Source organism: Pagrus major, chromosome 12 (assembly GCF_040436345.1).
Source record: "Pagrus major chromosome 12, Pma_NU_1.0".
NCBI lineage: Eukaryota > Metazoa > Chordata > Actinopteri > Spariformes > Sparidae > Pagrus > Pagrus major.
This window is the reverse complement of record NC_133226.1, coordinates 28516583-28658461: the sequence shown is the minus strand read 5'-3', so window position 1 is coordinate 28658461 and position 141879 is coordinate 28516583. Positions and strand designations below refer to the sequence as shown.

At 43.8% G+C, this 141879-nt stretch overlaps 10 protein-coding genes and 1 long non-coding RNA gene across 12 annotated transcripts in view; 9 read left to right on the top strand and 2 right to left on the bottom strand.

Moving 5' to 3' along the window:
- The first annotated feature begins 15198 nt into the window (after nt 1-15198).
- LOC141005631 (uncharacterized) lies at nt 15199-17397 on the top strand. Its single transcript, XR_012179890.1, has 2 exons — nt 15199-15378; nt 15797-17397. It is a non-coding gene; the product is annotated as an uncharacterized lncRNA (long non-coding RNA).
- A 726-nt stretch (nt 17398-18123) lies between these two features.
- cfap53 (cilia and flagella associated protein 53) lies at nt 18124-23015 on the top strand. The gene is made up of 8 exons (XM_073477537.1): nt 18124-18229; nt 19736-19965; nt 20357-20530; nt 20615-20918; nt 21134-21352; nt 22030-22246; nt 22338-22440; nt 22717-23015. Exons 1-8 carry the CDS (start codon nt 18161-18163, stop codon nt 22958-22960), a joined length of 1560 nt encoding a protein of 519 aa, XP_073333638.1. The 5' UTR covers nt 18124-18160; the 3' UTR covers nt 22961-23015.
- A 3374-nt stretch (nt 23016-26389) lies between these two features.
- myo5b (myosin VB) lies at nt 26390-64330 on the top strand. Of its 2 annotated transcripts, none has more exons than XM_073477526.1 (39): nt 26390-26731; nt 38003-38113; nt 39043-39214; nt 39645-39789; nt 40408-40564; nt 41329-41472; nt 41780-41861; nt 42858-42965; nt 43133-43242; nt 43367-43632; nt 44014-44095; nt 44191-44331; nt 45096-45218; nt 46140-46223; nt 47016-47150; nt 47228-47325; nt 49250-49336; nt 50357-50468; nt 50655-50866; nt 51258-51414; nt 51582-51821; nt 52279-52515; nt 52606-52699; nt 52927-53069; nt 53400-53519; nt 53594-53728; nt 53833-53898; nt 54042-54281; nt 54920-55011; nt 56767-56965; nt 57058-57151; nt 57226-57369; nt 57580-57731; nt 57813-57902; nt 57978-58128; nt 59398-59692; nt 59832-60006; nt 60123-60203; nt 61451-64330. In XM_073477526.1, the coding sequence occupies exons 1-39, from the start codon at nt 26705-26707 to the stop codon at nt 61601-61603; spliced, it is 5454 nt and encodes a 1817-aa protein (XP_073333627.1). In that variant the 5' UTR covers nt 26390-26704; the 3' UTR covers nt 61604-64330. The 2 variants fall into 2 exon arrangements, with proteins under 2 accessions (XP_073333627.1, XP_073333626.1); XM_073477525.1 differs by having other exon boundaries at nt 52924-53069.
- Nucleotides 64331-73385: 9055 nt separating this feature from the next.
- On the top strand, nt 73386-80616 carry il7r (interleukin 7 receptor). The gene is made up of 8 exons (XM_073477540.1): nt 73386-74001; nt 76643-76775; nt 76868-77022; nt 77478-77629; nt 77710-77878; nt 77976-78063; nt 78150-78222; nt 78489-80616. The coding sequence occupies exons 1-8, from the start codon at nt 73911-73913 to the stop codon at nt 78879-78881; spliced, it is 1254 nt and encodes a 417-aa protein (XP_073333641.1). The 5' UTR covers nt 73386-73910; the 3' UTR covers nt 78882-80616.
- A 191-nt stretch (nt 80617-80807) lies between these two features.
- Nucleotides 80808-89057, bottom strand: capslb (calcyphosine-like b). The gene is made up of 5 exons (XM_073477547.1): nt 88873-89057; nt 87546-87722; nt 83333-83510; nt 83049-83258; nt 80808-81073 (listed from the first exon to the last, which is right to left on the bottom strand). The coding sequence occupies exons 2-5, from the start codon at nt 87680-87682 to the stop codon at nt 80972-80974; spliced, it is 627 nt and encodes a 208-aa protein (XP_073333648.1). The 5' UTR covers nt 87683-87722; nt 88873-89057; the 3' UTR covers nt 80808-80971.
- Nucleotides 89058-90065: 1008 nt separating this feature from the next.
- On the top strand, nt 90066-99536 carry LOC141005613 (uncharacterized). Its single transcript, XM_073477532.1, has 4 exons — nt 90066-90310; nt 92091-93284; nt 99223-99306; nt 99380-99536. The coding sequence occupies exons 1-4, from the start codon at nt 90139-90141 to the stop codon at nt 99460-99462; spliced, it is 1533 nt and encodes a 510-aa protein (XP_073333633.1). The 5' UTR covers nt 90066-90138; the 3' UTR covers nt 99463-99536.
- On the top strand, nt 94113-97124 carry LOC141005618 (uncharacterized). Its single transcript, XM_073477538.1, has 2 exons — nt 94113-94363; nt 95346-97124. Exons 1-2 carry the CDS (start codon nt 94192-94194, stop codon nt 96719-96721), a joined length of 1548 nt encoding a protein of 515 aa, XP_073333639.1. The 5' UTR covers nt 94113-94191; the 3' UTR covers nt 96722-97124.
- Nucleotides 99537-100837: 1301 nt separating the features above from the next.
- Nucleotides 100838-109285, top strand: LOC141005612 (uncharacterized). The gene is made up of 5 exons (XM_073477531.1): nt 100838-101058; nt 107182-108033; nt 108118-108537; nt 108622-108789; nt 108874-109285. Exons 1-5 carry the CDS (start codon nt 100887-100889, stop codon nt 108969-108971), a joined length of 1710 nt encoding a protein of 569 aa, XP_073333632.1. The 5' UTR covers nt 100838-100886; the 3' UTR covers nt 108972-109285.
- An 11870-nt stretch (nt 109286-121155) lies between these two features.
- Nucleotides 121156-124144, bottom strand: LOC141005615 (uncharacterized). The gene is made up of 2 exons (XM_073477534.1): nt 123918-124144; nt 121156-123338 (listed from the first exon to the last, which is right to left on the bottom strand). The coding sequence occupies exons 1-2, from the start codon at nt 124087-124089 to the stop codon at nt 121768-121770; spliced, it is 1743 nt and encodes a 580-aa protein (XP_073333635.1). The 5' UTR covers nt 124090-124144; the 3' UTR covers nt 121156-121767.
- Nucleotides 124145-124695: 551 nt separating this feature from the next.
- On the top strand, nt 124696-130414 carry abraxas1 (abraxas 1, BRCA1 A complex subunit). The gene is made up of 9 exons (XM_073477541.1): nt 124696-124861; nt 125644-125734; nt 125808-125844; nt 127423-127489; nt 127577-127773; nt 128005-128124; nt 128205-128289; nt 128376-128487; nt 129450-130414. Exons 1-9 carry the CDS (start codon nt 124781-124783, stop codon nt 129725-129727), a joined length of 1068 nt encoding a protein of 355 aa, XP_073333642.1. The 5' UTR covers nt 124696-124780; the 3' UTR covers nt 129728-130414.
- Nucleotides 130415-131577: 1163 nt separating this feature from the next.
- Nucleotides 131578-141879, top strand: part of dnah10 (dynein axonemal heavy chain 10) — a 28991-nt gene continuing 18689 nt past the window's right edge. Inside the window, 26 exon segments of the mRNA XM_073477580.1 lie at nt 131578-131800; nt 133062-133156; nt 133299-133407; nt 133503-133618; nt 133787-133973; nt 134349-134503; nt 134751-134981; nt 135114-135304; nt 135428-135626; nt 135727-135921; nt 136064-136234; nt 137031-137207; nt 137513-137671; nt 137764-137930; nt 138029-138180; nt 138292-138456; nt 138535-138742; nt 138851-139007; nt 139149-139628; nt 140270-140435; nt 140520-140629; nt 140742-140844; nt 140953-141131; nt 141222-141433; nt 141601-141757; nt 141845-141879. The exon segment at nt 141845-141879 is cut by the window's right edge and continues 199 nt beyond it. Coding sequence (XP_073333681.1) covers nt 131578-131800; nt 133062-133156; nt 133299-133407; nt 133503-133618; nt 133787-133973; nt 134349-134503; nt 134751-134981; nt 135114-135304; nt 135428-135626; nt 135727-135921; nt 136064-136234; nt 137031-137207; nt 137513-137671; nt 137764-137930; nt 138029-138180; nt 138292-138456; nt 138535-138742; nt 138851-139007; nt 139149-139628; nt 140270-140435; nt 140520-140629; nt 140742-140844; nt 140953-141131; nt 141222-141433; nt 141601-141757; nt 141845-141879 — 4499 coding nt within the window.

The window sequence follows — 141879 nt, the reverse complement described above, 5'->3', positions numbered from 1 at the left end:
TGTTCACGGGTCTTAGCAAAAAATCAGACAGGTGCAGCTTGTCCTCACTAACACCAAGAAAGTGGGGCACATTACACTCTTAAATTAAATCGCTGCACTGACTTCCTCTGTGTCAAAGGATAAAAATTATTGCTCGTCTATAAAGAAGTTAATGGTCCCCGGTCTAAGTACATCTCTGATTTAATTATACATATGAAGCATCCAGACGCCTCAGGTTATCTGGGACAGGTTTACTGTTCCCAGCACTAAAACCAGGCAAGTTAGGGCAGCTCTTAGTTTCTATGCTCATTCCTGAATACCGGATGTTTGCTTTAATTGTCAGCTCACTTGAATCAGGGCTTAAAATATTACTGTTTACTCTAGGTGCTGTATCGTTGGCAACTGGACTGTTTCACCTCTCATCCAAGAGGCTTCTTCAGTTCTAACTAACTGGAGAGGAGTTGCAGGCTTTTAAACTCTGTGTGGGAGTGCCATTACAGAGTTGTTAAGGACATGTGTGAGCTCTGAGTTTCAGAGTCATTAGGGCCACTTGTGGGTCATTGGTCCAACCAGTCTTCATGTGGGTTGCTAAGGCCAGGTGAGCTGAGGTGTGAAAGGTTGTTAAGCTGTCTGGGGAGGGAACTCAGTACTGCATTGTAGTGTGTGATAAATAATATCTTAGTCCACCTCCTCTGTTCAAAGACAGTCGTTCCAGTTTGATGTAGATAGATTATTTTACTCGTCTTTCAAACCATCTGTCTTCTCTGGCCAAGATGTTTACATTGTTGTCCTCAAAGGAATGATTTGTCTCCTTCAGATGTAAGTGGACAGCAGAGTCTGGACCTGAGGAGTTGGCCCTCCTGTGTTGTGCCATTTGTTTATGGAGAGGTTGTTTTGTCTCCCTGATGTACAAATCTGTGCAGTCCTGGCTGCATTGAACAGCATAAAATACATTACTCTGTTTATGCCTGGGTGTTTTGTCCTTAGGATGGACAAGTTTCTGCCTCAGTGTGTTGGTAGGTTTAAAGTGAATCAGGATATGATGTTTATTAAAGATCCTCCTGAGTTTCTCAGATGTTCCTGCAACATAGGAGATGACGATGTTGTTACGTTTTCTCGTTGCCTCCTCTCTGTCTGCTCTGGATCTTTTAGAGGTTTTGACAAAGGTCCAGTTTGGGTAGCCACAGATTTTAAGTGCTCCCCTGATGTGCTTCTGTTCCTTCTCCTTCCCCTCTGACTTAGTGGGCACGGTCTCAGCCCAATGGTTTAGGGTTCTGATGACCCCCAGCTTGTGCTCCAGTGGGTGATGAGAGTCGAATAGTAAGTATTGATCTGTGTGTGAAGGTTTTCTGTACACCTCAATGTTGAAGCTTCTGTCTTCTTCAGTGTGTACTGCACAGTCCAAGAAGGGCAGACTGCGTCCTCTGACATCTTCCTGTTTGAACTTGATGTTATTGTCCACAGCATTTATATGTTCTGTGAAGGCTTCCACTTCCCTTGTTCTGATTTTGACCAAGGTGTAGTCCACATACCTGAACCAGTGGCTAGGAGCAGTTCCTGTGAAGGTAATCAAGGCTCTGCTCTCAACTTCTTCCATGTAGAGGTTCAACATCGTCATTCCTTGTGTCACAGGAACATCTGAGAAACTCAGGAGGATCTTTAATAAACATCATATCCCCGTTCACTTCAAACCGACCAACACACTGAGGCAGAAACTTGTCCATCCTAAGGTTTATGGTGTTCAATGCAGCCAGGACTGCACAGATTTGTACATTGGGGAGACAAAACAACCTCTCCATAAATGAATGGCACAACACAGGAGGGTCAACTCCTCAGGTCAAGACTCTGCTGTCCACTTACATCCGAAGGAGACAAATCATTCCTTTGAGGACAACAATGTAAACATCTTGTCCAGAGAAGACAGATGGTTTGAAAGAGGAGTAAAGGAATCCATCTATGTCAAAGTGGAACGACTGTCTTTGAACAGAGGAGGTGGACTAAGACATTACTGATCACCCACTTACAATGCAGTACAGAGTTCTCTCCCCAGACAGCTTAACAACCATTCACACCTGGGCTTACCTTGCACTAGCAAACCCACATGAAGGCCGGATGGGTCAACGAACAAGTGGCTCTAACGACTCTGAAACTCAGAGCTCACATGTGTCCTTAACGACTCTGTAAGTACACTCCCACACTATGTAAGGACACTCCCACACTCTGTGAGTACACTCCCACACTATGTAGGGGCACTCCCGCACTACGCAAGCACATTCCCACACTATGTACGGATACTCCCACACGATGTAAGGGCACTCTCAGGCGACGTAAGGACACTCCCATACATAGTTTAATAGCCTGCAGCTCCTCCAGTTAGTTAGAACTGAAGAAGCCTCTTGGATGAGAGATGAAATGTCTTCAAGAAACTGAAACAAGTCCAGTTGCCTACGATACAGCACTTAGAATTACTGTTTACTGTGGCTTTATAATAATTATACATATATATATAAATAAAACTACTTTTTGATCTGTAACTATTTTCTTGCTGTTGTTTTTATTAGCTTTTAAATGGCGTTTTTTTAATCTGTAACTATTTATTTGCTCATTTTTCATTTTGCCTTTTATTGCCTTATAAATGCAATTTTAAATATTTCTGATGTCTTGCTGCTTTCATGTGCTCTTTTAATGCACTTTGAATTGCCTTGTGTCTGAATGGTGTTATAAAAACATCTTGCCTACATGACTTGTATTTGCTTAAAAAGCACTGAGGTGAGATTCCTTCTATAATCCTCTGGAGGTTTTCTAAAGCCCTGTTCAAACCAAAAATTTGCAACAACCTCAGTTGAAACCTGCAACTTCTTGCAATGTGCTCACACCAACGGAACTAGACGAGACATTTGTCCCGATTGTACTGTGGTGCCAGGGTTTTTTGTTGTTTGTGTCTTTCTTGTCTTTTCTTTTCTTTTTTTCTTGTGCTTGAGCTCAAGTGTTTTTTCTAACTGGTCTTTGTCTAATGCTTGTGTTTTTCCCCTCATGTGCAGAACCTCCACGACTCTCCACTCAGCTTTCTGCTCCACTTCCTCACCTGAGATTCCTCCACGTCGCCACCAGACAAACCAGCCTGCCTGCCCTCCTCGTCATCTACTCCCTCAAGAACGCTTCTGCAAAATAAATACCTTTAAACTGATTTCAGCCTCTGGCCTCTGCAGTTTGGGTCCAAACAAAACCCCACCGTAACACTATTATCTCTATTTCAAAGACTCTTTGCACTCCCCTTACTTTTGTTTCAACTGCCAGCTTCGGTGCTGATGAAATGGCATAAAGTGCAGAGTGGCTGTGAGTGTGAGTGGAGCAGAGGAAAAGCAGTGAAGTTGCCAGTTAAGCAGTAAGCGCTGATTACACTGATCACATGGATCACATTATAAAGGCAGCCACCGGCACCGACACCATCAGCCAGCCGGGTCCAGCTGCATCGGGCCGGTTCATGCTGCTGCAACTTTCACCTGCAACGTTCTCAAAGTTTCATCACATCACTGTTATCTCAGCTGCACGACTGCATCTCTGTGTTTTCATGTTTCTGCTGCTTCGTTTTACTGTGCAAACAATGACTTTTGTATCTGCTTAAACAGCACTGAGGTGAGATTCCTTCTATAATCCTCTGGAGGTTTCCTAAAGCCCTGTTCAAACCAAAGATCTGCAACAAGCTCAGTTGAAACCTGCAACTTCTTGCAATGTGTGGGACCTGTAAGTAAAATCCTCAGGTTCATCTATAGACTGACCTGCAGTAACAAGCTGCTGTGTTAATGTATATTGTAAGAAAGCGATTCACTTAACTTCACTCAGCGTTTGTGCAGAGTGAAGCTGAGTATCAACTCACTGAGCACTTCAGTGTTCTTCCTGATCAGGTATCAGAAACAACACTGTGTCTTAGTGGTGAGTTTACCACTAAGACACAGTGTTGTTTATGTTTAATCAAAACCTGTTTCACAAAGGTTTCTGATAAAAAGCGACCCCCCACTGGTCACGGTGTAATTAAACTGCTGGTATTATGCATGCAGAGAAATCTACTGACTTGTTGTCCTCTTATCTCTGGGGGAATAATTCCTTAAATAAATGAAAACTCCAGAAATAGTGACTAAGATGGCCATGAAGCTGTGTCATCTGATTTTGAAGACATTTTGTTAAACAGGGTCAGATTAAAAGATTTTACAGTCAGCAGTAATTTCAGTTTTCAGCGTTTCATCCTCAGATTTCCCCATTTAAACATTTAATTTAAACATTTGATCCCTGCTTCTTCCTGTTTTCAGTTTTGATGCTCTTGACATGTCTTCATATTGTCCTTAACTTATTTCAATATGTTATCTGCTGTTTGTTTCATTGCAAGCTAATGCCAAGTTAAGACAAGTTGAAACTCGACTTGTTTTTTCGTTTCACTGGAAGTGGCAGTAATCTTGATTTATAAAGGAGGCAATGAGTCGTTATCACAATCATTTGGATGAGTGTGAGGACTGGAGGCAAACTCTTTATCAACTACAAAAGATTATTATTTTTACGATGTTGGGATTTTTTTAACATAAACTTGACAAAGAAACAAGTTCCCCGGTGCCTGAAAGAGTTGGTAAGTGGAACTCATGTTTCAAAGAATATAATTACTTCCTATTTTAATTATACTTATTACATTCCAGGCCATTTATTAAATGATAGACATGTAGTTGGATCATGTAAAGAAGTAAAGTGTAAATATGTGGCCTGATAACATAATGATAACATAATGATAACATAATGTTAACATAATGATAACAATGTTAACATAATGTTAATATAATGATAACATAATGATAACATAATGCACAAATTCAACTAATTATTTTTCACAGTGAGATGGCAAAGAAAAGGCCAGCTTCCATTAAAGAGGTGCTTTTCAACACACTTGAAGATTTGCCAGAAGATGAATTCAAGAAGTTCAAATGGTTCCTGCAGGACCCCGACGTCCTGGGAGGGTTACCGGTCATCCGAAAGAGCCAACTGGAAAAAGCCAGCAGGATGGAGACGGTGGATATAATAACACAGACCTACAACCAAAAGCCTGCAGAGGTGGTGAAGAAGGTTCTCCAGAGGATCAAGAGGAACGATCTGGTGGAGGAGTTGTTGAGAACAGGAGCAACAGGTAAGTGAAACCTGCTATAATTATAATAAAGCTGTGCATCAAACATTTGTAGAGTTTAAGCTGAAAATCTTCCTGGTATTTCTTTGTGAGCCGATCTGCGTCCACAGTGTGTGTGCAACTTATATTACATAACTCATACTGCCTCCTCTGTCCTCTGCTTCTTGTTGCTCAACATAACCAGCCATGACAGAAAGACCCAGACTGGTGCACAGGAGCTGGTATGGTGAATAGGGAACAGAGACTATGAAGCATGATTTGTGGTTAGTAAGGTAACTTTAGGGTTACTTGTCTACTCGTGTCCTAATGATGTGGAGATGATATTATTAATAATCTTATACATTTACAGTCTGTGACTTTTTGTCAGCTTTCTTTCTTGTATTTTGTAGCTGTAACTGTGTGTTTGTAGCCTGTTTATGTTTTAATTTCTTCTATTCGTCTATAGTTTTCTCTGAAAGTTATTTTATTAAATATTCTGCTCTGCTACCGGTGGATGTGTCCATGTTTTACACTTTTATGTTAACGCTCGTGGCTCAATGTGGAAAACTTGGTTTGAATTATTGAGTTGATAAACTTCATGTGACAACTTAGTGTGATCATGATTGTCAGTCAGGGTGTGTGAAGCCAGACAACAGAAACATTTCCTGGATGTGTTGAACTCACTTCGTAGTTCAGGCCTCAGGTCAGGGAGGAGCAGGAGGAGGAGGAGGAGGAGCAGGAGGAGGAGGAGGAGGAGGAGCAGGAGGAGCAGGAGGAGCAGGAGGAGCAGGAAGAGGAGGAGGAGGAGCAGGAGGAGGAGGAGGAAGAAGTTAATTGACTGTGAAAACAGTGATAGCAGGGCGGGGCTGATCACACAGGGCTGGTGTGGAGAGGAGAAGCAGGAGAGACAGTTTAAACAAAAGCAGGATCACCAGCAGGAACATGTTTGTCAGTGATGAGACTGAAGGAGTTTTAATTTAGGGAGAGGCCTCCATCCAGGACTCCCACAGCCTGACCCCTGACCGCCGTCACCTGAAACCACTAACCCTCAACAAACTGCCTGATGACCTGATATCCATCACATGTCCACATTCAAAAGCAAATTAAAACATTTTGTGTTTTTCATTTATAAACAAGCATCAAATTAGAGAATCATAAATATTCCTACTATGATCACATACATACTGTTTATATGATGTGACTCTGTGGTTCATGGTCTTGTGTGGATGGGTGTTTTCCTTCCGTATGTGTTTTCTTTAATGGTTATTGTTGCATGTTCTAGTATTTTATTTGATAAATTCTTCTTTTGGCTGTATGCACTGTAATTTAAAGCACACTGACTTCACTTGCACTTTCAAAACACATAAATGATTTGTTTGCCTTGTTTTCAGGAACAGATGAAGACGTGTGTCACCAGAATCACTCTCCAGCTTCAGTGGAGCCTCCTCTGGGGTCTCTGACGCTCAAAGTCACTAAAGGTGCTCGGTAAGAGAGTCACCAGCTTTTCTTTGAGTGATGTCAAACTACAGACTTTGTGTGTTTTCAGTGTAAAACTGAATTCTGTTTAGCTGCTCAAAAGACCAAAAATCAACATTCACTCAGAAGTATAAATCACCAGCGAGGCCACACCATCAACACAAGGCATTTAACAATGTATTTAACAATATATCATGAAAATGAATGCGTGTGAGGCTTGACACATGTATTTCTACATGAGGTCTTGTGTTATGAGAGCTTCCATAGGGAATCCATGATAACACCTGAACAACAGACCCCCCTCAGGATCTCACCACCAGGAGGAAGGACAGGAAGAAACAAGAAGAGAGAAAAGGGTGGGAGCAGAGTAGAAACATGGAAGAGCGGGAGAGGGTTAGCTAGGTCTTTATGTTAAAGCTGAAAGAGGCACAGCTGAGGTGTGGTGCTGCTCCTGAAACTCTGCTTGAGCTTCATTTAATGATGAAAGTCTAAATTATTCATAGATAACAGCTGCAGAAGAAGAGAGTGGCCTTAGTTTTCTGTATTAAGGATAGCAGAGTGCAGGAAGGCACCAAGACAGAAGTCACTTATAGGTGGTCTGCAGTCCAGGTCAGGACACAGATGGTGTCCAATACGGACCTGAACTTATGGAGAGGGAAAGACAGTCTGTTCGGTTGTTAAGATGTGTTGTGATTGTTTACTGTGAAGTTGGTTGAGACTGTTATCATGTGAAATGAAGTTCAAAATGAGGAAACTTAAGGTACAACTAATTTTTCAGACGATCTCTGTTATATATTTAATGCAGCGCTTATTTTACTTGAAATGAGTAAAGAACATTTATTTATTATAAAAGTACTTATTAAAATCTCTTCAGTTAGATGTGTAAACTGACAATACTATATAATAAATGTGATATAATTGTTCTGTGTTGCCAGCTGTTGACTACATATAGACGTTGATACAACTATTAGATACTTCAATATACTGTACATGTAAATAGATCTCAATGCAAGTTATGACATTATTTACATTTACATTTAGGGCATTTAGCAGACGCTTTTGTCCACAGCGACTTACAATAAGTACATTTGTCACAAGAAAAAAACCACAACATATCACCGTTGATAAAGTAGAAAAGAAAAGATAGAAACAATTTTCAAGCCTTCATCTGAGCAAAGTAGCTGCTATTTATCAAGGATACCTTAAGTACATAAGTGCTATGATGTAAGTGCTAAGGGTAAGAACATGCAACTGTATATGATTTTTCTTTTTGGAGGTAGATGGGTGCAGTTCCGTTGACGGCCTTGAAGGCCAGCACCATGGTCTTGAATCTGATGTGGGCTGCAACAGGAAGCCAGTGGTGGTCACGGAGGAGGGGGGTCACATGGGAGAATTTGGGTAGATTGAAAACGAGGCGCACTGCAGCGTTCTGGATATGTTGCAACAGTTTAGTCGCAGAAACCTGGAGTCCAGCCAAGAGCAAGTTGCAGTAATCCAGGCGGGAGATGACCAGCGATTGGACCAGGAGTTGCGTCACATCCTTTGTGAGGAAAGACCGGATCCTGCGGATGTTGTAGAGGGAAAATCTGCAGGATCGGGCCACAGCAGTGATGTTGGGGGTGCAGGATAGTCCGTCGTCCAGGATTACGCCCAGGTTCCTTGCAGTCTAAGGTTGAGTTTGAGATGATGCGCAGTTGTCCAAGCGGAGATGTCTGCCAGACATTCTGAGATGCACGTGGCAACGTGGGTATTGTAGGATGGGGAAAGGAGAGGAACAGTTGGGTGTCGTCAGCATAACAGTGGTAAGAGAATCCATGTGATGTGATTGCAGAGCCCAGTGATCCAGTGTATAGTGAAAACAGAAGTGGTCCTAGTACTGAGCCTTGAGGGACACCTCACCACCAGCGATGCCAAGTTCGGCCAGAGTGGAGAGGAGGATTTGGTGGTTGACTGTGTCAAACGCAGAGGATAAGTCGAGGAGGATGAGGACGGACGAGTGGGACGAGGCTCTGGCGGCGCAGAGCGACTGTCACTGTGAGGAGGGCCGTCTCAGTGGAGTGAGCAGTCCTGAAGCCTGACTGATTAGGGTCAAGGAGATCTTTTTGTGAAAGGTAGGAGGACAGTCAGGTGTAAACTGCACGTTCCAGGGTTTTAGAGAGGAATGAAAGAAGAGATACAGGTCTGTAGTTTCGGATGTCAGCTGAGTCTAGGGTGGATTTCTTTAGGAGTGGCTTGACTGTAGCTGTCTTGAAAGGAGCTGGAATACGGCCTGAAGTGATGGAGGAGTTGATCAGGGTGGTGAGGAAAGGTCATGTGAGATGTTTTGGAGAAGAGAGGAGGGAATCAGGTCGAGGGAACAGGTGGTGGCGCGGTTAGACGTCACTAGTGTGTGAACATCTTCAGAGGAGAGAGGGCTGAAGCAGGTAAGGCTGTCATAGGTGATGGTTGGGTGAGGTGCTTTCTGGGAGGGCATAGGAGTAAATGAGGAGCTGATGTCTTTTACTTTCTTGTAAAGTAAGTTGCAAAGTCATCAGATAGGAGGTGGTGGTAGTGAGCAAGGTCATCAGGATGATGTGATTTTTTCCATTTTCTCTCTGCTGCTGATCTGTTGGTTCGCAGCGATTCAGACAGCCGGGGAGGGGGGTGATCGTGATCCTCGACCTGTTTGTCTCGGGGAGTGTGAGAATGAGTAGGCGGTTGAGAGGGCAGCTGGAGTGGCAATGTTTTCTGGAGTAATCCACATCTCCGTAAGGGCCAGGAAGTGGAGAGTCTGCAGGGAGGCATAGGCTGAAATGGTGTCCGCCTTCTTCACTGCAGACTGGCAGTTCCATAGCCCCCCGGTCCTTCAAGTTCAGTACCGGTGGAGAATGTTGGGTAACAGAGATCGGCTGGGTTACGGCCTCGAGCAATGGGTCTCCAGTGAAATCTCCTCCGGTTAGATGTCCTGACTGGGATTGGGTGGAACAGTTAGTTACTTGGACTTCCTCGATAGACTCCCTCAGAGAGACTCCCTAAGTCTTCGTTCGGCTGTCCTGACGCTGCAGCTGATGCTGTAGTGACTAGCCCATACGTGCTAGATTTACCTCATGCTGACTTAGCTCCGGCCTGCAATCAAGCCTATTCAACACACCTGACTTTGCAGAAACTCACTGAAACCTACTTAGCTTCAAGGGTTTCACAACAATTGACACAAAAAGTATCTAGACAATATATTATGTTGGTACAAACCTTTGCTTGAGGAAATTTTCTCTTCTTGAGAATCAATAATTAAGAAGGTGGGAGGTGAGAATGTGAGTGTTGATTGCATTTCTGCTTTTTCCACAGGATCCCGCTCCGTTCAGGATCGCCTGCTGTCTACCAGCTGAAACACAAGAAGAAGAAGTTTGGAGCTCTGACAAGAATAACTGTTGGTGAAAAAGACCCTGCAAAGACAAACAGAACCATCTTACTTGTTGGTGACACAGGAACAGAAAAATCTACTCTGGTCAACGCTCTGGTCAAGTACGCCACGGGAGTGGAGGAGGACGGTGTCTGGTCTCAGCTCGCAAAGGAAAAGAAGAAAAGTCGATCCAAGAGTCAGACATCAGATGTGATCGTGTACCAGATCTTTGGATTTGAAGGTAAAACTCTGCCCTACTCTCTGACCATCATCGATATTCCTGGATATGGAGCAACCGGTGGGATTGAAAAAGATGTCATCATCAGTCAGAGTTTATATGACTTGTTCAGCTCAGAAGACGGAGTCCATGAGATCAATGCAGTGGGTCTGGTGCTGAAAGCAACTGAGACTCGAGTAAGTGGTCGACTGCGGTGCATCTTTGATTCAGGGTTGTCTGTGTTTGGTAAAGACGTGAAGAAGAATACCGTTGCCCTCATCACACACTCTGATGGAAGAACACAAAAAAACGCTCTGAAAGCCCTCGAGGCTGCAAACATTAAGTGTGCCAAAGATAAAAAGAATCAGCGTGTTCACTTCCTGTTTAACTTCCAGACAGAAGACAGGACCAAGGACACAGAAGAGCTTCAACATGCAGATACACCAACAACAAATGGACTGTGTCAGTTCACAGACTTTCTGGAAAAAACTCCACCTCAACAGCTGGAGACGACCATGGATGTCTTAAATTCACGCATCCAACTGACAGCCTGCATCAAAAACCTGAAAGAGAGAGCTGAAATGATCCAACTTAAACAGAAGAAAATCCAACAGGCTCAGGAAGCTCTGAAGAAACATAAACAAGAGATGAAGAACAATGAGAATGTTCCTGAAGAAGAGGATGAGGACAACACAGTTAAAGTACCTATCAGAGGTGGAAACAGGTGGTGGGGGTGTGGGTTGTTTGATAAAGAGCCCGATGGCTCCACTTCCAGTACCAGGGAGTGTCCTGCATCAGCTCCCATTAAAGAGAAGAAGAAGACAAGCAAAGTTAGAAAGGCCATAGAAGATATGAGAGAGAAGTATGGAAGAGGTAAAGGAGACTGTGAGAGCCTTCTGGAGAATCTGGAGAAGGAAATGGAAGAACTTCAGAAAGAGAAAGATCAGTTGTTGGAGGAAACCTTCCAGCATGTTGTCAATCTGGAGAAGATCGCCCTGAATGTGGATTCACTGTCCACTCATGTCCACTTGGACTTCCTGATTGAGAAGATGAAGGAGAAGGGAGATGCAAATAAGGTCAAGAAACTGGAAGAGATGAAAGGTCGAGTGAATAAAGGAGTCCTGGGAGCACTGCGGTACAAACATACAGCAGCTGTCAAAGTAGCAATGAAGTAAGTGAACAGTATTCTGACCTGTTACTGTCATGAAGTCCAGTCCAACACCACTGCAGACTGCAACCTTAATGATACACGTAGTTACAATAACACCTCTCTGACAGCATCAGGCAACACTGAATGTAGAATGAATGACTGAGCTGTACTGGACTGCATCAGATTTTACAGATGAAGCTAATAAAGTGGCCATATGTTAACAGCTACATTATAGTGTGCTATAAACATTTTTATACATGTTTATGTGTTGTTAATGAAACTGAATCTATACATGCAATTAATGTGTACATGATCTCGTTCCTCTGCAGGAAAACGATTGCCTCATTGAAAAACAAGGACATCATCTCGAAAAGTGTTCTGATCCAATCAAAATCTCCTGCTGTCTACCAGCTGAGACCAAAGACAGAGGATATCAGATCTCTAAGAAGAGTGACTCTTGGTGAAAAAGATTTGAACCAGACAAACAGAACCATCTTACTTGTGGGAGAAACAGGAGCAGGAAAATCTACTCTGATCAACGCTCTGGTCAACTACACCATGGGGGTAGAGTGGGAGGACGATGTCTGGTTTCAGATTGTAGAGGACGAGAAGAGAAACCAATCAGAGAGTCAGACATCAGATGTGATCGTGTACCAGATCTTTGGATTTGAAGGCAAAACTCTGCCCTACTCTCTGACCATCATCGATACTCCTGGATATGAATGTAACAGAGGGACCGAACAAGAAGACGTCATCAGTCAAAGATTATTTGACTTGTTCCGCTCAGAAGATGGAGTTCATGAGATGAATGCAGTGGGTCTGGTGCTGAAAGCAACTGAGAATTGTCTGAACGATCGTCTTAAATACGTCTTTGATTCAGTGGTGTCTCTGTTTGGAAAAAACATGGAGCAGAGCATCGTCGCCCTCATCACACACTCTGATGGTCTGACACCTGAAAACGCTCTGAAAGCTCTGAAGGCTGCAAACATGAAGAATGCCAAAGATGGAAAGAATAACCCTGTTTATTTTCTGTTCAATAACTGTCAGAGCACACAGAAAACACAGAGAAATCAGGATCATTTAAAAAGTGCATGGGACTTAACAACAGACGAAATGGGCCAGTTCACTGACTTTTTGGAAAAAGCTGCACCTCAGAAGCTGATGACAACTGTTGAAGTGTTGAATACACAATTCAGACTGACGGCCTGCATCCAAAACCTGCAAGAGAGGATCAAGTTGACTGAACTGAAACAGAGAGAAATCCAACAGACTCATGATGGTCTGAAGAAACATGAAGAGGAGATGAAGAACAATGAGAAGTTCACTTTAGAAATTGATGTGCCCTGTAAGGAAAAAGAAAGTAGTAAGAAAGGAGCGACCTGCTGTAAAGTCTGTAAGGAGAACTGTCACTATCCGTGCACACTGGCCCTGAGTCCAAAATGGTGTGATGTCATGAAAAAAGGCTGCTGCGTTGTGTGTACCAAGAAGTGTCCTGTGTCAGATCATGAGAAAGAAAAGAAGATCTACGTGAGCAAGACAACGAAAGTTCAGATGGACCTGAAATATGTGAGAGAAAAGTATGAAAGAAGTAAAGCCGACTGTGAGATGACAACAAGCCTTCTGGAAACTCTGGAGAAGGAAATGGAAGAAGTGACAGCAGTCAAGTATCAGTTGTTGGAGGAGTCCTTCCAGCATGTTGTCAAACTGGAGCAGATCGCCCTAAATGTTGATTCACTGTCCACTCATGTCCACTTGGACTTCCTGATTGAGAAGATGATGGAGAAAGGAGACACAGAGAAGGTCCAGAAACTGGAAGAGATGAAGAGTCGAGTGGATGAAGGAACCAGAGCAGCGGAGCTTCACAAACCAACAGCAGCTGGCGAAGAAGCAGATGAGTAGGTGAACAACACGACTGAGAGCAGACAGCTGTGTAGAAAACCAGCTGTACGCTGCTGATTACAAAAGTTTTTATCATGTTTTTTATAAAGTACTTCTATAATGTCGATGTAATCGCTACATGAGGAAATTAGCATGTCATCACTTGTTAAATGTGTAATTCATGGAGACAGCGCCCTCTGTGGTCTGTAAGCACTGTTTGTTCTTGTAGTTTGATGTTTCATCACCAATAGTTACTTCACTGTACAGATGACCATCAGTGACAGCTGAGTCATCATGTTTTAGTGCTGAGAACAGTTCTTAGTGTCCAACAGCTGTTTGTAAATGGACTGAGGACGCCCCCTGGTGGTTAATGTTGAGTAGGACAGCACCCTCCCTGTCCTGTATCACAAACTGAACTCAGTCAGATCCCACAATTATTTTTTGTGAGGGAAATTCCTGTTATGATCATGTTTTTTGCAATATGATCATATTTTTTTGCTTTTGCTTGTGTGGTATGAATAGATGTGTCTTATATATCCACCATGATATTATAATGATGAAGTTGTTGTGAAACTAAATAGAAGTAAACTCATTATAAAGGAGTTCAGCCTGGAGGGGTTAAACCTCTTCCTGTGTGTTGTGACAGTGTTAATAACAGCAGGATGTATGTGTGGAGGAGGTCAAGGTGCAGCTGGTGGATGTTTGACACTTTGTGACATTTGGATGAGAGAAGAACAAAGTGTCTTTAGACGAGAACCTGTAACGACCAAGTAGAGAAAGGTCAATAACAGCTTGAGTGAAATCATTTGCATCCTGTTGTTGGCTTCAGTTAATGTGTGTTATCTCAACGTGCTATAAGAACTAACTATCCTCACTCATATCTCTGTAATGCTGATGGTGGCTCTGGTTTGCAATAAGATAATAAAGATTAATTGAGAATCTGAATATTGTGTCTAGTATTTCAGTACTAAATCACAGCTACACTGCAGCAAATCAGACTAATCAAGCTGCATTTCTGCCGTGAATCACAATATTAACCGTTAATAAGCACAATTACCGTTAATGTGAAGAAACAACAGTGTGAAAGACATCTATGTGCATAGTTGTTGAGCTGTCTACTGAAGCATGCTCACCAGCTCGCCCCGGCCCGCCCTGTCTGCTAACAGCACCCTGTAGCTCAGAGGTGACAGTCTGACAGCCTGTGGTTTCAGCTGGAGATGTAAAGCAGCCAGTTCACCTCTGAGTCTGATAAGTCAACAACATGGACTCAGTAAATGTGGAGACGGGACTGATCACACAGAACATGTCACTTCAGCCTTATTTACTTTGTGGGCCTGATCGATTATCGGGGCTGATGTTCAGCTTGTTTCAGTGTTTATTGTGTCTGATGTGATAAAATTAAACAAGTTAAAAATAGAATATTGTGACTTTGATGCAGCCTCCTCTCTGACTGTAGTCACCATACAGTGTCACTCAGTGTCCCGCCCACAACACGATCTGATTGGCTACACATCGTGAGTGACAGCACATTAATAAAATACACCACTCTGACACACAAACTAAAAATAAGTTTCAGTCACACCTAATTTAAATTGAATGTACATTATGTCGTGAACAAAACTGCTTCAGTATGTGAACTGATCATTTCTTTAACTATCCAATGATCCAGAACGTTTACTCTTTCAGAACTGAACTGTGAAGGAGTGGAGGACATGAATCAGTCCAGCTGTTTTCTAAAACACTGTCTGAGTGCTCATACAGTGTTTGTACTCATGTACTTTCACTGTAAGTTATTTGCAGCCTGGGAGGGTTCAGTGTTTACAGCTTAGATTGGACTATTGGACTTATCAGGTGGCAGCAGACCAGCCTGTAAAAAGGCGGGGCACGTCTGCCTAGGATCTTCTGCAGGATCAGATCACATGATTTCACAGGTATCGTGTGTTTCACCCTTCAGGAAGCCAATCGTTCACAGAAGGACACGTTTCTCTTTGTCTCTGAAGTGGATTTAAACTTACATTTCAGTGATGCAGGTGTCACAGTTCGTTCACGGTGCTGAGTTCAGTCAGGCGTGCAGGTGAATCCTACCCTGCACCTGAAGAAGGAAGCTGATCAAACAGCTGATAGATGGCTGTGTTTAACACTGAACAGACAAACAGGTAAGAACAAGCACATGAAGTCATGAAACACAGCAGAGAAGTCAGGTAGAAAAACACTGAAATTAAACTGCAAGTAATGATCTTGGATTGTTTATGACTGAATAACAGAGTGATGATGTAACAGAGAGTGTGATAACAGAGGGAGAGGAGCCCGGTCGGAGTCCCTTCCACAAAAATCAGAAGGATCTTTCATTAACACTCTGCTCGCCCACCTGATCAACCTCAGACCAATCAAAACTGTTTTACCTGATCTCACAGCGCTGCAGGAGCTGTTACAGACACTCTGACCTCGCCTGACCCGATTCATATGATGACCCGTTTCTGCTGCTGCCTCCACCGACAGCTTTCACCTGAACATGAGGCTCTGACTGAAGCCTGGTGACCAGAATTATTTCTAATGATGTGTTTGTGTCCACAGAACCTCCCTGATGGATAACAGACTCTGAACTGTGTCCTTCAGACTCTGCAGACATAACCTGAGGAAACATTCAGTGTCAAAGGAAACCTCCTGAAAATGGACTCGAGTGTACGAAGAAGAAGGTGGAGCATCGAACATCCACCTGCTTTTTCCAATCTACTGAAAAAACTTCCTGAATTTGCAGCTGCATATATCAAAGTATTTGATAGAAAGAAACCGAGGATGAGACAGATCATGTTTGGACTGGAGAAGATCTCTGCTCAAGTCAAACGGATGAAGGAGAAATCAAAGAGGATCAGAACCACAGCTTTGGTTTCTGCAACAGTTGGACTCGTAGCAGCATCAGCTGCAGCTCTGTTCACAGGGAGCTTCAGCCTCACAACACTTGGAGCAGCAGCTCTTTCTGTTGCTGCAGCTGCCAGTGCTGTTGGTTTTACTAAAAAACAGTTTACAAGACAGAAAGGACAAGGGAAAAAAGTGAAGGAGCTCCTGAAGATTGTTGAGTTACTGAGGAAAGAGCTGGAAGAGATAAAGAGGGTGTGTGAAGATCTGCAGAGACAGTCAGTCGGAGCTGAAACAGGAAACACTGCAGGACTGACAGACAACATCAACCAGCTGTTGGACATCACCGCTAAACTTAGAACCTCTGCAGCTTCAGACTGTGTCACAGATCTGTCTGATCACTTAAAGACAGCTGTTCGAGAGTTTGAAAAGATGAGGAGACAACTGAAAGAGAAGGTACGGACACACACTGAGAGATACAAGTGATGTAAAGGTCCAATTTGTGAGACAATGACTCCGGTCTCTGAGGGACAGAACAGTTAAGAGGTCCGTGTTCACTGAGCAGCACCACGAGTCTGACAGACTGTTGGTGATGATGGAGGATCAGAGTCTGACTCCAGCTCATGGAGAGAAAACCTGAGGATTCAACAAACTGGAAACTGACTTAGGAAGAAAACTTACAGTGAACACGTGGAGGTGATGTCTTCAGAAACTTTATAATAAAATCTGTGTTGACACTGGAGTTACTTGGAGGTTGTAGTTTTGAGTTAATTAAACTCTGATGATTCTGAAACACAGCGTTACTTTTCACATACTGGTGTTGATACTTTCATGTTACTTTTGTACTTTTACTTAAGAAAAAATGTTTAATGCAGGTAGTGTTTTTGCTCATGGTCGTATTACTGCAGTATACAGTATATATATATGTATATACACACACATATACCATTAATGAATACACAGAAGAGGAGTCATGAATATGATTCAGGGTTTTAGACCTGCTGAGGTCATCAAGAAGAAGAAGAAGATAAATAACAAATATGGCCAATTTTGACTTAAATTGTATTTAACCTAAAAAAGAACTTGTGTCATGGTAAACACTTTATAATAACTAACATTACTAAATGGTACATTTATAGTCTATTACATTTAGTTGAGTAATTTCACTGTATAGAAAAACAACTGCTTCGTAAAACATGTATGAAGCAGCTGTAAAGGTTAAAAACATATTCATGAGTGAACTACACTGTATTTATTAAACATTTACTGTATTAATACACATCAACTGCAACTTTCCAATAAACAACTGCTAATAAATAGTTTATAGTGTTTCATTGCTTCTTAACAGTGAAATAAATATGAACTAAAGTCTGATTAATTATAATTTGTCATTTTATTTGTATATATAATTGTTTGTTTGAATGATATGACAGATATGACAGTGTTTGACCTCAGTGGCAGCTGCTCAGGGAGGAGGAGAGGACCAGCTGGATTAAACATGACTCCATCCATCCAGCAGGTGGCGCTGCAGAGCTGTTTGCTCAGTGAACAGGGAGTGATGACAATAAACCAGACAGTGTTGTCAGCTGACTCATCACAACAAGACGAGTCCTGTAAAGAGTAAGAAACATGAACATTAAATTAAAATGTTTGGGTTTGGATCCATAACCTTCATGTTATCATTAAAGGCCCAACACAGTCAGCTGTGATCAGTCAGTACTTAGTTCAAATTCAAATTCAAATTCAAAGGAGCTTTATTGGCATGAAAGTTCAACAACAATGTTGCCAAAGCATCTGAATCAGAACACAACAAATAACAACACAAACACAACACCTGTGCAACAGTACCCAGCTACTCTCCCCCACTGGGATTGGTCGAGGTGAGCGAGGGGCGGGGCCTCCACCAGCAGGGGTCGCTGTTTTGTTTCATGTTTGTGGTTACCATGGTAACTGAACGCCTCTGTGTAACGTTCAGGGACCGCACTGACTGATCGATACAACAACATATCTGACTGATACATCATCTTCATCATCATCTTCATCATCTTCATCATCATCTTCATCATCATCAGACATTTTAAGATGCTGCTGGGTCAAAGAAGGACAAGATGTCGGGAGTTCACCGGACCGACGCCTCATTCCGTCGCCCTGGTGAGTCACCAGACTCCCGGTAGAAATCCCTCAGTTTAGTGATTCATGTTGTTTCATGAGGAGAAACTTCATAAACTTTGTGAAACGGCTTCGACACATTTTAAATCACTGGAGCTTCTTGTAAATTCAGCATTAAATGAAAACATGAAGCCAACTATTAATCACAACATCACCAGACTCCCTTAACAAAACAGCTCATTTTAAGAGTTGTTGAGTTAAAACAAACTTTATAACGTAGTGAAACTCTGTCTCTGACAGATTCTGAATCATCGTCTCCTTCTTGTAAATTCAGCATTAAATGAAAACAGTAAGTTGTTTGTTTCCTTGTAAAAAGTGTCAGTTTGTGGCAGCATGGCTGCACCAGCCTGTCTGCTTCTGTGTCTAAAGTGCTAAAGTCTGACCTGCCAACATTTAGCAGCTGTTTGAACACACTGTTTACACTGATTTCACCATTTACACTCAATTTATGAAAGAAGAAACATTTTATTGATGCTAAACATGTCACATTTTACAGATACACTAAACAGTAACCAGTATAGGCGACTTCTTTGTCCCCAGACTCCCTTAACAAATGTGTCAGTTTAGTGAGTTGTTGAGTTGGAGACACTTTATAAACTGTGTGAAACTCTGTCTCTGACTGATTCTGACTTATTTGTTCCTTCTTGTAAATTCAGCAAATGTTCTACATGAACTTCTTTCTGTCTTTGTGTTAAATCATGGCGTCTGTTGCATGTTGGCTCATGTTACACAGTGACTCAGTATATAATGACACATGAAAGTCAGGTGAGGTGTTTTCTTTGTTTTGTTTTAGTGAATATTAATCATCTCACAGCTGTATTAATTTAATAACTAGCTGATTTAACTAGAAAGATTTAGACTGCAACTCATTTTACATGGAGATGTTTAAACTGCTCTGATTCAGCTCACGAACAAGAACAGACTCAACAAGAAATGATAAACTATTTAAAATAAACAATCAGTCAATAAAAAAAAGCTTAAACACACGATGAGGTATGACAGGATAAAACACAACAGTAAAATTAACACAAGCAAATGATTTTACATCATTAATTCATTTCAAGTTAACTCAGTTAGCTTTTCTTTTTATAAAGATGTGACTTTCATAACCTTTGGACCAAACGTAGACTCATTATTAATAACATGATTGAGAAAGTGTTTTATAAATCTGACCGTGAGACAAACATCCAGCATGGACAAAACAATGAACGTATATTTATTAACAAATAACAAAATAAGAAACGTGAAATATGAAGAACTTAATTATTCATTTAGACTCCAACACTCAGCTGCAGGTTTAATCAGTGTGTTCACGTTCTGCTGCACACACACACACACACACACACACACACACACACACACACACACACACACACACACACACTCACACACACACAAACACACACACACACTCACTCACACACACACACACACACGCACACGCACACACACACACGCACATTAATAAACTTGTTCTGTGTCCAACAGAGAGCAAAGGTCCCGTCTTCGAGGCAGGTGGACCAGCTGATCCTGGACAGACAGAAACGGGACGCGGCCCGAGACAAAGTCCTGGAGTTCAGCAGGAACCAGCAGAGCTGCGACAGGAAGACGACGTGGCTGAAGAGTTCAGACGGTCATTTCCTGAGAGGAACCGTCGAGAGACGAGTCCGAGCTGCTCTGGACCAGCAGGAGGTCCAGGTCCAAGAGAGGAGAGACAGGTCCGTCTGTCTGTCTCATCACTCACAGTTACAGTTACTTAAGTACTTTACCGAGTACTTCCATGTCAGATGACTTCATACTTCTACTGCATCTCAGAGATAAATACTGTCTCCTCCTGTCTGTCTCCTCCTGTCTGTCTCCACCTGTCTGTCTCCACCTGTCTGTCTCCACCTGTCTGACTCCACCTGTCTGTCTCTTCCTGTCTGTCTCCTCCTGTCTGTCTCCACCTGTCTGTCTCCTCCTGTCTGTCTCCACCTGTCTGTCTCCACCTGTCTGTCTCCTCCTGTCTGTCTCCACCTGTCTGTCTCCTCCTGTCTGTCTCCACCTGTCTGTTTCCACCTGTCTGTCTGCTCCTGTCTGTCTCCACCTGTCTGTCTCCTCCTGTCTCAGGCTGCGTGTGCTGTTGGAGGTGGAGGAGCAGCAGCTCCTGCAGGAGATGGAGGAGAAGACGGAGACGTCAGTGGAGAGACAAGCGAAGATGAGAGAGCGAGCTAAGACCCTGAGAGAGAGGAGAGAGAGAGACAGACAGCAGCTGGTCTCAGACAAGCTGGACCAGCTCTTCAGGTGAGCACACCTGCAGATTTTCACAATAAAAGTCTCTGCTCATTGTGAGAGCGCGTCCTCACCAGGTGACCCTGTGTGCTTCAGGGAGCGGTGTGAGGAGCTGCGCACCATCCAGAGCCGACGCACAGAGCAGCAGGTGTGCTCGGAGCGAGCCGCTCAGGTGAGGAGCCGGCAGGAGCAGGAGCAGCTGAGGAGGCTCGAGGAGAAGGTGTTCGACGAGCTGTGGGAGGCCGACCGGCGAGCCAAAGAGGAGCGAGAGGAGCAGAGAGCGCAGAGACAGCAGCAGAGAGACATGCAGCAGCTGGACATCATCAGGGGACAGATGGAGGCAGCAGAGCAGCAGAGACGACAGCAGAGACAGCTGAGAGACGAGGAGGCCAAACTCATGGTCTGTACACACACACGTATATATACAGTATATATACAGTATATATACTGTATATAAAGTATATATACAGTATATACTGTATATATACTGTATGTACAGTAAATACACAGACAGTTTATTGTCTCAGTGCTTTAGATTCAGGAGTTATGTTTCAACATGAAGTACTGTTCTGTCCTCCTCTGTTGAACCCGACCCGTCTGCCTCTCGTGGTCCAGCTGCAGCAGCAGGAGGTGCAGCGGCTGCAGAAGCAGCGCGAGCAGCAGCAGAAGCTGGAGGATCAGCGGAGCAGACGGCGGCTGCTGGATCGAGGTTTGCGGCTGAAGATGAAGCGTCTGGCCAGAGAGCAGCAGGACGAGCTGCAGCTGGACATGAACATCCTGCAGCAGCTGCTCCGACAGGACACTGATGAGAGACAGGAAGCTGCTCAGAGGAAGGTGAACACACTTTACTACTTAACTTTACAGGTGAATACTCATTATTTACTAAAAGTACTGACAGGAAACAGAGAAAAGTCCTGCAGTCATCATCTAACAGAAAATACAACTGGACATGTCTGAGTTCAAGTTTCTCTGTGACTGAACTCAGATGAGCTTCATCTCCTCGTTAACTCATCGTCAAACACACTTCATTCAAACTGGACACAAACTGAGTCACAGTCACCAGAAGAACGTTGGTTTGTCTTCACAGTCACCTCTGGTTCGGTCCAAATCAATCCTCAGTTCACAGAGTAAATCACCTCTGTACTGTGTCCACTGTCTTCACACTGACCTCCATCACTCTCTGAGCTCAGTCCCAGTCTGCTGTCCAGACGTCCTCACTGGGAGGCTGCTGAGCCCCGTCACCTGCGCTGACTCCACCTGTGATCTGAGGCGGACCACCGTCGGCTAATAAAGACACTTAGCTCCACGGCTAAGTGAGCCCCTTGCTAACAGCAGCTAGTAGCTACAGCAAAGAGTAGAGTGAGCAGCAGTTAGCAGTTAAAGCCGCCCTGTTTAGTTTTGAAGCCTCCTTCAAATTCTGGTCGTTTCTTACGAATGACTCTGTTGAACTCTTGCAGTATTTCAGTGTAGCTGCGACAACTTGAAGCTAACAGCTGTGCTCTGCGTCTCAGGCTGAGCTGTGTGAGGAGCAGCAGAGGTACCGGCAGTATCTGTCTGATGAGCTGCAGAAGCAGAAGGAGGAGGAGGAGGAGACGGAGCAGCTGATCGAGGAGCAACTGAAGGAGGTGATGACCAAACGGGAGGAGCAGAGTCGACTGCAGCGTGAGGCCAGAAACCGACTGATGAAGGAAGTGATGGAGGCTCGAAGTCTGCAGATCCAACACAAACGTAAGAAAACGGAGCATTTCATTCAAAATGTGGATTAATCCACCGCTGAACATAGTCCCCAACAAATGTCCTGTGTCCTCCTGTCCTGCAGTGGACATGAACAAGCAGAAACAAGTGGAGCTGTCCAAAGAGAGAGACGAGCTGGACAGAGCGATGGAGGAGATGAAGCTGATGGACGAGGAGGAGAAAAGATGGTACGTTAACAGTCATCCATGACACACACTGAACTGTCCTGGTCCTGAACTGGTCTCTGTTGGTCCTGAACTGGTCTCTGTTGGTCCTGAACTGGTCTCTGTTGGTCCTGAACTTGTCTCTGTTGGTCCTGAACTCGTCTCTGTTGGTCCTGAACTTGTCTCTGTTGGTCCTGAACTTGTCTCTGTTTCTGAACTCGTCTCTGTTTCTGAACTCGTCTCTGTTGGTCCTGAACTCGTCTCTGTTGGTCCTGAACTCGTCTCTGGTCGTCCTTGCAGTCAGCAGCAGACCCGTGAGGCGTATCAGGCCGACCTGAAGGCTCAGATGAAGCAGCAGCAGCAGCTTCGGTGTGAGCAGAGAGCTGAGGCTGAGAGGGAGTATCAGCAGGGCCTGATCCAGCAGGAGCTGTACAACCAGAAGAAAGACGAGATCCTGTCCAGACCCACATCTCACACCAACGCCCCACATCCATTCAGACGAGCAGAGGGATCCAGGTCCGCCTCCACGGTCCACCTCACATAGTCAGCCTGCACATGGAAGTCAAACACTGTAAACGACACATCTCTCTGATGTTCCTGTAAAAGAGGAAATCTAAATAATAAAGTCTGTTCATGCTGTGAGATTTGTCTTTAATCCTCATAAAGTGCTAACATGCTAATGTTTAACACCATCTTAGATTAGCGTGTTAGCATGCTAACATTAGCTGATGTGATGTCATCATAAACCGAAGTGTTGGACACATGAACATGTTGACCAGATGATCAGTCACAGTTCTTACAGTGGCTCCTGAGGGGAACATCCTCACTACATGCACACAGTACTTGTACCTGGAGGGCAGGTGTTGTGTTGGGTAACGCAGTACTTACTGAAGGTGAGGGAGGAGATCCATGTTGCATCAAGTCCGGGGGCTTTATTGTGAAACAACCATCATCCAGAAAGAAACAACGTGAGTCACTGTTTGTTTCAGCTCACACATGATTCAGACGGACTTATCTACACACCGAACCTTCTGACAGTAAAGTAACTAAGTGCATTTACTCAAGTACTGCACCTAAGTTTGAGGTACTTCCAATTGACTTGAGTACTCTCTTTTTTTTCTGTGTATCAGCTGTAACAAACTGATAATGAACTACCCAGGTGTTTAATGTGAACATGTTAATGAGTCATAATTCAGGCTGATTATTTTCATCAACAGATAATTAAAATAAATGTTTGATTTATAAAATAATAGAAAACAGTAAAAACAGCTGGTTACATGTTCACACAGGATGTCAGAGAAAATGAGAACCAACATTTAAAGGAACAGTTCACATAAACCTCAGTCATCATCTCCTCCTCCATGCTGATGTAAAGTCAGGTGAAGTGTCGTCGTCCACAAAACATTTCTGGAGCTTCACAGTAAAACAGAGTTGCAGCATTCTGCTAAACCTCTTTGTTCTGCTTCCTTCATGGTTGTGGCAGGAAGATAAAGCCTGTTCTGGGTGGACCGGCGTCCTGTCAGAGTCATGAGCAGGTAAACACCTCATACCTGCAGAGGGAGTGGTTTGGGAGTGGACTCATTAGCTCATGTAAGAATCAAAGTTAATGCTCAGACAGGTCTGAGACGAGCTGCTTCCCACAGTCAGTCAGGTGATCGAAGGAACAGAATGAACGTCTCTGAGCAGATACACTGACCCGACACCAGGATCCAGAACTGAACGACAGGATGACCAGTGATTACTACCCCTACTCCAAGGTAACGCTCCGTTTGTCTTTCTTTATATGTGAGAGCTCTGACAGGACTGACTGAAGTGTGTGGGTTAATGTCCACACACACACACACACACACACACACACACACACTATCAGTATATTCTTGTCCACATTACACAACATCACTGATAAGATTTCTCACCTTGGAGGACCTTGTTCTTCAGGTCCAACAGAGGATCATTAAAGGAACAGTTCACCCAAAACCTTTAATCCAGTCATTATCTCCTGACCCCAGGCAGATGGAAAGTCAGGTGAAGTTTTGTAGTCTGCAAAACACAAAAAAAAACCTCAATAACTACATTAAAACTTTGCTGAATTAGCTGTTAGCACTTCCTGTTAGCAGTGTACCTGTGGATGTACAGACAACTGTCACTGGATCACTGTGATACTGAAGAAAAGTCAGGCAAGTTCTGCACATGTAAGGAGCGTCTGTTTAGAGGATCATCATCTCCTCCTGATGATATAAAGTCAGGCTCAGCCATCGTCTCCTCCTGATGATATAAAGTCAGGCTCAGTCATCATCTCCTCCTGAGCCTGACTTTATATCATCAGGAGGAGATGATGGCTGAGCCTGACTTTATATCATCAGGAGGAGATGACTGAGTTTTACTGTTTTAGGTGAACTGTTCCTTTAAGTGGTTTAAATCTGCTTCAGCTTCTCGTGAACGTTTGCTGGTTTTCATTTTCTTTTATGACAGAAAACTGAAAACTGTTGGTTAGAAGAGTGTATGACCTGTTACAGATCAATAATCCAGATCAGTGAACTGATCAGTAACATCAGCCCCAGCTGGGTGAGGTGCATTATGGGTATTATTACAGCTCCTCTCTCTGTCAGCTGTCGTGTCTTCTGTTGTCATATGTGAGCAGAGTGAGCTGCCACGTGGTGTCTGTTGTCCCGTGGTCACCTGTCTGTATTGATCTGCTGTGGACATTGATTGAACACGTGATTATGATGTCATCACAGTGCGACCGTGTGCTTTTACTGGCATGAATTCAGATGATAACACGACCGTAAAGATCAGGATGCAGCAGCTTCCCTCAGTGAAGTGACGTCCTCACATCACAGACTCTGTTCTCTCAGCAGACATCGTGAAACCCACAGTGAAATAACAGACTGAAGGCTGAGAACAAACAGAACGTCGGTCCAGAACTGGTCGGCGCAGCAGAACTCAAACCTGAAACATTTTTAATGTCAACAAACATGAACTCAGCGCCTCCTGGACCACGTGCACAGTGGAGTTCTATTAGAGCTGTATGTTTTTCCTCTGCAGCCATGTTGGTTCTGACCCATAATGCAACTGACCCCTGACATCACAACATGACATCACAGCGAGGGGTCGACGATATTGTTTTGTTCAGGGTCGATACCGATCAAAGAGAGACTGATAATCAATATTTAAAACCAATATACATGTACAGAGAAAATAAAACAGCGCTGGAATGTAACGAAGTACATTTACTCAGGTACAGTACTTAGGTATAGTTTTAAGGTACTTATATTTCACTTGAGTATTTTCATTTTCTGCTACTTTTTACTTCCACTCCATTACATCACATGACATCACATGACATCACATGACATCACATGACATCACATTACATCACATTACATCACATGACATCACATTACATCACATGACATCACATTACATCACATGACATCACATTACATTATGGAGGCAAATATTGTACTTTTTACTCCACTACATTTATTGATACCTTCAGTTACTAGTTACTTTACAGATTACATGCTGCATCAGAGCCAAAGTAAACACAGACACAGTGAATATCAGCGCAATGATCCGTCTGTCTGTAACATTAAATGTCCCATGATGCTTTTCACCTGATACTCTGCTCCACATTAACACAACATGGTTTGTATCAAACCTTTTAAACATCTTGTTAGTTACATTTCATCACTGTTGTGATCAGGTGATCTGATCAGAATCATCTGAGTCTCTGACTTTATATTATTATATATTAAAGGACGATGAGGGATAAAACCTGGTCTCCTCCATGAATCATGACGGGACCCTCAGGTTTATCCGGGGACCGTCTGCGGGGTCCCGACCCTCGTGTTGACAACCTGTGGTGTGTGTTGCAGTGCCCTGGTGATCCAGTTGGTGTGTGTGTGTGTGTGCGCGCGCGCGCGTGTGTACAGTAGCTCACACAGTGTCGTCAGGAAGTAGTTCCTGTGTGTTGTCGCTGGATTTACGGATCATTTCACGTCTTTTTTCTCCGTCCGATCACTGAAACAACTCACACACACACACACACACACACACACCTGCCGGTACCGGGAGCCGCTCAGCACCGAGCACACTGACCGAACCTGCACCTGTCCGGACCGGAGACATGCGGACTGGGAGCTGTCCGCTGTTCACCTGCTGTACATGAAGAAACTTCCGGATTGAAGGATTTTAATGGACTCTTGATGGGAACAACGACCGGACCGGACCCGACCCGACCGTTTGTTTGTAGTTTGTTGGTTCAGGAGGGAAGACGAGCCGGACCATGTCTGTGAACGAGCTGTACACAAAGGTGAGCCTTTACCTGCAAAACAGCCAGACGTCACGCTTTAACACGGACAGGTGTCTCATACCTGAGTGTGTCTGATCAGCCGGGGTTTGAACTCCGCTCAGAACTCCATTTAACAAATCGTTATTTTAACACAAACAGGCCTGCGTGTGTGTGTGTGTGTGTGTGTGAGAGAGAGAGAGAGAGAGAGAGAGAGAGAGAGAGATCCACCCTTTCTGTCCGACATGAGCCAAACTCCATGTTGTTTTAACGAAACTCTTGAGAGCTGAGTCACCTGTTAATGTGTGCTCTGTCCTGTCCGGTACATCAGTGATACTGACCCAAAAGTGTCAATACTGTCACAACTATAACTGTGTGTTGGGTTGTAACCGAGCCGAATGAGTGACGACACCGAGCAGAGCTCTTGTCTTGTATCGTGTGTGAGAGTTGGTGTCATAAGCGACGCTGCGCTTTAAAGTGACATATTTTTGAATGGAGTTCAACACGACAGTGAGCGGGCAGGTGCAGGAGCCGCGGTTCACCTGCGTATCAGGCTCGATGGGAGGAGCCTATCAGACCTGTTCATTTTAAAATCAGACTCATGAACAGTCAGACTCATTAACAGTCAGACTCATTAACAATCAGACTCATTATCAGACTCATTAACAGTCAGACTCATTAACAGACTCATTAACAGTCAGACTCATTAACAATCAGACTCATTAACAGTCAGACTCATTAACAGTCAGACTCATTATCAATCAGACTCATTATCAGACTCATTAACAGTCAGACTCATTATCAATCAGACTCATTATCAGACTCATTAACAGTCAGACTCATTAACAATCAGACTCATTATCAGACTCATTATCAGACTCATTAACAATCAGACTCATTAACAGTCAGACTCATTATCAGACTCATTAACAGTCAGACTCATTAACAGTCAGACTCATTATCAGACTCATTAACAGTCAGACTCATTAACAGTCAGACTCATTAACAATCAGACTCATTATCAGACTCATTAACAATCAGACTCATTAACAATCAGGCTCATTAACAATCAGGCTCATTAACAGTCAGACTCATTAACAATCAGACTCATCAACAGTCAGACTCATTAACAGTCAGACTCATTATCAGACTCATTAACAGTCAGACTCATTAACAGTCCGACTCATTAACAGTCAGACTCATTAACAATCAGACTCATTATCAGACTCATTAACAGTCAGACTCATTAACAGTCAGACTCATTAACAGTCCGACTCATTAACAGTCAGACTCATTATCAGACTCATTAACAGTCAGACTCATTATCAGACTCATTAACAGTCAGACTCATTAACAATCAGACTCATTAACAGTCAGACTCATTAACAGTCAGACTCATTATCAATCAGACTCATTATCAGACTCATTAACAGTCAGACTCATTAACAGTCAGACTCATTATCAATCAGGCTCATTAACAATCAGACTCATTAACAATCAGACTCATTATCAGACTCATTAACAATCAGACTCATTAACAATCAGGCTCATTAACAATCAGGCTCATTAACAGTCAGGCTCATTAATAATCAGGCTCATTAACAGTCAAACTCATTAACAGTCAAACTCATTAACAGTCAGACTCATTAACAGTCAGACTCATTATCAGACTCATTAACAGTCAAACTCATTAACAGTCAGACTCATTAACAATCAGACTCATTATCAGACTCATTAACAATCAGACTCATTAACAATCAGGCTCATTAACAATCAGGCTCATTAACAGTCAGACTCATTAACAATCAGACTCATCAACAGTCAGACTCATTAACAGTCAGACTCATTATCAGACTCATTAACAGTCAAACTCATTAACAGTCAGACTCATTAACAATCAGGCTCATTAACAATCAGACTCATTATCAGGCTCATTAACAATCAGACTCATTATCAGACTCATTAACAATCAGACTCATGATCAGACTCATTAACAGTCAAACTCATTAACAGTCAAACTCATTAACAGTCAAACTCATTTACAGTCAGGCTCATTAACAATCAGGCTCATTAACAGTCAGGCTCATTAACAGTCAGACTCATTAACAGTCAAACTCATTAACAATCAGACTCATTAACAGTCAGACTCATTATCAGACTCATTAACAGTCAGACTCATTAACAATCAGACTCATTATCAGACTCATTAACAATCAGACTCATTAACAATCAGGCTCATTAACAATCAGGCTCATTAACAGTCAGACTCATTAACAATCAGACTCATCAACAGTCAGACTCATTAACAGTCAGACTCATTATCAGACTCATTAACAGTCAGACTCATTAACAGTCCGACTCATTAACAGTCAGACTCATTAACAATCAGACTCATTATCAGACTCATTAACAGTCAGACTCATTAACAGTCAGACTCATTAACAGTCCGACTCATTAACAGTCAGACTCATTAACAATCAGACTCATTATCAGACTCATTAACAGTCAGACTCATTATCAGACTCATTAACAGTCAGACTCATTAACAATCAGACTCATTAACAGTCAGACTCATTAACAGTCAGACTCATTAACAGTCAGACTCATTATCAATCAGACTCATTATCAGACTCATTAACAGTCAGACTCATTATCAATCAGACTCATTATCAGACTCATTAACAATCAGACTCATTAACAATCAGGCTCATTAACAATCAGGCTCATTAACAGTCAGACTCATTAACAATCAGACTCATCAACAGTCAGACTCATTAACAGTCAGACTCATTATCAGACTCATTAACAGTCAAACTCATTAACAGTCAGACTCATTAACAATCAGGCTCATTAACAATCAGACTCATTATCAGGCTCATTAACAATCAGACTCATTATCAGACTCATTAACAATCAGACTCATGATCAGACTCATTAACAGTCAAACTCATTAACAGTCAAACTCATTAACAGTCAAACTCATTTACAGTCAGGCTCATTAACAATCAGGCTCATTAACAGTCAGGCTCATTAACAGTCAGACTCATTAACAGTCAAACTCATTAACAATCAGACTCATTAACAGTCAGACTCATTATCAGACTCATTAACAGTCAGACTCATTAACAGTCAGACTCATTAACAATCAGACTCATTATCAGACTCATTAACAATCAGACTCATTAACAATCAGGCTCATTAACAATCAGGCTCATTAACAGTCAGACTCATTAACAATCAGACTCATCAACAGTCAGACTCATTAACAGTCAGACTCATTATCAGACTCATTAACAGTCAGACTCATTAACAGTCCGACTCATTAACAGTCAGACTCATTAACAATCAGACTCATTATCAGACTCATTAACAGTCAGACTCATTAACAGTCAGACTCATTAACAGTCCGACTCATTAACAGTCAGACTCATTAACAATCAGACTCATTATCAGACTCATTAACAGTCAGACTCATTATCAGACTCATTAACAGTCAGACTCATTAACAATCAGACTCATTAACAGTCAGACTCATTAACAGTCAGACTCATTATCAATCAGACTCATTATCAGACTCATTAACAGTCAGACTCATTATCAATCAGACTCATTATCAGACTCATTAACAGTCAGACTCATTAACAATCAGACTCATTATCAGACTCATTAACAGTCAGACTCATTATCAGACTCATTAACAATCAGACTCATTAACAGTCAGACTCATTATCAGACTCATTAACAGTCAGACTCATTAACAGTCAGACTCATTATCAGACTCATTAACAGTCAGACTCATTAACAGTCAGACTCATTATCAATCAGGCTCATTAACAGTCAGACTCATTAACAGTCAGACTCATTATCAATCAGGCTCATTAACAGTCAGACTCATTAACAGTCAGACTCATTATCAATCAGGCTCATTAACAATCAGACTCATTAACAGACTCATTATCAGACTCATTAACAATCAGACTCATTAACAATCAGGCTCATTAACAATCAGGCTCATTAACAGTCAGGCTCATTAATAATCAGGCTCATTAACAGTCAAACTCATTAACAGTCAAACTCATTAACAGTCAGACTCATTAACAATCAGACTCATTAACAGTCAGACTCATTATCAGACTCATTAACAGTCAAACTCATTAACAGTCAGACTCATTAACAATCAGACTCATTATCAGACTCATTAACAATCAGACTCATTAACAATCAGGCTCATTAACAATCAGGCTCATTAACAGTCAGACTCATTAACAATCAGACTCATCAACAGTCAGACTCATTAACAGTCAGACTCATTATCAGACTCATTAACAGTCAAACTCATTAACAGTCAGACTCATTAACAATCAGGCTCATTAACAATCAGACTCATTATCAGGCTCATTAACAATCAGACTCATTATCAGACTCATTAACAATCAGACTCATGATCAGACTCATTAACAGTCAAACTCATTAACAGTCAAACTCATTAACAGTCAAACTCATTTACAGTCAGGCTCATTAACAATCAGGCTCATTAACAGTCAGGCTCATTAACAGTCAGACTCATTAACAGTCAAACTCATTAACAATCAGACTCATTAACAGTCAGACTCATTAACATGCTCATTAACAGTCAACAGATAGATACATCAGCACTTTGTTAAAGCTGCAGTGAGACACTACAGGTTGTTTAGACGTCACAGTGATGTCATGGTGATGTCACAGTGATGTCACAGTGATGTCATCAGACAGTCTGTTGCTGCATTCACAAGCTCCTCTGATGGTTCCACTTCCTGAGAACTCATGTCTTTGGTCAAAGTTTCTCACCATCAGCTCAGTGTTTACTTCCACGAGCATCACATGACGACAGGTCAGCCACTGATCACACTCATCACATCTATTGATCTGCTGCTGGTACCACAGAGGTTGTGCTGTCAGCGGTTGGTTGATCAATTGGTTGGTTGATTAATTGGTTGTTTGGTCAATTGATTGGTTGGTTGGTTTTGTTTTTTCTTATTGTCTTTAAGACAGTGATGAGTGGCTGTTGGTCCATGGCGGAGGTATGCACTCTACTGAGTGCCGTTCTAGTTTCACTAGTTTTTGAAACTTGTTGCTTCCTGTTTTATGTTGATTATAATTATAAACTTGTTATTTTTGAGACAAAATGATGAATCGAGGTGATAAACTCTGATTGATTGATTGATTGATTGATTGATTGATTGATTGATTGATAATCAGCTGTCAGACGCTCTGCTCACACTGAGACGATCCTGGACTGGTGGGCCTCTCTCCTGACTGATGTTAGTGGTTCTGATCGGATCACAGGTGCAGATAAATGTTTGTCTTTATTGAAATCACAGCTCATCAAACAAGAAACAACTGAAGTGACACTGAGCTCAACACACTCGGATCAATCAGTCCACCTCAAATATTATTGCAGTTTTACACAAACCATTGATGGATATGAAGTGTAACATAAAGTATTAATGTAATAATGTAATAATGTTCTGTTTATAGGCTCAGTTCTGTCCACAGAGCCCGCTGGTGTTTGTTAAAAATCATTTTTACACTTGTTAATCTGAGTCAACTGTCTCAGACAGTGTGTGTGGAGGCGGAGCTCTGTAATCCCTCCTGCTGGACTCTGGAGTCCACATCATTAAGTCGGGCCACTTAAAGCCGCTGCACCCGCTGTGAGGTGAAATAATCCGGAGCTGCAGGCCAGCGGGGCCCGACCTGCTGCTCCATCTGTTGCTGTTCAGCTCCGGCACTCAGCTGAGTCACCATCAGACACTGGTGGGCCCCTGCAGACAGTCTCATGTGCTCATGGAACCAAGTCCAGGGCCTCACAGTCCAGGGCCCCTCAGTCCAGGGCCTCACAGTCCAGGGCCTCACAGTCCAGGGCCTCACAGTCCAGGGCCCCACAGTCCAGGGCCCCTCAGTCCAGGGCCCCACAGTCCAGGGCCCCACAGTCCAGGGCCCCACAGTCCAGGGCCCCTCAGTCCAGGGCCCCACAGTCCAGGGCCCCTCAGTCCAGGGCCCCACAGTCCAGATCATGTTTTTAAAAACTGATTCTTTATGAATGAAAATCTGCCCAAGCTGATCCTGATCAGATATTTATGATCTATTATATTTGTCTTCACTTCACAGCTGCACGTTCAGGCCGACTGACAGCAGATCAGCTCTCTGACAGTATGAACAGGATGTTTGTGACAGATGACTTTTTATTGACTATTTCAATCAGACGTCTTCAAAAGTCTTCAGATCAGATAAAACAGAGAAAAAGCAGATCTTTGTTCATCTCGTCTCCTTCTGACACATCACTGACAAAACAATCACTGAAGAAATGATCGATCAGCAGATGAAGTGACGATGACGAGTCGTGTTTTCATCTGTTCATGATCAAACATGTCGAGGCTTCAACTGAACTTTCAACTGAACCGGAGTTTAAATCTTTGAGGCGGGTTTTGGGTCCGGCAGAGCAGGATTAGCCTGAAACACCACAGAGCCCCTGTGTGTGTGTGTGTGTGTGTGTGTGTGTGTGTGTGTAATCCAGTATCTATAATTACATCCAGTGCAGCAGGTTGGCGGGTGGAAGAATCAGTCAGAAATGAACGAGTTAGTGAATCTGCGACTCATTTCATAATGAATTACAGGATTTGGATCAGACTGAATGTTTTCTGTCTGAATGTCTTTGAGGTGTCAGATTATAGAATGAAAGTAACTGTTGTCATGTCCAACTTTTATTATTTAGGTATTGTATGTGTTGGAGATAGGTTGTATTCATTGTTTAAATGTAGCTGGAACGCTTTAAGATTTAATTTAATCTGACTTTAATGTAAACGTTCACACACAGGAGGCCTGAGTCAGCAGAAATGTTCTGACCTGGTCTAGTTTCTCTCCTGTGTTTCTGACGGGAGAACTGGTGGGAAAAAGCTTTGCCGGATAATCTTTAAAGTTTATTTAAGTTCCTTCATCTTTTTCTTGTGAAAGAAATTCTTTTTACAGGTGGAAAAAAAGACTTTTCCTGCCAAGCTTTCTTTCCCCGGCAGTTCTCCCGTCACAAACACAGGAGAGAGAAAATGTGGAAGAACATTTGTGAGAGGATCGAGTGTTCACATGAAGACGAGTGCTTCCTCTCTGGTATCTGTGAGCTTTAGCTTCCTCTGAAAGCTGCTGTCGTCAGATCAAAGTTCCTCGACAGGTACAGGTGGTGTTGTGGCTTCCTGTCAGACACACCCAGTGCTCCCCCTCCTCCTCCTCCCCCTCCCTCCTGAGGCTGATGTCATTGTGCTGACACGTCAGTGGGCGGAGCCTCACAGATTTCACCTGTGAGCGTCTGTGAACAGAAACCTGAACAGACGGCTCGAGTGTCGTCCACTGAGACTGAGTCACGTGACGTGTTGAGGTTTACATCCACCTCTTCAGCTGCAGGCTCGTCTTTATTCTGAACCTGAAGAACAACTCGTCCTCGGCTGTTCTTCTTGTTTCCTCCTCTTCACCTCCACACACACAAACCCTCCCCCGACACAGCGACCGTCCAATCACAGTGTGACAGAGTTTGGAGGGAGGCTTTCTTTTTCTTTTTTCAGTCTGAAGAAACCAGAACACAACAGAGCGAAGCAGAAATGGATGACAGTGCTGTCAGAGTGAACTTTACTGTCTCTGAGAGGAAACCAGAGCTGCAGTCTGCTTCACATGAAACACCATAAAACTTAACGACATGTCGGGTTCAGGAGTTAAAGTGTGTTGTTGAGCTCGGACCACAAGCCTCTGATTACCCTCCAGAGTCTCCTGGTGTCAGAGGGTCGTATTCACAGGAGAGGAGATCTGAATCGTTTCACTTGCTCTGTTGTGGTTCGTCGTCCCTGACCCAGCAGGCTGACGGTCGGCCAGTGTCGGGCCGTGTCGGGCCGTGTCCTGCTCTGGTGGCTCTGATCGGTGGACACTTTAAATCCTTTAGTGCCCAGATGTTTGTCTGATATTGACTTCAGGTGAAGTGATGAAGCTCAGCATCAGTCCTCTGACAGCGTGTTGTACCTACATGTTATCACACAACGTCCATGTCACTCAGAAATACACTGAACACCTTTAATTAAAGTCCTTCAGTGTTGTTTTAGGGAGACGCAGTTTGGTTCTGATGTAACGAGTCTGGTTTGTGGTGAGATGAGTGTGAGACACAGTGATGGTGGAGAGTCTGATGCTGTAAGTCTGGATGTAGGTTGGTCAGCCCCTCCCCCACTCAAAGTATGTGCCCTCAGGCGTGGGAGTCCTCCACCCCAGCACCAACACCACCCCCACCCACAGCACCACCCCAGCACCACCCCAGCACCAACACCACCCCAGCACCAACACCACCCCCACCCCAGCACCACCCCAGCACCACCCCCACCCACAGGAGCATCGTCACAAAGGAAGGTGACGCAGTAAAAACACCAAAACTCCATTTTATATTTCATCTCAAACAACTTTAAGATGTTTCAGAGCAACTTTTACCTTCTAGATATACATAGGTGTGTGTGTGTGTGTGTGTGTGTGTGTGTGTGTGTGTGTGTGTGTGTTGGTCCGCGGTCTCATTCCTGCTGGTGTTTCCTGCTGAGAGGCTCCACATGCAGACGACATGCTGCGCAGCCATTGGTCAGTTTGTGTCTGTGCCCCAGATACACAGACTCTCTGCCGGGCTTCTCTGATTGGCTGCAGAGATTCACCTCCTGACAACTTTTAGTAACGAGATGCACCGTGTGAGGAGACGTCTTCAAACGTCATGTTCGAGGATATTAACTACTGAACATCACAAATCTTCACACCTGAAGAGCTGGAAGCAGAACGTTTAAGATAAGACAGAACTTTATTAAAGCAGAAGGAAATTATGACTCAAAAATAAGAGAATAAGAACAGAAACTTCAGAGTCAGACAGTAACAGAAGAAATGAGGTGAATCCAGGAAAATAAACTACAATTAAAATAGAAAATGTTGTAACATTGACACGTAATGAAAGGTAATACTGTAAAAGTTATATTGTTTGTTGTTAATGTCCAACCTCTAATGATTTATTGACTAGTTGTTGTCAGTTGTTTCATCTAAATGACTCCTGAAACACAAAAACATCTGGAAACTAAAACTTGTTACAAACATGGTGAAACTCAGGTTATCAAGACAGAACGTAATAAAACTTTACATGAAAGATCAGAGAGCTGATTCAGATCTGAAATAAAATATGATGTCATTTACCTGCTCAATATGAATCAGACAGCAGAGTGAGGAGGAGGAGCAGAAGAGGGGCCACAGATAATAAACTTAACAGCAGCAAGAAAGTTAAAAAGCAGATTGATTAAAATCATAAAAATAGCACATAAATAGAAGGGCACTCAGTAGAGCGCATACCTCCACCAAGGCCCACCAGTTCTCTTCAGTACTGCCTCACAGCTACCGGCCACATAATTTGAATTATTGAATTATTTAAAAATGTTCATTATTGATGAAACCAGCTGCAGATGATTGTGATGGTGTGAGATCAGACTAACAGAACTGATCCAGTCGGAGGGACTCTCAGTTTGATTATAGCAAACTTTATTGATCCCAAACAGACAAACAGGAGAACTGATTCACTGTCAGTTCCTCCAGACAACCGACCGGCACCGAGAGGCAGAACAATAACACACATCTGTGAGTGTGCGTGTGTGTGTGTGTGTGTGTGTGTGCGTGTGTTTCTTTTGTCCCTTTAATGCAAATCAGCTTCACTGAAACCAGCACGTCATTTGAATAAACACACTCACACACACACGCTTCTCTGTATTACCTGAGGTCACGTGACCCGACGACTCGTTATGTAACTTCACACAGATTTACTGAAGCTAAATGTGACGACCCAGACCCAGACCCAGACCCAGACCCAGACCCAGGACTGAGCAGCCTGATGCTGTGTGAGGTCACTGTATTTAAATCTGACTGCAGCGTATTAATCTAAATCCCGCGTGCTGACTCGGCACTCTGTTTCTGTTCATCATTATTTATCCTGCTGACTCGGCGTTTACAGATAATCTGCTCCCAGCAGAGATGAACTGCTCCACGGTGTGAGGACACAGGAGAAGAATCAGCCCGGCTCGTCGTCCTAACGCCTCCTCGTCCCGTCCTGAAGCAGGCTGACACGTTTCATATCTGAGGATGTTTGTTGGCTCATATTTACACACGTTTGCGTTTGTGTTGTTCGTTTCTGTCAAAGTCACACTGGTTCAAATTCACCCTGTCTGTGCCCAGAGACGATCGTTCACATCAGCTCCTGAGAAAAACAGAAGAGTTGTGTTCATGTTCTGTTGAGTGGTTCTGGCAGCGGTTGGTTTACACCTGGTGTTACAGCAGGATCTGATCCGATACGTTATCTGATCCGGCCTTTGTGTTGAGGAGCTCGATGCTGCTGCGTATCAGCCCCGCACCCCCCTGAAGAGTCACAGTTTTGTGGGTTGAGTTCGAGGAAACTTTCTGATGTGCGTCAGGTCGTCCTGATGGTTTGATGACAGCAGATGTTTCAGTCTCTCTCAGCTTCCTGTCGGCTCCCTGTCTACACTTAAACAACAACATATTTAATTGAGCTACAAACAAACACGTGTCTCAGTGTTATGATGCGTACAGATGACATCACGCTGTACAGATCTTCATCTGGTCACATTCTGTTCGCGACACATTTACACTTGATTAGCGTTCATTTCTCTTTATCCTGATATCGTGTCTGGATATCGTGATCACGTGTTAATACCAGGTGTCAGGTGATCCAGCTCCACCGTGAGGCTCACGTTGTCTTCAGGGTTTAGATTCATGATGTCCTCCACAGCTCTGCGGGAGCCGCTCAGCGTTCAGGAGTGTTTGTCATGATGAAGTCTCGTCTGCTGTAATTTCCACAGAAATGATAATCAGTGAGAGTTAACGAGGCCTTTGATCAGGACCAGAAACTGTGTTAATCTACAGAAACAGACGCTCAAAAAGAGCTGATGATTATCATTCATTACTGTGAGGAGACGAACAAACAGGTTGACCCAGGATCTCATGCAGGGAGGAAAGTAACTAACTACAGTTACTCAGTTACTATAGTTAAGTTCAGTTTTCGGGTTGTTTTACATCTCAGAGGGAAATATTCTACTTTTTACTCCACTACATTCAGTCTCATCCTGCAAAGTAACTTGTAACTAAATGAATCAAATAAATGTGGTGGAGCAGCAGAAGTGAGAGCCGTCAGTGAACTTCACGAGCTGATCTGTCCTGAAGCTGCTGCTGCTGATTAACGTTGTGTTGTGTTTGTTTCAGTACACTCGGGTCTGGATCCCCGACCCTGACGATGTGTGGAAGGCTGCAGAGATCACCAGAGACTACAAGGAAGGAGAGGCTGCTCTCCACCTTAAACTGGAGGATGAGACGGTACTGACCCTCTGAGGACGCTCTGTATGAAGACATGTCACAACACGCCAGTTTAAAGATCAATAGTATGAGACAGATTCAGCGACTCAGGTTTCACTTTCACATGATCCCGACAGACAAGACACAAGAGTGAATCGATCCATCGAGACGGATCTATAAATCAATATGCAACATGAAGTCTACTGAAGTTAGCATGCTAACCAGCTAGCTGAGGTCACAGCTCCATCAGGCCATTTAATTAAACTGCTACCATTGTCCCGGGACACGAGCGACAGAAGTGTGTCCGACTCCATCACAGCAGGTGGCGATATGCACCGTTTCAGCTAGCTGCTACCGGACCTTCATCTGCTCGACCCATTACGACACGTACAGAACAAGTTAGGAAGAGTAAACAACAACATGAACTGTCTCCTCGTCGGTCCAAACGTGTATTTCTTGTTGTAGCCCTCGACATGTTGAAACCTTCCTCGGCTTCTTCTTTTGTATTTCCCGGCTTCCTGAAACACATTTGAACGACTTCCGGGTCAAAGCCCAGCGGGGGGACTGATGTGCAGGCACGAGGCCTGAGCTGATATACTGTACTGTATATATATATATATATATATATATATATATATATGTGTATATATACATATATATATGTATATATATATGTATATGTATATATATATATATATATATACATATATACATATATATACAAATATAGATTACTGTACTGTAGATTAATAATCACAGATTATGCAACGTGTCTGAGTTTTATATATGAGATCAGCTGATGACATCAGTCCGGCTCTACATTCAAAACCATAGACGAGTAAATGAAGGCGTGTGACTACTGCAAACCTCTTCAGAGGACATTATTTGTATTAATCTGTATTGACTGTGTACTGACTGTGTACTGACTGTGTATCGTGTGTTGCCTCCAGCCTCTGGAGTACCCCGTGGGTCCGAAGAGTAACCCTCTTCCCTTCCTGCGTAACCCCGACATCCTGGTCGGGGAGAACGACCTCACTGCTCTCAGTTACCTGCATGAACCTGCCGTCCTGCACAACCTGCGAGTTCGCTTCCTGGAGTCCAACCACATCTACACCTACTGCGGTCAGTCGCTCACGTTACGGCTGCTCCCTCTTTGTGATTATTGATATGCTGCAGTGTCTATAAACTGTTTACACGTCTCAAATTCAAAGCAGCTTTATTGGCAGGACAAGATGAATTTGTGCTGACAAATCATTTTAAATTCATGCAACACGTCAGGAAATCATAAAAAATACAAATATATGATGATAATTGTTTAAACATGTGCATCAATAAAAACATGACTAGAAATATGATATAATTATATTCATGATGGTTTGAAATCATTCATCAGCAACGTTCTTCATTGAACAATGAACATGTTTAATATTCTATAATTAACTCTCACATCGTCTTATTAATGCTGACAGCTGGTTCAAGGACTCAAAGGTGTGTGTGTGTGTGTGTGTGTGTGTGTGTGTGTGTGTGTGTGTGTGTGTGTGTGTGTGTGCAGGGATCGTGCTGGTGGCCATCAACCCGTACGAGCAGCTGCAGATCTATGGAGAGGAGGTCATCAACGCCTACACCGGGCAGAACATGGGCGACATGGACCCTCACATCTTCGCTGTGGCTGAAGAGGCGTACAAACAGATGGCCAGGTCCGGTCTCATGTTGATCCGATCAGATGGTCCGGTCTCATATTGATCTGATCAGATGGTCCGGTCTCATATTGATCTGATCAGATGGTCCGGTCTCATATTGATCCGATCAGATGGTCCGGTCTCATATGCATGTATATGAACATCAGCCCCAAACATGAAGGATCAGTGGGGCTCTCACTGAGCTCTGCTGTGTTTGTGTTATTAATCAGGGTGTTAATCATCAGATTCTTCGGATGTGATATTTGCTGTCACGATAAGCTTCAGTTCTGTCTTCTGATAATGAGACCAAATCTGCTGGATCATAAATATACAGACAGTAACTTGAACCATCAGCTTCAGTGATGGTCTGAGGCCTGGTGTCAGAACCAGACTCACAAATACTTTATTGATCCCTGAGGGGAAACTGCTTGTGTTACAGCTGCTCCCATTCAGAAGTCTTAGAAAATATCCAGAAAAATAAAAACTATAAGCAAGAATTATAAAAATAGAACAGAAATATAAGAAATGTACATTCTACTGGAAATATATCTATATACACAGTGTAATCAATGTGTGTGTGTGTGTGTGTGTGTGTGTGTGTGTGTGTGTGTGTGTGTGTGTGTGTGTGTGTTGTAGAGATGAGAGGAATCAGTCCATCATCGTGAGCGGAGAGTCCGGAGCAGGAAAGACGGTCTCTGCGAAGTACGCCATGCGTTTCTTTGCCACCGTCGGCGGCTCGGCCAACGACACGAACGTGGAGGAGAAAGTCCTCGCCTCCAGCCCCATCATGGAGGTGAGCATCTCTGAGGCCGCCGGGGCGACTTCCTGTTTGATTCAAACCATAAAAACTTTACACTTGTTCAGGTTCATCGAGGAATTAAAGGAGCAGTTCAACATTTTGTGAAAGTTTGTCTGTATGCTAAATCTGAATCTACAGCCAGCAGCTCCTTAGCTTAGCTTAGCATAAAGACTGGAAACAGGGGGGAACAGCTAGCCTGGCTCCATCCAAAGGAAGTGAAATCCACAGGCCAGATCTTGTAAAACCCGCTCATCGTCATCTCTGATCTGGTTTGTTTTGTCCGAACAAAAACTTGAGCGTAGAAACGACGTGTTGTGATGCTACAGACTGTTTCCTGTCAGGGATCTCTAACTTCCTGGAGTCTCAGCTGGTTGCCTGGCAACATCTCAGAGGCAGGAAGTAGTCCAGCACATAACGACCCGTAACTACTTGTGTTTTTGATCCATCAAGTCATCCAGCTGTATGTTGCCTTCATACGTTTGAACTGAAACAGGAAGTGGTTTTCTTGTTCTGCAAATCAAAGTTAATTTTTTTTCTTCTTTGCGTGTTAACATGTTTAATGTTCTGTCGATTATTAACATGAAGACAGATGTTGTTTCACTGCCTTCCTCCTGTGGATCAGACAGTAACTCTGAGCTGCATCATGAAACATGAGCTCACACAGATTCTGTTGATCTTCGTCTCACTCGCCTCAAACACGAGCGCCGACACACTGATGTGTTGATGATGCTGACGACACTGAGCCGTCTGTCCAACAGGCCATCGGAAACGCAAAAACGACTCGGAATGACAACAGCAGTCGCTTTGGAAAGTACATCCAGATCGGTTTCAGCCGACGGTACCACATCATCGGAGCCAACATGAGGACGTACCTGCTGGAGAAGTCCCGGGTGGTTTTTCAGGTGGGCTGGACTCAGTATACAGTATAAAGTACACAGTAAGCAGTATAAAGTACACAGTAAGCAGTATAAAGTACACAGTAACAGTATAAAGTACACAGTAAGCAGTATAAAGTACACAGTAAGCAGTATAAAGTACACAGTAAGCAGTATAAAGTACACAGTAACAGTATAAAGTACACAGTAAGCAGTATAAAGTACACAGTAAGCAGTATAAAGTACACAGTAACAGTATAAAGTACACAGTACGGGGACGTCCTGCTTGTCTCTTTGTACAAAATGTTTGAGCTGTTGGTTTTTTGTCCTTCAGGCGGAGGACGAGAGGAATTATCACATCTTCTACCAGCTGTGTGCTTCAGCCAGTTTACCAGAGTTCAGAGAGCTCGGCCTCAGTGAGTCCACCTGTCTGTCTGTCTGTCTGTCTGTCTGTCTGTCTGTCTGTCTGTCTGTCTGTCTGTCCACCTGTCTGTCTGTCTGTCCACCTGTCTGTCTGTCCACCTGTCTGTCCACCTGTCTGTCTGTCCACCTGTCTGTCTGTCCACCTGTCTGTCTGTCTGTCTGTCTTCTGATCACTGTGTGACCTCTCAGCTGTCCTCAGGTACCTGCTCCAACCTCACACTTACTGTAGAGACGCTCCAGCCCCACTGATGCTCATGTTAGTTTAAGCTCCAGTCTCAACAGACTCACAGTCTCTGTGATGGTTCTGAACCTTCTGAAAGCAGCATCAGGATCAGCTGATAACATCTGCTGATCCAGGAGGCGATGTGTGGTGGAGCCCTGGAGGAGACGGACGTTGTAGAAACTGTTTCACAGGATGAAATCATCTTTATTTGACTGAAGATTATCGTTGTTTAATAATTAATCAAAGGAGTGAAGTTCTGTTGGAGCTCAGATGAATTCAGATGAATTCAGATGAATTCAGATGAATTCAGATGAACTCAGATTAATGTCACAAGAGCCCGAAACTCCAACAGTTTGATCTGAGCTGCGTCTATAATCTTCAATACCAGCAGAAATAATAATGATGATATTTCAATATTTTGTTTTCATCTATTTTCTTTGGCCTCCACAGTTCAGACACATTTATCTTTATGCCCTTAGTGTTCCCTCAGTTGTTCCCTGTGGTACCAGACGTGATTTCTATTATCAGTATTATGAAGGTCTTGTATTGAAGTCCTGCAGATCATGTAGCAGGTCTCTGCTCGTCTGAGGGCCTCAAGTGATGGCTCCACAAAGAGACTTGTTTTTATTCTTCACCTGAACTGATCTGAGAGCAGCTGTTCACACTGGATATTGATAATGTGATGGACAATCTGATTAATCCCTTCAGTGAGATGATATTTCTGTGCTGACAAACACTTCTGGTTCTGGTCCTTTTTGTCCCTCAGCCAGCGCTGAAGAGTTCACCTTCACGTCTCTGGGTGAGAACATCTTCATCGAGGGAGTGAACGATGCTGACGACTTCATAAAGACCAGAGAGGCCTTCACGCTGCTGGGTGAGCGACAGCCATTCATATGTCTTCACCGAGGAGACGGACTCACTTCACTGCAGAGAGAACAACTCAGAACACAGCCAGAACAGGACCGTCTCTGTTAAATGTGCTAAACCTGTGTGTGTGTGTGTGTGTGTGTGTGTGTGTGTGTGTGTGTGTGTGTGTGTCAGGTATAAAGGAGAGCAGTCAGAGCAGCATTTTTAAGGTCATCGCCTCCATCCTTCACCTGGGCAACATCGAGATCTGCTCGGAGCGAGACGGAGAGTCCTGTCACATCTCGGTACGTCACCATGGTTACTAACTGATGATGATGATGATGTTGAGCAGGTCAGAGTGTGTGTCCGTCCTCTAACAGGTGAAGCTGTGTGTGTGTGTGTGTGTGCGTGTGTGTGTGTGTGTTGCAGAGGGACGACGTCCACCTGCAGCACTTCTGCCGGCTGCTGGGGGTGGAGCAGCAGCAGATGGAGCACTGGCTCTGTCACAGGAAGTTGGCCACCGCGTCCGAGACGTACGTGAAGAACATGTCCAGCAAACAGGCGAGCAACGCCCGCGACGCGCTCGCCAAACACATCTACGCACACATGTTCGACTGGATCGTGGAGCACATCAACATGTCTCTGCAGACGTCGTCCAAACAGCACTCGTTCATCGGAGTCCTGGACATCTACGGGTAAGACGGAGACATTTCATCTGCTCAGGATCTGAGACATCCTGTAATCTGACCTCAGAACAGCTGATCTGACCTGAGAACAGCTGATCTGACCTGAGAACAGCTGATCTGACCTGAGTACAGCTGATCTGACCTCAGAACAGCTGATCTGACCGTTAGCCTGCAGCTGTAGCAGGAAGACGATCAGCTGACTACTGCAGGGTCACATTGTTGGATCTCAGCTCCTGGTTGCGGGGTTCTTGTTAAAGTTCTGGTATGATGATTTAAACCCGGGTGGTGATTCTCTCTCTGGTTCCTGTGGTCTCTGTCTGAACCTGGTTCTTGGTGTCCAGGTCTGTTTTCCTGTTGAACTCACTCAGACGTCTGTTTGATCGTCTGCAGGTTCGAGACGTTCGAGGTGAACAGTTTTGAGCAGTTCTGCATCAACTACGCCAACGAGAAGCTTCAGCAGCAGTTCAACTCTGTGAGCGCCTTCTGTCTGTAGACGACCTGAAGCTGATCTGATGCGTTCACGGTGAATGTCGCACATTAACCGAGCCGGTCGTTGTGTCTCTGCAGCACGTGTTTAAGTTGGAGCAGGAGGAGTACATGAAGGAGCAGATCCCCTGGACGCTCATAGACTTCTACGATAACCAGCCCTGCATCGACCTGATCGAGGCTCGACTCGGCATCCTCGACCTGCTCGATGAGGAGTGTAAGGTGAGAGTGGATATCTGATGTGACACACATGGTGGAGTTAGAGGTGACACTGTTTAAAGGAACGTGCTGTTGAGAAAACCGTACTCGTGTTGATTGATCAATGAAGATAACGATTAATTATAATAACCATATAAAATAACCAGATTCTGATCCGTCCCAAACAAACATGTCTCCTTTGATGTGGAGGAACAGATCTGTGGGTCGGATCGTCTCTGCAGCTCTGCGATGTGGACGCTGCACTTTTGTAATTTCAGTTGTTTTATGATAAATCGTGCAGCTTTAATAAACATAAATAATAAATAAATAAACTGTTGTTGAGTTTATCACAAAACAACAGATTTCATAAACTCTTCATATGTTTTATGTGTAAAAATCTAAATACTCGAGTATCAGTATCTCACAAATGTACTCAGTTACTCTCCAGCACTGTACTGAGTGCAGCTGGGGGCAGCTGGGTGCAGCTGGGTGCTGCTGGGTCGAGCTGGGTGCAGCTGGGTGCAGCTCGGTGCTGCTGGGTGCAGCTGGGTGCTGCTGGGTGCAGCTGGGTGCAGCTCGGTGCTGCTGGGTGCTGCTGGGTGCAGCTGGGTCGAGCTGGGTGCAGCTGGGTGCAGCGGCAGGTGATCAGAGCTGCTCATTAATTCATCCTCTGTGTGTGTGAAGTTACTGATGAGGATGTGGAGCAGCTGGTGTTCAGAGCGCAGGAAGCCTCAATACAAGTTTAATGTCCTCCTCCACTTGTTATATAATCTGCTGCCTTGTTTCAGGTGCCAAAGGGAACGGATCAGAACTGGGCTCAGAAGCTCTACAAGCAGCACTCGAGCAGCGCTCACTTCCAGAAACCTCGTATGTCCAACGTCTCCTTCATCATCATACACTTCGCCGACAAGGTGAGCGGACGATTGAACAGGTTAACACGTCCACAGACACGTAACCGCAGCACACAGGTGAGAACGAGGACAGACGGATTAAAGACGGAGCGTCTAACATCCTCGGGCTGTCCGTCCAGCACAGTGTGTCTCACGTCCTCAGGCTGTCCATCCAGCACAGTGTGTCTCACGTCCGTCCAGCACAGTGTGTCTCACGTCCTCAGGCTGTCCGTCCAGCACAGTGTGTCTCAGCACAGTTTGTCTCACGTCCGTCCAGCACAGTGTGTCTCACGTCCGTCCAGCACAGTGTCCCGGTTCAACACAAAGGAGCTTCAGTGTGTCCAGGATGAATCTGCAGATTAGATGTTTGTCAGGCCTGAAGACGCGTCCACACAGGACGAGGAGGGAGACGCTGTTAATCGGAGGAAACTGATGTGTTTTAATTTGACTTCACAGCCGACTGATGAATGATAAAATCACAGGGTGTCGAGACTCCAGTATTCACTGCATTTGATTTAATTTTACATCAGTGGCTTTATGTCCTGACAGACAGCAGCAGCTTGACTTCATGTCCAGATAAAGATTTTAGATTTAGAATCAAAATCATGAACATCATAAAATCCATCGTGTTAATATGTTTGTCTCTGAGGTCCGGAGGAGAAAATCAAAGTAGACGAGACACGACGAGTCAAACTGTTTGAATCTTTTATTGTAGAAGATGAAACATCAGGCAGAGTTCAGACCAGCTGACCGACCTGACGAGGAAACTGTAATCATAAGTCAGGACAGCTGAGTGTGATGAGGCCCGATGATGTCATGCCTCTGTTGTGATGTCATGTCTCTGTTGTGATGTCATGCCTCTGTTGTGATGTCATGCCTCTGTTGTGATGTCATGTGTTGTCTTTAATGAAGGAGCTCATGATGTCACTGATGTGTCCACAGGTGGAGTATCAGTGTGAAGGCTTCCTGGAGAAGAACCGAGACACCGTCTACGAGGAGCAGATCAACATCCTGAAAGCCAGCCAGGTAAGAACCACAGAACCAGAACCAGAACCAAAAAAACACAGAACCATAGTAACCAGAACCAAATAACCACTGAAACCACATTGAACCAGAACCAAAGAACCGCAGAAGCAGAGCCACAGAACCAGAACCACAAAGACCAGAACCACAGCTCCACACGTCTGACTCTGTGTTTTAAACTTTTATATATTTTTTTTATTTTGGAGCTTCTCCTGAATCAAATAGAGGAGAGGACACACATCAGGATCTGTCGGACCGGTCTGTTCCGGTCTGTTCCAGTCTTGGTTAGTTGGAGCTGGTCCGTTCCGGTCTGTTCCAGTCTGTTCTGGTCTGGGTAAAATAAACTAAAGTGTGTCCCTGGTCTCACGTTAATGTGCCTCCCCTGCGTTGTGACCTCCTCCTTCTCCCTCTGCAGTCTGACATGAAACCAGTCAGGCGTGCTGTCTGATGGAGGGTTAATGGGACCAACTGGGACGAAGCTTTTGTCCGTGTTCACTCATGTGAGGCTGGTCCAGGGTCAGAGGTCACGTGGTGAAGGCCTGTGTGTACTGAGCTTCCCTGTGTTCATGTGACAAACAGTTCAGTGTGTCAGCATCGAACTGTTTAGTGTTTCTCAGGACACGGGTGTTTTAGACCCACTGTGACTGTGGTGGTTCTGAAGCTGGTGGTTGTGTCCACAGCTCAGCTGAGCTGCTGTACCGGACTGTTGTGTTTCTGTTGTTATGAAGGTACATGTGATTATCATGTGATGGATGAGGTCAGACTGAGTCAACATGGCCGCCTGTTTCCCCTCAGTTCCAGCTGGTCGCAGATCTGTTTCACGACAAGAACGACGTCTCCTCCTCGAAGTCGTCCAGAGTGAACGTCCGAGCAGCCAAGTCGACTCCCAAAGCTCCCAACAGAGAGCACAGGAAGACGGTGGGACACCAGGTGAGCCCCACGCCGCCCCCTGCAGGACTCTGAGTCTCCACGCTCAGGTTGATCACATGTTTCTCTTCCTGTTTCAGTTCCGGTCTTCTCTTCATCTGCTCATGGAGACTCTGAACGCCACCACCCCTCATTATGTTCGCTGCATCAAACCCAACGATGACAAGGAGGCCTTCTCGTGAGTCCACCTGACCTCCTCACCAGCACCTGACAGCATCACCTCATGTCACTAACATCTGTTAGGGGTCAATACAGGTTATTAGATATCCAGGGAATCAATAACAGATAACTGGAACATTTACAGTAAACATAAAGATCTCAGTCTCAAAGTTGAGACTAATTAATGATGTAACTAACTACACTCCCCTCAGGTTCTGTTCTCATGTACAGCTTTGAGGTTCTTGCTGCAATATTTTCATGTTCTGCTCCTCAACACTTCAGTTATTTATTAACTTTAGTTATAGTTACTTTGTTTTGCAGATGACGAGCACAAACATGCTGAATATCAGCCCTGATAATCAATCAGACGGGTTATCACTTCACTTCTATAATCAAACACCCAGTGATGAAGGTAAAACAGTTACTGTAGTTCAGCAGGTGGAGCTGCAGCACTGAGTGTGATGTCACCTCCTGATGACATCATCATGTCCATCCTGAATAAACGTCCATAAATCCACTTCAGACAAAACTCAGAAGGCCGACAGCTCGTCTGCAGGCTCGTCTGCAGGCCGACCGCTCGTCTGCAGGCCGACCGCTCGTCTGCAGGCTCGTCTGCAGGCCGACGGCTCGTCTGCAGGCTCGTCTGCAGGCCGACGGCTCGTCTGCAGGCCGACGGCTCGTCTGCAGGCCGACCGCTCGTCTGCAGGCTCGTCTGCAGGCTCGTCTGCAGGCCGACCGCTCGTCTGCAGGCCGACCGCTCGTCTGCAGGCCGACCGCTCGTCTGCAGGCTGCTGTTTACACGTGACTCATTAACTGTTTACAAAGTGGCTCCGCCCACTCTGACAGAAATATAACAGAAGAAGAAGAAGTTTATTTTGCTACATTATAGAGAATATTCAGTTTATTCACACACTTTTCACGTTCATGTTTGTTGAGCTAACGTTAGCTAATGAACAGACGAGTTATCCTCACATCCAGCCTGCAGCGAGTCCTGCTTGCCGCTCGTCTCCTGGTTCATCACACATAAGACCATAAAACTGCTGTCAGCAGCTGCCTTCAGAAAGCTCCAGCCGTTCTTGATTTGCTCAGCTGTTCACTGGATTCAGGCTTCATTCATCTTCTGTTTTGAGTCCTTTAACTCCTCCCAGACGTCCAGCACATAAGTCGTATCATCACACAGCAGTTGTGTTTTTGTGTCTCCTGGAAGAGACGTCACTTCTGATGTTCCCCCACGAGAGGCGAGCAACCAGAAACATTATATTTAGCATGAGGATATCACAGGTTTACACCACCCTCTCCATCTGAAAGACAGAGCAGGTCAGATGAGGCGTATTTATGGTGATTATTAGTAGAATATTAGTGTCCATGTGACGGCTGCTGCCCTCAGATAAACACTGACATGTTTTCACTCCTGCTGCCAAATGAAATGAGGCTCAGTCACATGTTTCCTATCAGTGGGCTGCTCACAGCTCCCAGTCTGAGGCAGGCAGTCAGTCTGAGGCAGTCAGTCTGAGGCAGTCAGTCTGAGGCAGGCAGTCAGTCTGAGGCAGTCAGTCTGAGGCAGGCAGGCAGTCTGAGGCAGGCAGTCTGAGGCAGGCAGTCTGAGGCAGGCAGTCAGTCTGAGGCAGGCAGGCAGTCAGTCTGAGGCAGGCAGTCAGTCTGAGGCAGGCAGGCAGTCAGTCTGAGGCAGGCAGTCAGTCTGAGGCAGTCAGTCTGAGGCAGGCAGTCAGTCTGAGGCAGTCAGTCTGAGGCAGGCAGGCAGTCTGAGGCAGGCAGGCAGTCTGTAACAGCAGCCGCACACACGTCTTCGTGTCGTGTGTGCGATGCCGCAGCAGCAGCAGCAGCAGCAGCAGAAGAAGAAGAAGAGGTAGAAGTTTCGGTGCGGAGCTGAACTTTGTTTTAAACATGATGAAGATGATCTGAAGTGTTTCCTGTCGCTGCAGGTTCGACTCGAGGCGAGCGGTGCAGCAGCTCCGAGCCTGCGGAGTCCTGGAGACCATCCGGATCAGTGCCGCCGGGTACCCGTCCAGGTGAGTCCTCTTCCTCCTCCTCCACCTCTTCCTCTTCCTCTTCCTCTTCCTCCTCCTCCTCTACCTCCTCCTCCACCTCCTCCTCCTCCTCCCCCTCTTCCTCCTCCTCCCCCTCCTCCTCCTCCCCCTCTTCCTCTTCCTCCTCTTCCTCCTCCCCCTCTTCCTCTTCCTCCCCCTCCTCCCCCTCTTCCTCTTCCTCCTCCTCCTCCTCTTCCTCCCCCTCCTCTTCCTCCTCCTGCTCCTCTTCCTCCCCCTCCTGCTCCTCCTCCTCCTCCTCTCTAGAGGCTGTTCTCAGGTCAGTCCCACAGATCAGCTCTTTCCTCTGACTGAAGCTGTTTGTTCAGAGAGGCAGTGACGTGTCTCCTCGAGGCCTGACGGAGGACAGAGAGTCTCTCCTCCATGATATCTAATAATCTGAGTCAGTGACTGCAGACAGCAGAGAGAAGTTCTGTCCAGAAACAAACCTCTGAGCTGTGAGCAGGAGGCTGAAGCAGCAGCAGGGAGAGAAGCGGTGACCCTCCTCCTCAGTCATGTCAGAGTCCACAGTCAGACTGTTATTCTGACTGAGCTGTATCGACGGGAAAAACAAATCTGAATATTCAGCTAATATTCCTGTTTACATGCAGCTGTTCATACTCAGATTGTCACATCCTTTACAGCCCTGTGGAGGCTGTAGAGCTTCTCCTCTGTGCAGCAGCTCCACCTCCACTGTCGTCTGGTTTGTTCTCAACACAGAGCTGAACACTGTGTGTCGCAGCTGAGGCTCATATTCTGACTGAGCCTGAAACAAACAACATACCAGCATATCCCACATGTCTTAATCTGACATTCAGAATATGGTCTAATTAGGAATATCCAACCAGAACATGCTGTGAACTGGACCTGCAATAGATTCTGAATATCTTCATATTAAGAATAATAGTAGAAAATGAGCAGCGTGCATGTGAACGTAATAAGTGTGACCTCCTGCGAATGACCTCGTGTACAAACTGCAGTCAAACGCTGTCGTGTTGTTTGCAGGTGGACGTACCCAGATTTCTTCAGCAGGTATCGAGTGCTGCTGAAGAAGTCGGACATGATGTCAGCAGACAAGAAGCTGGTGTGTAAAAACCTGCTGGAGACTCTGATCAAGGTGACACAACTTTATTCACACAACTGCCAGAAAACAAAGCTTCTTTTCTTCTGTGCTGGGAGAAAAACAAGTTGTGTTATTTGTATGAAATATTTGACTCACACAGATGTTTAGTTGTTGGAAAAGTGTAACGGAGGACGACACGTGTTGATACGAGTCTTCATCGTGTGTCCTGTTGTGTCTCAGGAACCGGACATGTACCAGTTCGGAAAGACAAAGATCTTCTTCCGGGCGGGTCAGGTGGCGTACCTGGAGAAGATCCGGGCCGATAAGTTCCGCTCGGCCTGTATCAAGATCCAGAAGACGGTTCGAGGTTGGCTGCAGAGAGTTCGATACCGAAAGATCCGCAAGTCCGCCATCACTCTGCAGAGATACGGCCGAGGATACCTGGCCCGCAGGTGAGTCAGGACACACTCAGAACACATGACCCTCCTCCGCTCTGAGGTTTTAAGTGTCCAGATGAGTCCACCTCAACACAGTGCAGCTGAACACACACAGTCCACAGGTCGTCAGATCAGAGGTCTCCAGAATGATCTGCAGACGATCAGAGGAAGAGAAGCTGAAGTGAGAAACAAACAAACAGGAAATATATAAAATATGAGCCTCAGAAAGTTACTGAGGTTCATCTGATGGATAAAACCACAGCAGGAACATCAACATATCGTCAGTTTGTCTCCTATAATTCATGTGTTTGTATGAACACTGCGTCAGACAGCAGGACAGACGTCTTTGAGCCTCTCTTAGCTCCCAGTTTTGGTGTTTGGTGTAACTCCTGCTGCTTCTCTTCAGATACGCTGAGTTCCTGCGTCTGAGCCGAGCGGCCCTCATCTGTCAGAAGCAGTACCGTATGGTGAGAGATCGACGGGCCTTTCTGAGAGTGAGACAGGCTGTGGTCACCATCCAGGCCTACACCAGAGGGATGTTCACCCGCAGGATCTACTGGGAGGTACGTTACAACCTCCTGTCCCGTCACATTAAGAGCCCGGCGTCCTCTCCCTGCGAGCAGACACTCAGGCTGTTTGTGGAACGAACGAGTGAATTGGAGGCAAAGTGTTTCTAATTTAAGGAGGAATGTTCCTGAATGCCTCACTGATGCCTCCCTGTCTCCTGCAGTTCCTCATGCACCACAAGGCCATGATCATCCAGAAGAGCGTGCGCGGCTGGCTGCAGAGGAAGAAGTTCAGACGAGCACGCGCCGCCGCCATCATCATCCAGTGTGCGTACAGACGCAGGCTAGCGAAGCGACGGCTGCAGCAGCTGAAGATCGAAGCTCGCTCTGCACAACACCTGAAGAAGCTCAACACGGGCATGGAGAACAAGATCGTCCAGCTGCAGAGGAAGATGGACGACCAGGTACACACAAGCCACGTGTCCTGCCAGATACTACTGACACTGCCAATACTACTGATACTAATTCTGCTAATACTGCTAATAATACTAATGATACTAATAGTGCTACTAATACTGCAGAGGAAGATGTACGACCAGGTACACACACGCCAGGTATACTGCCAACTACTGCTAACAATAAGACTACTGCTGCTAATGCTGCGAGTGCAGCGCTCAGCGTGGTGGAGCTTCACGGTGTCGGCTCATTGTTCATCTTCACTGTCAGCGAGAAACAACAACAGTTACAACAATGACATTAATAACCACAACAATATTAACAACAATACATGAACAACAAAATAATGACATTCTTAATAATCACAATAACAACAACATTACCAGTTTACAGTAACAACACTATCGTTAGTGCTCCAACAGTAATAAGTGTAATAACACTGAGCGTGCTTGTGTCTGCGCTCAGTCCAAAGAGCTGAAGTCTCAGAACGAGCAGCTGCAGCAGGTGAACAGCACTCTGGGCTCGGAGGTGAACAAGCTGCAGAAGCAGCTGGAGCAGGCCCGCGGTCAGCAGGGTGGAGGAGGCCAGCTGACGTCACTGCAGGAGGAGCTGGAGAGGCTGAGAGAGGAGCTGCAGGAGGCGTCGGCCCACAACAAGAAGCTGGAGGAGGAGCACAGCACGGAGAAACAGGAGCTGCAACAGGTGAGAGCAGAGGAGACGGCAGGAGGATCAATCTGTTCTGTTTCACACTGAAAACATGACGCTGACGTCTTCCTGTGTGTCTGAGCTCAGAGGGTGGAGGAGCTGCAGAGAGAAAACACTCTGCTGAAGACTGAGAAGGAGGAGATGAACCAGATCATTATTCAGCTCTCAAAGAGCTCTGAAGGTGAGACTGACTCACCTGTCCAAACAGGAAGCACATTTCTTCTTCACTGGTCTATAAGAAAAAACAACCGTGTGGTTTTAGTGTCACAGGTTTCAGAGTGACGGAGGTTCAGACATCATTCAAATCTGACGAGAAGTTGTTGTCAACACGACTCAGCTCTGTTTGATTAAAGTGTGTGTGTGTGTGTGTGTGTGTGTGTGTGTGTGTGTGTGTGTGTGTGTCAGCAGACGGCGGCAGTGTGTCTCAGAAGGAGGTGACTCTGCAGAAGGAGATGGATCAGGAGAGGCAGCGTTACCAGAATCTGCTCAAAGAGTTCTCCAGACTGGAGCAGAGATACGACAACCTGAAGGAGGAGGTGTCACTGAACAAGGTGAGCTGCAGCACGCACACACACACACACGCACACATGCACACGCACACACACACACACACGCCCACATACACACACGCACACACACACACACACATGCACACGCACACACACACACACGCACGCACGCACACACACAAGCACACACACACACGCAAACACACACAGGTGGGGCAGTGTTTGCTACTCGACATAGGCCTCATTCAGACCTGGTATCAACATCAGTCCTGAGTAATCTGATTACACCTGTGCAGCTCTAAGTACAGGTGAGAATTTCCTCACTTCCTTTGACACATATAAAGTAACTCTCTTCATCACATCCTCCTCCAGTTCCACCCCGGCCACAGGAGGAACCCGTCCAATCAGAGCAGCCTGGAGTCGGACTCTAACTACCCGTCCATCTCCACCTCAGAGGTGGGAGACACCGAGGACTCCATTCAGCTGGTGGAGGTGAGTCTGTGGGTGAGTGAATGGTTGCGGTGTCAGCGTGTGAAGCTGGAGAGCTAACAGTTTGACGTGTGCAGGAGATGGGAGTGGAGAAGGCTGCGATGGACATCAGTCTGTTCATGAAGCTGCAGAAGAGAGTCCGAGAGCTGGAGACGGAGAGGAAGAGGCTGCAGGCCAGCGTGGACAAAATGGAGGAGCTCGCCAAGCGCAAGGTGACAGTCGTCAATCAATATTCTTATATATGATCTATGATCTATGATATGATCTCTAATGAGGCGTCCAGCAGAAGATCAATCGCATGTGTTCTTCTTTAAAGGGCTCTGAGTCGAGGAGTCCCACCTCCGAGATGGAGACTGCAGATCTGGCCTACGACAGCCTGAAGGTTCACTTCTCAGCTGTTTTCTCTGGTTCTGTCTGAACTGAACATATGACTGAAACAGTACCTTTGTTGTTTTGTCACATTCAAACAGACAAATCTTTTGTTTTATGTGGATCTTATCTGAATCTTGTTCTGTTCCCCTGCAGAGACAGGAGCTGGAAACCGAGAACAAGAAGCTGAAGAACGACCTGAACGAGCTGAGGAAGACGATCTCTGAGCGTGCGTCTCAAAACAATTCGTCCAATGAGCTGCAGGACGGCTACAACCTGCTGCTCAGCCAGCTGAAAGCAGCCAATGAGGAGCTGGATGCCCGCAAGGAGGAAGTCCTGATTCTGAGGACTCAGATCGTCAGCACCGCTGAGCAACGGGAGAAGAACAATCACATCGTGAGTTTACACAACGTGATTGTGTCGCCTGAGTGCTGAATTAATGACATTCATGATTCATGTTTCATACGTGAGCCTCAGCTGGAGGCTCTGACTTTCTTTTTCTTAGAATTTGTAAAAACAAACATTTCTTCACTTCCTGAGCATCAGAACCAGTTTCAGATTATCGACTGTGTTGGAGAGCAGATTGTTCCTGGAGCTCTGAGGCGCTGCAGAACTGTAAAGAACAGAATCGTCTGCATAGAAGTGATCCACAGTAAAGAGCAGCCTGAGATGTGAGCCCTGAGGTGCTCTCACACTGATGGACTACACTTTGTGTTGTAAATAAGATATGTGTTTTTGTTTCCTTTTTTATTTAATTAATGTGGAGCGTCGAGGCGTCTGCTGATGCTGATGCAGCTCAGTTTGATTACAGGCAACAGTGAACAGGAAGTTTGACTGGAACCACTCGAGGAGTTTCAGAGGTGTCAGTTTATAAAGAGTTAATTCACAACTTCCAAGCCAATCAGAATCGAGTATTCACCCAGACGATGGTATACTTTTCCATTAAAGACGGCGCTCGGTGTGTTCAGGTCAGACACATCGTCTGTGACTCTGTGAACTCGTGCTGACATTCAGTCTTCTGTCTGTTTGAGCAGGAGAGCGAGAACGTTCCTGAACTGAACAGCAAAGAGCCCGTCGACAAAGAGGAGGCGGTCAAAGCTTATCATGGACTGACTGAGTCCAAAAAGTAAGTGACTCCATCATCCACCGACATTTAAAGACACAGTACGTGCACTCAGTCTACAGTAACAATGGAGGCAGATTTACCTGCAGACTCATTGTTACTGAACACCTCGACTCACCTGACAGCTGCAGACACATCCGATCAGTTATTAATGTGACACAGTTTTGTGCTTTTTCCTGTTTGCTTCTTTTTCCTCGTCTGTTCTGTTTCTTCAGCTTTAAATCTGATGTGATGCTGACAGACAGTTTGTTAAAGTCAAGTCAATCTCTCTTTGTGTTCATGACTGAACAAACTGACCTTAAAGGTCAACACAATTTATACTCTTTTACTTTGTTTATCTGTGGCAGACCCTGCCACCTTTCTAGCTTCAAACAGTGTTCTGGGACCTTATTTTCCTCTGAGAACAGCTTGTTTATTCACTGATGGACACAGTTTGTATTATTACCTCATTAATATTGTAAAGATTACAATTTCTGACTTGGAGCCATGTTTCTGGTTGATTTTGCGTTTTTGTGTCGACTAACTCTTCAGTTTCTGTCTGTTTCTGTTCTCTGCATTCTGCCTCACATTCTGCTTTGCTTTTTTTCTTCCTCCTCTTCCTCATCCTCTTCCTCATCCTCATCCTCATCCTCTTCCTCTTCCTCCTCCTCCTCCTCCTCTGTGTGTCCTGCTGGACTCCAGTACACAACAGGACTGGTGTCATTTGAATGAAGATGGAGAGCTGGGTTTGGCTTACCAGGGCCTGAAACAAGTGGCCAGGTCTCTGTTTGTTTGCTTCTCATTGTTCCGCTCACTTTCCTTTACTTTCTCTTCTTTTTCTAAAATACCAGCTCACGCTTTAACTCACCGCACCGGGCCGACAGAGTGTGTGAAATACAGGAGCCTCTGAGGGTCACAAAACCTCAAAATCCATTTTTAAAAACAAAACTGAAGCTCGTTATTCTCTGTTTTGTGTTGTTTAGTCTGTGTGTGAACAGATTCTGCTGCAGCTGCAAACTATATTTGTCTTCAACCGGCAACATGTTCGTACGTCTCTTAATACAGTCTGACTTCCTGTCTGCGGTCCGTTGGTCCTGCTGAAGACATAATCTCCTCACACCGCTCTGTAGCTCAGAGGTGATAGTCTGATAGTCCCGTAGTTTCAGCTGGGAGATGTAAAAGCTGCCAGTTCACTACTTAAGTCTCAACTCCATCTCCAGTTTTTTCTCCTCCACCTCATTTTGGAGTGAAATCTCCTCCTGTGAGATGAGACGAACCTTCAACACCGTCCAATGTCATCATATGTGACCGAAAAACACAGACGCTCACAATTTGTGACAGCTTCACTCTATCAGTTAAGTCACAGAGTACTGCCTCATCACCTGGACACTAGCGGTGTTGGTAGGCTAACATTAGCATTAGCCGTGCTCCTCCTGATATTAGCGGACTGTACTGTACTGCTGGACTTTAGGGACATCTCAGGCCTCACATGCATCAAAATGCAGGACTGTCATGTACAAATCAGAAATAACAATAGGATGTTAGCTGGCTAGCTAGTTAGCTACAGAGACATGTGGTACTGGACCTGTGCAGGACTCTGGTTGAGAGACCTCAGAGGGTATTTCACACACTGGTTGCTCAGTGATACCACCTTCAAATAAAGTGTTAATACAACGCACACCTCATTCTGAGGACATGAGATCGACCTTTTACTGTCCGTTCATCCTGTTTTCAACACTCTTGGTGATTAACGTGATGTCGGCGGTCCTCTCCTCTCAGGCTGCTGGAGGCTCAGCTGCAGACTCAGTCCAGGCAGCACAAAGATGAACTGGAGGCTCTCCACACTCAGATCGAGCTGCTGAGAAACGACATCGAGAAGAAGCAGGAGATCCTCAACTACATGTCGTCTCTGTCTCCGGAGGCGAAGGTGGAGTACAGCGTCCAGCAGGAGATCACACGGCTCACCAACGACAACCTGGTGAGAGAATCAGCCGCTGCCGCTGCACTGAACGCACAGACGTCAGAACCACGTCAGGTCCACCATGATGCTTTCATGTTCTCTGTTTGCAGGACCTCAAGGAACTGGTGGAGAAACTGGAGAAGAACGAGAGGAAGCTGAAGAAGCAGCTCCGGATCTACATGAAGAAAGTGCAGGAGTTAGAAGGTAGCAGCAGCTGTTCACATCTGCAGCACGGCTCTGTGATGATAGCAGTGCTGAGCGTCTCTGTCTCTCTGCAGCTTCTATGGCTGCGGCTCAGTCCAGCAGGTCCAAACCGGAGCTGAGCCGGCAGGTCACCGTCCAGAGGAAAGAGAAGGACTTCGAGGGGATGCTGGAGTACAACAAGGAGGACGAAGCCCTGCTGCTCAAAGCTCTGATCACAGGTCAGTCTCACCGTCACTGTCTGTCATTCAGACCACAGCTGAACGTGATGAAGCTCCTCCACCGGTGACCAAGGTCCGTTAGTAACACTGAGGTTTAACACAGGTTTAATCGGGTACATTCAGTACAGTTAAGTATTTTACAGTTAACAGTACAGTGTGTGTGTGTGTGTGTGTGTGTGTGAAGCAGCTCTCTGTGTCTCTGTGTTTCAGACATGAGGCCCAGCACAGTGTCAGCCACTGTTCCCTGTCTGCCAGCTTATGTCCTCTTCATGTGCATCCGCCACGCCGACTACATCAACGACGACCAGAAGGTGGAGGCTCTGCTCACCTCCACCATCAACTCCATCAAGAAGGTCCTCAAGGTGAGTGTCCCCCACACGTCCACCTGTCTCATTAATAACACGTGTCCTCTTATTAAAGACACGTCTTCATGTCGTCTGCAGAAGAACAACGAGGACTTTGACACGGCGTCCTTCTGGCTGGCCAACACCAGCCGTCTGCTGCACTGTCTGAAGCAGTACAGCGGAGACGAGGTGAGACTCACAGTGAGACACACTTCAGTCTGCAGATGAGCAGACACAAAAACATGACCTCGTCTTGTCTTTCAGGCGTTCATGACGCAGAACACGAGCAAACAGAACGAACACTGTCTGAAGAACTTCGACCTGGCAGAGTACCGACAGGTGCTCAGCGACCTCTCCATCCAGATCTACCAGCAGCTCATCAAGGTGGCAGAGGGCATCATACAGCCAATGATCGGTGAGTTTATATTCAAGACAGGAGGGGTCGTCCATGTGGTTGTTTTGGACCAGAACCAGTCAGTACAAAACACTTAAAGGAACAGTTCGCCCAAACATTAAACTCAGTTATAGTCAGTCAAAGTCTCGTAGTCCACAGAACATTTCTGGAGCTTCACAGTAAAACAGAGTTGCAGCATTCTGCTGAACAGCTGAAGCAGCTGGAGATGATTTAAAGACGTTATTTACACCCTCGACATGCAGTCGACACTTTTATCTGAGCAGCTACAGTGAAGATTTCAGCTTAATAAACGGTGTAAATATCGTCTTTTCAGATCAGTTTGTGATCTCTTCTCTTCTGCAGACGTCCATTACAGCAGACGAGCTGTATGGAGACATTTGATGTTTTCTTGGTTGTTTTTCTGTTTTAAAACAAGTCTCCAGCTGCTTCAGTCGACCTGACGCTCTGCCCGACCCGATCCTGGGGGATGAGTCAATTCAATTCAAGTCAAAATACTTTATTTGTCCCCAGGGGGCAATTTAAGACAGTGTCTGTATGAAGTCACTGTGATCACAGAGTCAACGTTGGAACTTGAGGACTACAACTACCCACAATGCCCTCCTCAGCCAATAGCAGGTCTCTTAAGGTGTCACAGCTGCATCACTTGTCATCATTAGCAGCACCCTCAACATTAAAGACACTGAGTGGAGCCTTGATGAATATAATGAATATGATGCTTTTCCACTGATGGACAGTAGGAGGCGCTCATGTGCAAAGAAAAACATCATCATATAACGCTGCACATGATGCAGTTATATTGGCAGCTTCGTGATACGAATCATAAACTTCCTTAAGAAAAATATCTGAACTATTTAAAGTGAAAACAATCTTTGGAGTGTGATTCTGTTGATTAGATACCTGGTGGTGAAGATGATGATGATGATGGTGATGATGATGGTGATGATGATGATGGTGATGATGATGATGATGAAGTGCAGCAGCTCAGCTGTCTTTCATCTCAACATGAGTAACGTAACAACATCACAGTATTTTCTGTGAGCTGTGAACATCAGCATCGAGTGTCAGAGATTTTCTGAAGGCGTCGGTGATGAAGCAGAGAAGACAGCACTAATATATGAACATGACCATCGAGGTCAGAGACGACAGACACCGTTCATTTAAACAACATTTATGACTGTGACCAGTATCACTCTTCAATCTGAGGAGTCCTAAAGTCAGACTACTACACAGCCCTGATCTGTCCTGATGTCTCCGTCTTGTTGTCTCCAGTGTCGGCCATGTTGGAGAGTGAGAGCATCCCCAGCCTGGCAGGGGTCAAGCCAATGGGCTACAGGAACCGTTCGTCAAGCATGGACACCGACGCCGGTGGGCCCAGCAGCTACACTCTGGAGGCCCTGATCCGACAGCTGGGACAGTTTCACGGCATCATGAGGGATCACGGCCTGGACCCCGAGATCGCGGGTCAGGTGGTCCGACAGCTCTTCCACTGCATCAACGCCATCAGCCTCAACAACCTGCTGCTGCGCAAAGACGTGTGCTCGTGGAGCACCGGCATGCAGCTCAGGTACAAACACACCAACACGCCGTCTGTTCAGTGAGACAGTGAGACATCACCACTGACGACAGCATCTGTGTGTGTGTGTGTGTGTGTGTGTGTGTGTGTGTGTGTGTGTGTGTGTGTGTGTGTGTGTGTGTGTGTTCAGGTACAACACCAGTCAGATGGAGGAGTGGCTCAGAGCAAACAACTTGTATCAGAGTAACGCTGCTGCCACTCTGGAGCCGATCATCCAGGCGGCTCAGCTGCTGCAGGTCAAGAAGAAGACAACTCAGGACGCCGAGGCCATCTGCTCACTGTGCACCAGCCTGACCACACAGCAGGTCAGCTGATCAATCACACATACCAGCTGATCAGTGTGATAAAACATGTCAGCTGATCAGTTAGATATATCAGCTGAAATATACCTGATATTGATCAGTGTTTTCCTGTGTTGCAGATTGTGAAGATCTTGAACCTGTACACTCCTCTGAATGAGTTTGAAGAGAGAGTCACTGTGTCGTTCATCAGGACCATTCAGGTGAGATTCAAACACCTCCTGAGAGAACACATGAAACATGTTGATGAACACATGAAACACGTTGACGAACACATGAAACATGTTGATGAACACATGAAACATGTTGATGAACACATGAAACACGTTGATGAACACATGAAACACATTGACGAACACATGAAACATGTGGATGAACACATGAAACATGTTGACGAACACATGAAACATGTTGATGAACACATGAAACATGTTGATGAACACATGAAACACGTTGACAAACACATGAAACATGTGGATGAACACATGAAACATGTTGACGAACACATGAAACATGTTGATGAACACATGAAACACGTTGACGAACACATGAAACATGTTGATGAACACATGAAACATGTTGATGAACACATGAAACACGTTGATGAACACATGAAACACATTGACGAACACATGAAACATGTGGATGAACACATGAAACATGTTGACGAACACATGAAACATGTTGATGAACACATGAAACATGTTGATGAACACATGAAACACGTTGACAAACACATGAAACATGTGGATGAACACATGAAACATGTTGACGAACACATGAAACATGTTGATGAACACATGAAACACGTTGACGAACACATGAAACATGTTGATGAACACATGAAACACGTTGACAAACACATGAAACATGTGGATGAACACATGAAACATGTTGACGAACACATGAAACATGTTGATGAACACATGAAACACGTTGACGAACACATGAAACATGTTGATGAACACATGAAACATGTTGATGAACACATGAAACACGTTGATGAACACATGAAACACATTGACGAACACATGAAACATGTGGATGAACACATGAAACATGTTGACGAACACATGAAACATGTTGACGAACACATGAAACATGTTGATGAACACATGAAACACGTTGACAAACACATGAAACATGTTGACGAACACATGAAGCTTCACTTCCTGATGACATCATCATCTCTGATGTCCATTCAGAACAAATGTCAGTGACTCCACACACAAGGGAAAAAGACTCCCTGAGAATCACCCTGTTTTTGAGTTTTCTTCAGGATCAAAGTAATCTATTACATCCATGTGTGAACTGCAAACAGGAGCTGTTAACAGCTCATTCAGCTCACTCTGAATGGAGAAAATCTGATTACATGGAAATAACTACAGATTAAAACAATCAGTTTTGATGAGTCACACGTGTAACCCTCCATGTTCACCTGTGTGTCCAGAACTCACTCCAGGACCGAAACGATCCTCCTCAGCTCCTCTTGGACACCAAGCAGACGTTCCCCGTCCTCTTCCCGTACACGCCGTCTGCTCTCAGCCTGGAGACGCTGCACATCCCCGCCTCCCTCGGCCTCGACTTCCTCGTCAGAGTCTGATGATCTGAGAGGACGCAGCTTTAAATCCAGGGCAAGCTGAGAACAGTCTGAGCAGACGGACAGAAACACATCCACCAGCCTGCTGCCAAAGTGTCTTTGTCTTCTTCTGTCACAGAAACTTTCTCTTAAATATTTTCAGTTCATCCTCCTCAGTGCGCCGCAGACACCTGAAGAGACAGCAGAGAGGATCAGATCCAGTCTGTTTCTCTCCTCCACTGTCAGCTTCTTCTTCTTCTTTACTATCACAGCAGTTTCTCCAGCTCGTTCACCGTCAATATGATGTTACAGTAAGTCTGGACGGAGTGAAGACAGGCAGATGGAAGCAGTCATGTGACAGACAGAAGCAAACAGGAAGCGTCCTGCAGGATGAAGACGGTCAGTGAGAAGTTTCAGTAAAGATGAGGAAGGACGGACAGGAACAACTACAGCTCGGTAGTTCTGACAAATAATGTTTAATGACCTACAAATAAAAGCGTTGACACATCTGTATGATGATATATGAATATTTATTAATCCACACAGTTTTACAGTTGTTTTCTTTATGACAGGATAAACTGACAGTAAGGCCATGTAGCTTCCTAACACTGAAGCTGATGGAGCGTCCATCTGAAATAAGTTCAGAATATAAACTTTATTCATTTGATTAATATTCAGTTTGTCAACACTTTTTCACAAATGTTCAAAATGGAGATTGTTTGTCTTCAGCAGGAAGTTGTTTAAATATAAATGCATACATGAGGTGGAGGAGGAGGTTTGGTTATCATGAGCGGCACCAACAGGTCAGTCGTTGAAGTCTGAGGGGGGCGACATCCCATTCGGACCGGTACCACCCCACATCGTATAAAGGAGTGCTGCGGGAAGGAGTGCTAAAACTCAAAAATAATTTGGGAATCGTTAAGTTAATGGGTTTTTAGATGCCTGAAATAAGGTGTGTGGTTACTACAGATTTGTTCTCCAACATAAAATCCATCATTAAATGTCCACAGTTTAATTATAAAGCTCTTCATGTGTTAAAAACAGTTAGCGGTTGCTAACAAGTGTCTAAATGAGACCACAGAGGTTGTCGGGGACATTAAACGTCCTCACAGCGAACACGGAGACTCATCTGCTCACTAGTCCGTCTTTACAGGCCACTTTAGTTACACACTGTTCTGACTCTGACTTTACAACTCGTACATTGATCAGTTTATAGAAAACCTGGATAGTAATTGTGCAGTAAGACGCTCAGTGGTGGAGACGTTTAAGTCATGTGACCGTGATGTCGTCTGTTTGTAGCCTAGCATTAGCTTTTTACTGCTACACATTTAATTTACGTTCATCTGTGAAGATTATCTTGATGAACAGAACCGGAAGGATCAGAAACTTGTGTTTGACACAGATTATTTTCTCTAATGATCCAAAATACAATTCATTAACCTCACAGAGGGAACCAGAGTGATGCTAACTGCAGTTAGCTACAGAAACACACCATCATGACACCACTCTGTAGACCCGCTGGTCCACCGTGTCACTGTCATCATCACGGTCTCAAAACTACTTGGTTAGGTTAAGAAAAAGATCAAAGATCACAGGTTCACTTGAACCATGTTCCTTAGAGACAGTTATCTGATTGGCTTCATAAAGGATTCAAACCCTGGTCACCTGAGGGAGAGTCCAGTGAATGAACCCTGACCTGGACTTTGTTTGTGTTTTGCTCCCGTCATTATCGCCCCCTGCTGGTGCTTCATACACACATGTACCTTTCGTACCTAGGCAAGGCAAACGTCACTATTCTGTCCTCTTGTGCCCCTGCCCTCAAACTGTGGTACACCGACCACTGCTGGTGCTCAAGCTCCCTCTCATGGTACTCAGAGGAATCCCAGAAATGTTTTTTGAGAATGAAATAAGTTCATTTAAAAACATTTAATTCAATCAGAATACTGCAGAATTTGGTACAAAAATACAAAAACTGAAATGTGATTTAAAACAACCTTGTCTTTCCTATAACATTTTTGTTTCAGCCCGCTATGTAGTCGCAGAGCAGTGCCAGCAGCTGCTAATGTTAGCAGTGCACAGCAGCTGCTAACGTTAGCAGCAAACAGTGAATGACAGTCAGCTGAATACGGACAACCTACGCTGCTGTGTTTTAATGTCGGTCTCAATGGTGGCAGAGCCTAATATTTTCTGAGGTGGTACACAATGTAAAACGTTTGAGAAGCACTGACCTCTAGTGGACGGAAGGGTCTACAACACTCTTTAATGTCAAACAGTTTTAATGAATCTAAAGTAATCAATCATTTTTGCTGCTCTCCTTATTTTGCCTTGAGTTCAGAGTATTTGATTAGAATCTCGTCGATGTTCGGAGAAGTTTTTATAATGAAACTCTGCAGCTGTGTGATTTTCTTTTTACTTTTCTGTGTGAAATCATTTTACTGTCACTTTTTCTATGGTTTCAGCTCATTTTGAGCTTTTTTTCTTGTGTGATTTGTACAACTGTGGGTTGAAACTAATAACTAATGATGCTAATTAATAAGTAGAATACTAAATACACTGACAGGTGTTCTGTGCAGCAGCCGTATATACTGTACATACGGTATATAATCAGTGTCATTACACTGGGTTTATTCCATGTGTCACTGTGGGATGATGGAAGTCAGAATAATGATTGACACCTGTAGTGAACTCTCATTATCAACACACTGGATCCTTTCTATGAAGTGTAACTGTAATAAAGATGAAGAAGTTTGACTCTAAAGAACTTCACTGCACAATGGTTCATCATACAAATAAATAAAATACTAATAATATATTTTCATATGTTCAAAATGTCTCTGCATAAATGTCCCTTACGAAGAGTTTTCATGCTGCAGTGAACTTCTTCAGCTAATGTAAATGTTTGAAATGAATGGAGCACAAAGTCACTTCCTGTATTTCAGAGATTTACTTTTGGAAATGAAGTAACTTTGACTCATAAATATAAATGTTTGATAATTGCGCTGTTTTGATAATGAATCGGCCGTCTCATCTGTGTCATGATGAATAAAATACTTTGTTTTTCCAGCAAAAGCAAAATTCTATAGTTTCAGTTTTCTGCAGTTGTCTATAGTTACTATACTTCACTATAGTAGTTACTATACTTTACTATAGTAGTTACTACGCATCACTATAGTAGCTATTACACATCACTATAGTAGTTACTATAATTTACTATAGTAGTTGCTACACACCACTATAGTAGTTACTACACACCACTATAGTAGTTACTATACTTTACTATAGTAGTTCTACACATCACTATAGTAGTTACTACACATTACTATAGTAGTTCTACACATCACTATAGTAGTTACTACACATCACTATAGTAGTTACTACACATCACTATAGTAGTTACTATACATCACTATAGTAGTTACTATACTATAGTAGTTACTATCATTTACTATAGTAGTTACTATACTTTACTATAGTAGTTACTATCATTTACTATAGTAGTTGCTATACTTTACTATAGTAGTTACTACACATCACTATAGTAGTTGCTATACTTTACTATAGTAGTTACTACACATCACTATAGTAGTTACTACACATCACTATAGTAGTTACTACACATCACTATAGTAGTTGCTATACTTTACTATAGTAGTTACTACACATCACTATAGTAGTTGCTATACTTTACTATAGTAGTTACTACACATCACTATAGTAGTTACTATACATCACTATAGTAGTTACTATACATCACTATAGTAGTTACTACACATCACTATAGTAGTTACTATACTTTACTATAGTAGTTACTACACATCACTATAGTAGTTACTACACATCACTATAGTAGTTACTATACATCACTATAGTAGTTACTATACTATAGTAGTTAATATCATTTACTATAGTAGTTACTATACTTTACTATAGTAGTTACTACACATCACTATAGTAGTTACTATCATTTACTATAGTAGTTACTATACTTTACTATAGTAGTTACTACACATCACTATAGTAGTTACTACACATCACTATAGTAGTAACTATACTTTGCTATAGTAGTTACTACACATCACTATAGTAGTTGCTATACTTTACTATAGTAGTTACTACACATCACTATAGTAGTTACTATACATCACTATAGTAGTTACTACACATCACTATAGTAGTTACTACACATCACTATAGTAGTTACTACACATCACTATAGTAGTTACTATACATCACTATAGTAGTTACTACACATCACTATAGTAGTTACTATACATCACTATAGTAGTTACTATACATCACTATAGTAGTTACTATACATCACTATAGTAGTTACTATACATCACTATAGTAGTTACTACACATCACTATAGTAGTTACTACACATCACTATAGTAGTTACTACACATCACTATAGTAGTTACTATACATCACTATAGTAGTTACTACACATCACTATAGTAGTTACTACACATCACTATAGTAGTTACTAGACAAATGTCTAACAGGATAAAATAATAAATTGATGACATCAAAGGTCAAAGGTCAACTTCACTGTGACATCATAATATTCTGCCAAAACTGTTCAGTCCTTGATTCAACGCCACAGCTCAGAACAGCAACATGACTGGAGCGGAGGCAACCAACCACGAGGTGGTAAAACAGTTCAAATGTGTGAAATGTGACTGATTGGTTGTTGTTGAGAGTTTGTGTGTGTGTGTGTGTGTGTGTGTGTGTGTGTGTGTGTGTGTGTGTGTGTGTGTGTGACTGTGTGAACATGGCAGAGGGATGATTCCCACAGCAGCTCTGTGTGTGTCGGTTGTTCCAGCTGTCTGTGGTTTACCTGTCGCTCAGGTGGCACACAGACGACACCGACACAGACTCTCATAGAAACAAACTGTGACATTTTATATTTCATGTTGAGCCTGAAGCCAACAGTGAATGTTTCTCCTGACAAGTCTGAGATCTCTTCTTCCTCTGTGCCATAAAACACATCGGCGGTGAACCACACTGAACACACACACTGCAGTTTATTATGACTCAGTCCCACACACACACCGTCCTGCTGCCACAAACACTCACTACAGACCACATGTGGATTCATTTGCCACTGAAAATAGCCCCCAACAAATATTTCCTCCTGTTTGTTTTAAGAAACTACAGTGAGCAGCTGTTTGAAACATGAAACTAAATATGTGAGGTGTTTTAAAATCTCAGTAGGAAGCAACAGACCACATACAGGAAGTCAGACAGGACTGAGAGACGGACCAACGTGTTGGTTTGAATCTGAACATGAGATTTGATTTTTAATATTTTAAAAACACAAATTTTGTATATTCTTTTTACTCCACTATATTTATTTAATAACTTTAGTTACTAGTTACTTTACAGATTACATGCTGCATCAGAGTCAAAGTAGAACATTTTTAAATGAATTTATTTAATCAGCGATCAGATTAAAAAAATGATTCTGATAAAATATAAAAACAAGTAAATATATGTATCATTTACTTTTACTTTTACTTTTGACGTCAGGTACTTTTATTGAGTGTAACTGGTTCAGAGACGTCATCATACAGCTCCGTTTCAGACGTTTTCCTCTGTTTGTATTTAACGCAGTGAACGTGTCTCCATGTTAAGAAACTGCTCCGGTTCAGGACGTCCTTCCATACATACAGTATATATCCATACATACATATGTACCTGTATACCTGTAGAAGTGGCACATCTATTTCTGTCTCCCATCTTCACACCTACACACATACCATGAGACCAAAGTGTAAATCTCATGTGATGAATGTGAGTGAAGCCACACCAAACTGAGCGGCTCTTTGAAGCCGGAGCTCCAGCCGCCACATGAATGTGTCTCTGAGCTGCTCGCTACAAACTCTGCTTCCTGCTGCTGCTCAGGGCCTGTTTGTGCTTCACATCATCATCATCATCACCACCACACACACACACACACACACACACACACACACAAACATAGCATTGTGTCTAACGGCAGTCTGTAGCGCTGACATGCGAGTGAATTTCTGTAGAAAGGTGTTGCACGATGTGCAAACAGAGGTGAGACGTGTTCAGTAATGACTCGTCACCACATCCTCTTCCTCAACTCCTAATTTGTCTTCATCCTTTAAAAACATAGCAAGCAGTTTCAGGCTCAGCTCAGACATCAACACATGATGAACACATGGTGAACACATGATGAACACATGGTGAACACATGATGAACACTGTGACTCATCACTGTGGACACCTCATGCAACATGGACGTCTCGCTCCAGCTGCCCTCTGTGTCTTTGAGTGACGTCATGAAACACAAACACTGAAACAGCTGATGTGTCCCCTCCCCTCCTATCACCTACTGATTATTACAGATCAATACATGTTGTTATAGATCAGAGTGCCTGCACACCTACACAGGTGTGTGATTCAACCTGCGCAGGTTGTTGTGCTGCTCATCTCAGGTCAGACTGACAGGAGCTGTCAATCAAACCCAATACCACAGGCTGAACATATCTACATGTTTTGTTCTCCAACATAAAATCCATCATTAAATGTCCACAGTTTAATTATAAAGCTCTTCCGTGTGTTAAAAACAGTTAGCGGTTTCTAACAAGTGTCTAAATGAGACCACAGAGGTTGTCGGGGACATTAAACGTCCTCACAGCGAACACGGAGACTCATCTGCTCACTAGTCCGTCTTTACAGGCCACTTTAGTTACACACTGTTCTGACTCTGACTTTACAACTCGTACATTGATCAGTTTATAGAAAACCTGGATAGTAATTGTGCAGTAAGACGCTCAGTGGTGGAGACGTTTAAGTCATGTGACCGTGATGTCGTCTGTTTGTAGCCTAGCATTAGCTTTTTACTGCTACGCATTTAATTTACACTTCAAACATCACAGAGTGGAGTTCATCTGTGGAGATTATCTGGATGAACAGAACCTGGAAGGATCAGAAACTTGTGTTTGACACACAGATTATTTTCTGTAATAATCCAGGATCTAATTCAATAATGTCCCAGAGGGAACCAGAGAGATGCTAACTGCAGTTAGCAACAGAAACACACCATCGTGACACCACTCGATATAAACTGTGGATGAACAAGTATTTATTATTTACTTTTCCAGTTTGACAGGCAGAGAAACAAACTGCATCATAAAACATGTCAGAGGCCTCCAACACGTCATCAGGGATCAGAACACGCCGTCCGCCAACAGCCGGACCTCCTGGACCTCCAGCGTACACTCAGTGTGTGTGTGTGTGTGTGTGTGTGTGTGTGTGTACATGTATGGATCAGAAGCACAGCTCAGTGTAAACAGGTGGCTCATCAGATTCCCATCAGTGGCAGAGAGGGAGGCGACCCAACACATGAAACCACAGCTGAAGATGTTTTGCGATGTGGAGCTGAGATATGAAGCTGAGGCGTGTGGTTAGAGGGGGCGGGGGTGTGTTTACTGCACAGCTTTAACTCTTTCACTTCACACACTGAGCCGCCGCCGGCTCGTCCTCCCGAGGAGAAGAAAACAGACTCTCCATCTGTGCCTCCAGGATTTTCATCCACTTCGTCTCCAACATGTGAACACGACATGAACCACAGCTGACGCCCACACACGTTCAAGAGCTCGACGCCGCACCAACCTGCCAGCCCTCGAACGCACCGGGCCTCACCTGCACACACACACCTGCACACACACCTCACACACACACACACCTCACACACACACCTCACACAGTGGAGTAATACTCAAGTAAAAGTAAAGATATGGTGTTCAAATATTACTTTGGTTAAAATGAAATGCACCCATATGAATAGTACTCAAGTAAAAGTACTTGTACTTGAGTAAATGTACTTGAGTGGAAACAAACACGTTTTTTGTGTAACTGAGGTTCTTGCAAAACACTTCACCTGTATTTGATTACATTATCATAATTTATCAGTGTTTGTTACCTGGAAAGTAACTAAGTACATTAACTCAAGTACAAATTTAGGGTACTTTTACTTGAGTATTTCCATTTAATGCTAATTCATTTCATTCTTCTACTCCACTACATCTCAGAGGGAAATATTGTACTTTTTACTCCACTACATTTGTCTGACAGCTTAAGTTACTAGTTACTTTTCAGATTACATTTTTCCCTCCCATTCCTGTCCAGTGAAAATCACGTATCTCAAGATGTGTTGATGTTGAAGGTTTCTGATAAACTGACAGTGTTGTAAAAAGTACCCAAAAGTCGTACTCTGATGGAGCATGTAATCTGTAAAGTAACCAGTAACTGAGCTGATTACAAAACTTCACCTGTATTATTTTCACACCAGTAAATCTGCTGCAACAGGAAACAGCTGAGTGCGACAGAAAACCGGTTCCAGGTCGCCACTCCGAACCTGAAACCCGAACCCGAACCATAACCCGGTCAGAATGGCGGACCGTCAGAATGGGGGTCGCCCCCCCAGAAAATCAAACTGTCTTCTCTGAAACTCTTCTGTTTCTGTTCTGAGATCGTCTGCTGGCACAGAGAGCGTTTCCCAGCATGCCCTGTTTTACAACCTGACAACAAATGACTGTACCTCGAAGCGACCGAAGCACTGAGAGCAGGCTGAGGCCACATGTTGTGTGCACAGAGAGCAGCTGACGGAGGAAAGAAGAAGAAAAACAAGCGGAGACGCATTCAGCAAACACAAACGATTCATCAGAAGCAGAAATGAAACTACAGCGGAGTGAATAATAGAAACACGAGAGCAGAAAGGATCCAGAGTTACAGCTGAAGTGTTGCTGTCAGTCTGACATGTCAGAGAGGTGGCAGACATGTTGGCTCAGGGTCACCTGAGGCTGAGCTGCTAGTAAACCATGTGAACACACTGGCCTCATTTGAAAACAAACCAGATCACTTGAGCAGACAGGAAGTGGTTTGTAGTTACTGGTTAGATGTTCTGCTTCATGGTTGCTGTTTGGCAGAGAGGAAGACTCGTGTTCAGCTGCAGGTCTCAAACCAGTTTGTTCTCTCGCACTAACTTTGTGATATTTAAGAGGTTAGACATATTAATATATATCTGTCTCAGTACAGCGCATCTGAGTCAGCACCAAAAGTTAATGAGGTCTATTCTGGGCCGAGACCCGTCCTCCATCCAAGTTTAGGGGAAATCTGTCCAGCAGATCTTGTGTAATCCTGCTGACCAACCAATCAGCCGACCAACAAACCAACCAACCAGCCGACAAACCAACAAACAATATAACAAACCAACCAACCAACCAACCAACCAACCAACCAACCAACCAACCAAACAAACAACCAAACAAACAAACAAACAAACAAACACCTAGAGCGTTGGTGATAAAGAGTTGATGTTTGCTCTGCAGCATCCTAAAGCAGATTTCATGTTGCTGTTCACTTCAAGCAGAACAAACTGACATATAATCATCTTATAAAACAGTCGTCTGGTTGTCCAACATGTGAACATCAGCGTTTCATTCACAGCCGGCAGCTACGGAGCAACATGATCGTTCATGTGGAGTCGTGTTTGTGTCCACTCTTCTCTCTCCTCCGGAGGGAAACATCAGTCTGTTTAGCTGTTAATGGCTCCTACGTGTCCACCAGCCAGTCTCTGACTGTCTGTCTGCTGTTTGCTGCTCAGCAGGTCGTGTTCAGCGCCTTTGTCTGATGAAAACAGCTGAGACTGAACCACACAGGAAATGTGCTGCAAAATTAAAACTAGCAGCTAAAAGAGGCTGAAATGCTCCACAGAGCTGCAGAGACGGAGACAATCCCAATGAAGTGACTTGATTTGTTGTTATTATATTTATTTTTGAATGAACCTTTATTCAAGCAGGAAGTTTGTTGAGATTAAAGTGTGTTTTTTGGAGGGAGCCCAACGGTACTGAACTCAGAAACTGTGGGGTTTTATTTTTCATTCAGAGGAAGAATGACTCATTTCTTCTTTCAGCCGATGACATCATCTCACTTTAAAAGTGCATTTTATACACAAGAGGAGGCAAACTGCTCCAGTTTCATGATAATCTCACTCTGACCAGTGAGCAGCCAGTATCTGTCCTGATGACATCACAACAAAGCTGCAGTCAGGGTCTGATGGAGCAGTCGATTCACAAATATCAATCAAATACTGAAGAACTGTTATGTTTTAAGGTGTTTTTAAATGAGGACCCAGGTGCAGACACACAGAAGGCAGGATCAGGCGAAACAAGAGGTTTTAATAAACAAGCTGAACTACAGACAATGAGGAACTAAGAAAAACTCAACGAGACCAGAAGACAAAAACAAAGTAACAACTAAAGGCTCAAACAAAGTGCAACAAAAGCAAAATCACAAATCAAAAGAGAAACCAGAAACCAAAACTACAAACACACCAAACGGGAGACACAAGGAGAGACACTGGAGGAGACACGGGGAAAGACAGACCAAGACGGAGGATGACGGACGAAGACGGACACAGGCTACCACAAGCTAACACAAGCTAACACAGGCTAACACAGGCTAAGAGCTAACACAGGCTAACACAGGCTAAGAGCTAACACAGGCTAACACAGGCTAAGAGCTAACACAGGCTAACACAGGCTAAGAGCTAACACGAAGAAGGTTGGGAGCAGGACACCACGGAGGAATGACGGAGGGAAACAAAAACGATCTGACAAAGACATGAGGGAGAACAAAGGTTATATACAGACACACTACTGACGGGACACGGACAGGTGGAGCGAGCAGGGACACGGACAGGTGGAGCGAGGAGGGACACCAGGTGGAGTGGGCAGGGACACGGACAGGTGGAGCGAGGAGGGATACCAGGTGGAGCGAGGAGAGACACGGACAGGTGGAGCGAGGAGGGATACCAGGTGGAGTGGGCAGGGACACGGACAGGTGGAGCGAGGAGGGACACGGACAGGTGGAGCGAGGAGGGATACCAGGTGGAGCGAGGAGGGACACGGACAGGTGGAGCGAGGAGGGACACGGACAGGTGGAGCGAGGAGAGACACGGACAGGTGGAGCTAGGAGGGGACACGGACAGGTGGAGCGAGGAGAGACACGGACAGGTGGAGCGAGGAGGGACACGGACAGGTGGAGCGAGCAGGGACACGGACAGGTGGAGCGAGCAGGGACACGGACAGGTGGAGCGAGGAGGGACACGGACAGGTGGAGTGAGCAGGGACACGGACAGGTGGAGCGAGCAGGGACACGGACAGGTGGAGGAACTAACGGAAAAACACACAGGAGGAAGTGACAAGTAGGATGCGACACACAAGGGTGTAAGTAAAACAGGAAACAGGAACAAACGGACACTGAACCGTGACACTTCCTGAGTCGACCCCGAACCAGCATTGACTCTGACACCTGAGTCCATTTAGTTTTAGTCTGCAGCTGTGTCTGGTTGATTGATTGATTGATTGATTGATTGATTGATTGGTTGATTGATTGGTTGATTGATTGATTGGTTGGTCTGTCGGTTGGTCTGTTTATTTGATACTGGATGAGGTTTGTTTGAATTAAAGGATGAGTGTTGGGCCTTTGTGGAGGTAACCCTAACCCTAGCTCCATAACCCTAACCCTAACCCTAACCCTAATGCCAGCCTTAAGGCAGGCTCATGAAACATTGTCTCTTTTCACTAAAATTTGAGACCATCAACTCACTGGTAAACAACTGAGGTCAGAAATCAGGTGAAAAGTATTCTCATTTTTTCATGAGCTTACATACAATCAGGCTTCTGTTTGCAACCAGTGGAGTCACCACCTGCAGGTCATCAGAGAGAATGCACGTTAATGAGGCACTTCAGTGGCTGCAGGTCTCAGACCCTGACGCTCAGAGGCTTCGCTGTCCAATAACTCATCTTCCTCCTGTCATGAACCTGCTGTGAGTCGAACAAAGACGTTTTCTGATTTCCTGAACATCCTGTGAGCAAACCAGCAACCAACCACCAGCCGCTACCCACCCCCTCCTCTATACGCTCGCCCCTCCCTCTTCCTCTAAACACGCCAGCTGACAAGAAAAGCTCTCAGCTGGTGAGACTGCAGCCACACAAGTCTGCAGCCACACGAGTCTGCAGCCACACGACTGACTTTATCTGTGCAGCAGTGAGGAGACAGTGAGGAGGCTCAGCGAGGAGACAGTGAGGAGACAGTGAGGAGGCTCAGTGTGGAGACAGTGAGGAGACAGTGAGGAGACAGTGAGGAGGCTCAGTGAGGAGACAGTGAGGAGGCTCAGTGAGGAGGCTCAGTGAGGAGGCTCAGCGAGGAGACAGTGAGGAGACAGTGAGGAGACAGTGAGGAGGCTCAGCGAGGAGACAGTGAGGAGACAGTGAGGAGGCTCAGCGAGGAGATGCTGTCCGGCTGCTGGGTCCCGGTGCTGCTGCTGCTGCTGCTGCCGGCTGTAACTGAGGCTCAGAGTGGTGACGGAGAAACTGACATGGGTGAGAAGATCATTTAAAACATCTTTAAGATGCTTTAAAAGGACGAGAACATGTGATTTAGATCTTAAGCATTTCTAAAAATCAGTTCTGGTTCAGTCTCTGTGCTAGTGCTGACTCCTCTTTACTAACCTCGCCTCTCACACCGTACGGGATCCACACAAAAATCATTAAATGTTCAGATCCTCAGGATTCAGAAGTCTGTCAGGCACCAAATGTTTGTATTTATGAATCATCTGCTGGAGGACAGAAGTTATTCTGCATTCAGTCTGAACAGGCTCCTGTTGTGGGTGGATTGTGTAACATGTTGACCAATAATCTTTACACAAAGTTGACTAATTGATTGATTGATTGATTGATTATACAATATAGTTGTTCACTGGTTTGCAAACAGAAACTCTCTGTCTGCTGGAGTCTGTTTATCAGCGCTGATGTAAATCTCATCAGCTCTGCGGTCAGAAACTAAAGTAGTGGACTCATTAAAATGTGACCTGATGACGGCGCTCGAGTGAAGCGATCACAAAAGTTCATAAAGACGATGAAGCAAACTGCCCGATGATTGATGCAGCGCAGAAAAAGGATTGTTTCAAATCGATTGAGTCGCTTCTGAAGTAAAAACACATCCTCTGCTGCTCTGACTCATATCACCTCACTGAATCTCCTCAGACCACACGAAGCATCTGAACGTTTCTGTTTTTGGTGGAAGGATCAATCGATTCATGGTAAAACTAATAATCGACAGATTAATTGACGGGAGGATTTGTTGGGAGGATTACGTCAAAGATACAGTAATCCTGATACATTTACTAATTACCTGTTTAAAAATGTAGTCAGTAGTGTAATCCAAGTTTCACAAAATGATTGATGATGGGTGGATGACGGGTGACGGGAGGATGATGGGTGACGGGAGGATGATGGGTGACGGGTGGATGATGGGTGGATGATGGGTGACGGGTGGATGATGGGTGACGGGAGGATGATGGGTGACGGGAGGATGATGGGTGGATGACGGGTGGATGATGGATGACGGGAGGATGATGAGTGGATGACGGGTGGATGATGGGTGGATGATGGGTGATGGGTGGATGACGGGTGATGGGAGGATGATGGGTGGATGATGGGTGACGGGTGGATGATGGATGACGGGTGGATGACGGGTGACGGGTGGATGACGGGTGACGGGTGGATGACGGGTGGATGATGGGTGACAGGTGGATGATGGATGATGGGAGGATGATGGGTGACAGGTGGATGATGGATGATGGGTGACGGGTGGATGATGGGTGACGGGAGGATGATGGGTGGATGATGGGTGGATGATGGGTGACGGGTGGATGATGGATGATGGGTGACGGGTGGATGATGGGTGACGGGAGGATGATGGGTGGATGATGGGTGACGGGTGGATGATGGGTGACGGGAGGATGATGGATGATGGGTGACGGGTGGATGATGGGTGACGGGTGGATGATGGGTGGATGATGGGTGGGTAATGGATGACGGGTGGATGATGGGTGACGGGTGGATGATGGGTGGATGATGGGTGGATGATGGGTGACGGGTGGATGACGGGTGACGGGTGGATGATGGGTGGATGATGGGTGACGGGTGGATGACGGGTGACGGGTGGATGATGGATGATGGTTGACGGGTGGATGATGGATGACGGGTGACGGGAGGATGATAAGTGGATGATGGGTGGGTAATGGATGACGGGTGGATGATGGGTGACGGGTGGATGATGGGTGGATGATGGGTGGATGACGGGTGGGTAATGGATGACGGGTGGATGATGGGTGACGGGTGGATGATGGGTGACGGGTGGATGATGGGTGGATGATGGGTGGATGACGGGTGGGTAATGGATGACGGGTGGATGATGGGTGACGGGTGGATGATGGGTGGATGATGGTTGACGGGTGGATGACGGGTGGATGATGGGTGACGGGTGGATGATGGTTGACGGGTGGATGACGGGTGGATGATGGTTGACGGGTGGATGATGGTTGATGGGTGGATGATGGGTGGGTAATGGATGATGGATGACGGGTGGATGATGGGTGGATGATGGATGATGGGTGGATGATGGGTGGGTAATGGATGACGGGTGACGGGTGGATGACGGGTGACAGGTGGATGATGGGTGACGGGTGGATGACGGGTGGATGACGGGTGGATGATGGGTGGGTAATGGATGACGGGTGACGGGTGGATGACGGGTGATGGGTGACGGGTGGATGATGGGTGACGGGTGGATGATGGCTGACGGGTGGATGACGGGTGGATGACGGGTGAATGACGGGTGGGTAATGGATGACGGGTGGATGATGGGTGGATGATGGATGACGGGTGACGGGTGGATGATGGATGATGGGTGGATGATGGGTGACAGGTGGATGATGGGTGACGGGTGGATGACGGGTGGATGACGGGTGGATGATGGATGATGGTTGACGGGTGGATGACGGGTGGATGATGGATGATGGTTGACGGGTGGATGACGGGTGGATGATGGGTGGATGATGGATGACGGGTGGATGATGGGTGACGGGTGGATGATGGGTGACGGGTGGATGACGGGTGGGTAATGGTTGACGGGTGGATGACGGGTGGATGACACTGTTCTGACTCTCTCCCTCCTCAGAGCTCAGACTCAGCTGCACCTCCCACATCATGATAGACGGCAGCAATCTGACCTGTCGGCTGGTTGGAGGGCGGAGCGACAGCGAGGATGATGAAGACGATGAAGCTGACGGCATAGAGAGAATGACGGCCTGGTAAACCAGACATCAGTCGGAGCTGGTGACACATTCACAGGACTCACAGGAGACTCGGCCGATGACACGCGGCTCTGTTCTTGTGTCCACAGCTACACCGACTGGAGCGTGATGGAGGAGAACTGTGTGGAGGGTTTCGGGGACACCGTCAGCTCCAAAGCTCTGAACCCTGTCTTGCTCTTCAATGTGACGGCTCACCTGAAGAGAGGAGGCGGGATTTCAACCGTGATCGACCTGAAGAAAATAGGTAACGGCTCCAGGCTGAGCTCCTGATGTGTGTGCAGACCTCAGGATGTGTCCTGACTCATGTGGTCGAGTAAGCTGAGACAGTTCCCTCTGAGCAAAAACACCTCAAAACAACGTTTTCAAAGATCCAGTGGAGCCACCATGACGTCTTTTTAGACTTCTGGTATTCAACGTTCCTCAGTGACGTCCAGGTGACGTCCTTACAGGGTTCAAAATCAAAGTGTTTTACACTTCTTTTCAACTTCAGTTACAGACTTATAAAGAGCTTTGTTTTGTAGCCTTGACCTGACCAAACTGCGACTGTTTCACAACATGTTCGTCCGGTACGCAGTCACTGGTACTCTCCAATGGTCATGTTGTTCTGTGACTCTGTGGCAAACAGCTGGTTCTGTTGTTTGTATGAGGACATGTTGGTCGCTGTCAACCTCATCGTTGTCTTCTGTTGTGTCCCTGCAGTTAAACCGAAAAGTCCTCAGGTGTGGAACGTGACTTTCAACCAGGAGTCCGACCAGACTTTCATTTATATTCACACTCCGTACCACAAAGATTACCTGAAAGTAGACAATCAGCTCTTCCAGCTGCACATCTGGAACACGAGCAGCAGCATAGTAAGATTGTTTGATTTGTGCGGCCTCTTTCTGCTCGGCGATGGTTGAGTTGTTCACAGTTTGTTCCTGTTTGACCACAGTATCAGAACGTCTCCTCATCAGACCACGTCATCCTGAAGATTGACATGGAGCGCCTCCGAAGTAACGCAACGTACCAGGTCAAAGTACGAGCCATACCGCAGAATTTTCTGCAGGGTTCCTGGAGCGAGTGGAGTGAGACGTTCAGTTTCTCTACTGCTGCTGGTGACAGTAAGTCAGCTTCTACTCATTCTGCTTCTTGAGAAGATAAAAGACAACGTCAGAGGAGAATAACAACATTATTTACCTCTGGCCTCTCTTTTTACAGATGAGCACACGGAGACGTACACACTGATTGTGTGTCTTGTTCTTCTGGTGGTGGTGACTTCCAGTGTTGTTTTGTTCTGGAAAAACAAGTATGAAGTCTTTGTTTCCTTGTCAGAAGATCAGAGGATTTCGTTGCGTGTCGTACGTTAATATTTCTTTTTTCTTTCCTTCACAGAATATTTACCTTCATGTGGCCGAGCATCCCGCACCCTAAACACACACTGGTGCAGATCTGCAAGCCAAATAAAGTGAGTCCTTTACTGCGATGGTCATCCAAAGAAAAACCAGAGCGTCAAATGTGAAATCTCTCAGTAAGGATCGGGTGATAGCTCCATCCAGTGGTCATAAGATTTATGACTCTATGTCTGATGGGGGTTTTAAATGCTGCTGTGACCGAGTGTTAAACGAGTTGTCAGTATTTGAAGCATCACGATGCTTAAAGTTGTTTTTGTTCCTCAAACAACAAAACGCCCATCCCATAATTACCTGCTGTGATTTTTCCTGTTGTCTGCAGGGCCTCCTGCTCAACTTCAAACCTGAGGTGTTCAGTGCTCTCAAGGTGTACCCCATGGAGAAAACAGAGGAGGAGACAGAGCCGTCGATCACCGCTGCTGCTGCTGAAGACACACGGTCCAATCCTGCCTGCTCCACCCACAGCTCTGACTCCTCCAGGAGCACCACCAGCGTCAGCACGGAGGAGCTGGAGCTGTTGAGCAGGAGCTCCTCCGACGGAGAGGACAGCCTCCAGAGCACCAGTCTGTCCCCCGTCCACGTCCCCCAGCTGGAGGAGAGACTTCTCAGCCCTCAGCCTGAGTGCAGCGGTGGAGGAAATGAAGCTGAGGAGTCTGGAGGGAGCCAGCAGGAGGAGGCCTACGTCACCATGTCCAGTTTCTATCAGATCAAGTAGATCAGCAGAGGAACAGGGACTGACGGATGAACAGAACCAGGACTTTATCAAACTTCTGAGAATTATGCTTCAGGATGCTTTAATAAATTAGCAGGTCCAAACCTTATAACGTCCGAAGATACATGAGATCACATTCAAGCGATTAAATCAACAAGAAGGAAAGAAAATATGTTTTTGTTTTATTCTTCACCCAATGGATGGCAGTCAACCCAGTCCACCTCTGGACCCCGTCAGCAAAAATAAATAATAATTAATTAATAACTAATTAATTAATGAATGAATGAATGGGACCCACTGACCTACAGATCCAACTGAGGAGTCAAACCGTTGTGAATGTCACACATTTATCAAGAGAAGATGTGATCACATGATTTATGATCAGGAACGGACAATCAGCCAATCAGAGACAAAGATCGACTCACATCTGCTACGTGGTCTCACTCGGAACAATCCGTACGTGACGTGACGTATTATTCTGCAAAGGCACATCAAAGTTTTTTGATGCGATTATCTTTAGCAGCAGGTAAAGGCTCAGTCCGTCAGCTTGTTGAAGGACTTTTAGTTGGCTCCAACATGTGACCTGCAGCAGCTTGATGAATATGGACTGTTGACCCCGAGGTACTGACATGTAGCGTCTTTTGTATTCTGTAGTTTATGATTATATCAAGTATATTTTAATGTTATTTTACACATCATATACTCACAAACCTCCTCATGAAGTCATTTGGAGTTGTTACAGGAACTATAGAGGATCAAACTAGTGTTTCTGTATGTTTTACTACATATCACAGCATTTTGTTTCCAGAGCACACAGCTGATTGGTTCAAGTCTACCTGTCACAACCAGGCTGCCTGGGAGGAAGTCCGACAATGATATAATGATTTGGATCAAACAGATGGGTGACAAATCTCCTATAAGCACTTCAAGGATACCTTCTTAAAAACTACCTGAACCACCAGGAGGATCATTAGATCTCCTCAATGACTCTAAGAACCAATAACAAGACAACTAGACCCCTTTAATGAGCCCAGGAACCACCTGAAGCATCCCCAGAAGCTCCACCTTAAAAATCTCCTAACTGACCAAAGCTACAGATTAAAGTAGATTAAGATCTAATCTACAAAAAATCTGAAGATTTTTGTTGTAGATTGGAAACATTCAGAGCTCTCGTGTGTCTTGCACTTACGTTTTGCCTTTTATTTGTCACCCGTCTGTTTTAAGATTAACTGCAATTCTTGAAACATACAAGCAGCAGTGAGGTCCTCTGAAAGAAAGCTGCTCATATCTGCACTGAAAACTGTGGGAGAAGTCTCAGTGGGTCGGGTTCTTCTCCAGGTTATGAAGCGCTCAGTGGATCACATCGTGATGATCACACCGAGTCTGCAGGAGAGATGTGGGTGTGTTGCTGCAACAACCCGACATCAAACACACAAAGCTGCTTCTCAACGTGTCCGACACAACCTCCACCTAATGTTTCCTGACAGCGACGCTGAGGTCGACACACAGAACGTCGCTTCACTGTCTGATTGTAATATTTCACTCAGGATTCAACTCGTCTAAACACACTGTAAATATGATCGCATGTCTGATTGTACCTGTGACGACACAGTGATTTTATTTAAACAAGCCTTCAGTATAATGTTTCATATCAACGTACAATAAAAAAGACTTTTATAAAACATGCTGTTTCCTGTAGTTTGTTTGTAGCTTTGGTGAAGAAATGTTAATGAGAAGACAAACTGAATAAACAAACTGACCGTAAAAGGAGTTTTACTTTGATTATATGTGGCGGACCCTGCCACCTTTCTGGCTTCAAACAGTGTTCTGGGACCTTATTTTACTCTGAGATCATCTTGTTTATTCACTGATGGAGACAGTTTTATTAACTCATTAATATTGTAAATGTTGAGACTCTGACTTTGAATTTCTTCTCCAGAACTACACAGAACTGCTTTAAGATGATTTTTATTAAACTATGAGACTACGTTCATTTAGAGACATTTTCTAACAAATAAAAGCACAGAATGAGACGAGAGCTACTTCACACAACGTGATGCTCCTTTATAATAAATGCATCCTGCTGCTTCCTGTCAGAGCTTCCAGGCGTTTTTCATCATGAGAATGAAGTAGACGTCGCTGTCTACGGAGGCGCTGACTCCACAGTAGTAGTTGACAAACTCCTCTTTGGTCACCTGTCGATCAGAGGAAAGATTTTACAGCGTGACGACGGTCAGAGTCAGTCGAGTGTGAGCCAAGAGTTCAACTACGAAGAGAAAGGCAGAGAAAAGGTCAGATCATTGATCAGGCAGCAGCTGGTTTCCATCCACTGACAAATTAAAAATGTCAAAAGAACAAAAGTTCAGGAGGATTGTGTTTGTGAAGATACTGACAGATAATTAACAGATATTTATACAGCTATAAGAAAAAAGAAAATGTGCTTATTTGGATGGAAACAGCAAGTGAGCAGTGTGTGTGTGAGTGAGAAGGATGACTTAGTTTTATTGAGCGACAGTCAAACAGTCTGTAAATCTCTGAGCAGAAACAGGCTGAGAAACACCGGCTACCAAACCTCTGACGTCTGTATGCTGTATGGTTCACGAGCCTGATCATCTTCACACATTACATTAGTCTTTAGTCTTTGTGGTTTATTTTATAAACAGAAACCATACAATATACTGCGCAGAAGGTTTCCACATGAGACAGTGAGGACGTTCTGTGGGGAAAATTCAGTTTCAGTCTGTTCCTCCTCCCACCACCGAACCAACAGCTTGTTTACCAGAACGGTGCTCAGTCAGAGTTTCCAGGCATTTCTCATCATCACAATAAAGTAGACGTCTGTATCGATGGACGCGCTCACACCAGCATAATAATTCATAAACTCCTCCTGGGTCACCTTCAGAGAGCAACAGCAGCATCAATGTACATCACATCAATAAAGACAACTCAGGTGTAACAGAGACGCTGACACGCTCACTGACCTGCAGACACAAAACCTCAGAGCTTCAAGGAACAGTTCACCCAAACTGCAAAATATAAAGTCAGGCTCAGCCATCATCTCCTCCTGATGATATAAAGTCAGGCTCAGCCATCATCTCCTCCTGATGATATAAAGTCAGGCTCAGCCATCATCTCCTCCTGATGATATAAAGTCAGGCTCAGTCATCATCTCCTCCTGATGATATAAAGTCAGGCTCAGTCATCATCTCCTCCTGATGATATAAAGTCAGGCTCAGCCATCATCTCCTCCTGATGATATAAAGTCAGGCTCAGTCATCATCTCCTCCTGATGATATAAAGTCAGGCTCAGTCATCATCTCCCCCTGATGATATAAAGTCAGGCTCAGCCATCATCTCCTCCTGATGATATAAAGTCAGGCTCAGCCATCATCTCCTCCTGATGATATAAAGTCAGGCTCAGCCATCATCTCCTCCTGATGATATAAAGTCAGGCTCAGTCATCATCTCCTCCTGATGATATAAAGTCAGGCTCAGTCATCATCTCCTCCTGATGATATAAAGTCAGGCTCAGCCATCATCTCCTCCTGATGATATAAAGTCAGGCTCAGCCATCATCTCCTCCTGATGATATAAAGTCAGGTGAAGTCTCGTAGTCCACAGAACATTTCTGGAGCTTCACAGTAAAACAGAGTTGCAGCGTTCTGCTGAACAGCTGAAGCAGCTGGAGATGATTTAAACATCAGATGTCTCCATGCAGCTCGTCTGCTGTGATCTCAGTCTGCAGAAGCCCCGAGATCAGAACCTCTGAACCGCCTCAGTGACTCCTACAGTCACCTACAGGACTCACAAGACCACCTAAGAGAACCCTAAAACCTCTTAGATCGCTGCTGCAACCTCCTAATAGCACTAGAACCTCCTGAATTATCACATGACCGTCCTAAAGAACAGGGGCCACTGACATGACCTCCAGAACATCCTTAATGACCAGTACATTCACCTTTATGGATCCATAGACCCTCCTACAGGACCAGTAGAACCACTTACTTCAACTCCAGCTACTTTAGGAGAATGTTTCACTGTGAAGTTCCAGAAATGTTCTGGACTACAGAACTTCACCTGACTTTCATCAACATGGAGGAAGGAGATGATGCCTGGGTTTTGTATTTTTGGGTGAACTGTTCCTTTAAGCTGCCTGTCAGTGTTTTTTACCTGTCCATCTTTGTCATACGGAGAATCAAAGCTGTCCAAGAACTTCCTGAACACCTGGTCCTCAGTCCACTCCCCGTTCTGATACTTGGGGTGGTACTTGGCGTTATAAACGCCCCTCAGGTCCTCGACGGTGATCAAGCCATCGCCCGTCTTGTCCAGCTTCCTGAACGCCTGCATGACCACCTCCTTCCTGGCCTTAGACATCTGTGGCTGCAGAGAAATGATCACAGGGGATCAGAAACACGACACGGCGTCAGCTGTGCAGTAACAGTGAGTACATTTACCCTCAGAGTGATGAGGAACTCGTCGAAGTCGATGGTGCCGCTCCCGTCGCGGTCGAACTGTTGAAAGAGAGCTGTGGCCTCTTGTTTCTCCATCAGGATGCCGTAGTCGTTCAGACCCTTGAGGAACTCCTTCAGGTCCAGAGAGCGGCTGTTGTCATCATCCATGATTTTAAAGGTCCTGACAGACGGAACAGGATGAAGATATTTCATGTTTCTGTACCACAGAACAGAAACAGCTGTGTTCTGCCTCTAACGTCAGGAGGTACAAGGTATCTTCCGTTGTTTTTATGCATTTTTGTCTTTTTATTCATATTTTATACACCCAGTGACACAAGAAGCAAAACCAACAGAGCAAATCAAAAACTATATTTTGATTTTCATCTGTACATGTATACCTACATGTATGAACCTGCGTATTTAAAAATGTGTGACATCTTTAATTGATGTACAGATTAACTGAGAACCCTGTTAATTAAAAAAAAAAAAAAATCATAGATTGTCATTGATTAAATAATGTGTCAACAACATTTCAATGCTGCAGCTGGTGGAAGAGGGTTCAAATGAACTTATTACAAATCATTGTGTAGTTTAAAAATGATGTTTGATTTATAATCTGTGAGGTCATAGTGACTCCAGCTGGAGTACAAGTACGATGTTACAGTAAACTGGAGTACTACAGTAAAAGTACCTGAACACTGCTCAGTCAGCGGAGGACGTCTCAGGGACAGTTTGATTGATCTGTTCACTGTTTGTGTTTCATCATGAGAAATGTGTCTGATGGTGTTTCAACATCTGTTTCCTTCCATCAGGTCTTTACTGCAGAAGTAACAGGGTCACAGTCGGGTTGAGGCATTGTGGGTAATGACGGGGTGTGGTGAGGTCATGTCATGTCAGGGGTATTATGGGTCAGAACAACATGGCTGCAGACGGAGAACACACAACCCCAGAGTAACAATATTGTACATGAGCTGATGTTTATGGACGATGTAGTTAATGTGAGACTTGTGTTGAAACAGAAGACTGAATCTGTATGAACCGCTCCATTATTCTATTGGAGCGGTGAAGCTACGGTACCATCACCGCCGTTTAAAAGTACTAGGATACAAGTAAAAGTCGTGCATTGAGACTCTTTAGTGAAATGTAAAGTTGAAATTAGAAGTAGTGATGTGAGTCCACACGCTCTCTGTCATCTGTGGACTCACATCACTACTTCTCATTTGTGAACACATACACAGAAGAGGCCTCACACACCTCCTTCAGGATGAGCTGCTTAACTAAGTTCCTTTATGTTAATTCTCACAACATATTATACAATGTACAATACAAGATTACATCTATTTATACTCTGCAACCACATGACTGTCATAAGACAGAACTCATGTCTGAAGCCAACAGACACAAGATTTCACTTTACATACATACTAATGTTGCATCTACAAGTGTTAGGTTTCATAACATTTCAAAATAATAAGGGACATTGGAGAATTTCCCTCACGAGCTGAAGCCTGTAACTGAGCGTGATTGTTGAGCAGTTGTGTTAACGCGGCGCTGTGACAGCAGCTGAGCATCAACAACAAAACCACAGGATCAGCAACAACAACACGGTGACGTGACAGTAAAAACCAAAGACATGACAACATCCTGCAGGCTGGAGAGCAGCGCGGCGCTATGCTCAAGTATCACAGGAAGACTGTGACCTCACACACACATCGTCAACACCACACACACACTGTGTGGATGCATTAAACGATACCATTACACTTCATGATAACATCAGTGAGTCTCTCACATCAAGTAAGAGATCTGTGTGGTGGGAATTCTTATTTAGAAGTAAACAAATAATAGATGATTCACACAAGGTTGTCTTTGTGTAATTTAATAAAGTGGTAAAAGCAAAGAACAAACAGAGTTAACCAGTTTGAGCTGAAAGGCCTCATCCACCCAGCAAACCCTGGCAGAGCCTGACGACGAGTCACAGACAGAGTCACAGTTCACAGCTCACTCAGAGATACACCGAGAAACGGAGGTTTTCCCAAAACAGTACCGAGCTGGAGAGACAGCCGTGGATGTACCCACAACACCTGACATGCATCCGCCGTCACATAACTCAGCGAGGTCACTGTGCAAAAGTAAGTCAAACAGTTCATAGTTAGGCCAGGTCATAATTCACAGTGCTAAAGGTGTAATAAACTGTAAGGTTAAAGGTCAACACGTGAAATAAAACAGGGCAAGATAACAACAACATGTGTGGTTACATGCAAATGATACCACAACACTCATCATAACACATAACACCGTCCTGCTGCCACCCACACTCACGACCGACCACAGGTGGATTCATCCGCCACTGAAAATAGTCCCCGACAGATGCTCTATTTCCTCCTGTGTGTTTGATCAAGCTGCTGTGAGGGAGCAGCTGTCTGAGGAGACGACTGAGCCTTTGTACACGTGAGGCGTCACAGACTGTGAGATGTGTTGGACGATGGAGCTGTTGATGGGCGGAGGAGCAGCACTGTGAAGGACTTTCCCTTCACAGTTAGTGACCTTCCTCTGAGCAGCGTCTGTCAGCTGAAGTACACAGCACCTATCAGTCCGTTGACACAGAACATCTCAGACTACGCTGATTGTTCTGTCTGTGTACAGAGCGATGTGCGTCAACCCAAAGATAGCGTATAGCAGACGGTTCGACCCAGGTCACTATGAAGTAAACACGGACATCCAGCGACAGGTCAAACAGGAAGCTCTTCAGAGCTACTCCCCTTTATCAAGCCTGTCAAAAAACATCAGGTCTCTTGGCATCTTCTTCATAACCACAAGCCCTCCAGCTCTGCACTGACAGACTGAACTATTAATGAGCCCGACTCATTTGTAGACCTTGAGATTTTTTGAGAATAAATTTGGATGTTTTTTAAAAAATACGCGTACATTTACGGAAACTTTGATCCATGTGTGGGAAACACTGTGGAGCCTGGTGACACAGATGGTGAGGTGTTTATTATTCTCCACAATGATACGTCTAACATTTAATTTCACTTCATATCAAATGACAATTATAGATCCACGTTGTCATAAACATTCAAACCAGCAGTGTCACTTCTGTACTTGTGCTTGAAGTGAAGTGTAATAATTATTCTATAAACAGCCCTCGGTTGTAAAAGATAAAAGCCAACTCAGACGTGAATGAAAGAATTAATAACAAGTGTTTTCTATCCTGCGCCTCAGACCCCGGACTTCCTCCATCGATGGTCCGAACACGACATTTAATAAAACGTTAATAAAAATCGTCTCCTCAGGTCAGGTTGATCTCTGTGATCACAGCAGACGAGCTGCATGGAGACATCTGATGTTCAAATCATCTCCAGCTGCTTCAGCTGTTCAGCAGAACGCTGCAACTCTGTTTTACTGTGAAGCTCCAGAAATGTTCTGTGGACTACGAGACTTCACCTGACTTTATATCATCAGGAGGAGATGATGGCTGAGCCTGACTTTATATCATCAGGAGGAGATGATGACTGAGCCTGACTTTATATCATCAGGAGGAGATGATGGCTGAGCCTGACTTTATATCATCAGGAGGAGATGATGGCTGAGCCTGACTTTATATCATCAGGAGGAGATGATGGCTGAGCCTGACTTTATATCATCAGGAGGAGACGATGACTGAGCCTGACTTTATATCATCAGGAGGAGATGATGGCTGAGCCTGACTTTATATCATCAGGAGGAGATGATGGCTGAGCCTGACTTTATATCATCAGGAGGAGATGATGGCTGAGCCTGACTTTATATCATCAGGAGGAGATGATGGCTGAGCCTGACTGTATATCATCAGGAGGAGATGATGACTGAGCCTGACTTTATATCATCAGGAGGAGATGATGGCTGAGCCTGACTTTATATCATCAGGAGGAGATGATGACTGAGCCTGACTTTATATCATCAGGAGGAGATGATGACTGAGCCTGACTTTATATCATCAGGAGGAGATGATGGCTGAGCCTGACTTTATATCATCAGGAGGAGATGATGGCTGAGCCTGACTTTATATCATCAGGAGGAGATGATGACTGAGCCTGACTTTATATCATCAGGAGATGATGGCTGAGCCTGACTCTGTATCATCAGGAGGAGATGATGGCTGAGCCTGACTTACTCACTGACCGTCTTCATGTGGACTCACTGAAACGATCTGATTGGCTGCTGTGGAGCTCACCTGCTCAGACCTTTGATACCAGACGATCCTCGGGCCAGACACTGCAGTCTCAGCCTCTCCACCGGGTCCGAACACTCAGACAGCCGCCGCTTGGCGTTCATCGCCATCTCTCTGTCGTGTCTCGACGTCCCGGCCATCACTGACGCCAGCGGCAGGAGCTGATGGAGGTTCACAGGACTGATGGTGAGAAGCGTCAGACTGTTTTCATCAGACAGAACTCAACAGCGTCTGGGTCAGTCTGAACAACAGAACCGGTTTGTTCTGAGAGTAACTCACAAGGTATCTTTACTCTAAAGCAAACATACTCAGATACTCTGAAAGTATCTGACATTAAATGTTCTTAAGTATCAAAAGTAGCAGTAAAAGTACCTGATCCATATATTTCTGTATGTGTATGTTGTACTATGAGTTAGACGATCGTCACAGTCACTGTTGAATAAAGTAATCTGTAAAGTAACTAGTAACTAAAGTTATCAGATAAATGTAGTGGAGTAAAAAGTACAATATCTGTCTTCAGAGTGCATGTGGAGTGGAAGTACAAATTAATAGAAAGTGGAAGTACTTAAGTACAGTACTTGAGTAAATGTACTTAGTTACATTCCCTCAGCAGAAACATAAAACGCAACAAACAGGTACTTTGTGTAACCGAGATGATTACAAAACACTTCCCCTGTACTTTATTACATTATGATCATTTACCAGTGTTTAACCTGGAAAGTAACTAAGTACATTTACTCAAGTATTGTATTAGTACAAATTCAAGGTCTTCTACTTGAGTATTTAATTTTTGGAATGTTATACTTGTACTCCACTACATCTCAGAGGGAAGCATTGTGTGTATTACTCCACAACCTTTAAACTGTACTTGTGCAAATACTGTACTTAAGTATCAAAAGTAAAAGTTAATGCAGCATGTAATCTGTAAAGTAACCAGTAACTAAAGTTATCAGATAAATGTAGTGGAGTGGAAGAATAAAGTAGCAGAACGTGGAAATACTCAAGTAAAGTATAACTACCTCAAAATGGTACTTTAACACAGTACTTGAGTAAATGTACTTAGTTACATCTCATTACTGCTTTTGGATACTTTTTAGTACAGTAACAGTTCTAATATACCCAGTATATAATTAAGTATATAAATAATATATCCACATTTGTTCGTTAGTGACAAAAAACACAATAATACTCTAAATAAATACTCTACTCTACATTATGAGTACTTTTACTCTTCATACTTTAAGTACATTCTGCTGGTATCCTGTCCTTTCAGCTGACTGACGTGATGTGTGAATGTATTTACACACCGTGGTATTTCTACTTGACTTACATGAAATATCTGAGTACTTCTGCTGATGATCGGCTGTGGTATCCTGATACTGCGGCAACGTTACAGTTACTTTTCCCGCGAGATCGGAGTAGTTTGTTTCCGGGTGTTTGTCTTCGGAACCTCGTGCCGACAGGAAGTTGTGTGTGAAGAACATGAAGATAAAAACAATATTAATATAAATATGTGCTGCGCTCAGACACGTCACGTCTCCGTCCTCAGCTGGAAACAACAAACAGGAAGTTTGACTCCAGACAATCCGTGGTTACCATGGAGACCTAATGTTCTGTCCTGTGATTGGCTGTTCAGAGCCTAATGAGCTCATTAAAAACATCACGTTATCAATAAATATTATACTACTAGTACGACTAAAAAACTGTATATCTTCCGTTTTAGTGGCGAACTTGAACCACTGACAGGTACAAACACCTGAACTCAGATTTCAAACCGTCTTCACGGGCGGAAGTGTCTCAGTGAGTCCCGAAGATCATTTTAATGAGTCATGAGTCAAATGTTCGTTGGCTAATGTTGCTAACGATGTTAACTCCTGTGGTGGCTTCACATTAAAAGTCTACCACCGCCTTCAGATTAAAACGATTTTATTCTGTATTATTATGAAACACAGGAAGTGTTAATGATCATTTACTAAGCGCAGTAAATTATATCTGATAAATGATGAGTTACACATGAAATCATATAATACATCGGAAGTTAACTGCTGCTGCTTTTAATAACCAGTTCAGTTAAATACCAGCCGTAGATTTATCTGTTTCTCACTGTCTCTTCTTCAGTTAAACATTATGTCAAACTCTCTTATTGTCCTTTATTTCTATTTAATGTCTGTTTTTAATGACATAGTTTTTGTTTGTAGATCTGACTTGCTTAATAATATCTGTATTGATTATCTCAATATTAATTTAATTAACAAATACTGTGAGTCTGTTAAATGTGAGTCATTCTAATACTGTGCTAACTGACCACTGACTTCACTGTCTGCAACATGTTTGTTTTTCTCCATGTTTTATTTAATTTAGCCTCTTAAAATCCTCCATAAGATGAGTTTTAAACAAGTTCTGAATAAAATGTCTTCAGTCTGAAGCGGAACTAAAAGCCTCCGCACTTCCCCTGTCGGAGCTTAACAGCGTGACACCCAGCGGAAGTAAACAGTAGCAGCTAGCAGCATTAGCTGCCTTCCTGTGTGTAATGAATGAAGTGGAGACGGTACCGAGTCGCAGCGCAGCTCATTATTGAATTAGTAATTAAAGAACAATGAGTCCAGTGGAGAGTTTGAGAGAGTTTGTCAACGAGCGACTAACTGCTGCTGCTGAAGAAATATTCCGAGTGTTTAAAACAACTATCGTCCAGTACGAGGAGGAGATCGATCGGCAGCGCGTCCTGCTGGATATCTGCTGGAAACCCCAAGTAAAGTTACACAGGACAGGTGAGGACAGGTGTATTATTTTAATAACACTGGTGTTCAGAGCCCTGGAGCGGCCGTAGAGGGGAGATATGCATCGCAGCCACGTTTCACTACATGGAGCGAACACACGAGTGTTTCCCTCGTTGAGGTTCATTCCACTCGGGACTCCGGAGGTTCTGAGTGTCCGCTGCACGGCTGCGCTCCGTTCTATAGAAGCCCGCTGCCAAACTCCGCTCAAAAAATGCTGATTTTACTCACAAAACGTCCAGAAAAGTATAAGCAGCACCAAAACTCAACAGAAAGAGGTGTGTCTCATTCAACCTATGAGGAAGACATTTCGGCATTGGTTTGGAGTCAGTGGGTCAGATGAGCTGGAAGCTATTGGAAAAAATGTAGATTTTACATTAATAACAAACATGAGGAGCTCTAAAACTTTTTAATTTCACTTCATATCAAACGTTAATTGTGTCATCCTATGGAAACTTACATTTTTCTGCCCCTAACCTTCGCATGAAAATTACATCTGAAAAACACCTGAGACTTAAATTTAGTCATATTTTATAATCAGTTTTGTGGCCGTTTCACCAGTTTCTACATGAGGCCACTCAGCCAGCGGGGTGTCCTGTTTGGACTCTCTTAATAAAATCCACACTTTGATGAACTGGTACCTTGCACAGTGATTTATTAAACAAAAACAAGCTTACAGCAGGTGATCCACAATGAAGTCTCTGCTCGGTGCATTACCGGTTAGATATAATTCCATGGCACATGCAACCCAACATCATCCCGAGCACACGGTCAAAAACTGCTATCGACCAACTCGTCCGCTGCCTTCAAGCAACAATCATCCTACCACAGTAAAAAAAAAAGGACTCGGCTGTACAAACTCACAAACAATGTAGCTAAAAAGCATACAATACATGCTAATTTCTAGTATCTGCCCAGACACTATTTTATGCTGCATTCCAGATACATGGGACACCACTCGCCCGAGTTGCAAAGGTGAAATGTCGCTAGACAGCTGCGAGATTTCCCACTTTGCAACTCAGGTGAGTGGTGTCCCATGTATCTGAAATGCAGCATAAGCCTCACTTGTAGTGCTTGTGTCCTGTTATCCAGCTTCCTTGGCCTGGATTAAAGGTGTTGCAGCATCCTGCGGTGGCTGTTCAAACAGTAGAGTCGACGTGGGCAAAGAAAACAGGTCAAAGCGGGTGTTTTCTGATGGGAAACCTCCTTCTGCAGGGATGAGAGGCTGGGGTTGCGCAGCTCTTCTCCGGATCCTGAACGTGTTTGGTAAACGGGGCAGTTTTGGCTTGTCCAGCGAGGTTAAAGCCTGCGGCTTAGGCGGGTATAATCCAAACATTTGTGCGCTCCCTTTACGTAACAGCTACTCAGACGAAAGCTGATGCTTCCTGCAACACGTTACGATGGGACTGCAATTAAACGGGCGTGTAACTGTTTTTCGTCTTCTCCGTGTATCAAGTTGCTGTGGAAAGATACGTTCAGGTGTGCTAACAGACAATGGGAGATATGAATTTTCAAACCTTGGGGAATTGACAATCATGCCCTACCTTCTGGATATTAGGGTTGTAGCACTTTCCTTTGCTTACCAGGCTTTGTTAGTGCAAGGAGGCCACATTTAGGCTTTGGACTACACGCCGGCCGCTCTATTGTCAGATCCATGTGATGAGGGTCCCAACATTATGTAAAATGTGCTCAGGATTACATAATACAAGTTACTACAAATAAAGGTTGATTGGTTGATTAAATATTCTCTGCCTTTTGTTCTCTGTCCCTCCAGAGCTCCCACAGCAACATGTCTGTAAGGAGGAGGAGGTTCTGGCTGGTTCTGACCAGCAGCTCTGTAACCAGGAGAGGAACTCCAGTCTGGACCAAGAGGACCCAGAGCCTCCAGAGATTAAAGAGGAACAGGAGGAACTCTGCACCAGTCGGGAGGGAGAGCAGCTTGTACTGAAGGTGGAGACGGATACCGTCATGTTGACTCCAACTTATGAGGAAAGTGACCATAGTGAAGCAGAACCAAAGAGTGACCACCAGCTCCTCTCTAACAACTCTCATGTAGCTGAGAGCCAAGATCAGAAAGGAGGAAAACATGGAGATTCAGGATCAGCTGGAGATGGAGAGCCAAAGCAAAAGAAAAGACATCACAGAAGCAAAAGTCACAGTGATAATGCAAAAAACTCCACCTCATCAGACATTCACCATAACACTCACCCAGGTAAAAAGTCTTTCAAATGTGACACATGTGGAAAGGCTTTTAAGTTTAAGTCCCTGTTGAATGCACATCTAAGAACCCACACAGGTGAGAAGCCGTATTCTTGCAACACATGTGGGAAAGTTTTCAGGATTCGTAGTCAATTAACAGTTCACATGAGAGTCCACACAGGTGAGAATACGTATCCTTGCAAAACATGTGGGAAGACTTTTAGCCGTAGTGCTCACTTAACAGTTCACATGAGAACCCACACAGGTGAGAAGCCTTTTAACTGTGAAATTTGTGGGAAGGCTTTCAGCCGTCATGCTCACTTAATACGTCACAGTCAAATCCACACAAGTGAGAAGCCACATTCCTGCAAGACATGTGGGAAGACTTTCAGGCATCAGAGTTCTTTACCGCTTCACATGAGAACTCACACAGGTGAGAGGCCGCATTCCTGCCAAACATGTGGGAAAACATTCTCTGAATCATCTACTTTGAAAATGCATATGAGAATCCACACAGGTGAGAAGCCGTATTCTTGCAAGACATGTGGGAAGACTTTCAGGCATCATAGTTCCTTACCACCTCACATGAGAATCCACACAGGTGAGAAGCCGTATTCTTGCCAAACATGTGGGAAGACTTTCAGGTCTTGTGGTGATTTAAAGAAACATACGAGAATCCACACAGGTGAGAGGCCGTTTTCTTGCAACACATGTGGGAAAACATTACGTGATTCATCTAGTTTGAAAAGGCACATGAGAATCCACACAGGTGAGAAACCGTAATTTTGCAAGACCTGGGAAAGTCTGTCTCATCAGTCTTCTTTGACGAGACATTTGAGGAAACGTACAGGCAGTGGCTTGTATTTCCAAAATATGTTGGAAGTGATTCAGTTCCAGTGTTTCCTGCATAATTGCAGAACTTTAACTTGAAATGACTTGAAGAATCCTCAGAGGATCAATATACACATGAGAAATGATGAGCTGAAAGCTGAACGTGTACAATTTCCCCTTGAGAAGATGTCAAAATATGTTTGTGTCAATATCTTCATGCTGATTTGCCCATATTTGTTAACATGATGATTAAAAAGTGGAGTTAATCGGTCTCATGTGTCCCACTTATTATCGCTCCTCGTGTCATGCTTTTATATTAAAGTTTATATGTTAAATACTTGTAGTTTTTCCAGTAGCTTCCATGTATGTAACCAAATATTTAGCTGTTAGTTTAAAGTAGCAGTTTAGAAAAGAGTGGCACATCTTTGTGGAATTAAGCAGAGTAGATCTACACGTTAATATAAGGAGTACAACAAACAGTGTAAACACACTGTAAAAAGAGTATAAAAATGGTGTTAAATATAGTTAAATGAATATAAACAACATGTAAGAAATGGAATCACATAAATAATTAAATAAAAGTCTTTTTCAGTCTGCTTAGCAACTGGAGAATATTTTTTGACCTAATTATTTCTTCAAGTTTTAAACTGTAGATAAAATGTGTTCATTCTGAAGCGGAACTAAAAGCCTCCGCACTTCCCCTGTCGGAGCTTAACAGCGTGACACCCAGCGGAAGTAAACAGTAGCAGCTAGCAGCATTAGCTGCCTTCCTGTGTGTAATGAATGAAGTGGAGACGGTACCGAGTCGCAGCGCAGCTCATTATTGAATTAGTAATTAAAGAACAATGAGTCCAGTGGAGAGTTTGAGAGAGTTTGTCAACGAGCGACTAACTGCTGCTGCTGAAGAAATATTCCGAGTGTTTAAAACAACTATCGTCCAGTACGAGGAGGAGATCGATCGGCAGCGCGTCCTGCTGGATATCTGCTGGAAACCCCAAGTAAAGTTACACAGGACAGGTGAGGACAGGTGTATTATTTTAATAACACTGGTGTTCAGAGCCCTGGAGCGGCCGTAGAGGGGAGATATGCATCGCAGCCACGTTTCACTACATGGAGCGAACACACGAGTGTTTCCCTCGTTGAGGTTCATTCCACTCGGGACTCCGGAGGTTCTGAGTGTCCGCTGCACGGCTGCGCTCCGTTCTATAGAAGCCCGCTGCCAAACTCCGCTCAAAAAATGCTGATTTTACTCACAAAACGTCCAGAAAAGTATGAGCAGCACCAAAACTCAACAGAAAGAGGTGTGTCTCATTCAACCTATTAGGAAGACATTTCGGCATTGGTTTGGAGTCAGTGGGTCAGATGAGCTGCAAAAATAATTCAAATATTTCTGTAAAATCAGCTCATTACACATTAGCAGTTAAATGAGGCGAGTTATATGAAAACATTGAGTATAATTTTGAATTAAATCATAATTTTAACAGTACGAATCTATTGAACATAAAATGACCTGTGTTTGAGTCAGACAGTAATTTATTGATGGTTCCTGTGTTTCCTCTTACTGCCAGCATGGGGTGTAGTAGCATTTATTATATAAATCATCTGGCTTCACTGCAAAGTGTTCGGGGTTTTGTTTTATGGAACTTGAATATTATTTAAGTTTACTTTATGTTTTTATCAAATGACCAAACTTCTTTTAACAGCTATGGCTTTTTTTTACCAGCCTGTTGTAGGACTGCTTTTACTTTCTCAGTATGTATTTGATCACTTATCATACAATAAACAACAAGGTGAAATTGGTTCTCTGCATCCAACCCGTCCTGAGGCAGCAGTGGGCAGCGTGTGTACGCGCCCGGGGACCAACTCCAGACCTTAGCCAGTGCCTTGGTCAAGGACACTGACTGGAGAATCAACCTGATGTAAATGTTTTTGATGGTGGAGGAAACCCACACAAGCAATATGTATATTAATTCTCTGCCATTGTTCTCTGTCCCTCCAGAGCTCCCACAGCAACATGTCTGTAAGGAGGAGGAGGTTCTGGCTGGTTCTGACCAGCAGCTCTGTAACCAGGAGAGGAACTCCAGTCTGGACCAAGAGGACCCAGAGCCTCCAGAGATTAAAGAGGAACAGGAGGAACTCTGCACCAGTCGGGAGGGAGAGCAGCTTGTACTGAAGGTTGAGACGGATACCGTCATGTTGACTCCAACTTATGAGGAAAGTGACCGCAGTGAAGCAGAACCAAAGAGTGACCACCAGCTCCTCTCCAACAACTCTCATGTAGCTGAGAGCCAAGATCAGAAAGGAGGAAAACATGGAGATTCAGGATCAGCTGGAGATGGAGAGCCAAAGCAAAAGAAAAGACATCACAGAAGCAAAAGTCACAGTGATAATGCAAAAAACTCCACCTCATCAGACATTCACCATAACACTCACCCAGGTAAAAAGTCTTTCAGATGTGACACATGTGGAAAGGCTTTCAGGTTTAAGTACCTATTGAATTCACACCTAAGAACCCACACAGGTGAGAAGCCGTATTCTTGCAACACATGTGGGAAAGTTTTCAGCCAACGTGCAGATTTAGCAGTCCACATGAGAATCCACACAGGTGAGAAGCCTTATACCTGTGAAATTTGCGGGGAAGCTTTCAGGCTTTTTAGTTCATTAACTTATCACATGAGAACTCACACAGGTGAGAAACCGTATTCTTGCAAAACATGTGGGAAGACTTTCAAGACTTGTGGCATATTAAAACAACACATGAGAACTCACACAGGTGAGAAACCGTATATTTGCAAAACATGTGGGAAGACTTTCAAGCAAACCGGTGCCTTAACTTATCACATGGGAACCCACACAGGTGAGAAATCATATTCTTGCAAAACATGTGGGAAAACATTCTCTGCTCCAGTGAATTTGAAAGTGCACATGAGAATCCACACAGTTGAGAAGCCGTATTCTTGCAAAACATGTGGGAAAGATTTCAGTACTCGTAGTCAATTAACATACCACATGAGAATCCACACAGGTGAGAAGCCGTATTCTTGCAAAACATGTGGGAAAGATTTCAGGACTCGTGGTCAATTAACAGACCACATGAGAACCCACACAGGTGAGAAGCCGTATTCTTGCAAAACATGTGGGAAAGATTTCTCTGCTTTAGCAAATTTGAAAGTGCACATGAGAACTCACACTGGTGAGAAACCGTATTCTTGTAAAACATGTGGGAAAGCATTCTCTGCTTCAGACAATTTGAAAGAGCACATGAGAACCCACACAGGTGAGAAGCCCTATACTTGCAAAACATGTGGGAAAGATTTCAGCCATCGTGCAAACTTAATACGTCACATGAGAACCCACACACGTGAGAAGCCGTAACTTTGTAAGACCTGGGGAAAGGTTTGTCTGATCAGTCTGCTTTGAGGAGTGTAAGGGAAATGTCCCTTTGTTATATTGGTATGTTATTCTTGCATATGAAACTTAACGAGTGTATTGAAGATGTTTTAAGAGTGAAGACATTGCGTCTGTGGGCCTCTCATGGTTTATGTCATGTGACAGTTTTATGGTTGCAGAGTATTTGGTTTCAGAGCATATGTGATAGAGAGGGCTGAAAAACCTAACATAGATAAGACAACAGACACTTGTCCAAGGAGTTCATCCTGAAGAGTATTTTTGAGCTGAAAGCTCGATGTGTACAATTTCCCTTTGAGAAAATATGTTTGTGTCAATATCTTCATGCTGATTTGCCCATATCTGTTAACATGATGATTAAAAAGTTGAGTTAATCGGTCTCATGTGTCCCACTTATTATAGCTCCTTGTAGCAGTTTAGAAAAGAGTACCACATTTCTTTGTGGAATTAAGCAGAGTAGATCTACAATTTTCAAACCTTGGGGAACTGACAATCATGCCCTACCTACTGGATATTAGGGTTGTAGCACTTTCCTTTGCTTACCAGGCTTTGTTAGTGCAAGGAGGCCACATTTAGGCTTTGGACTACACGCAGGCCGCTCTATTGTCAGAACCATGTGATGAGGGTCCCAACATTATGTAAATACTGCTGAAGTTCTGCACTCATTACAATTGCACTATTTTGTACATATTAGTCTCAATCTTTCAAAATGTATTTGGGATTTCAGGTTTAAAAACTGTTCCCTGCACATTGAGGGCAAACTTACCCGAGTCAGATTCCTTGTTTGTGTACACATACTTGGCCAATAAAGCAGATTCTGATTAACAGCACAAATGTCATGACATTTTCAGCCATTCTGAGACTTTTACATTAGTTTGTATGCAACAGAAGGAGCTCTCAAATATTCTCAAAATCTTGTTTTAAACGATATACACAAACACACACAGTATATTTTGCATCACTTATCTCTTTCTATCATGCACATATAAACACAGTCAAACAGGACTAGGTCTGTGACAAAATATCTATGTGGCAATATATTGTCATCCTTCCTTGTATGACATCGATACGCTGGCGCCAAATATAGATATTTTTATTTAAAAAATAAGGCGCTCTAAGACTACGCAATACGCAAGAACTGTCTGGTTAAAGTACACGGGCAAAACCACGAACATACAAAGCCAGTTGCAACTCCACCATTGTGATCTCCTCGTTGAGAAAGTGGCTAATGAGAAAGGACTGCCGTTTTTATTGATAGCAAGTGGGAAACGCACTCCTATCAGCTACAAACAAGAGGGATGCATGAGACTCATACCGGTGCTAATCACCACTCAGAGAAGTGCACTCACCTCTGAGCATGCTGTTCAGTTGCTGTTCAGTTGCTGTTCAGTTGCTGTTCCTGAAGAAGAACATGCATATTTGAGGATGAATTAAAATGTGCTCAGGATTACATAATACAAGTTACTACAAATAAAGGTTGATTGGTTGATTAAATATTGTCTGCCTTTTGTTCTCTGTCCCTCCAGAGCTCCCACAGCAACATGTCTGTAAGGAGGAGGAGGTTCTGGCTGGTTCTGACCAGCAGCTCTGTAACCAGGAGAGGAACTCCAGTCTGGACCAAGAGGACCCAGAGCCTCCAGAGATTAAAGAGGAACAGGAGGAACTCTGCACCAGTCGGGAGGGAGAGCAGCTTGTACAGAAGGTGGAGACGGATGCCGTCATGTTGACTCCAACTTATGAGGAAAGTGACCGCAGTGAAGCAGAACCAAAGAGTGACCACCAGCTCCTCTCTAACAACTCTCATGTAGCTGAGAGCCAAGATCAGAAAGGAGGAAAACATGGAGATTCAGGATCAGCTGGAGATGGAGAGCCAAAGCAAAAGAAAAGACATCACAGAAGCAAAAGTCACAGTGATAATGCAAAAAACTCTACCTCATCAGACATTCACCATAACACTCACCCAGGTAAAAAGTCTTTCAGATGTGACACATGTGGAAAGGCTTTCAAGTTTAAGTACCTATTGAATTCACACCTAAGAACCCACACAGGTGAGAAGCCGTATTCTTGCAACACATGTAGGAAAGTTTTCAGCCAACGTGCAGATTTAGCAGTCCACATGAGAATCCACACAGGTGAGAATACGTATCCTTGCAAAACATGTGGGAAGACTTTTAGCCGTAGTGCTCACTTTACAGTTCACATGAGAACCCACACAGGTGAGAAGATGTTTACTTGCAAAACATGTGGGAAAGTTTTCAGTTTACGTGCATACTTAACAGCTCACATGAGAACTCACACAGGTGAGAAGCCTTTTACCTGTGAAATTTGTGGGAAGGCTTTCGGGCTTCGTGCTCCATTAACTTGTCACATGAGAATCCACACTGGTGAGGAGCCGTATATTTGTAAAACATGTGGGAAGACTTTCAAGCAGCACAGTGCCTTAACACTTCACATGAGAACTCACACAGGTGAGAAGCCATATTCGTGCCAAACATGTGGGAAGACTTTCAGGTCTTGTGGTGACTTAAATCACCACATGAAAATCCACACAGGTGAGAAGCCTTTTACCTGTGAAATTTGTGGGAAGGCTTTTGGGGTTCGTGCTGACTTAACAGTTCACTTGAGAATCCACACAGGTGAGAGGCCGTATACTTGCAAAACATGTGGGAAGACTTTCAAGCAACGGAGTTCCTTTACAGGTCACATGAGAATCCACACAGGTGAGAAGCGATTTTCTTGCAACACATGTGGGAAGACTTTCAGGTTTTGTGGTGATTTGAAAAAACATATGAGAATCCACACAGGTGAGAAGCCATTTTCTTGCAACACATGTGGGAAAACATTCTCTGATCCATCTAGTCTGAAAAGGCACATGAGAACTCACACAGGTGAGAAGCCATATTCGTGCCAAACATGTGGGAAGACTTTCAGGTCTTGTGGTGACTTAAAAAAACACATGAGAACCCACACAGGTGAGAAGCCTTTTACCTGTGAAATTTGTGGGAACACTTTCAAGCAACACAGTGCCTTAAAAGTTCACATGAGAATCCATACAGGTGAGAAGCCTTTTACCTGTGAAATTTGTGGGAAGGCTTTCAGGCTTAATGCTCATTTAACAGCTCACATAAGAACTCACACAGGTGAGAAGCCGTATTCTTGCAAAACATGTGGGAAGACTTTCAAGCAAACGAATGCCTTAACAGCTCACATGAGAACTCACACAGGTGAGAAGCCATAATTTTGCAAGACCTGGGGAAGTCTGTCCGATCAGTCTTCTTTGACGAGACATTTGAGGAAACGTACAGGCGAGTGGCTTGTATTTCCAAAATATGTTGGAGGTGATTCAGTTCCAGTGTTTCCTGCATAATTGCAGAACTTTAACTTGAAATGACTTGAAGAATCCTCAGAGGATCAATATACACATGAGAAATGATGGGCTGAAAGCTGAACGTGTACAATTTCCCCTTGAGAAGATGTCAAAATATGTTTGTGTCAATATCTTCATGCTGATTTGCCCATATTTGTTAACATGATGATTAAAAAGTGGAGTTAATCGGTCTCATGTGTCCCACTTATTATCGCTCCTCGTGTCATGCTTTTATATAAACGTTTATATGTTAAATACTTGTAGTTTTTCCAGTAGCTTCCATGTATGTAACCAAAAAGTTAGCTGTTAGTTTAAAGTAGCAGTTTAGAAAAGAGTGCCACATTTCTTTGTGGAATTAAGCAGAGTAGATCTACACGTTAATACAAAGAGTACAACAAACATAGTGTAAACACACTGTGTAAAAAGAATATAAAAATGGTGTTAAATATAGTTAATTAAATGAATATAAATAAAATGTAAGAAATAATTAAATGAAAGTCTTTTTCAGTCTGCTTAGCAACTGGAGAATATTTTTTGACCTAATTATTTCTTCAAATTTAAAACTGTAGTCAGATAAAATGTCTTCAGTCTGAAGCGGAACTAAAAGCCTCCGCACTTCCCCTGTCGGAGCTTAACAGCGTGACACCCAGCGGAAGTAAACAGTAGCAGCTAGCAGCATTAGCTGCCTTCCTGTGTGTGATGAATGAAGTGGAGACGGTACCGAGTCGCAGCGCAGCTCATTATTGAATTAGTAATTAAAGAACAATGAGTCCAGTGGAGAGTTTGAGAGAGTTTGTCAACGAGCGACTAACTGCTGCTGCTGAAGAAATATTCCGAGTGTTTAAAACAACTATCGTCCAGTACGAGGAGGAGATCGATCGGCAGCGCGTCCTGCTGGATATCTGCTGGAAACCCCAAGTAAAGTTACACAGGACAGGTGAGGACAGGTGTATTACTTTAATAACACTGGTGTTCAGAGCCCTGGAGCGGCCGTAGAGGGGAGATATGCATCGCAGCCACGTTTCACTACATGGAGCGAACAGACGAGTGTTTCCCTCGTTGAGGTTCATTCCACTCCGGGACTCCGGAGGTTCTGAGTGTCCGCTGCACGGCTGCGCTCCGTTCTATAGAAGCCCGCTGCCAAACTCCGCTCAAAAAATGCTGATTTTACTCACAAAACGTCCAGAAAAGTATGAGCAGCACTAAAACTCAACAGAAAGAGGTGTGTCTCATTCAACCTATGAGGAAGACATGTCGGCATTGGTTTGAGTCAGCCGATGCGCCTCCTGTCTGTCCTCCGACTCTTCGTCTCTAACACTATTGTGTTGTTGTTGTTACTGTCTCTTGGTGACCGAGACTTCAGTGAACTTTCCCCCAGAAAACAGCCTCCCTCCCCGCGAGAGAAAGAGTCAGACAGCGTCCTGTTTACTGATGGAGATTATGTGATAATGTAATTTAGAGCAAAAAATGTATCTTTGTCACTTTCCAGCATGTTTGGTGGGTCAGGATCTCAATCATAACACATTATAACAGCATCATATGATTATAAACAGTCAGCAGATACATGTTAGATTAACAGGAGGACACGTTGATAAAGACACACGTCTCCGGTGGCCGATTGTAAAGTTGCGCATGCTAAAATAAACAGCAACTTTTCACAACATTTAGCAAACAAACCACGTTTAAAAAAACGTATGTGAATTTTTTTTATGTTACTTTTGACCAGATTTACAGAAATATTCGTGATATTTACTTTTCTTGTTAAAATATAATGTCAATGTTTAATCTAACCCCTAACCCTAAATCTAAACGTTAAATATTAAATTTAAATCTAAATGTCAGATCTAAATGTTAAATCTAAATCTAAATCCGCGGTCTTTTCTGTATAGTCAGACAGAGTGATTGTGCTCCACTGTTTGTCACATCTCCTCACTGTGCTCTCATGTTGCCTGCCAGTATAGATAGATAAATGCTTTATTTATCCTGAGGGAAATTCAAGTGTCCAGTAGCATACAAACAAATTTAACAGTAGCATTAAAATTAACAGTAGCATTAAAATTAACAGTAGCTCTCAGTGAGCAGTGCAAACAAATATTTTATTGATTCAGTGGCCGCTATTGCACAGAGTTTCTCGGTGAGTCAAGTAAATACCTCTACATTGCAGTCCTTACCTCTTTCCTTGGATGTTTCAGAACCACCTTTCCACATATAATGCATTGATGAGCCAGACGTGTTTAGGCTAATCAATGCTCTTAAGACAAGAAAAGCGAATGATGCTTATCAGTTTGATACCGCTATGCTTAAAGACCTAAGCACATCATTGGTTCCTCCTCTCACAAAAATATTAAATCAGTCCTTTTCTCAGGGAATCTTTCCGAGTGCTTGGAAGACTGCTGTTGTAACACCTATTTTTAAATCTGGGAATCCACTTTCCATCTGCAACTACGGACCTATAAGTATCTTACCGGCAGTTTCAAAGATAGCAGAGAGATGGGTTGCAGAGCAATTGACTTTCCACCTGAACAACACCACCTTTTCCCTTCACCCAATGCAGTTTGGATTTAGAGCAAATCACTCCACAGAGACAGCTAACTGCTTTCTTATAGAGAAAATAAAATCACTCTTGGATAAGGGTGGTGTTGTTGGAGCTGTGTTTTTAGATCTCAGGAAGGCCTTTGACACTGTAAATCATGCAGTCCTGATCTCTAAGTTATCCACCTTCAACTTTTCTCCAGCTGCCCTAAAATGGTTCGAGTCCTATCTTTGTAATCGTTCTCAAACTGTTCTCGTCAACAACCATCAGTCAACTGCTCTCAGCTCCTCTCCTGGTGTTCCTCAAGGATCCATTTTGGGTCCACTTTTGTTAAGCTTATATGTCAATGATCTGCCGTCTGTATGTCCCAAGATAGAGACCCAAATGTACGCCGACGACACGGTAATTTATGCTCACAGCAATACAAAAAGTGGAGTTGCCTCCATTCTGACAAAAGCAATGACACACATTACTGACTGGCTAAATCGCTGCTGTCTACAATTAAACGTGTCAAAAACCACTAGCATGTATTTTACAAAGAAATTAAGCAATACTGTCGAGCCACAAATACTTGTACGTGGACAAAAACTAGAAATTGCCAAAGAATTAAAATATCTTGGGATTGTATTGGATTCACATCTCACATTTCAAACTCCAAAAGTTTACAAAAGTCTGCAACAGAGTCAAATACAACCTAGCAAATTACAGATTCATAAGAGATTGTATGTCAACCAGCGCTGCTAGAATGTACACGAACGCTATGATCATTTCACACATTACCTACTGTCTAACAAGCTGGTCACAGGCAAGCAACTCAATCTTGGGTCCACTTGAATCACTATATAAACAAACTATGAAAATTTTCGACAAGAAACCAAACCGTTTCCACCACTGTCATATATTAGAAAAACATAACCTGAGTTGGGAAAACCTGATCAAACATGCTAAGATATGTCTTATCTATAAAATCATTAATGGCTTGGCTCCTCCCCCACTCAGTTGCTTTGTTAGGAAAAGAGAAAATTCAAATCAGATAACAAGAGGAGTCACGAGGGGAGACTGCATAATCCCACTAAGAAAGTCTGCTTTTAGTCAATCTGCCGTCTCGATTAAAGCAGCTCACGAGTGGAACACTGGACCGGTTCATATCGAGAACTCACCACCTACAGGTCGTTCTCTAAACAGGTAAACAAATGGCTGATTGGCAATCAAATCTGTCAGCATTAGTCAAATAGAGATAATGTGTATGATGCTTAACTGCTCTGCTCCTCCACATAGATCAGTGTCATTGTTGTCTTGTTCCTTAGATTAGTCTGCTTGTGATTGCTCTTGTGTGTTTTTGTTTGTCTGTCTTGCAAAATTGCTGTATTGTACATGTGATATGTGTGCCTGCTTATGTATGCTGCTATTGTCTGTCCCTGCTCTGTTGTACTTTGTTCTGCTCTGCTTATTGTTGCTAATGTATTTGTCCTGCTTTTATTGTTGTTTATGTCTTTGTCCTACTTTTATCTTATGTTTTATACTGAAACTGTTGTTTTAAACCTGCGTCTTGATCTTAGGATGGCCAGGGACAACAGATGAAAAAAAGAATAAACAGTAAACAGTGCAAATGGAAGTAAAAATAGAGGTAGAAATTAGAAAATTGTCCATTGTCTTATCTATTGTCCTCCCTTCCTTTACTGGGAGCTGTTGATGTCTGATGGCCAGGGGGACGAAAGAGTTTTTAAGTCTGTTGGTGGATCTGGACTGGGACAGCAGTCTGCCACTGAACACACTCCTCTGCCTGGTGAAGGTGTTGTGCAGAGGGTGGTGGGTGTTGTCCAGTATGTCCAGTGACTTAGCTGGGAACATCGGAAGGGCTGTTTTGGAGGTAATACAGAGTCTCAACAATGCGTCTGCAACGACAGCGACAGTTACAGTGACAGCTACAGCATCTACCACAGAGCCACTGAGACTTTTGGTACTTCCGGTGACAGGCAGTGTGAATTTGCATATTAGCTAAATATTTAGTTTCACCCGTGACATTTAGATTTAACATTTAGATTTAGATTTAGACTTAGATTTAACATTTAGATTTAAATTTAATATTTAACATTTAGATTTAGGGTTAGGGGTTAGATTAAACGTTGACATTAAATTTTTACGAGAAAAGTAAATATCACAAATTTCACAAATATTGCTGTAAATCTGGTCAAAAGTAACATAACAAAATTCACATATGTTTTTTAAACGTGGTTTATTTGCTAAATGTTGCGAAAAGTTGCTGTTTATTTTAGCATGTGCAACTTAACAATCGGCGCACCGTAGACGTGTACCGTCACACAGCGCCGGCTTTCTGTGTGAACTACACACTGGTGCGGATTTACGCCGGAGCTGCTTGGTTCTGTGTGAACAACCAATGGTGGAGAATTGGCCAACCGCCGTTGCGGCGATAATGCAGCGTCTTTGTGTGAAAAGGACTAGTGTCTGGGAAAAGGCCTAGCAGAGGTTGTAATGTCTGCCACAGCTCAGGAAGTTCAACTTGCCTCAGGAGCTGCTGATCCACTTCTACACCGGGATCACACAGTCTGTTCTCTGCACTTCCGTCGCTGTCTGACTCAGATCTGCAAGCAAACAGGAAAGCAACAGACGGCAACGGTCAATCAGGTCTGTAGGGGAAAATAATTGGAGTTGACCTGCCCTCCATACAAGACTCGTACAACTGGACACACAGAAGGTTTCTTCCCCCAGGCCATCACTCTGATGAACACTTCAGTCAGTGTCAGAAAACCACTTTGCAATAACCCCTGATCTCCACGCACCTTTATACACAGTTTTTTGTTCTTATTGTCTGAATTGGTGGTAGTGCAGGTGTGGTTATTAGAAATTAATAATTATTGATCACAATTATTAATATTTAAAATTAATCAAAATTAATAATCATCGAAACGGGGCACCACCCTGGAATCAGGGACCAAAAACATTTGTATTTGTATAATATTAAGAATCAAAGTAACAGTGAAGGAAATTAATCCGAGCACTGACCATCACAACCAGCAATTACCACAAAAAAACACAGAAAACTGCTCTTTACAATATAATAGAATTTATTAATGTTAGCAAATTGATCAAATCAATAATACTCCAATCAACAAATATCCATCGTCAACTACTGCAGCTAAACTATGAAACAAACACTAAGGACTCAAGCAACAAACAGGCATGCTGTGTGTGTGTGTGTGTGTGTGTGTGTGTGTGTGAGTGAGACAAAGAAAGTGAGCCAAGATGGCTGAAGCGATTGGAAGATGATGTCACAGAGTGTTCAAGCAGCAACACCGTTTTCTTGCGCTGTTCAAACAGCAGAGTTGACGTGGGCAAAGAAAACGGGTCAAAGCGGGTGTTTTCTGATGGGAAACCTCCTTCTGCAGGGATGAGAGGCTGGGGTTGCGCAGCTCTTCTCCGGATCCTGAACGTGTTTGGTAAACGAGACAGTTTTGGCTTGTCCAGCGAGGTTAAAGGCTGCGGCCTAGGCGGGTATAATCCAAACGTTTGTGCGCTCCCTTTATGTAACAGCTGCGCAGAAGAAAGCTGATGCTTCCTGCAACACGTCATGATGGGTCTGCAATTAAACGGGCGTGTAACTGTTTTTCATCTTCTCCGTGTATCAAGTCGCTGCGGAAAGATACGTTCAGGTGTCCTAACAGACAATGGGAGATATGAATTTTCAAACCTTGGGGAACTGACAATCAGGCTACTTTCCTTTGCTTACCAGACTTTGTTAGTGCAAGGAGGCCACATTTAGGCTTTGGACTACACGCCGGCCGCTCTATTGTCAGAACCATGTGATGAGGGTCCCAACATTATGTAAATACTGCTGGAAGTTCTGCACTCATTACAATTGCACTATTTTGTACATATAAGTTTCAATCTGTCAAAATATATTTGGGATTTCAGGTTTAAAAACTGTTCCCTGCACATTGGGCAAACTTACACGAGTCAGAGTCCTTGTTTGTGTACACATACTTGACCGATAAAACAGATTCTAATTTACAAACACAAATGTCATGACATTTTCAGCCATTCTGAGACTTTTACATTTCCCGCTACTTCATGGCTCTTCCCAGTGGCACTCATCACATGACTGAGGAAAACTTGAATGGAAGCTAATTGGCCAAAGAGGAAGTTTACAGTGGGATAATTGTGAACAGCAATGTGAACAAAGTTACGTGAAGAGATGCCCCAGCCACCTTTTTAATAGGACAAACAAAATCAATAAAGACTACGCAATATGCAAGAACTGTCTAGTTAAAGTACGCGCAATCCTATCAGCTACAAACGAGGGATGCACGAGACTCATACCGGTGCTAATCACCACTCAGAGAAGTGCACTCACCTCTGAGCATGCTGTTCAGTTGCTGTTCCTGAAGAAGAACATGCATATTTGAGGATGAATTCAAATGTGCTCAGGATTACTTAATACAAGTTACTACAAATAAAGGTTGATTGGTTGATTAAATATTCTCTGCCTTTTGTTCTCTGTCCCTCCAGAGCTCCCACAGCAACATGTCTGTAAGGAGGAGGAGGTTCTGGATGACCAGCAGCTCTGTAACCAGGAGAGGAACTCCAGTCTGGACCAAGAGGACCCAGAGCCTCCAGAGATTAAAGAGGAACAGGAGGAACTCTGCACCAGTCGGGAGGGAGAGCAGCTTGTACTGAAGGTTGAGACGGATACCGTCATGTTGACTCCAACTTATGAGGAAAGTGACCGCAGTGAAGCAGAACCAAAGAGTGACCACCAGCTCCTCTCCAACAACTCTCATGTAGCTGAGAGCCAAGATCAGAAAGGAGGAAAACATGGAGATTCAGGATCAGCTGGAGATGGAGAGCCAAAGCAAAAGAAAAGACATCACAGAAGCAAAAGTCACAGTGATAATGCAAAAAACTCCACCTCATCAGACATTCACCATAACACTCACCCAGGTAAAAAGTCTTTCAAATGTGACACATGTGGAAAGGCTTTCAAGTTTAAGTGCCTGTTGAATTCACACCTAAGAATCCACACAGGTGAGAAGCCGTATTCTTGCAACACATGTGGGAAAGTTTTCAGGATTAGTAGTCAATTAACAGTTCACATGAGAATCCACACAGGTGAGAAGCCGTATTCTTGCCAAACATGTGGGAAAGATTTCAGGCTTCATCGTTCCTTCACACTTCACAAGAGAACCCACACAGGTGAGAAGATGTTTACTTGCAAAACATGTGGGAAAGCTTTCAGCCGACGTGCACACTTAACAGTCCACATGAGAACCCACACAGGTGAGAAACCGTATTCTTGCAAAACGTGTGGGAAAGATTTCACGCGTCGTGCATACTTAACAGTTCACATGAGAATCCACACTGGTGAGGAGCCGTATATTTGCAAAACATGTGGGAAGACTTTCAAGCAGCACACTGCCTTAACAGTTCACATGAGAGCTCACACAGGTGAGAAGCCGTATTCGTGCCAAACATGTGGGAAGACTTTCAGGTCTTGTGGTGAATTAAATCAACACATGAGAATCCACACGGGTGAGAAGCCTTTTACCTGTGAAATTTGTGGGAAGGCTTTCGGGCTTCATGCTCACTTAACAGTTCACATGAGAATCCACACAGGTGAGAGGCCGTATACTTGCAAAACATGTGGGAAAACATTCTCTGTATCATCTTCTTTGAAACTGCATATGAGAACCCACACAGGTGAGAAACCGTATTCTTGCAAAGCATGTGGGAAAGATTTCAGGCGTCGTGCAAACTTAATAGTTCACATGAGAACTCACACAAGCGAGAAGCCATATTCGTGCCAAACATGTGGGAAGACTTTCAGGTCTTGTGGTGATTTAAATCAACACATGAGAATCCACACGGGTGAGAAGCCTTTTACCTGTGAAATTTGTGGGAAGGCTTTCGGGCTTCGTGCTCCATTAACTTACCACATGAGAATCCACACAGATGAGAGGCCGTACACTTGCAAAATCTGTGGGAAGACTTTCAAGTTAAATAGTGTCTTAACATGTCACATGAGAACCCACACAGGTGAGAGGCCATATTCGTGCCAAACATGTGGGAAGACTTTCAGGTCTTGTGGTGATTTAAAGAAACATACGAGAATCCATACAGGTGAGAAGCCTTTTACCTGTGAAATTTGTGGGAACACTTTCAGGCGTCATGCTCACTTAACAGTTCACATGAGAACTCACACAGGTGAGAGGCCATATACTTGCAAAACATGTGGGAAGACATTCAAACACAACAGTGCCTTAACAGTTCACATGAGAACTCACACAGGTGAGAAATCGTAACTCTGCAAGACCTGGGGAAGTCTGTCCGATCAGTCTTCTTTGACGAGACATTTGAGGAAACGTACAGGCAGTGGCTTGTATTTCCAAAATATGTTGGAGGTGATTCAGTTCCAGTGTTTCCTGCATAATTGCAGAACTTTAACTTGAAATGACTTGAAGAATCCTCAGAGGATCAATATACACATGAGAAATGATGAGCTGAAAGCTGAACATGTACAATTTCCCCTTGAGAAGATGTCAAAATATGTTTGTGTCAATATCTTCATGCTGATTTGCCCATATTTGTTAACATGATGATTAAAAAGTGGAGTTAATCGGTCTCGTGTCCCACTTATTATCGCTCCTCGTGTCATGCTTTTATATTAACGTTTATATGTTAAATACTTGTAGTTTTTCCAGTAGCTTCCATGTATGTAACCAAATATTTAGCTGTTAGTTTAAAGTAGCAGTTTAGAAAAGAGTGGCACATCTTTGTGGAATTAAGCAGAGTAGATCTACACGTTAATATAAAGAGTACAACAAACATAGTGTAAACACACTGTAAAAAGAGTATAAAAATGGTGTTAAATATAAACATAGCACAAAAAATGAGGAAATTTGTGTTTGGTAGATTTCTTTGTTTTAACAATGCTTCTTGTCAATAAATCTTATACCGTTGGAAAGCCTGTTTATTTCTCTTTTAAATGGTGCCACATTTGTAAGGAACATGCATTTGTGGGATGAGCAGCAGAGCTCAGTTTGTGGGTTGCGCCCATGAAAAAATTGCTAAATCTTCTCTGCCAAACAGCTTATTCTGCTGTTGACTCTTGTTTGGTGGATTGGATGATTGAAGTCTGAAGAAACAAGACATATTGGCAATTTAACAATTTATTAATTTAACTAACAGGAGCCTCAGTAGCGTGTGGAAGAACCACAGCAGCCACAGCAGCCTGGCTCCTCCTCACGCTGCTCACACACTGCTGTGGGATGGCATCCCATTCTTCAACCAGCATTTGTCGCAAGTCAGCCGACGTGGTTGTGTTGGTCACTCTGGCTCGAACAGCAAGCTGATCCCACAAGTGTTCAATGGGGTTGAGGTCAGGACTGCTGGCAGGTCATTACATCCTTACTCCACTCCCAAATTCTGGAGGTATTCTCTGAGAAACCAGCTCTGTGTGACCAGGAGGAGCCAGGCTGCTGTGGCTGTGTATGGTTCTTCCACACGCTACTGAGGCTCCTGTTAGTTAAATTAATAAATGGTTAAATTGCCAATATGTCTTGTTTCTTCAGACGTCAATCATCCAATCCACCAAACAAGAGTCAACAGCAGAATAAGCTGTTTGGCAGAGAAGATTTGGCATTTTTTTCTATTTGAGTCTGCTTAGCAAATGGAGAATATTTTTTGACCTAATTATTTCTTCAATTTTTAAACTGTAGTCATATGTTTTAGACAAGTTCTGAATAAAATGTCTTCATTCTGAAGCGGAACTAAAAGCCTCCGCACTTCCCCTGTCGGAGCTTAACAGCGTGACACCCAGCGGAAGTAAACAGTAGCAGCTAGCAGCATTAGCTGCTTCCTGTGTGTAATGAATGAAGTGGAGACGGTACCGAGTCGCAGCGCAGCTCATTATTGAATTAGTAATTAAAGAACAATGAGTCCAGTGGAGAGTTTGAGAGAGTTTGTCAACGAGCGACTAACTGCTGCTGCTGAAGAAATATTCCGAGTGTTTAAAACAACTATCGTCCAGTACGAGGAGGAGATCGATCGGCAGCGCGTCCTGCTGGATATCTGCTGGAAACCCCAAGTAAAGTTACACAGGACAGGTGAGGACAGGTGTATTATTTTAATAACACTGGTGTTCAGAGCCCTGGAGCGGCCGTAGAGGGGAGATATGCATCGCAGCCACGTTTCACTACATGGAGCGAACACACGAGTGTTTCCCTCGTTGAGGTTCATTCCACTCGGGACTCCGGAGGTTCTGAGTGTCCGCTGCACGGCTGCGCTCCGTTCTATAGAAGCCCGCTGCCAAACTCCGCTCAAAAAATGCTGATTTTACACACAAAACGTCCAGAAAAGTATGAGCAGCACCAAAACTCAACAGAAAGAGGTGTGTCTCATTCAACCTATTAGGAAGACATTTCGGCATTGGTTTGGAGTCAGTGGGTCAGATGAGCTGGAAGCTATTGGAAAAAATGTAGATTTTACATTAATAACAAACATGAGAAGCTCTAAAACTTTTTAATTTCACTTCATATCAAACGTTAATTGTGTCATCCTATGGAAACTTACATTTTTCTGCCCCTAACCTTCACATGAAAATTACATCTGAAAAACACCTGAGACTTAAATTTAGTCATATTTTATAATCAGTTTTGTGGCCGTTTCACCAGTTTCTACATGAGGCCACTCAGCCAGCGGGGTGTCCTGTTTGGACTCTCTTAATAAAATCCACACTTTGATGAACTGGTACCTTGCACAGTGATTTATTAAACAAAAACAAGCTTACAGCAGGTGATCCACAATGAAGTCTCTGCTCGGTGCATTACCGGTTAGATATAATTCCATGGCACATGCAACCCAACATCATCCCGAGCACACGGTCAAAAACTGCTATCGACCAACTCGTCCGCTGCCTTCAAGCAACAATCATCCTATCACAGTAAAAAAAAAAGGACTCGGCTGTACAAACTCACAAACAATGTAGCTAAAAAGCATACAATACATGCTAATTTCTAGTATCTGCCCAGACACTAATTTATACTGCATTCCAGATACATGGGACACCACTCGCCCGAGTTGTAAAGGTGAAATGTCGCTAGACAGCTGCGAGATTTCCCACTTTGTAACTCAGGTGAGTGGTGTCCCATGTATCTGAAATGCAGCATAAGCCTTACTTCTAGTGCTTGTGTCCTGTTATCCAGCTTCCTTGGCCTGGATTAAAGGTGTTGCAGCATCCTGCGGTGGCTGTTCAAACAGTAGAGTCGACGTGGGCAAAGAAAACAGGTCAAAGCGGGTGTTTTCTGATGGGAAACCTCCTTCTGCAGGGATGAGAGGCTGGGGTTGCGCAGCTCTTCTCCGGATCCTGAACGTGTTTGGTAAACGGGTCAGTTTTGGCTTGTCCAGCGAGGTTAAAGTCTGCGGCTTAGGCGGGTATAATCCAAACATTTGTGCGCTCCCTTTACGTAACAGCTGCTCAGACGAAAGCTGATGCTTCCTGCAACACGTTACGATGCGACTGCAATTAAACAGGCGTGTAACTGTTTTTCATCTTCTCCGTGTATCAAGTTGCTGTGGAAAGATACGTTCAGGTGTCCTAACAGACAATGGGAGATATGAATTTTCAAACCTTGGGGAACTGACAATCATGCCCTACCTACTGGATATTAAGGTTGTAGCACTTTCCTTTGCTTACCAGGCTTTGTTAGTGCAAGGAGGCCACATTTAGGCTTTGGACTACACGCAGGCCGCTCTATTGTCAGATCCATGTGATGAGGGTCCCAACATTATGTAAATACTGCTGGAAGTTCTGCACTCATTACAATTGCACTATTTTGTACATATTAGTCTCAATCTTTCAAAATGTATTTGGGATTTCAGGTTTAAAAACTGTTCCCTGCACATTGAGGGCAAACTTACCCGAGTCAGATTCCTTGTTTGTGTACACATACTTGGCCAATAAAGCAGATTCTGATTAACAGCACAAATGTCATGACATTTTCAGCCATTCTGAGACTTTTACATTAGTTTGTATGCAACAGAAGGAGCTCTCAAATATTCTCAAAATCTTGTTTTAAACGATATACACAAACACACACAGTATATTTTGCATCACTTATCTCTTTGTATCATGCACATATAAACACAGTCAAACAGGACTAGGTCTGTGACAAAATATCTATGTGGCAATATATTGTCATCCTTCCTTGTACGACATCGATACGCTGGCGCCAAATATAGATATTTTTATTTAAAAAATAAGGCGCTCTAAGACTACGCAATACGCAAGAACTGTCTGGTTAAAGTACACGGGCAAAACCATGAACATACAAAGCCAGTTGCAACTCCACCATTGTGATCTCCTCGTTGAGAAAGTGGCTAATGAGAAAGGACTGCCGTTTTTATTGATAGCAAGTGGGAAACGCACTCCTATCAGCTACAAACAAGAGGGATGCACGAGACTCATACCGGTGCTAATCACCACTCAGAGAAGTGCACTCACCTCTGAGCATGCTGTTCAGTTGCTGTTCAGTTGCTGTTCAGTTGCTGTTCAGTTGCTGTTCCTGAAGAAGAACATGCATATTTGAGGATGAATTAAAATGTGCTCAGGATTACATAATACAAGTTACTACAAATAAAGGTTGATTGGTTGATTAAATATTCTCTGCCTTTTGTTCTCTGTCCCTCCAGAGCTCCCACAGCAACATGTCTGTAAGGAGGAGGTGGTTCTGGCTGGTTCTGACCAGCAGCTCTGTAACCAGGAGAGGAACTCCAGTCTGGACCAAGAGGAACAGGAGGAACTCTGCACCAGTCGGGAGGGAGAGCAGCTTGTACTGAAGGTTGAGACGGATACCGTCATGTTGACTCCAACTTATGAGGAAAGTGACCATAGTGAAGCAGAACCAAAGAGTGACCACCAGCTCCTCTCTAACAACTCTCATGTAGCTGAGAGCCAAGATCAGAAAGGAGGAAAACATGGAGATTCAGGATCAGCTGGAGATGGAGAGCCAAAGCAAAAGAAAAGACATCACAGAAGCAAAAGTCACAGTGATAATGCAAAAAACTCCACCTCATCAGACATTCACCATAACACTCACCCAGGTAAAAAGTCTTTCAAATGTGACACATGTGGAAAGGCTTTTAAATTTAAGTGCCTGTTGAATTCACACCTAAGAATCCACACAGGTGAGAAACCGTATTCTTGCAACACATGTGGGAAAGTTTTCAGGATTAGTAGTCAATTAACCGTCCACATTAGAATCCACACAGGTGAGAAGCCGTATTCTTGCCAAACATGTGGGAAGACTTTCAAGCACCACACTGCCATAACACTTCACATGAGAACTCACACAGGTGAGAAGCCGTATTCTTGCAAAACATGTGGGAAGACTTTCAGGTCTTGTGGTGAATTAAAAACACACATGAGAACCCACACAGGTGAGAAGCCTTTTACCTGTGAAATTTGTGGGAACACTTTCAGGCTTAATGCTCATTTAAAAGTTCACATGAGAACTCACACAGGTGAGAAGCCTTTTACCTGTGAAATTTGTGGGAACACTTTCAGGCTTAATGCTCATTTAACAGTTCACATGAGAACTCACACAGGTGAGAAGCCGTATTTTTGCAAAACATGTGGGAAGACTTTCAAGCAAACAAATTCCTTAACAGTTCACATGAGAACTCACACAGGTGAGAAGCCGTATTCTTGCAAAACATGTGGGAAGACTTTCAAGCAAACGAATGCCTTAACAGCTCACATGAGAACTCACAGGTGAGAAGCCATAATTTTGCAAGACCTGGGGAAGTCTGTCCTATCAGTCTTCTTTGACGAGACATTTGAGGAAACGTACAGGCGAGTGGCTTGTATTTCCAAAATATGTTGGAGGTGATTCAGTTCCAGTGTTTCCTGCATAATTGCAGAACTTTAACTTGAAATGACTTGAAGAATCCTCAGAGGATCAATATACACATGAGAAATGATGAGCTGAAAGCTGAACGTGTACAACTTCCCCTTGAGAGGATGTCAAAATATGTTCATGTCAATATCTTCATGCTGATTTGCCCATATTTGTTAACATGATGATTAAAAAGTGGAGTTAATCGGTCTCATGTGTCCCACTTATTATCGCTCCTTGTGTCATGCTTTTATATTAAAGTTTATATGTTAAATACTTGTAGTTTTTCCAGTAGCTTCGATGTATGTAACCAAATATTTAGCTGTTAGTTTAAAGTAGCAGTTTAGAAAAGAGTGCCACATTTCTTTGTGGAATTAAGCAGAGTAGATCTACACGTTAATATAAAGAGTACAACAAACATAGTGTAAACACACTGTAAAAAGAATATAAAAATGGTGTTAAATATAGTTAATTAAATGAATATAAATAAAATAATAAAATGTAAGAAATGGAATCAGATAAATAATTAAATAAAAGTCTTTTTGAGTCTGCTTAGCAACTGGAGAATATTTTTTGACCTAATTATTTCATTAAGTTTTAAACTGTAGTCAACTATCGTCCAGTACGAGGAGGAGATCGATCGGCAGCGCGTCCTGCTGGATATCTGCTGGAAACCCCAAGTAAAGTTACACAGGACAGGTGAGGACAGGTGTATTATTTTAATAACACTGGTGTTCAGAGCCCTGGAGCGGCCATAGAGGGGAGATATGCACACAAGGCTCGTTGTAGATGAGATGCGCCTCGGTTGCAGGTCGGACAGTTTCCCAGCAGCCTTCAGTCTGTGCAGGAAGTCACATCCTGTCAGATCTTATCTGATTGATTTAAATGTGATCAGACACATTGATCAGTCCGTACAGTGTTCAGTTGTTGTTCATTAGGACACTACAGAGTATTAAAACTCTACACACATCTGTGATTTCTGTTCAAGGATCATTTCACATCACTTCTCATAAATCAGCTTCATATCAGTTTACTGCTGTTTATATTCATGTGAGCAGACCCGGCCCTCTCACACTACATTAATTAATTAATACATTAAAGTCGAACACAGAGGGAAAAAATACAAGACAATAGTTTTCATTATTGATCTGTCACATATTGATAGTGTTGGCTTCTCATCTTAATCCTCACATCCCACAGACCATTAGTTTGACTGTTGTTAAATCTTTTTCAGGCCGATTTAAATGAGTCAAAAGTTAATAATTATTTATTTTGCTGTTTGTTGGGACCCACAGATGAAGTCATTCATTGTGGATTTTAAAATGGACTCTGAACTGAACTCAGTGTCCCAGAATTCCCCATTCTTCACACCTAGGTGCAAAATTCAGCTTTGAGCTACTATTGGTCAGGGTGACGGACCCCCCTCTGACCAGATAATCAAAACTCCAGCGCCCTCCTTGTTCTCTCTCTTACTCTAACGCCCTCCACTCCTTCGATCTTCCTCAAGGGCTCCTCTCCACCTCCTATTTAATATTGTACAAGAGTGAATGTTGCCAACCTCGACTCTGTCAAGAACTCCAAAATCCTTCGACCATTACAGCTGTTATGGTAATATTGGTTGTAGTTATTAAGTTAATTATTAATCAGAGTTACAAACAGTTAAGTACCTTTTCTGAGACTGATTTGGTGAATTGGCTCTTTTCCCTTCTTCAAGGGTGGTGCCCCGAGGTGATCTAATGTAAATTGGATTATTATTATTATTATTATTATTGTTATTATTAATAATAATAATAATAATAATAATAATAATTAATAATTATCCCTGATAATCATTAATTATTATTGATAACCAAATTTAACCCAAAACTCCCTATTACTGTTGCATGAAGCACTACATATGGTGCCCCGTGTGAAGTGAGCACAACATGTTATGATATGAATGTGAGATATTTAGTCTCCACACAGCATGTCTTCTGTTAACACAATAAACCTGCAAAATCAGATAAATAACATCAAAATCTCTCCAACTCAGCAGAATGAAAAACTTTCTTTGAAGCGTCATATAGTTGAGTCAGAATCAGAATCAGAATCAGAAACAGATTTATTGCCAAGAAGGATTTTACACTAACAAGGAATTTGTCTAGGTGAATAAGGTGCATACATTGAAGACAATAAACATTAAACAAACAGTGACTATAATAAATATTAAAAAGAAAAAATATTTTTAAAAATATTAAAAATTAAATTCTGCATTAATGTAATGCAAAGATATCAAGGGCGGTGATGAGTTTGAGTTTGAGTGCCAAGAGTCAGTGTCAGTGGGGGACCCGGGACTTGTCAAGGATCCCAACTGCAAAGGAGAAAAAACTGTTCATGTGGTGGGAGGTTTTGGTCCTGATGGACCGCAGCCTCCTGCCAGAGGGGAGAGTGTCAAACAGACTGTGACCGGGATGGGAGGGGTCGGCCACAATCCTACCTGCAGGCCTCAGAGCCCTGGAGCTGTGCAGGTCCTGAAGGGATGGAAGGTTGCAGCCAATCACCTTCTCAGCAGAGCGTATGATGCGCTGCAGTCTGCTCTTGTCCTTAGCAGTGGCAGCAGCGTACCAGACGGTGATGGAGGAGGTGAGGATGGACTCGATGATGGCAGTGTAGAAGTGCACCATCATCGTCTTTGGCAGGTTGAACTTCTTCAGCTGCCGCAGGAAGAACATCCTCTGTTGAGCTTTTTTGATGAGGGATCTGATGTTCAGCTCCCATTTTAGGTCCTGGGAGATGATGGTGCCCAGGAAGCGGCAGGACTCCACAGAGTCGACTGGGGAGCCACACAGGATGACAGGGGCGGGTGGGGCTGGTTCTTCCTGAAGTCCACGACTATCTCCATTGTCTTTAGAGCATTAAGGTTGTTCTGGCTGCACCAGGTCACCACATGGTCAATCTCCCACCTGTAGGCAGACTCATCCCCGCCAGAGATGAGCCCAATGAGCGTGGTGTCATCCGCGAACTTCAGGAGCTTGACGGACTGGTGACTGGAGGTGCAACCGTTGGTGTACAGCGAGAAGAGCAGGGGAGAAAGAACGCAGCCTTGGGGGGATCCGGTGCTGACGGTCTGGGATTCAGAGACATGTTTCCCCAGCGCTGCTTCCTGTCAGACAGGAAGTCTGTGATCCACCTGCAGGTGGAGTCAGGCACGTGGAGCTGGGAGAGCTTGTTCTGTAGCAGAGCCGTGTTGAAGGCAGAGCTGAAGTCCACAAACAGGATCCTGGCATATGTTCCTGGGGAGTCCAGATGCTGGAGGGAGTAGTACAGGGCCATATTTACTGCATCATCTACAGACCTGTTGGCTCTGTAGGCAAACTGCAGTGGGTCCATTAGAGGGTTAGTTAGGGATTTGAGGTGGGACAGCACAAGGCGCTCAAACGACTTCATGACCACAGCGGTCAGGGTGACGGGTCTGTAGTCATTAAGTCCTGTGGTCCTTGGTTTTTTGGGGACGGGGATGATGGTGGAGACTTTGAAGCAGGCTGGCACATGACATATCTCCAGTGAGGTGTTGAAGATGTCTGTGAACACTGGAGACAGCTGGTCAGCGCAGTACTTCAGAGCGGATGGAGAGACAGAGTCTGGTCCGGCTGCTTTGCGGGGGTTCTGTCTCTTGAAGAGCTTGTTGACGTCCTTCTCCTGCAGGCAGAGAGTCGTCACTGTGGTAGAGGAGGGGAGGGACCGAGAGGTGTGAAGTGGAGAGGCCCAGGGTCCTGTTGGGCTGGGGCTGGGGCGGGGGATGGTGTCAGGACTGTCCCTTTGTCTCTCAAAGCGAGTCAACGTCTAAACCAATCAGCTGTTAAATCAGGAGACAGCCAGGTGTTTCCCATCATGCCATGGGGTCCTGCAGTCTGTGCAGAGCAACTGCAGCACCTCGATCCCGTCAGATTACCGCTGACACGTGTGCATGACGTCAGAGCAAGTTGGTCCATTCTGTGCAGGACCGGCTGAATTCAAACGAGCCTGTGCGTGAACTATGTGTGAGCTTCTAACTGAACTCCTTTCCACAAATTGAAAGTAAAAAAGAAAAACGAAACAAATAACAAAAATAAATGACACTAAATTCTTCTTAGTCTCATAATCAAAGTAGGATTCTCTCTCAATACTTAAAGTGCAAACAGAGACTGACCACATTTCACTTCAAGCTTCATGTCTGTGCAGGAAACTTGACAGAAAGACCTTTTTTTTTTCTCGCTTCATGATTTATTTAATTTCTACTTTTGTACCTGACTACATATATATATATATATACACATATGTATGTAACTTTTTATTTATAAACATTTTCACATTATGGAGACAGTGAACAAACAGAAAAAAACAAGACAAAACAAAACAGACAGGTACGAGGTCATGGGGGAGTCAGTAGCAAGGCAAAATTACCTTGTTCAAAGACAGATGTCAACTGTGATGAGAATTTTTTACTGCATGTAGAGGAATGTGAATTGACGTTTACACAGCCTTTTTGAGAGAGTCTGTTCTTTTTATAACCTTGTTTTATGACTTGTTTTATGTTGTTTTATGACCTATGTAAGGTACCGAGAAACACTAAAGGTAAACATCCTCTTCTCAGCAGGAGGGCATGAATGAGCAGCTGTTATAGTGTTAACACACCCAGAGAGAGAGATAAATACCATGATTCCCTCCTTAGACAGTCAGTCTTCACTTTGTAACTGACCTGCATGTTGCTCTGTGAATGCTCCTCTTGTACAAGATTAAAACCCTAGATCTAGATATTGTTGCGCCTGGAGCGCCCCTCCAAATCGGACACTTTGTCCTGCAAAGCCCATTGATTAGTCAGTAGCTGGGTGAGGGCATCCTTCACTCCAATGTCCTTATCAGCCATGTTTTCCTCCATCTCTCCTGTGCGTTTTACTGCCCCTTCTATCTAGCTTCGTCATCTCTTGTATTTTGCGGTTTATTTCCGTCGTGAATTTGTCCATTTGTCTTTTAATACTCTCCCGAAAACACGTACGGAAATCTGAGAAATCTCTTCTCAGTTCGGCCTGGAGTGCTGCCATCCACGAGGTCATGACTTCACTCACCACCTCACGGATTGAGTCCAAAGTTTCCTTTTTGTCTGCGGCCTCCATCTTGTCCTGGTGGGATTTCGCTGGCCGCAACTTCTTTTTCGATTTCTCGTTCTGAATTGTTTCGTAACCCGTATCCCCCTTTCTTAATTTTTTCCCCGTTCATTAGTGCGTCGATGTATATCCGTTTGAATGAATAGAGATTATTGAATATGGGGAAATTTAAGGTTGATACTGGAGCTCTATTACTAAGCTGTCATCCCGTCTAGCGCGCCACCGGAAGTCCATTTTAACACAATTTTTAAGCACTGTCGTGCAGCGGTGGCTGCGGGATCTCCCCTCAGACAGAAGGCTAAGCCTGACAAATTGATGAAGTCTCTCCTCCTGTCCCTCCATCCTGGTGCTGGTGTGGAGGGTGCTGGTTTGTCCACTCCACCCATGCCTGAGCTGGTGCTGTAGAAAGATGTTGTGTCGTTCGCAGCTTCAACTGCTGTCTTTGGTGACTATGGTGAGGAGGGGCCCTCCCCTGCCTCCAAACCTGGTTCCTGCTCCTCACCTGCAGAAGGCTCAGAGGATGGCCCCATGGGCTTTGTCATTCGTATGGCACTGGCTCGCCTGCAGCTCGATTTACAATATTCAATCTCGTGGCAGGGTGGACGCGGCTTTCTATAAACTCAGTCACTCGGAATCTTGCGAGCTGCGAGAAGACTGTGGGGCTGATCGCGCGGAGGACATCGGTAGTTATACCTGGTCGGGCGTCATCCAAGGTCACATGTGACTTTGTTGATATAAATATTCAACCTGGTTGCCCCTCAATGATCTCTGGAGTATAAATAAAGGTTGATTGATGAATTAAATATTCTCTGCCATTGTTCTCTGTCCCTCCAGAGCTCCCACAGCAACATGTCTGTAAGGAGGAGGAGGTTCTGGCTGGTTCTGACCAGCAGCTCTGTAACCAGGAGAGGAACTCCAGTCTGGACCAAGAGGACCCAGAGCCTCCAGAGATTAAAGAGGAACAGGAGGAACTCTGCACCAGTCGGGAGGGAGAGCAGCTTGTACTGAAGGTGGAGACGTGGGAGCAGAGCAGCAGGGGAATGTTAGTGTTTACACCGCTAACAGGAGCTCTGGACCAGGATGGCCAGCAGCTAGCTGGTTAGCATGCTAACTTCAGTAGATACCTGCAACACAGTAAATGGATGCCATAACTTGTAAACTGTTATTTCTGAACATGTTGTTGATAATTTGTTCATTTTTTTAGCTTTTTCACTAAAATTCTTACATACTGAACCTTTAAGTGCACTTTTGTGAAACCTTTATTCCTTTTGTGATAATAAGAAAAAGGGACATTTGACATCTGGACCACATTGGACTGGGTGTCCTTTCATAAGCAATTATACCTGACTTTTACCCAAAGTCGTTTACATGACTAGGGTTGCAACAATTTGTGACTTTCACAGTATGATAACTATATCAGAAAACATCACAGCGTTACAATGACCCATAAAGGAATAAAAACAGAATGCTTTCATTGGTTGAACAAGAGCTTTATTATATTTCCATAAAACATTATGTCCTCACAGACTTGAACCTTGACATTAACTTGAAATACACAGTATATGTTACAAAACAGAACAGTCTGGAAACACAAATTTATTTTCCCTACTTTCTCTGAATGAAATTCATGAAGGAATTTTCCTTCTGTTGTCACAGTGTCTTTCAGAGCCAGTTCACCTCTGGCTTTCCAACAATGACTCGTTAGGGCAGCTGTCCTGATAGTGCTGAAACTGTCTCCAAGGCAACCGAGATCAATAGATATGACGTACCCGGCTTCAGACTCTTACAGACAGTCTTCTATTAGTGTATAACATGTGAGCTGAGGATCACACAACATGACATAAGATGCCATAGGTAATGTAGTTTCTTGTTCTTACAAATACTCCCTGTTCAGGAATTGGTCTGGTGCTACAGTGTTTTCACTTGTAATGGTCTCAAGAATGGCGTCATGTTGGGTTGGATTCTCTGCGATTGGAGTAAGGGTTCTGCAATTAGGTGGCTCCTCACTTCTGAGATCTTGTGTGTTTTGATCATGAAACACTGGAACTGAATCATCTCCCACATATTTTGCTAATACAAGGCTACTCGCCAGTATGCGTTTTCAAATGTCTGGTCAAATAAGACCGATCAGAGTATGTTTTCCCGCAGGTCTTGCAAAGGAATGGCTTCTCACCTGTGTGGATTCTCACATGGACTTTCAAACGAGACGACTCAGAGAATGTTTTCCCGCATGTTTCGCAAGAATACGGCTTCTCACCTGTGTGGATTCTCGAATGCTTTTTCAAAGCAGACTGAAAAGAGAATGTTTTCCCACATGTGTTGCAAGAAAATGGCCTCTCACCTGTGTGAGTTCTCGTGTGGATTTTTAAGTTGCCAAGAGTCCTGAAAGCCTTCCCGCATGTTTGGCAAGAATACGGCTTCTCACCTGTGTGGATTCTCAAGTGCTTTTTCAAACGAGACGACTCGGAGAATGTTTTCCCGCATGTTTTGCAAGAATATGGCTTCTCACCTGTGTGGGTTCTCATGTGAAGTGTTAAGGAACTATGATGCCTGAAATCTTTCCCGCATGTTTTGCAAGAATGCGGCTTGTCACCTGTGTGAGTTCTGATGTGGACTGTTAATTCACCACTACGCTTGAAACCTTTCCCACATGTTTTGCAAGAATGCAGCCTCTCACCTGTGTGAGTTCTCATGTGAGCTGTTAATTCAACATGTCTCCTGAACGTTGTCCCACAAGTTTGGCAAATAAACTTATTCTGATGCGTGTGGGATCTCATGTGGACTGTTAACTGTCCAGGAGTCCTGAAAGCCTTCCCACATGTTTTACAAGAATATGGCTTCTCACCTGTGTGGATTCTCATGTGAACTGTAAAGGAACTCTGATGCATGAAATCTTTCCCACATGTGTTGCAAGAATACGGCTTCTCGCCTGTGTGGGTTCTCATGTGAACTGTAAAGTGAACACGACGGCTGAAAGCTTTCCCACAAATTTCACAGGTAAAAGGCTTTTCACCTGTGTGGATTCTCTCGTGATCTGTAAAGTTTGCACGACAACTGAAAGCTTTCCCACATGTTTTGCAAGAATACGGCTTCTCACCTGTGTGGATTCTCATGTGTAGTGTTAATGAACTACGATGCCTGAAGTCCTTCCCACATGTATTGCAAGAATACGTCTTCTCGCCTGTGTGGGTTCTTAGATGTGCATTCAATTGGGACTTAAACTTAAAAGCCTTTCCACATGTGTCACATTTGAAAGACTTTTTACCTGGGTGTGCATGAGCTGTGTGATGTCTTTTCTTTTGCTTTGGCTCTCCATCTCCAGCTGATCCTGAATCTCCATGTTTTCCTCCTTTCTGATCTTGGCTCTCAGCTACATGAGAGTTGTTGGAGAGGAGCTGGTGGTCACTCTTTGGTTCTGCTTCACTATGGTCACTTTCCTCATAAGTTGGAGTCAACATGACGGTATCCGTCTCCACCTTCAGTACAAGCTGCTCTCCCTCCCGACTGGTGCAGAGTTCCTCCTGTTCCTCTTTAATCTCTGGAGGCTCTGGGTCCTCTTGGTCCAGACTGGAGTTCCTCTCCTGGTTACAGAGCTGCTGGTCAGAACCAGCCAGAACCTCCTCCTCCTTACAGACATGTTGCTGTGGGAGCTCTGGAGGGACAGAGAACAAAAGGCAGAGAAGTAAAATACATATTGCTTGTGTGGGTTTCCTCCACCATCAAAAACATTTACATCAGGTTGATTCTCCAGTCAGTGTCCTTTCTTTGACCATTATGATTTTATTAAAAATGATACTGAAATGTTTTCATATAACTCACCTCATTTAACTGCTAATGTGTAATGAGCTGATTTTACAGAAATATTTGAATTATTTTTGCAGCTCATCTGACCCACTGACTCCAAACCAATGCCGAAATGTCTTCCTAATAGGTTGAATGAGACACACCTCTTTCTGTTGAGTTTTAGTGCTGCTCATACTTTTCTGGACGTTTTGTGTGTAAAATCAGCATTTTTTGAGCGGAGTTTGGCAGCGGGCTTCTATAGAACGGAGCGCAGCCGTGCAGCGGACACTCAGAACCTCCGGAGTCCCGAGTGGAATGAACCTCAACGAGGGAAACACTCGTGTGTTCGCTCCATGTAGTGAAACGTGGCTGCGATGCATATCTCCCCTCTACGGCCGCTCCAGGGCTCTGAACACCAGTGTTATTAAAATAATACACCTGTCCTCACCTGTCCTGTGTAACTTTACTTGGGGTTTCCAGCAGATATCCAGCAGGACGCGCTGCCGATCGATCTCCTCCTCGTACTGGACGATAGTTGTTTTAAACACTCGGAATATTTCTTCAGCAGCAGCAGTTAGTCGCTCGTTGACAAACTCTCTCAAACTCTCCACTGGACTCATTGTTCTTTAATTACTAATTCAATAATGAGCTGCGCTGCGACTCGGTACCGTCTCCACTTCGTTCATTACACACAGGAAGGCAGCTAATGCTGCTAGCTGCTACTGTTTACTTCCGCTGGGTGTCACGCTGTTAAGCTCCGACAGGGGAAGTGCGGAGGCTTTTAGTTCCGCTTCAGACTGAAGACATTTTATTCAGAACTTGTTTAAAACTCATCTTATGGAGGATTTTAAGAGGCTAAATTAAATAAAACATGGAGCAAAACAAACATGTTGCAGACAGTTTTCACCATGAAGTCTGCAGCACTTCACAGTATTACAAAATAAATGAATAATTGCGATGGAGCAAATCTGAAATGTCTTAATAATATAACCTTTTTTCCCGATTTATGATCTTTGAGTATTAGTTCAATATTTGTTTTTCAAAGAATATTGAGCCTCTCTGGGATAATCAAGTTTAGGTATAGAGGTTTTTGAAAAGAGGTGGTTTAGGTGTGAAAAAACAGTGAACTGTCCCTTTGTTTGTGTTCATTAAAGGTGTCACACCTGTGAAAGTGTCTCTCAGCAGCAGTGAGGCTGCGCACTGACGCCTGACCCGCTTCAGTAACAGTGAAGAGGAACCGCTCGCTCGGCATGTTTCCCTTCACTGTCGGACCGGAAGTTCCCTTCAGCGTCTTCATCGTCAACAAGCATCATGGCGGAACCGACTGTCCGCATGTCTGGGATTGTTTTATCGTCTTTAATGTTCCAGCATGTTAACAGTGATTCAGACGTGGTGAGAAACACATTCATGTCTCATTAAAGCGGATGTGCGTCCAGTCGACCTGCGGGCGGCGTCAGGCTGAAGAGGATCAATAAGCGAGCAAACAAAACTGCTAATAACACCGTGAAGTTGAACAGCTCCTGATTAATAGTTTAATTATGGAGTTTTCAGTTTGTGATTTGGATCACAGGAGAAGCGTTTGTCGGTAAAGTGACGTTAAACCTGTCAACACTGGATTTCTGCAACTTTTTAAACCGAGCTAAGGCGTTAACACTGCTGCAACACCAGACTCCGTTCAAAAATATTCGTATTTAACGTGACACCGAATATTAACAAATATGCACCGCTTTTGAATCATGACTGAATGTTTTTTTTAATCATGCAGGTGTGCTGGTGAATTCTGCAAATGTTTATACTAACAAGCTTTTCTTACAAGTGTTGAATTTTAACGTAATGAGCTGGCGCCCAGTGACTGATGGTGTCATAAGACAGCGGTTATGTTTAATCTTTTTAAATCCTATTCAGATGTTTTGAGTTTAATGTTTAGTATGCTTTATGTAAAGCATCTTTAATCGGTCTGTTAATTGCCTTGCAGATAACACATACATGACACTGTCCACTGAAAATCATAAATACTGTGACCGACACACAGCTCAGTGTATAGTTAAATAAATGGCTCTAAGACAGGACTGTTATCAGTATCAGTCATGTTGAATAAATCAGACGTCAGGTCCAACACACACTGTAGTGTCCATAAAATAACCTGTAGTTGTATTTCTGTGTGGTCGCTGCAGGAGGGTCTGATCCTCGGAGAGAGCAGGATCGAGGAGCAGATCACCATCAGTGACTCTCAGGCTGATCACATTCACATCGAGGAGGTTTACAGTAAGTCAAACACGGTCACACACAGTAAAACATCCTCACTGTCACATGATGACCATCTTTATTTCTTTAACAGATATCCAGAAGCACATCGCCTGCTACAAACTGAACGAGTGAGTACAGCTGGACAGGAGATAACTAACTAACTAATGTACAAAACATACATTATATAAAATGTTTATTATTTATATGGCTTATTATACTCAACATGGAACAGAGTGCTACAAAAAACAAAGTAAAGTACATAACCTTTTGCACAAACTGTGTCACAGAGCTCTGGGTTGTAGGTCCAGGTGGTGGTGTCCTGTAGACACTGTAGACGCTGCAGCAGACAAACTGGCACTTTCATTAGTAGCAGGTTCACTTGCTTGTCTTTTTTCTTCCAGCTGCACTGATGGATGTGCAGCTGTAACGTGCCTGTGCAGGTTATTTGTAGCGCCTGCTCCATATGAGACTTACCATCACATACTCTACTCTCATGTTCTCACCTTTCCAGGCTGTTGTGTCTGTAAGCACCGCCCCGCCCCCTCCTGCTCAGTGCGGACACACAGACACCACCACACATCATGTAGCTGACCAATCACGTGCTGCTTGAACAGAGAAAAAAAAACAAAGCGGCTCGGATCGGTCACTTCAAAGAGTCGGCTTCGATCGGTCACTTCAAAGAGTCGGTTCCGATCGGTCACTTCAAAGAGCCGTTTCATTCGCGACCGACACATCACTTCAGATGTGCTTTGACTGATTCAGACTAACACGCTGCTTTATTCTCATCCAGCTGGTTTTTATTATTTCAGAGCATTTTGAGGATCGATTATTGTTTTTAATGGAAAAACTACATTTTACATAACCTCAGTATCACCAGACTCCCTTACCAAATTGCCTAATTTTAAGCGTTGTTGAGTTAAAACAAACTTTATAACGTAGTGAAACTCTGTCTCTGACAGATTCTGAATCATTGTCTCCTTCTTGTAAATTCAGCATTAAATGAAAACAGTAAGTTGTTTGTTTCCTTGTAAAAAGTGTCAGTTTGTGGCAGCATGGCTGCACCAGCCTGTCTGCTTCTGTGTCTAAAGTGCTAAAGTCTGACCTGCCAACATTTAGCAGCTGTTTGAACACACTGTTTACACTGATTTCACCATTTACACTCCATTTATGAAAGAAGAAACATTTTATTGATCTAAACATGTCACATTTTACAGATACACTAAACAGTAACCAGTATAGGCGACTGCTTTGTCCCCAGACTCCCTTAACAAATGTGTCAGTTTAGTGAGTTGTTGAGTTGGAGACACTTTATAAACTGTGTGAAACTCTGTCTCTGACTGATTCTGACTTATTTGTTCCTTCTTGTAAATTCAGCAAATGTTCTACATGAACTTCTTTCTGTCTTTGAGTAGAAACATGGAGTCTGTTTGTCCCAGTGATGGACGGGTTAGTTTGTATATAGAGCGGGAAGTGAAATCTCATCACAGGTGTCACTCTGTCAATGTCAGGTGTGGACGGACGGACTGAGAGCTGAACACCTGTGATCGGATCACTCAGGACGAATGTTGACAGCAGGTCTGAACATTATATCGTTGATGTGACTGCTGAGTGCTGATCGTGCGATTGCATGTAGATGTGTAGGGAACATAAGATGAAGCAGCAGCTGTCACCAGATGTTTGTCTCGTCCTCATCTTTGTGTCTGCAGCTTCTACAACAATGTGGGAGACGTGAATGTGGACGCTGTAAAGAAAATCCTGGCAGAAAATAAGCAGGTAAAACCTCACACTGATAATCATCAGAGGAGCTGAACAGTGGATTTGAGACGTCCAACTGATCTGTCGTGTGTTTACCACCTGGAGGAGAACCTGATTGGTTGGTACCGTCAGCGCAGGAACACGGACCAACAGATGACGTTCAGGGAGAAGGTCGTCCACGAGAAGCTGAAAAGCGCTCTGTCCAACCCTCACATGATCTTTGTGCTGCTGACGCCCAGCAAGGTAACAGCTCCAGGTTCAACACACAGGATGGAGTACGCTGCCTTCATCTCCCGCAGCAGGTAACTAACGACAGCTGCTCACCTGTCCTATCATCCAATCAACATGCAGGTCTTATTAGTGTGTGAGTGTGTTGTTGTAGGTCAGAGACTCTTTTCATTCAGTGTTTACAGTCATGAAACAACATACTGCTACGTTTACTGAAGTAACAGATCATCCCTGTGTTACAGAGAGTCTCTGTGTGTTTTCTGCTCTGTTGTTGATGAAATGTGTTTTTTCCCTCCTCTCTGAAGGTGCTTCATGAACGTCCCTGTGCTGGTCAATAATCTGGGTTTACTGGAGCAGCTGGCGTACTGGAAGGTGTCGGCTCCGTGCTCTGCAGCAGGTTATAACCTCACCATGAAGAAACACAGGTACGATCCTGCCACGGTGAATAGGAGGTTTGCATATTGTCTGTGTGTTTGATCACGTGACTCATCTTTTGTCGCTCCAGCGCCAAGTTCTTCTCCTCCAACGGGCTGCTGAGAGACGTCAACGAAGTGAACAAAATGAACGAGTCGCTGCAGTCGGAGCTGCAGGTGAGCAACAGCAGGAAGTGTGTTTGAACGTGTGTTTGCTGCTTCACACACACTGTGGCTCAGCTTGTGTGTTTTGTGTTGGACAGAAAGCGTGCGGGGACGTGGAGGAGAGTGAACGTCTGGTTGAAACGCTGCAGGCAGATGTTTCAGTTCTGAGGAGACGACTAAGAGAGAAGAAGCAGAGCAGCGCAGGAAAAGGTTCGTTATGTATCCAATTGTTACTGAATAAAGTCATTTAGTTTTAAAAAAAAAAGAGACCAACAGAGTCAGATGATATCAATGTAGTCATGTGCTGTAGTCCTGGAACAAAGCGTTGATTCATAGCAGAGCTCTTCTCCGAAGACACCTGTAGAGCTGAGAGCATCTGTCCATTAATCGATCAGTTATTTTCCATTATTGTCAACAGTGAAAAATTGCCAAAAATCCTCCACTTCCAGCCTCTGTAATGTGAAGATGTGCTGCTTTTCTCTATATATTAAATATTGAATATTTTTGGGTGTTGAACTGTTGGTCAGACTAGACGACATGTTTGAAGTTGTCAGTTTGGACAAAATGGGCATTTTTCTCACCTTTTTCTTGAGAGTTTGTAGACAGATCAGGATTATTAATAATCACAGCAGCATCACCAAAGTCTGGCCCTCATGACATCCTAAGGTTTGAACAGTGTTGCAGGGCTGCAACTAACAACTGTTTTCATTATCAATTATTTTCATGATTAATCATTAAGTCTATACTGCCCAAAGTGATGTCTTCAGATTTCTTCTTTTGTTTAGTCTTATTAAGTCTTATTAAAAATAAATGGGGAAATATGCTCAACAAAATGTTGGTGATTAATTTTGACTAACACTGTGATTATCATTAAATTCACTCTTTCTTCAGTGTGAGGATTTCTGTGTTTATGACGATAAACAAAACATCCCCACAGTTAACAAGCTTGCAAAGAATAGAAATAGTTTGCAAAGAATTTTCTTTTACGTGGCTAATCGATTAATGGACTAATTCTTTAGACTCGGGTGACTGTCACTGACACAAATATCTGTAGCTAGACGAACAGTTTCCATTAGTTTTCAGTCGGTTTCAGACTCCTGGTTAAATAAATCCTGGACCTCTGTCTGTAAGTGAACACTCAGTCATGAAGTTAGCTTTGTGTCTGTCTGCAGCTTCAGATGATTCACCTGAGCAGAAGAAGAACCTGCTGCTCCACGAGGCCGTCAGAGCTCTGTTCGCCTGCTCTCCTCTGTTCCACACTCAGACTTTAACCCTTGAGGCGTTTCCCGTCCCCGCCGTCTGCTGCAGTGCCAAGCCGGACGAAGACGAGTCCATGACGGACGCTCAGGAAACGGTGTCCCTGCTGTGTCCCAGTGGAACAAACTGTAGGAAAAGGCCGAGAGAGACGCAGCCACTGAGGGAGAGGAAACGCACCAAGAGCAACTCATGATGTGAAAATAAGTTTCTGCTTTGTTTTCATGGAACTGCGTCTGGATTTTAACCACCACTTTAACATGAAGCTGATTTTAATGTCACTGACGATGAGAAAGTCACAAAGTTAACAACGTGAAGATGAACGGTCATCTGATTGATTCGGAGAATTGTTTCACGATGTTCTTTTTGTTGAAACGCAGTTGCTTTCATTTATTTAATTGTTGAAAACACTTTTTTTATTGTGTGGAAAGCAAACAAAGACTCTTAGTTCTGTCAGAACTAACTGATGTTAAATTCATGTAGAAGTGATGAAACACAACAAGTCTGTCTGTCTGTCTGTCTGTCTGTCTTTCCCCCCTCAAAGCTGTCCAAGCAAACACTGAACCCAAAGTTTATATTCTCTTGAGATATATCAAGAGAAACTCGGATGGAGGTTTTGTTCCAAATCAAAGAGCCTCTTTGCACTTTACTCTTTTTACTTCTGTTCTTGTGGTTGTGTACAAGATGTCGACCATCATTATAATTAACACATAATGAACTTCTTTTATAAAGTCCAACTGTATTCAAGTGTAATCAAAGCACAACATTTGGTTCTGGCCCCTTTTTTCACTTCCTGTATTTTTTCACATGTCATATGTATAAAACACAAGTCTGATTCTTAACCTGGAAAACATTATATAAAAGACTAAGGTGGGAAATTAAACTTGCTTCGGGGTTCTTTTCTTTCTTTCTGTTTTAATTGCTTTTGCATAACAAATTAGAATTAGATGGAAAATTGACAGGGCTGTGAAGGCAGAGCCCAACAACCACGTTGTGTGTGTGTGTGTGTGTGTGTGTGTGTGTGTGTGTGTGTGTGTGTGTGTGTGTGTGTGTGTGTGTGTGTGTGTGTGTGTGTGTGTGTGTGTGTGTGTGTGTGTGTGTGTGTGTGAGCGAGCTGTAGCCACACTGTCGGTATGATTGATGGAGGAGTTGGAGAAGTCTTGATTGGTTACATCTCAGATTACCGTCCATTCAGGAAGAAAACACTCGTTGCCCCTCTTAAACGTAGACTCAAAGATGTACAGTTGTTTCGTATATCTGAAGGGGTCTGAGGAGACGTCCAGTCCCTCCGAATAAAGTCGAGACCAAACCATTTTCCCACCTTGGTCATGATCAGGGACATTAATAGTAGTTTAGATAAAAGACGTCATTGACTTGGAAAATTTTCTTTTAAACTTACAAACGTAAATGTGATTCATGGCTCAATTCAAACAGGAACGAAAAATTCCATTTTTTGTCGTTATGCCGATTTGGCATATCGACACTTGTGTATGTAATATTTTGTAATAATAAAGAGATTATTCACTTAAAACTCAGTTTGTTTGTCTTTGAGGATTACTCCTATTTGAATATTTCGAAAGGACCAAAAGTCAATGTTTCTGGAGCCGGACGATAAGTCGTGGAGAGATTTCCACAAATTTTAGACAGTCTAAACTATATAACAGTTAACAGTTTTCTACCACAAATTTGAATCTTCTTTTCATAAATTCATTTGAGGGATTAATGTTGTTTATAATTTTAAAATGAACTTCTTGGGAATTTTAAGTATTTTGTTGGAATAGTTGATATTTCGGATAGTTACAGTCTCTAAGAGTGAGCGAGCTGTGTGGTACCGGGATATAAGGGGTTTACTCAGCGCCGCCTTGGATGTGGGTCAAACCGAAAAGGGGCGTGGCCTCGGCTCTGGCAGCGCCGCGAGATGTTTGATGGTTGCCGTGGCAACGTGAAACGGCTCAGGCTGACTCTGACTTCACATGTCGACAGGTTAAAGAGAAAGTTGTCACAAGTGTGTAATTGTTAAGCCGTGAAGTCGCCGTTGTTGACACTATGGTCCATGACGACCTGCGCGTGGAGTGGGTCGGACAGCGAGTGTCGGCCGGGTTCGGCCTGCGGGACCGCGGCGCCTTCGACGAGCTGCTGAGCCGCGGAGACGGAGAGGAGGAGGAGAAGATCATCCGCTACCTGAACGTTGTGTCCGAGGAGGAGTCGACGTCGGTTCTTATGTTTTTCAAGACGTTCAGAGAGGAAGAAGTTGAAGTGATTCCAGTGGGTGAGTAAAGTTAAAGTTAGCAGAGTTAGCAGAGTTAGCAGCGAGTTAACGCTGGTAACCAACCGTCGGTGCGCGTGAGCACAGCTGTGTTCACAAGGCGCGTGCGCATAAAAGATGATTAAAGCTTATTAATTCAGCGATAAGAAATATAACGACGAGTTAAAGTGGAACTGACACCAGTCAGCTCATCGTAAAATACTTCATCTGATGTTTGACGCATCCCTGACTTCGTCTTTACGGTGCGGTACTTGCGCATGCGCTTTACGGCAACAAGCGCAATCTCTTTTGTACTTACGGTAAATGTTTGTCTGGTGATGAATGAAGAGAGACGTAAAGTACTGATCCCGTGTGAACTGATGTTTGTCGTAATTAAAGTCAAACCTCATGTAGTTTTGTGTTAAAGCGCTCAGTGAACTACATCCACTCATCAGCACCAGAACCAGAACCAACATGGCCGCCAACAGTTGGTCAGTTCTGAGAGCTGCTGATGAACAGGAGCAGCTCTACAATGTTTCAGTTAGGAGACGACGTCACTAACGAGGCTGTTGGCTGTGACGTCACTAACGGCGCTGTTGGCTGTGACGTCACTAACGGCGCTGTTGGCTGTGTCGTCTTTATAATGACGTATTTTCTGATATTTCATTAGTGTGATGACAAACTGACAAACATCGTGTGTGAGATCCAAACAGGATCGATACATCATCGTCTCTCTGCATCAATACCAGACAGAACTTTGATCAGTCAGGTCCAGGAGGGGAACCGGAAGGGGCGGGGCTTCAGCTCGCCATACTTTTACTCCACAGGTAATTAATCAGTGTAAAAACAAGATGGCTGCCATCTCAGCCAAAACCTTATCCAGCCAGTTCAGGAGAAAAGTGGACAAGGTACAAGGTTTGAAGTTTTCTGCCTCTCTACTGTCTGTTGTGACGAATAAGACGCTTTCTTTTGTTTGTTCGGGAGCGTTTCTTTGTGTTTCTGTCTGTTTGTTTCCTAAATATAGCAGAGTCCCATGGCTGTCTTTAAATATAATGAGGAAGTGTCTGCTGTCCTCGCTTTAATCTAGAGACAGACCCAAGATGCAACTCTAATGGGTTTTTTCAAACATCACCAGTAAATTAATCTTACAGAAATACAATGTTTACTTCTGGGACCTGAATGTATGTTAATAGGCTACATGAGAGGCGAAGGTCTTTAAATTGATTGATATGTTGTAATGTGTGGTTAGTAAAACTGCATCTAACCACAATGTTTATGAACTCAGACAGGAGGAAAGATGGACACTCTGCAGATCCTGACGAGGAGGAGGAGGAGGAGGAGGAGGAGGAGGAAGAGGCAAATGGACAAAGTCCCAGTCCTGTGAGATCACATTTTCATTTGAAACTTCTTGTCTTTATTGCTCTCAGATGGTGATTGTGTTTGAAATCATTTGTCGATGTATTATCTACAGAGTGGATAGAGACACTCATGTTTTTGGTTTTGTTTGATTTTGCATTTTCAGAAGATGGAGGTTCAAGTGGTCTATCACATTGAGCTTCATGTCGCAGTAAACGAATACCCAGAGAGGTTTTTGAAATCCCGCGTCTTCTACTTTACCAGGAGCACAAAGGGTGAGATGACAGTTCAGTAGCATTATAATACAGCATGTTCAAGGCTTTGATGAAAAAATATTAACCGCAAAATGATTACGTGGTGTTTGAATTAGAGACCATTGTTGAACCACTGGACATGAATGAGGCCAGTGTCCTGATGCCCAGGCTATTTAAGGTTGGCATGTATTATGGACAGCGCCTTCTTGTGCAGCAGAGCAAGCTCGCCAACGTAAGTAAAATAAAACAGACTTCACAAGTGGCCAAAAGCAACCATCAATATTTAGACTATCACTTCATGTAGCAATAGCAGAAAAACACCATGTAAACAAATAATTTATGTTTTTCTGAAAAATTAAGACACTCTTGAACTGGCTGTTTTCACTGTCTCTCTTGCCAGGTTGCTTTACCCGGGCTTACTGCTCAACAAATGGAGATGACTGGTTCTCACAGCGGGGCAGTTTCTCCTCAGGAGGAGACTCCTCTGGAGTCAAATGGACAAGTTACAGTTCATGATGAGTTGCTCATCAGGATGTACTGCTTTTTTGAAGTGGTCAGCACAACTCACCAGCCCCCTCAGATTCAAGGTTTGTTTCTTTAGATAGACCAAAGGCTTATTGTTTAATTTCAGGAAGTTATCAGTTTTTTGATAATCAAAAAACAAATCAAAGTAATGTTAACCTCTCCACAATAATCAACAACTTCTTGCCTTTTCCAATTTCTACCCTTTATTTTAAGCATATTTTGAGCTTTCCCTGCCTTAAGAGGACTTTATGTGCTGTGAACTGCTTGGAGGAGCATTCCCCCAACAAAAAATACACATCAGTTCATTTGTTTGTTTGTAGGGGCAGTTTCTCTTCAGGAGCCTAGATAGAAGCGCTGCTCAAGTTTATAACTTTAACATATTTAATGCTCGTTTAATAATAAACAGTACAATCTGAAGATCATACTTTCTGTCACAGAGGTTACGCTGCACATTCCTGAGCTAGATCTGGAGCCAGAGGTGGATGTACTGCTTTCTAATCCAGAGATGGTAGAGAAGTTGGAGCAGTGTGTGATGAACTGGCAGACTCAGATTACCATTGTCCTTGAAGAGCAGCTAAACAAAAAGCCTCAGGTCTGTGACTCGTCTCGTATTCCTAATTTCAATCAAGGTCAGTTTGTTGGCACCACACTTGAAGAGCATAATGTCCAGATGAAGGATTTAGGGTCAAGCCCTGCATTCACATGTAAAGTTACAGCTGAAATGAATGAAATATCACCAAGAAATACATTCCCTGTCAGCTCAAAATGAAATAATCTGGTCGTAGAAATCATTAAACGTACACGATGATATCCTGAGACCACTTTCCGTTTTTCTCCAGGCGCCCGGTCCTTTGGCCGAGACAGCTTTCTGGCAGGAGCGTGCATCAATCCTGAGTGCTCTGAGTGAGCAACTTAAACGGCCTGTGGTGAAGAAGATCTTGGAGGTGATGACCAAAGCAGATGCGAGCATTGTTCAGACCCTGGAGGGAACGCTTGCTGAACTTTCCAAATACCTTGTGGAGTCGGATGAAATTAAAAACTTCCTCCTCTTGATGGGACGACACTTCACGGTGAACTTTGTGCAAATAAATTCTTGCGGAATATTCTGTACATTGACTTCCTCTTTGCTCTGTTGTAAGTGGCCGGTACAGAGTTGCTCCATCTCCATCTTCACTTATCAGAGGTACCATTGTCTGTTGTAGAATCTGGCAACTGGAGCAGATTTTGGTGCGATCCTGGAGGATATTCCTCCTCTGATGGAGTGTCTGCAGATTGTGTGGATGATCTCTTGCCACTACAACACTGATGAACGTATGGTCCCTCTGATGGAGCGTATTGCCTGGCAGCTTTGTGAACGCGTGGATCAAGTCATTGATGTCAACACGCTATTCAAGTATGTGTGGATCCATTTAGATCTTGTGTTGGAAATCTGGATTTTAGGTCGAGTTCAGTCAGAATCCTTTATTCAGACGGGTTGTTTTGAGGTTTTTAGTGTAATTTACTGTGCTTTGGACAGAGATAAGAGGGAAGTGGCCAAATCCAAGGTGCATGATGCTAAACAGGTTCTGGAGCAGTGGAAGACATCCTACTTTGAGGTGCGTGCTGAAATTGAAGAATCAGGCAGGCATCCACGCTGGGAATTTGACCGTAAAAGACTGTTTGAGAGGACAGATTACGTGGCTTCTGTCTGCCAGGACCTCTACAATGTTTTGCAGGTCAGTGTACACATCTTTAATACTGAATTACTAAAACGTGTTAATGCGTTTAAAGCACCTCTGTTTTTAAAAAGACTTCCCCCACATTTGTGTTGCAAAGGTTCTGGAGGAGTTCTATAACATCTTTGGTCCAGAGCTGAAAGGGGTCACCGGTGACCCAAAACGCATTGATGAAGTGCTGCGCAGAGTGGACAGTTTGGTTCTGCCGATCGAAGGCATCACTTTCAAACCATTCAACATCTGTAAGATGAGCAGCTGGAAAATGATCATGCAAGACTTCCACACTATGGTTGAGGTGAGTCGGACACAGGACACAGAAACTGTGAGTTTGGTTTAAGCTTGGTTTTATCAGTGTACTTACAGTCAGCTCGCACCAGTCAGATTACATATTGACCTCAGTTATCAAGTTGATTCTCTTCTTACTTGTGTCTGCTCAGGCTATTGAGGGAGAGGCCATCAGCTTCATTGATCAGTCTTTTAAGACACTGCGCTCTTCAGCCGCTGCGTTCGACATGCTTCTGAAGTTCAAACACATCCACTCCAGAGAGGCCGTCAACAAGCATCTGATGGGAAAGTTTAATGACATCCTGGCTCAGTATTGTAAAGAGGTACTACACTGTGAAATGGAGGAAAAGTGCTGGTTGACATCTGACTTTGCATTTTAATTTACTTTATAAAGTGATAAAATCTGATCAGTACAAACTTCAGTTGAAGAACAGTCCATGTCCATGCACGTGACCTACATTGTACTGTAAGCGAGGGTATAAACATAATAGAGTACCACAGTAATGAGTGAAATCACTTAGCACATAAGCATGTTAGCACTTCTGGTTCCCTCGTCTTAAAGTCTGTAAGTCTGTTGAATGTGTTTTCAGTTAAATGTGTGAAATAAGGTGTTTTACAGGCTGAAGATATTTACACGTGTTGTTCTCCAACATAAAATCCATCATTAAATGTCCACAGTTTAATTATAAAGCTCTTCCGTGTGTTAAAAACGGTTAGCGGTTGCTAACAAGTGTCTGAATGAGACTACAGAGGTTGTCGGGGACATTAAACGTCCTCACAGCGAACACGGAGACTCATCTCCTCTTATTTGCTACAAAATAAATCATCTCTACACCACTTTATCGACTTGTAGTATTACACTGCACTGCAACTAACTCAATTTAGTAATTACTTACGACACTTATTCCATATACATTTCATTCATCAAGATGATCATTAGATCATTGATCCATATAAAATCTGGAGGTTGAATGCATTCAGCCTCATCCTTCAACAAGTATAAAACAAGACAATATTTCCTCTTGTGCTGCTATGATAGATTGTCATTCAGATTTTTGGTAGAGTGAGCACAGCATCCAACAAGCAGTTTTGCATATAGCTTTTTTGTCTTTATTATAGGTGGACAGTATAGATGAAATCTTTGAGGCAAACAAGGACAAACCACCGCTAATTAAGCACGAGCCTCCTGTGGCAGGAGCCATCAGATGGAGCCGGTCTCTGGTGCACCGCATCAAACACACCATCCTTCCCTTCCTGAGAGTGTCCGAGATGCTGGAGAGTGAACAGAGCCAAGCCGTGAGTTCATTCCCTTTAATAGAAACTTGTTAATTGTTGAACTGACCATCAAAGTGATAATCCCTAAATAAACAGATCTGGATCACTGAACAAAAAGAGAATTTCCCCTTGTGGGATTAAAAATAGTACAATTAAATTAAATTAAATTAAACATCAAAGTAAGTAATAAGGTTGTGCAGCCATCAGGCACTATCAGAGCCAAACTCTGCTGAAACTGATTTGTAGAGTGTCCTATCGGTGCCAATTAATCTGTCGATCCAGTTAATGGGTCGTTCTTTGATGTGACTTTGGTGCATTCTGCTCAGGCCAAGGACAAGTATGAGAAAGCGGCAGTGAAGATCTTGGACTTTGAGGCGAAGAAGTATGAACACTGGATGGCTGCGACAGAACGCAACTTGCCATTGCTAATGAACAAACCACTGCTGGTCATGATTACCAGTGAAAGCCAATCCCAGGCAGAACCAGTACGTATCTTTCGCTGTTTACTTACTTATACACATTAGACACAGTAACTGTTCTTATTCTCTCAAACTATTGTTAATTGTCTTATTTTAAGAATATTCCACCAGCTGAAGGCAGCCTACAGAGGGGTGTGCAATACGTTGTGAACTTTTCTCCCGAGCTCAGGGAAATCATTTCTGAGACAAAAAACCTCGATTCACTGGGCCACTCTGTTCCTGATCTGACTCAAAATGTTGCTCTACAGGAGGACAAATTCATCAGGTAACGACACCAGCTGCTGAATACAGAGTTCATACAGAATCACAGAACTGCTGATCGATGTCATCTCTGGCCTGACCTGTTTTAACTTTTATTTTTAGGTATGTCACTGACCTGAATAACATGGTCAACCGCTACCACTCTGTGATGGACAGCCTGACTGAGGCACAGTCCATTATGCTGGCTCATCTCATCAAAGCGGTCAGAAAAGAAATGTATTTTGGATGTAAAAGACTCAACTGGAATTCTCTGGGTACGGAGGCTGAAACGTCTGTGTGATCTGATTTATGCTCAGTTGTCATCTGTGGAAATCGACATTGTACGTATAATTGAAATCAAATCTCTTATGAATGTTTGGTTTTAGGTATCGCCGACTTCATCGACCGAGCCGTTCAGGCCGTCTCTAAGTTTGAGTCGGTTGTCAGTCAGATTCAGAAGAATGAGAGAGAGATCGATTTCAAGTTGCAATCAATGGTGACGGCCAACTTAATGAAATTTCCAGTCCCTGATAAATCAAACGACCTACCAGGTAGAACCGATCATTTATTGAATTAATGTCTCAGAATTTTAGCCTACTTTCGTTGACTCAACTGAGTACTTTTTCCAGGTGTCAAGGAGTTCTGTGAACGCATCGAGCAAGAGCGGACCAAGACGGTGAATCTGCTGAGCAGAAAGTATGCCGACATCGGAGGCCTCATCACTAAGACAGAACATTTGATCATAGAAACCAGCAGTGGAAAAGCCAAATGTATGGCAGATTATTACACGTTCTGGGAGAGCAAGGTGTACGACTCACTTATAAAAATGGTGCTGAGGTAATAATGACATGATGTTGATGTTCTTGAAGTCGCCTACTTTGAAAGCAGCACAGCACTTTCTGTCACAACCATTATAACATCCTTCTTGTTAACGTTCACCTGTAGGAACATTCAGACCTTCAACACGGCACTGATGGGAAATACCGCTCTCTTCCAAGTCGATGTCCTCCTGTCTGCCCCTAAGATTGTGCTGCAGCCCCCAAGCAGTGAGATCTACTGGCTTATCATGCACTGCATCAGAGACTGTGTAGAGAGCACCAAGGTGGGATCATCATGATTCTACGCTGCATCTTGACTGCTTTTTAATAAAAATATCAACTATATTTTATTATTGTTAATATTATTTATAATTTAGTTTGTAACCTAATACTGATGATGGGACTCGAACACTTTTATGTTTCAGCAATTTGTGCGTTGGTGGCGTGGGAGCTGCATAGAGTGCTCACCACAACAGGTGGATGGTGAAGAGGAGACGGTGACATTTAGCTTCTTCAGTGAAGTGTGGCCCCATCATCAGATAAATGAGAGCGCCTTGACAGTGTCCCAGAATGTCCAGCGGCTGCTCTTCTCTGTGGATCGGTACCTCAACCATTGGAAACGCTATCGACCCCTTTGGGAGAGGAACCAAACTGTGGTGAATGAAAAGTTTGCTGCGAGGAAACCATCCATTGTCATGTATGACGACAAGTTGCAGTTCCTTTCTCGTATCAATCAGGAGTTGATGCTGGAGCCTCTGTCTAAGAGTGAGCACATCATCCATCTGAACCTGGAGCCTCTGGCTCAAACAGTGCAGGAGATCGCTGAGTCCTGGATCAGTTCACTGGGTAGCCTTCTCAACAAGCCGGCCAAAGAGGATCTCTTCAACCTGAGAGATGAACTCATGGTATTGAATCATGCTATACTGTGTCATATATTTTGACAGTAAATATTAAAGTGATGGGGTTCTTATCCGAAGTCAGTGTGTTACCTGCAGTAGTCGACCATTAGCTCTCCCCCTGTGTGGAGAAGCAGCGCGTAGCACTGACAGTGAAACAAAGCGTTGTTGAGCATTGAGCACTGCTTAACTGCACTGAGGTATTTTAGCCACCTAAAAGAAGGCACGCCTAAAATATACACCTGCTTAAGTGTAACATTTTGGTGCTTTACATTGCCGTTAAACAGCTGATCTGTGGCGTAATACAGTGTACGGCAGGCACAGCTGCGCTTGTGCTTAGGAATACAGACGTTGCACGGTTGAGGGAATGTAGTGCCAAAGTAAAGGGATGTCTGGCTGCAATGTACAGCACTGAAAATGTTCAAAATATAGTGTACACTGAAACAGATATATATTTAAGGAGTGCCTTCTTTTAGGTTCCCTAACACACACGGAGAGAGCTGACTATCATCTACTCCAGGTAACACACTGACTAGGGATAAGTACCTCATACAACCCCACATCAACACCAGAACTATCACTTTAAGGATGCACGTTATTGATTTTTTTCTCTGATTTTTATCGATCCTTATGGCTATTTATTTCAACAGCAACTCTCTGAGACGCTGAAACAGAGCCCTGACACTTTCAAGGAGCTGAAGTCTGTCCTCAGCACCATCTCAGACATCAGGGATATGTCTCTAGATGTGGAGTTGAGATTCACTGATATCCAGGAGAGATACAGAACACTGGCCATGTACAAATTTCAGGTACCATGTTCAATGTTCAGTGATTGTCTCTTTAAAGCAAAGGTTTAGATTGTGACCCTTGTTGAACTTTTGGTGCATGTGTAGGTTGGAGAGGATGAACTGGAGCTGGTGGCCAAGATTGAGCAGATGTGGAGTGACCTGCTTACAGAGTCCAGACGGGTGGATCGAAGTCTAACAGATGTCAAGAAATCTTTTACCTCGGTAAGATATTGAACCCACGCAACACAATCTGCAGGAACAGAAAATGAAATTGACTCCTTTTATTGAAAATCTACTTTTATAATTCTCTTCCTGTTCTTTGTTGCACTTCAAGATTACAAAAGAGAAGGTTGAAGAGTTTAAGCAGGAGTTGTCTATCTTCGCTGAAAGCTTCAACATGCACGGTCCCGGAGCTGTGGGAGACGATTTGGAGAAAGGTACTTGTGCACTTGAACCCTGCCTGTAGTTGTTACACCCAGAACAATAATATATGGTGGTAATTCTTCAAATGCAGTGGAGGGACAAGTCTCTTTTGTTCTTTGCAGGATTTATCATTATGGAAACATATGAAGCAGAGCTCGCCAAGGTAGTGGCAAAAAGGCAGGAGCTAGCAAATGCTGAGAAGCTGCTGGACCTTTCGCTCACCATGTACCCAGAGGTTATCAGCATTCAGACGGACATGAACGGCTTGAGACAGATATATGAAGTCTATAAAGCTCAGAAGGTTTGATAGAGGGCTCTCAGTTTAACATTAAAATTGCATATTGGGAAGCATTAAGCATGTTTTAATGAGTTTGTCCTTGTCATGTTTCAGGATGCAAAGGCAGAGTGGTCTCAGACCTTGTGGGTGGATTTAAACATCCAGCTGCTGCAGGAGGGTGTTGAGGGTTTCATCAAAAGCTTTAGGCGGCTGCCCAAAGATGTGCGAGGGTTACCTGCGGCCTTCTTCCTCGAAGGACGCATGAAGGAGTTCAGAGAATCTCTGCCTCTTCTGTTGGACCTGAAGAATGAGGCTCTCAGAGACAGGTCAGACTGCAGATTAACACCAGAACCTAACTGGAATAAATCTCAAACAAAAAGACAATCAATACTTGAAATATATGTTGAGCAGGATATGAATATGAGATTATAATATAATATAAGATCAAATCAAACACTCAAAATAAAAACGTGTTTTATGCTTTGGGGCGCAGACACTGGAAGGAACTGATGGAAAGGACCGGCACGAGCTTTGAGATGAACCGAGACACCTTCACTCTGCAGAACATGTTTGCTATGGAGTTGCACAAATACGCAGATGTCATAGGTGACATTGTCACCTCTGCTATGAAAGAGCTCGGTATAGAGAAGGTCAGCTTCCATCTGTGTGAACTAACTCGAGCTGGGCCGAGGGATCAACTGTGTCAGTTCATCCAACATGTCTGTGTGTGTTTCCAGGGAGTAAAGGAGGTGGTGGAGACCTGGGGAAACAC

Excerpts from the sequence above, each read along its gene's own strand:
- il7r (XM_073477540.1), top strand. The coding sequence starts at position 73,911 with ATGCTGTCCGGCTGCTGGGTCCCGGTGCTGCTGCTGCTGCTGCTGCCG. Across the intron at positions 76,776-76,867 it reads ATAGAGAGAATGACGGCCTG|CTACACCGACTGGAGCGTGA; the intron begins GTAAACCAGACA and ends TTGTGTCCACAG. Across the intron at positions 77,023-77,477 it reads GATCGACCTGAAGAAAATAG|TTAAACCGAAAAGTCCTCAG; the intron begins GTAACGGCTCCA and ends GTGTCCCTGCAG.
- LOC141005613 (XM_073477532.1), top strand. The coding sequence starts at position 90,139 with ATGAGTCCAGTGGAGAGTTTGAGAGAGTTTGTCAACGAGCGACTAACT. Across the intron at positions 90,311-92,090 it reads AGTAAAGTTACACAGGACAG|AGCTCCCACAGCAACATGTC; the intron begins GTGAGGACAGGT and ends CTGTCCCTCCAG. Across the intron at positions 93,285-99,222 it reads GCACATGAGAATCCACACAG|GTGAGAAGCCATATTCGTGC; the intron begins GTGAGAAACCGT and ends GAACTCACACAG.
- LOC141005618 (XM_073477538.1), top strand. The coding sequence starts at position 94,192 with ATGAGTCCAGTGGAGAGTTTGAGAGAGTTTGTCAACGAGCGACTAACT. Across the intron at positions 94,364-95,345 it reads AGTAAAGTTACACAGGACAG|AGCTCCCACAGCAACATGTC; the intron begins GTGAGGACAGGT and ends CTGTCCCTCCAG.
- capslb (XM_073477547.1), bottom strand. The coding sequence starts at position 87,682 with ATGGCCGGGACGTCGAGACACGACAGAGAGATGGCGATGAACGCCAAG. Across the intron at positions 83,511-87,545 it reads GGTATCAAAGGTCTGAGCAG|GACCTTTAAAATCATGGATG; the intron begins GTGAGCTCCACA and ends TCCGTCTGTCAG. Across the intron at positions 83,259-83,332 it reads AGTTCCTCATCACTCTGAGG|CCACAGATGTCTAAGGCCAG; the intron begins GTAAATGTACTC and ends ATTTCTCTGCAG.
- myo5b (XM_073477525.1), top strand. The coding sequence starts at position 26,705 with ATGTCTGTGAACGAGCTGTACACAAAG. Across the intron at positions 47,326-49,249 it reads GATGACAAGGAGGCCTTCTC|GTTCGACTCGAGGCGAGCGG; the intron begins GTGAGTCCACCT and ends CTGTCGCTGCAG. Across the intron at positions 49,337-50,356 it reads GCCGCCGGGTACCCGTCCAG|GTGGACGTACCCAGATTTCT; the intron begins GTGAGTCCTCTT and ends TGTTGTTTGCAG.
- abraxas1 (XM_073477541.1), top strand. The coding sequence starts at position 124,781 with ATGGCGGAACCGACTGTCCGCATGTCTGGGATTGTTTTATCGTCTTTA. Across the intron at positions 125,845-127,422 it reads GCCTGCTACAAACTGAACGA|CTTCTACAACAATGTGGGAG; the intron begins GTGAGTACAGCT and ends TTGTGTCTGCAG. Across the intron at positions 127,774-128,004 it reads GCCTTCATCTCCCGCAGCAG|GTGCTTCATGAACGTCCCTG; the intron begins GTAACTAACGAC and ends TCCTCTCTGAAG.
- LOC141005612 (XM_073477531.1), top strand. The coding sequence starts at position 100,887 with ATGAGTCCAGTGGAGAGTTTGAGAGAGTTTGTCAACGAGCGACTAACT. Across the intron at positions 108,034-108,117 it reads TCACATGAGAATCCACACTG|GTGAGAAGCCGTATTCGTGC; the intron begins GTGAGGAGCCGT and ends GAGCTCACACAG. Across the intron at positions 108,790-108,873 it reads ACATACGAGAATCCATACAG|GTGAGAGGCCATATACTTGC; the intron begins GTGAGAAGCCTT and ends GAACTCACACAG.
- cfap53 (XM_073477537.1), top strand. The coding sequence starts at position 18,161 with ATGCTGCTGGGTCAAAGAAGGACAAGATGTCGGGAGTTCACCGGACCG. Across the intron at positions 20,919-21,133 it reads ACGAGGAGGCCAAACTCATG|CTGCAGCAGCAGGAGGTGCA; the intron begins GTCTGTACACAC and ends CTCGTGGTCCAG. Across the intron at positions 21,353-22,029 it reads AGGAAGCTGCTCAGAGGAAG|GCTGAGCTGTGTGAGGAGCA; the intron begins GTGAACACACTT and ends TCTGCGTCTCAG.
- LOC141005615 (XM_073477534.1), bottom strand. The coding sequence starts at position 124,089 with ATGAGTCCAGTGGAGAGTTTGAGAGAGTTTGTCAACGAGCGACTAACT. Across the intron at positions 123,339-123,917 it reads AGTAAAGTTACACAGGACAG|AGCTCCCACAGCAACATGTC; the intron begins GTGAGGACAGGT and ends CTGTCCCTCCAG.